Genomic DNA, 123,062 nt, shown 5'->3' on the forward strand with positions numbered 1-123,062 from the left:
CAAAAACATGATTTCCTTGTTTCACTGGGACGTAAGTTTGCATTTCCCTCTGGGGCCTTTGTCGACTCATAGACGCTCAGTTCTATTAAATCAGTCAACGTATAAATATTAAAAACACATGAATGTGAAAGGGCCTAACATTAACAGATCCTTACATTCTTTATTGACAGCACTCTTGAGTATCTGCTCAGGAACAAATGGATGGATGTGTACACCAGGGTGATCTTTGTGGAGTTCACTGTTTATAATGCCAATGTGAACCTCTTCTGCATCGTCACGTTCATATTGGAAACTGCAGCCACGGGTAAGGTTGAGATTTTTCTATAATAAGAGAAAACATCATGCCACAGTCACATCTTTGCCAAACATTCAAATGTTAACACCTTTGCTGAAGATGATTTTTGGAGCCAGTTGTAAAGAGTTTGTTACATTGGGAGGTTAGATTGTGCTGAAACAGAATTATTCTGGTTTGCAGGAGCATTTCAGCTCAGCAGCCAGCTGCACAGCATTCGACTTTATCATTCACCTGGAGGTCTTCACATCTTCGTCTGGGCTGCTGAGCTCATATATTTACTTTTTATCCTCTATTATATGTTCCTGCAGGTACGTGCTGACAGGAATGCTACATAAAATTGTTTGGTCAGTTGTTAACAATACGTGTGTTTGAATCCAATTTAATCAGGCAGTTGGGGATGTTTCCTCTAAAAGGCAGCTCTCATTTGTCCATTCAGCTCATGAGCAGTATTTATTTATTTATCTTTTTATTTTTTGCTTGTTTCTTTTCTAACCCTTTATCCAGAACACATCCCTGGTATGAAGGATTTATTCTGCAGGATAAATAGAAATTTTCTTTTCCTTCTTTGCTTTTCTCGGTACAGTAGATTTGTATTTATTATAATAAGATTGCATATTTATATACATATGCATAAGTTTGATAAGGTGTCAGAAGGATTTTACACAAATTTGATCCATTCTAATTATGGCTATGTATTTTAGATTAAAGAATCGAATAAATACACATAACATCAATTTTTTTAAAAAGTCTCTAATGAGAGATTCACCACTGTCTCGCTTGTTATTGGTGGAATCAAGCTTTACTGTTTGTGATAATCCTCTCTTTACTTTACCTCAAAGGGTAAATTAATGAGGCGGCTGCAGTGGGCTTACTTCAGCAGTGTGTGGAACCTTTTTGAACTGTCCATCATCCTGCTAAGCTGGAGCGCTGTGGCCTTGTTCACTAAGAGGACCCTGCTGGGCGACCGGGATATGGATTATTATCTAAACCACAAAGACCAGTGAGACAAACACATGTTAACATGCTTTATCCTTCGTGTGCATTACATGACAATGTACAGTACATGTCAAACCTGCAGCTTCAAGCTTCAAAGGTAAACAGCGTTAAATTCAGGTTTAGACACTTTTCGATTCCTGATTTATGGATAGAAGGGAGAATCGGTGCTCCACATTAATCTAGGATGAAATATCTTAATTTATTGCCATGGGATCACAGTCAGCAGAGGATTAATCCTGAAAATGAAGTGTTGTTCAGATGATCATTTTGTTTCTTCCAACAAGTTCACATCATGAATGTGCACCTAATTACAGCTGGTCCAACTACCAGCATGCAACAGTGCATAATACATCAGAGTAAGGTGCAGTACACATTCCAGTGCAGTTCGCCTTGACTGTCATTTTTCCTTAATTCTTTTAATGCAGATATATGCTTCAGTACATTAAGCCCAGATTGCTGTCAGACTGAGTGAGAAAAATAACTATTCTACAACCTTCAGAACACTCAAAGTGCTTGTGCTTTGTGAATCATTGTATTTAAGTAAATTATCTTCCCTTTACATATTATAAAGCTCGCAACTGTGACGGTCAAGAGTGCAATCATTTTCTTTTGCATCAGAACGACAGTCATTATCACCACCCCTAATTTTCAGAACAAAATGAACATGTGTGCACAGAGGAGGAAGTTGTTCAATGCTTGGGCTTGTGTGGTATGAAAAATCTCAAGTTCATGTCAGAAAACAACAATGCACTAAAAACCATTTAATGATGACAGAGTGAGACTTCGGCCCTGAATTGCTCTCCTCCTCTAATCATTTCACAGTGTCTTTGATGCATTATTTGGTATATTTATTACACCATTATACTGTGTTCACAGGTTCGCCAGTTTTTTCGAGACAGCCACGGCAGACTCACAGCTCCGATATCTGATCGCCTTCCTGGTCCTGCTCTCCTCCGTCAAGCTGTGGCACCTGCTCCGCCTGAATCCAAAGATGAACATGATCTCTGCGACGCTGCGGCGGGCCTGGAGTGACATATCTGGATTTCTCCTGATTATAGTTATCATGTTGGTGGCATATTCCATCGTGGTGAGTGCCAGCTACTTTACAGAGATCTGACAAGATCCTGTACAACAGTATGAAGTTTATTCTCTGAGGAACTGAAAATTATAAAATAATAAAAATAATACGATCATATATTACAGATTAGTAATAATCTGGCTAGTATTAAAGTAGTTCAGTACTTTAATTCTAGCCAGTTTGCAGCACAGTCAAGAACCTAAGGACCTTTGTATAGTTTTGCATCTTTTACAGAAGTCTCTGCAGGGATTTCTGACATGATTTAGGTAATACATCTGTCAGGGAGAACAGCATAACTAGGTCGGAAAGCTTGTTTGACAGTTTCTGGACATCATGTTCCAAAATTGATTACAGAAGCATGAAACTAAAAATTCTGACAAGTGTTGGAGAAATTTTTAGAGCGTAACCGCCAAGATCCAAATTCATGGTGGATGTAGACAGACTCTGAAGTCCAGTGGCCATCAAATAGAGCAGCCATTTGAGTGAGGGAGCCATTTTTTTTTGGGTGTCCCGTGTTGGCTTCACGTCAGTAAGTGTTGCACAGATGGGTTTTAAATTTTAAATTTTTGGTATATATTTTCTATATTTAAACTGATGCCATATAAATAAATATAATGCAGACTACATTACCTCAGTCTATTATTTACTTGTTATTAGAGCAATGTGATTTATGGCTGGAAGATATCCTCTTATAAAACCTTGGCGGATGCTCTGGTGACCGTCATAAGTTTGCAGATTGGAATCTTCGACTATGACGAGGTATGTGAGATCATCACAACGCAAGGTGCTTGAATATGATTTGTATTTTCCCACAGAAATGCAAACTATGAAGTTAAAATAAGTATTTTTATTCTGTTTCCAGGTTTTGAACTGCAGCCCTATTTTGGGTGGATTACTCTTTGGTTCCTGTATTGTATTCATGACATTTGTCGTGCTTAATCTACTCGTTTCAGTGATTCTCGTCGCCTTCAATCAGGAGCAAATGCATCACAAGGTAATTCTACCCCAGTATTTACAGATTACCTCCAAAAACACTGAAAAAGGGGCCTGGTGGTGCCCTTTATTAATTTGTTTTTTAAGCTATCTTTTCATTATGAAAAAATTTTAGAAGCTTCATTTAAAAGTGGACCTCACCTTCATCTGCTGCACAGTTTCATCTTCTGCTAGTTAACAAGTAAAAAGACTGCAAGCTTGGAGAACATCGTTCCAATATTTCTTCTCACCCTGTAAAATGATGTCATCTCGTATCTCTTCCAGCCTTCAGATGAAGAGGAGATTGTAGATGTGATGCTGGAGAAAATCTGCAGTCTTTTTGGAATGGGATATAAAAATGCAAAGGGTTCCGTTGGGCCTAAGGAGAGCAGGACCAGCGACCTGAACAGCAAAAATATGCTGAAAAATGATTTGCAGACACGTGACAACAAGCTTTAAGTTTACATATGAATGTTTGTGGAGGCAACTAAATATTTTTTGACAGCTAATTCAACTCACTCATTTGTTCCTTTTTGTTATTTGATGCTTGTTCCCCATTTAAGGTCGGAACAGGCTGTACTGCTTTGTATATTTTGTTGTGGTAGATTATTGTCATCAGACACAGAATTTTACTCCTTATTCTTGTTTTGAATAGGTACGCTATGAGAATATTTTTGTTCATAGAGGTGTTTTTCTCATCAATCGTACGAGCATGCACAAAGAATAACAGGATATCAGCAGACAACGGATCAGTTCACTTGAAAAAAGCTGCATGATTAGAAGAAATCAGTAAACGCGTGTTTGACTTTGCTAGAGCAAAAACATTATCAACTTCATATCATTTAATTAAAAAGATAAATAAGTATATGAATTGATTCTGCTTTAATGCATAATTTTATTCTGCACTTTCATTATGTATTTTAACATTTTATGCCTGGTCAAATAAAGTGGGATTTTTTCTGTGTCAGAGACGGTGCTGATTTATCAGGTTTTACATCTACAGCAGTTGAGTAAAGATTGACTTGGCATCAGCAAAAATTACACTTTAAAAAAAAACCATGAGCAAACATTCAGCAGCTGTTCGGGGACAAATTAAACAGAAGAACAACTGAACCATTTACAACTTATTCCAACAAACTCCACATGATCAGATTTCAAGCTGCGCTCAGCTGCAGCACTTCACCCAATGGCGCTCTGGGGCGCATTGTTCTGGTAATCCCTCTTTAGATATCATCATCCACTGACAAGCAATGGGAGAAAAAGACATTTGCTTTATCACGCAGACACATTTCCATCCAAAATTACAGTGGTAAAGGGAAAACATATGTTTCTGTGGCTGCTGGACAATGAAAGCCATCTTTAGTACTCGCAGTTCTAGGTAGTTTTCCTAAATGTCACATCTTGTGCTGTATGTGATTCACATAATAAGCAACTATGTCACTGTTTGTGACATTTGCAATAGAATGGGTTTAAAGAGAGTGAACAGTAAACAAGGGTGTTTTTCCGCACCCTGCTGCATTTGATTTCAGTCCATTTACATGTTTTGTTTGCTTGTTTGTTTACTTCCCTCAAGGGTCAAGATCAAGGATGTGATATAATTTTCCCCTTGTCTCCCTGAATAGAACACCTTTTGTTTCATCTTTCTATCTTATCCTGTTACTGAGATATGTGTAAAAAAAAAATGTACAAAAGTTGAGATGTGACCAATGTGTTTTTTCTTTCATTTTTCTATCTGCAGCGGTTATGAAGATATTTTTTGGACGGATGAAATCACAAACACTGACAATTACAATTCATCACCGCTTCATGGGATGTAATAAAATATTAACACTTACAGATAGAATGGATATGGATAGAACACTTATGGATAAATTATTATGTAGCTTATTTTGCTTTTTAAAATAATTTCTGTTCCAGACAGAAACCTGACTGTAATGCATGAGGATAGAATCCAATCATCTTATAAAAATTCATTTGTAAAGTAGAATGCTATAAACTGATAATGCGTGACAATTGCAGTCTTTCACAAAGCCGGATTTTGTGTATTATATATGGAGTTTGTGTCTTGTGCCTCTCATGCCATTAAATGACAGCTGAATGTTACAAAGACACTGAAAAGGTGGTTTGAAAACAAACTTTTATCAGCAGACATGAATGAAAAGGAGGACAACTAGAACAGGATTAGAATTTTTTTTAAGGCATTTTGCACCGGAACAGAGACACTCAATTTTTTACAGCCCCTTCTGAGGTTGAAAAGGCACATGAACAACAAAGATCCTGTTTTGTGACAATTATAGGATTTTGTAAAACTACAAAAATGCATGCACAACATACACACAAACCCATATACACAAACATAGCGACAACCAAATCCAGCGTTTGACATTCTGCCGAGCAGTTAACGGTGATTTTTTTTTTTTTCATGCACTGCATCCATCCTTACTTGATGTCCAATATAACAGGTATGTGCCAATGGCTGACCACTGATATGGCACCTTTTACAAGCTGTAAACATTGTGGGAGACTCAAAGTCCCAGTTTGTAATGAAATGTTTCTTCAACATGAGCAGACTGTCTGTACAAGGCAAGTTCATTTGTATACCATGATTCATACACAAGGCAAATTCAAAAGTTCTTCAAAATGTCACAGAAATACAATCAGCACAAAACATTAAAAATTAATTACAGATGATTTAAAGGTAGACATTGAAATCAGAAACTAAAATCATAAAAATAAAACAGTTTAAGAATCAAAAGTACATTAAAAGTCAAAATTTATGAACATAATAAAAATAAAATATTAATAATAAATGAACAGATAGTAAAAAAAAAATGTTTTCAGGCTTGATTTAAAAGAGCTGACATTTTTTGTAGCCCTAAAGTGTTCAGGAACTTTGTTCCACAAAAGAGGAGAATAATGGCTGAATCCTTCATTCATTTTTTTACTGCTTGTTCCACTTATGGGAGGTCGCAAGGGTTTGATGCAGCCTAACACAGCTGACTAGCGAGGGAGAGGCGTGGGACACTCTGAGCACGACGCCAGTGTAATATCTGGATGCTGCTTGACAGTTTTTGGTTCTGATTTTGGAACACACAATCATGTAGTCCCCAATGACCTGAGGGCTCTGAATGCTTCAGACTTTCCATACCTGTATGTTCCATTACACAGAAGTTGATGAGGATAAGGATGAGAATGATCAGGCTGGCCATCCCTTTTAATCACAGATCTCTAGATCCTCCATCCTGTCTGTTAAATACCCTCCCACGTCACACGGAAATGATTCATTCTTCGCCTCGCTCAGAGTTCCACACAGGGATGCGAGTGAAGTATTGGTTTATCAGCGTACAGCTCTTCTTTTACTCAGTGGTCTTATTAGTTCTAGTTAGCACCGAATTAGCATTCTTTTGTCGTAAATTAAAAGGTATAGTAGTGTCACAATTTACCTTCTTCCGGATTAACTTCCAACATGTGAATTTTGGTTTGCAGGTATGTGTTACACATAGGTGCCCTTAAACAGTACTGAGTGGGTTACAAAATGTGATAAAATACACTGGTAACCTCCTGTATCCAACAAAAAAAATGATAGTCCACCATGATTTTTCGGTATCCACGCATAAATTCCAGCAGTTGGAGGAAATAAATCCGTGAAAATAAGTAGAAAATAAATAGTAGAGGCGGGAGCAAGCAGGAAAGTGTCCTCAAGCTGGAAACCTTAGATAACAGGCAAGCACAAGTCCCACTTTGTACTTTAGAATGAACGCATATTTTTCAAGATCTTATTTCCTTCCTTTGTCGTTCTCATGCTCAAAGAGGAAAAATTTCGCTGAAAAGCTTCATATGAATTTCTATATAATCTTACCACTACAGTGTCTACAACAGCATCTGTTCCATTAGTGACAATGAGTGCAGCTTGTTGTGACCTCCATCCATCCATCAGTCATAATTTTGTTGCACTCAGGCTGCCAGTGCTGAAATATATTAATTTGACATTTTGTCACTTCACCCTGGTTTTATAAACACATACAGAATATCCCCATTAAAAGTATACATTTTTATTCATAATATATGCATACTGAACAAGTATAACTATGGAGGTCAATGAGTTCAACAGACTTTTAACATTTGTTGTCAATATCAGCAGCTCAGGGTCATAGCATGGTATAATTTGTACCTGTAAGTTTTTAAAAAATATATTTTCAAACCATGTTTTCTTTAATACCCTGTGTAAATGTTTAACATTTTAATGACTCCAAGTTGTCGTATGAAATGAGACATCCTGGTGTAAGTACTGCAAACTGGAACTAAATTTTAACTGTGACTTTATTCTTTGTACGTCCACTTCTATTTCTTTTGCTCTCGAGTCACATGATAGGACCGAAACGGCACACTTCATGTTCAAAGACAGCTTTTACAGTGCTTCCTCCTCATCCTCTGCTGAAGCATTAACAACATGCATGTTTTCCTTCAGACAAATATCATCCACCTGCTTGGGACCACTGTCTTCAGGTTCCGCGGGTATGGAAAGGTCAGAGTTACTGATGACGTATCCTGGGAGGGTCGTGTCGATGTTCTTGACTTCAGGACCTCTGCTGTGATAAAGTCGGCTTGAAACAAGGGTGGTGGACCGTGTGGAAGGGCCGCCCTCGGCCAGGTGAGACTGGCTGCTGGTGCTGTTGTTGTTGTTGTTGAGGCCAACAACGACAGAACCGTAATGGTAGCAGCTGCAGACCATCGGGCCCTCCCACTCTAACGCCAGGGTCCAGCGTGTCCATGTTTTCTTGATCTCCGTTTGAACCTGAGAGTGTGGAAATTTAAAAAAAAATCTATTGTAAAGGATCATATGATTCAAGTATCCTAGAGTGAATGATAAGAGTCTTATTCTTGGATATTGGAATTTAATTAATCAAAATAACACTGAAATGAGTGCTCCTGTTAGGAGAATGACAGCACAGTTCATCATTTTAATTAGGGAGGAAATAACAGTTGAAGTGGAAGCATGAGTTGGTGAACTGTGTAACATTTTTACTAATTTTACTTACTATTGCATGAAGGTGATTCTACTTTAAGAACGCCTTGAATCACAACTTTAGTTTATTTTGGTGCATTTGTATTCAGGCTGCACTGTTCTATGGAATGAATAACAAAATTTCCTCACCTCTCCGTTGCAATAGCAGTAGATAATTGACACAAAGAAACCCTAAAATAAAGAGATTGACTCATTAATCGTAAGTTCAGATCCATCGCAACTGTGAACGATTATTTTGTGATGATTGTTCTCTGACATGTTATAAACTTTGCTCCAACTACATGCTGTGACACTGATCGGGCCTAACGCATGTATCTTCACCACAAATCACATAATTAATGTGAGAAAGTACCTGAAAGGAGTTGAAGAACAACTCACAATACATGCGGACCTCCCAGCTCTGTCCCGCAAATGTATGAGGCATCCCAACAAAGATAATGTAGTAAACGCCAAACACCAGTACTAACACAAGGGTGGACTTGGCCAGTTTCCTATGAAAACACACACACACACACACACACGCACACACACACACACACACACACACATCAGCGGAAAGCCTAAAAATGTGTTTGTGGCCAAAGAGCAGCAAACAAATGAGGTCCATGCACAAGTGGTGGTGGTGGCTGATTATCCTGCTGAGACTGTGAAAGCTGATTAGACTGATGTAGTTGGTGAATCTGTGAAAACTGGGCAGTCATCACAAGTGGAATGTATTCATTAACATCAAGAAGACACCGTGAGAATTTTATATTCTTGAAGACAGCGGAAAGATGATTGGCTAATAGCGAAGGTATGTTACAGTCCCATTGGATATGTTCACCACATATACCCCCTGTCACCAAGTTTAACACTCAAACTGAAAGTTGTTTGTTTGTTTTTTTAACTCTACAGCCTGATCCTTCCTGTTTTCCAAGAAGGAAAGTGAAATTTGCTCCTTTAGGTTTCAGATTGTTGCACCAAGTTTCTTTCCCAAGTACAAAGCATTTGTTTGTTGCGAACCCTTGACACAATAGCATAATTTTCTATTGGAATATTTTGTTTCCTGGAAGCGTTAAAGACTATTAAATATAGAGTGATCCATTTGGTATTTTTGTCTGTTGACATCAAACTGCACTCCTGCATGTTATTGGAAAAATATTTGAAAGCTTGAACTTGACCTGTTAAAAAAAATGAATGAATTACAAAAATATAGAAATGCAATGATGTTTGTAACCAAAAGGAAAGGAAAGCAGCAGTGTTCAAGATACATAAACAAATGAGTTGAAAATGAGTTTCAGGTTATTGACTTCTACCATTCCCAATCTAAAGTCATTTCTCTCCAAAGTCTTATTTCTGCAACTAAGATCTTTGAGTTAGATATTTTATATCCACAGCTTTGAAACTACTACTCTGGAAATGAAGGGTGTGTTCGATACATTTGCATAATAAACAATTTGCTCTGAAATAACTTACACTAATTGTGGAATTAAGTACAATGTCCCAAATTACAAAAGCATTAAGTATTACTGTATGATGTGAGTAACACTCCACAGCTGTAAGTGTGTCCTAATATGTGGAGGTAAAATAAATAAATATCTATTTTTTTACTTATATACTTTGATATAAGAGTTTCAGCTAAAGTGAAAGGAAAGGTGTACAAAACTGTGGTGAGACCAGCGATGTTGTTTGGTCTAGAGACAGTGTCACTGAAGAAAAGACAGGAGACAGAGCTGGAGGTAGCAGAGATGAAGATGCTGAGGTTCTCTCTGGGAGTGACCAGGAAAGATAGGATCAGGAATGAGTACATCAGAGGGACAGCACATGTTAGAGGTTCTGGAGATAAAGTCAGAGAGGCCAGACTGAGATGGTTTGGACATGTCCAGAGGAGAGATAGTGAATATATTGGTAGAAGGATGCTGAGTTTTGAACTGCCAGGCAGGAGGCCTAGAGGAAGACCAAAGAGGAGGTTTATGGATGTAGTGAAAGAGGACATGAAGGTAGTTGGTGTGAGAGAAGAGGATGCAGAAGACAGGGTTAGATGGAGGCAACTGATTCGCTGTGGCGACCCCTGAAGGGAAAAGCTGAAAGGAAAAGAAGAAGATACTGTTTTAATCACACGCATGCATATTAGTGTGTACAGGCCCCTGTAATACACACAACCACATACAAGGGGGCCTGTAAGCATGCAATGGGAGGTAGAGTGGTGGGCAGCCACTTTGTGAAGCGCCCAAATGAGCAGCTTGTGAGGGGGACAGTGCCTCGCTCAAGGGCGCCTCGGCAGTGCTTCGGAGGTGAGCTGGCACCTCCCACTGTCAGCCCACACTCTGGGTGTTTTTGGGCGGGAGCGGGGATTGAACCGCCGATCTTGGAACATTTGACGACCGACTCTACCGCTTAGCCACGGCCGCCCCATTTTAATAATAATAATCGTGTTCATAATAATAATAGTAATAAAATGCTGATTTTTTCATGAAAGAAAAATGTGAAAATCCTTTGTTACCTGATGCATCCATTCAAACTCTGCTGAAAATAAGAAGCTAAGTGTTGCTGCACAAATTGGGATCAAATAAAATTGCTAGTAATCTTCTAGGCTGGGATTTGACAGGTGGGGAGAAAATTAAAAGTGTAACACCAAGAGAATGGGTTCGACAAAATATGAAATTTAATGGTGATAATTATCCCCTTGGGGAGATAAATACAGTTCATTACATTTCAATTACATTTCAATTCATTGAATAACTATTCCTTACCATGAATTTCCAACCTAACCCAAATATCAGGAAAGATTCCTTCATTTATTGAATGCATGACATTGAGAACCAAATTGATCTGTGGGAGAGACAGCCATCATAACCTCAGCACAGCCAGCAGACCGGAAAAACATGGTATTGTCACGGTTTGGCGTGGCAGTGCTGGTGTGTGGCAGGGGGAGGCCAAGCTTGTGGGTGGAGCCACGGCTCCACACCTGTTGGTCCTCTCCACACCTGTTGGTCCTCTCCACACCTGTTGGTCCTCTCCACACCGGAGACTCATCCACACAGCCTTTCTGATTATCACACTTGAACTTGCTTTGTTGCTTTGGTGCTAATAACCATAAGGCTTTTTAAGCCTGGCTCCATGAGAGCTCAGTGCTGGGGACTCTGTTAAATTATGTAGATTGAGGATGGGTCATTGTGGTTTAAATCAGTCTCTATTTATTATAGGAAAACATGTCACAGGTTTATGTCACTGTGGGAGGCCTGAAACAGTTAAGCATGTGTTCTTAGAATGCCGTCAATACAGCACTGAAAGGCTGAATATATCCAGATGGCAGAACTAGAAGTTCAAGTCTTTTCTATTTCTTCTTTGTTTGGCCACTTTGAGAACCATCAATTGATTTCCAGAGCAGTCTTGAAGTTTTTGCATGAAACTGGACTATATGGAAGAATCTGAAGTAGATTAAAATAACTACCAGTGGAGGGCAGTAATATGCAGTACAGCGTCTAAACTGCCGGAAATCAAGAAGAAGAACAAGAAGAAGAAGAACCTCGGAGCAGGTTCGTTTTCTCTTGTTAGGTTCCTGTAAGTCTTTCTGTTTTTTTGTCTTGTTTAGTTCCTGGAAGTATTTCTGTGTTGAATAAATCATGGATGGAAGACTTGCTTTCGGTGTTCTGCATTTGGGTCCAAACCCCTACCCACGTGACAGGTATAATAAAGTGTGGCACTGCCACCTTTATTTATGTCAAAGCTGCTGGAGCACAATTTCACAATTTATCCAAGCTCATTTTAGTTCCTGCTTATCTTATTTTCAAGGTAAACTCCAGCAGGGTCCAACCCATCAAAACCACGATCAATGATCTTTATAGCATCAATTAGCCACTCTTCTCAGAAAGCACAATACAATAATGCTAGCAGTGGGGAGCATTAAGGATTCAACGTAAGTGTGAAAATGAAAATTATATATGTAGGAGCATGTGTCCATCAACGTGCATTAGGTTTAGTCCCCAAACGGTAAATGATGTGTTTACATAGTCAAACCATTGGCTGCTTTTCTGGCTTTAGAGAACATTACTGTATAGTTTAATCTGACAGTGGACTGACTGTGACCAACTTACATTGGAAGAGGCAGGTACAAGGTGTGTTTCCAGAAAATGTGTTGCTGGTGGTAAACATGGAGTCAGAGGAGTACAGACCTGTACTGTTTCCTGGTGTCGTACCTCCCTGCATTGGTTTCTCGAATTTTCGTGGCCAACACTCGTACAATATTCACAAACAGAATGAAGTTGAGCTGAAAGAGAACACAACAAAAATGGTATTCACTATTCCCATGGTTCCATCACGACTCCTAAGATGTCCTTGTATTTGTCCATCTCTCTACCAACTCTCCCTTTCCTTTTCATCTATTCATTACCAGTCACTGTCTCACTCTTCATTAGATTACTGATCAATCTTAGTGGTGGATGTACGGTGTCCTTAGAATGCCACCCACATCCAGCTCTCGCTATTCTAGTGTCACCCTGTTCAGCCTAAATCTGCTCAGATTCAGATTAAGCTCAGACTCTGCAATGAACCTGAACCCATCATTCCCTCACTGTTCCCCTGCTCAGTGTAAAATAGAACCCCTTTGTCAGTATTTTTTTTTGTAATGAAGAGAAGTCAATATAGTTTGAGACTGACAACTGGCAGATTAACATAAGCAAGAGAATTTTCATTCAAGCCAGTCACACACGGTTGAGTGAAATTAACCTCTGTTCATTCTTTCTCCAGCTCATTCAGATCTAATTAGTGTGACAATAAAAGAACTAAAATGAGTACTACAGAATATGCTTCAGTTGTAAATGGCATGTTCCGCCATGCGCTGGCATCTCATGTGGGGTCTATCCCACTTCCCCCAGTCCAGCTGGGACAGGTTGCAGCAGACCCGTGATCCTCAAGGAAGATAAGAGGCTGAAGATGAGACGAGTGGATCATCTTCTCGTCAAGATGATTGAATATACAGTATGTATGTACTGTATGTATGTGGTGTCTTCCTACAAACTATTAAATTATGAAAATGTGGGAAACAATGGAATTGCAATTGAGCTACACATTTATTTCCTAAAGTAGGACACAAAACTTACTGACATCCTGATATATCACTTCTGACTTGCGCATGTCAGCCCTTTTTATTAAACAGTGTAGGATCTCTGTAAAAAGTGAACAGTCACAAGAAGCAAAAAATGGCATCATAATAAAAATCCTGTACACACCTCATGAAATGTCCCCTATAGAAATCACACATTGACCTGGTACAGTCATGCATCATGATTGCCGATGCAGAGAAATGATCCTGCAGATCAATGGTCATTTTAAGGTGAGCCATGGAAGATACTAAGGAGGTGTGTGTGTGTGTGTGTGTGTGTGTGTGTGTGTGTGTGTGTGTGTGTGTGTGTGTGTGTGTGTGTGTTCATAACTGTATTGTGTTGACAGGCAGAAACTTGTGCAATGCTGTACATGGAAGGGAGATTTTAGGAGTTCTTTAACGTTCATTGAAATTTTGCTTTTCACAAATCTTACCCCAACAGCTGTCAAGATGGGAACCTGGTAGATCCACTTAAGGTTACCAGCACTTAACTCCCAACACCTGCAGTCAAATACAAAGATGAAGCTGAAGAAGTACAGAAATGTAGTGTATGCAGCTAAAAAAAAAAAAAAAATGGAGGCTGGTGTTGAAAAGACTTTGTGGAGATTCAAACTCAGCACTAAACAGATACCAAATAAATGAAAATATAATGCAAAACTACATTATGATTAGAAATCATTCAAACTGTGAAAGCAAAAGGTTTAGGTTTATTTATTTTTTAGGTTAATATATATATATATATATATATATATATATATATATATATATATATATATATACAGCAAACATTGAATAAGCATTTCATAGAAAATTAGGGACACTTCAAAAGAGTTCACTGCTGATTCAAATGTCACCACAATTACCTATTCTGAAATTTCCCCACTTCTGATGTCTCCTTTCATGTTTGCAATGAAGTCTACCTTCCAGATGTTTGACCTTTCATAACGTCTTGATTTTTTTGTTCATCTCATGGTGTAAAGGTGGCTTTCAGATGGAGGATTGGTACCCTCACCTGGCATCTGCGAGCGTTGCCCTGACAACCCCCCACACAGCCACAAAAACAGCAGGAACACCTGAAATCACAAATGAGATAACAAATGAGCTGTGTTGATGACATATACGATCTGATGCTTCACATTCACCTGTCCTTCAATGTCTTGGGTTTGATGCTTCGGGTACCTTTGTACTACGAGGAATGCACTTTTCCAAACTATATAAATGAAATACAAAAAAAATCGGGGGAAAAAAGATATGTTTTCATTGTAACTTCACCTCAAATCACTCCAGTAATCTGAAGGTGAAACATACGAACTTGAGACTTTCTTTCATTGAAAAGATTGGGCCTTGCAAAACTATTAAGTTTATTGATTGACATCCCATCATGCCCTTCGGCTCTGCTCGCATTCACTACCCCTACTCATCCGATCTCTTTCTCACAATGGAGGGCTTCACAGTTTTTGTGTAATTTCTCTGTGTGAGTGGTGTGTGCTTATGTTTGGTTGCTTGCCACGACACATACTGTGACTGACAAACGGCTGCCAGCATCAGGCTCAATTTGTAACCCATTAGCTCTGCTGGTGTCTTCTCTTATTTTTCAGCAGCTTTTTTGTGAACTTCTTTCTTTTTAGCTAAGTAAAAATAATAATGTGAACGGGATGCTGTCTCTATATAGAATTTTCATTCACTCATTCATCTTCTAAACCGCTATATCTGCCGTAGCGGGTCACGGGAAGCTGAAGCCTATCCCAGTAGGCATAGGACGTGAGACGGGGCAAACTCCGGGAGCGACTGCAACATTTTTATACATTCTACTCTTATCAATCCATTTTCTTAATCTTACCTGGCATTGGATCAGTGGGCCAAGACAGTTATTCCATTGTATCTTTATATATTTACAGATTACACACAGTCATGGACATCATACCTCAACAAATACGTGTTGAGAAGAGCAAAACAGAAAATTAAATCTCGATGAGAAAATGTGTCATTAACTTCAACAGACTTGTCAGAAAGAGAAAAACAAAGAAGAAAAAGATTCACATCCGAATTGACTTTGGGTAATAACTAGGGCTGTCAATTTAACGCGTTAATCAGGTTAATTAATTACGCTGCAAATTAACGCGCTATAAATATTACGCGGCAAGTCAATGCGCGAGCATTTTAAGTTTGGCCCATTGAGAGACCGGTAGGATACAGTGACGTCATTTCCTGCGCCTCGAGTTAAAAGCAGAGTGACTGACAACAGAGATGGACGCGACACAGCAGAGCGAGGCAAGACCAGTCTTTGGACGGAAAGATTATTTATAAAAAGACGGGAATTTCAACAAAAAAGCAGTGATTTGTACCTTTTGTAACAGAGAATTTTCATATCACCGAAGGAGCTCCAGCCTAACGTATCATTTAAATCCAAAACAGGACAAGGACAGAGTTGAACGTTAGCTTACCCTTTTAAAGGAAAAGCCTGTTGGCATCTTGCTATTTAGTTGCCTTATTTAGAGGCATGTTATACTATTCATTTTGAATTGCTGTATTGAGTCAGCTTTAGTATTCATTTTGATTGAGAGTCTGCTTATGTGCCTATTTGAGACTCTGCCTTATTTTATTTCTGAATTTTATTTATATTATTTAACTGTAATTGTATTGCATTCTTGAGAAATGCACTTGGCCTAATTGGTTTGCTGATGTGCTTGGCCTTTTTTCTTTTGAATTCCATTTATAAAGCACACTTAACCAATAAACATGTGGAATTCAGATCTTCTCTTCTTGGTACATTCTATTGATTAGTCATGCACTCCAATTTTCTAATGTCCTAGAATTCAAATTCTTTATTTGGGGGCCTTTAGCAGGTATGAGATAAAAATGCGATTAATTAGATTAAGGAATTACAAATCCTGTAATTAGATTAATTTTCTTAATCGCCTGACAGCACTAGTAATAACTGATCATTCTAATTCACAGTAGCATTCTAAACATTAATATGTCAGACAAAGACATTTTTTCTATTTAATTAAAAAAAAATCTAATTTCTTTTAATCCAAAATGAATATGAATCAGAATATTTTAAGCAGCTCTGCAATAAAAGGGCAACTTATTATCCAGGGTGTACCTGGCCTCCATCCATATCCATTTGGGATAGGCTCCAGTTTATACCTGCAACCCGGAACTTGATAAGCCACTGAAGACGACACTATTACCGATTGTTTCTTCTTTTTAAGACTAAGAAAGAAATAATGAAATTATATGAAGTACTTTGCATTCACCAGACGGTATGCATCCATATTTATGACCACTGAACCCATTATTGTTGCTGCTGTTTAATTCATCTACACTTAACAAGGTTCCCTGTAGAATACTAGAATATATCAGGGCAATTTATTTCCCATGTATTTAATCAGACACTGACAACGAAGAGTAACTGTGTGGTGGATTAGATGCTATGTTTATTTGACACCAATCAATTGTAATGTGTAATGATCCCAACTCACCCCATCCAATGAGCGTGAAGCCCCAGAGGTATTTGGAGTCAGAGCGGAAAGCCATGAAGATGAGACTGTGGAGGTAGAGGCCCTCTACCAGGATCCAGTAGTAGTTGGTGGCCAGAAAATAGATGAAGAGTAGAACCGTCACCTTGCAGCCAATCTGAAACATTCAGAGTTACTTCTTATCTTGTTTCCACTCATTTATTTGTGGAGTACAGTTCTTAAAAAAGGAAAATATCAGAGTTTATATCTTGTGGCAATACTTAAAAATTTGTGCAGCATAAATTCATGTTGTGATCCCCATTTTTTTATTTGTCATGCATTGTGATGTTATAAATCCTTACTATTTACTCTCAAAACCTATAACAAAATATAATACAGTACATGTAGAAAAGTTTGAATGTAACCTTTAAAATAGCAAAGATTGAGTAGGAAAGAAATATGACATTCAACAGTACAGCAGTCCACCATAAGCTCTCAATCCACATACATGATGAATTAATAGACTAACATAAGCTTTTCTCTCTTTAAATTTCCTATAGGAAATCTGCAGGGGGTCTAAAAAGCAGATAATCCACAACAGCCCACAAGATGCTGTTAATGTCACTAATCAAAAGATTCCATTTAAAAAATATACATAATAAGCAGACATTAAATCAAAACTACGCCTCAGGCTTACAAGAAGGTAGCACTTATAGCAGTCCGTCAAGCAATTAAAAAGAAATGAGTGGTAAATGATATTGATGCATAGAATAAATCCAAACCCAGTTTCCATCTAGTTTGGCAGGCCTCCACAGTGTCCAGCAGGTAAACCAGTAAAAGTGACTGACAGTTTCACAGAGGGGAGTTTAATCACGAGCTATTCTTTCAGGATTGAGACAGGAGACACATCAAAAACACTAAATGTCACAGCAGCCGATTCCCCCCGTCGTTTCAATTTTCCTAACACGAACCTCCTTGACAGAGAAACATGAATACAGTTTTCTTAATGATTTCATCAAAACAAATCAGTGTCAGGTAATAAGACAGTGGCCAATCACCATGAAACCACACCCGCCATGAAGAGAATTGCAAGTTATTGACAAAAATAAATCTTAAATGGTGAGTAAGATCCACAACACAGTTGTTGAGATGTATTTTTTTTAAAGGCATGCGCAGATTTATTCTAACTAATACCAGAGGGTTTTAGATTTATTTTTTTTAAAGTTGGACAATTTTCTCAACAGATAAAGGAACACTTAATCCAGAAGGTTTCTATGGCTAGACCGCTGAAATCCCTTCCCACTTGTTTGGAACTGACTTATTAACAAGAGTAGAACTGGTACTTACATACTGGGATTTGTCCAGTGGGGCCATGCTGGCTGGATTTAAATTGTCCAACAGGGTAAAATCAAAGTCCTGCAGTCCAGCGCTGGAATGGACGACTTTGTCCTTGACAAAGATGCTGATGGCTCGTAACATGAAGGAAACAAAAAGGTGCATGTGGATGTAGTTTCTAGTGCAGTGAAGACGTCTGCATTAAAAGGGATAATATATATTTATACATTAGTTATTACACACTCTATAAATACTACTACTACTAACTTCAAACAAATCCAATGCACAAAAAATTGCTGTATTCCTATCAGACCCTTAAAAATATGAGAATTTGTCATTTTTACCTGCCAAAGTGTGAATTCTATAAAATAACCAATCCTGTCAGTTATTACATACAGTATTGTGATGTTTTTTCATCAATGCTACTGCGGCATTCAGCTATGTAGAGACATGGTTTAGCAAAGGAACACATGGTTTTGACAGATAAGTTAAAGAAACCTTATTTATCAAACTGGAGAAAGTCTCTCTGAACAGAGGAGGATTAAAACACACCATCCACAAGACAGCGTTGACCTCCATCCCCAGAAAACACAATAACCAATCACACCTGAGTGCAGAATAATAGCTTAGAAGGTGGGCAGGGCAACGACTGTCAGAGAAATTCTGCCTTGTTTAATGAGAGATGCTCATTCTCTGAATGTCATGACTCTTGCCAACACTTGTATTTTTAATCTTCCTGTTTTCCTGCATTAACATTTTCTGTAATTTCAGAGGATTCTCCACCTCCTTGCACCCATTGAAGTTCATTCCCTCACCTGTGTTGCCCCAGTCACCTGCAACCCGTCTCTTAATCAGCCTCCAGCCGACATAAACTCTGCTCGGAGTTCCCAGCTCCCTACCAGCTTGTTAGCATTTGTACTTGTCAGTATTCCTGTTTTTCACCAGATTATCTAGTTTTGATCTTGCCTGATCCCCAGATTCTGCCCGTAGCATGCAGCATTTGATGTGTTTGCTTGTTTAGACTCATAGCCTGGTGCTCTAATATGGATTCTGCCTTATACTACTTGTTAGATTTGTTTACTTGTTTGATCAGATTCCCTGGTGCTTGAATTGTGCTCTCGAAACTAAATACAGATTTTGATCCTACTCTTCTGTTGTGCTTTTGTGTTCCATCTGTCACTTTTGTCTGAGCCTGACGGTGAAGAATGACAGACTCAGTATGATGAATCCGATCTCTTTAATGTGGGATGGAGAGACTACTTTTGAGTGTCTCTGACAACTGCAGGATGTCTACAGGTTTTATACCATTTTAGGCCCATCCCAACACATTTATAGTGTACAGGTAAATGTCATTTTAGGGTCAGTGAACTGCGCCTTACTATCTGAATGACCTTTCAGGTCAGGCTGTCATAAATGTGTTAATCATTTCCAACAGACACACTGTCTCCCAGAACTCTAATCAGAACTTTAATCAAACCCCCTGGCTGCTCCATCTCTTCTTCTGCTGAATGAATTTTATCCTCAGGGGGTGTAGAGGCTAAGCCAAGCTTTAAGGCACTGAGGTATTCCACTGCAATTACATGAATAACACGCTGATGCGTTTTCTGGTAATCCAAAGTCCAACACGCCACTCTATGCTTGATTACTCTTTTTTATTTCCATTAAGTTTCTCAGTTAACTCGACTAATAATTAACATCAGATAGAAAAAAAATTCACAGTTCAGTGGTCAAGAAACTCTTAATGCTTCCAGGCAGAAACCAAACCTGGCCAAACACTGGTTCCTATTTATCGCAGCACCCACGAGCCCCAGGAGACCTAACTCGCTGGGCTGGATTCGTCAACAAGACAGCAACCCTAAACACTGTTCAAATTCTACTAAGGCATTCAAGCAGAACAACAAGTTCAACGTTCTGGAATAGCCATGAATATTGTCAAAAATGTGTGGTGTGATTTAAAGCAGCCTGACCATGCTGGCAACCATCAAACTAACCGAACTGGAGAAGTGTTATGAGGACAAATAGTCAAAAATTGCTTCAGCCAAAATCCAGACTCTTATTAAAAGCTTTAGAAAGCATTTAGAGGCTGTTATTTCCGCAAAAACAGGCTCTACTGAATACTGATGTAATTTTTGTGGTGAGGTGCCTAAAATTATGCACCTGCCTACTTTTGTTTAAATAATTACTGCATACTTTTTGTAAATCCTATAAACGTCATTTCACTTCTCAAACAACCAGTGATTAATAAAGGAAAATCTGGAAAATGATCAGGGTTGCCCAAAGGTTTTCATACCACTGTAATTAATCTTCATATCATGTTAAAAGCAACAGCAGGAGAGCAATAAGAGCTGAGGAATCATGATCAAAGCTTTGCAGGGGGCTTCACGGTGGGATGTTGTTTCTTTTTTAAGTGATGGAGCTCAGTTCCTGAACATGAAACATTGATGATGCTACTACTGTTACCAGCACAGAATACCACAAACACACTCCTCAAAGCAAATACGCTACGTAACAGGGGGGGGGGGATGCAAATAAAGAATTCCTGCTGCATTTAAAACACACAAACTGCATATCAACACATTTCCTTCTAATGTGAGCACAAAGTGGAACAACCTGATGGGCGACCAGAGGATAGAGATTAGTTTTTTAGAATACAGAATATCAAACTCCTTATCCTCCCTCAGAAAGAACTCTCTTGCAAACTGGAGCTAATTAAACTGACATGTAGGTGCTGACCTGGAGACTGATTGTTTGTTTATAGCATAGTAGCAACCCAGCAAACAAACCCCCTGTCCGGTTATTGATGACAGTTTGAGTGACATACTGTACATTCTATTGCACTTATCAGAAAATAATTTTACTTATGAATTTAGGCTAGTGTTGTTCCGCAATTAAGACACAGCAAAATAGAAAATGCACAAATAAATAAGTTGCATGAACCCGTGGATTTAATCCATTAGATATACTGTAAAGTAAATCACTGGCAGGTACGCACACACACACATACACAAACACACACACACAAATATATGTGTGTTCCTAGGCTCAACATGGAAGTACAAATTAGGACATCACTTAAGTGCTATAAAATCCTGTTGTACCTGAAGTATCCAATGACGAAGATGGCCACCAGTAGAGAACTGAAGGACACCGCATAACCAACGGTGTACATGATATACAATCGTTCAAAGAAGTTTTGCTGCAAACATAAAGAGGAACATTAGTTTGTTAGTTGGCTCTTTGAGGTGACCCTGAGCACATTGATACTATGAGAGAAGGAATCTTAAATATTTCATATTTGTATTGAGGGAAAAGCCGATACACTGAATACTTGCAATTATGCCAGCAGACGCTGCAGTATCACCTGAACAATTACCAGATTCATGAAAGCATTAAACACACATTCCCAGAGCTCTCCATTGCCAGTCTGTTTTGTCTGATATCAAGATAACAGCAAAAAAGAAAAAGGATTTTAAAAGCATGCTCATGAAATGATTTTGATGAGAGGGAAAATGATCTTTAGGTGCTAACCAAGTGCAAAAAAAAAAACATCAGGGGGAAAGGATTTGTGTGATCATCTCAAAGTCAAAGTCAACTTTATTGCAGGCAGTACAACAGGCAGTACAACAGAGTTGTTTTTAATCTAAGTTTTTATCTAAACAACAGATAAAACAACTCAGATAGTGGTTTGGTTTTTCCATCCCTAACTTTCATCAGTTTTCATCTTCCATTTCAGCGAGTCGACGGTGGTGATCATGGTGTCAGAGACTGATCTCCTGCTGTCAGGTGTAACATAAAAATTATTAAATGTATTAACATTTCTAAACTGCAAAAAGGGAACTGGTAAAAATTACAGTTTTTCAGAAAGAGCAGATGGTCTCCTCAGGTTCTCCTCCTCAACAATACAACCCAGATGGGGGGGCAGACATCCACTTCAGAAAGTTTGCTCAAATCTCAAAACAGTGAGTCTCATGAATGAGGAGTCTTGATAGCGGCTTTTCTGATTCAAGTCGACCTGTGTCAAAGTCTCACATCTGAAGTCTAGTTCAAAGGCAGCTGTTTTCAATATGAAAAAGTTCCCATTCAACCACTGAACACACCCTAAACAGCAGGCATACAACATTTGGAACAGCCAGAGGCTCGACTTCAAATGAACTGTGGTAAAGAGTGCTGTGTACACAAACAAGCTTTTGCAATAACATTTGTCAAATCATCTTGACAATAACTGCATGTCACTGTCATTTTGCTGCCCCTAAAATATCCATTATGCTGACAGAAAGTTTGGACAAAAAGTTTTGGATAAAAATGTCAATCCGAGGCTGCATACAAATACATTTTTCCATTACTCTTCAACCATTTTCTACCTAAACAAAGTGCATGGCAATCAAACCCTGCTATGTGATTAGTGTCTGGTTATAAGGAACGTTCATTTTGTGTCTGTATAAGAAAAATAACAAATTTCCTTTCAAACTGTGGTTTGATTAGTTTTGCAAGATGAATGCGCATGTGAGATAAATAAAAAAAACTCCATGGTGTTTTGCCTCACAGCAAGAAGGTCCCTTTCGTGTGACTGGAGTTTGCATGTTCTCCCCGGACTATCTACACCAAATAGTCCGTAGGTGTGAGTGTGAACATGAGTGGATGTCCATCTGTTAGTGACTCTGTGATGAGCTGGTATCTCATCCAGGATGTACCCCATCTGTCGTCCGTTTCAGCTGGAATTTGTTCCAGCAGAACCAAAATTAGATAAGCAGCTGAAGGCAAGACGTCTTCAAGAAAATGAATTCTGGTTTCTTTAATGCAGGCTTTCCTGTATTGGTTGAATTCCGCTGGTCTATAACATTTACATTTTGTAACACAGGTTCAGTTTGTTTTTTTTGTTTTTTAATTTAATTTTTGAAATTTTATATACTGATCTGATCGCCCAAGCGAAATTAAACAGAACACACAGTTCATAAGATCTGTTGCTAAAACAAGACTCACTCCTTTTAGAGAATAGGTCTATCTTATTGGAATGGAAAATATAATAAAAGTATTACAAAACTGGAAAATTTTCCAAATAACAAAAGGTCCCATTTCGGCACGTGGTTGCTGTTCATGAACAAACTGAATGGAAATGTACAAATCGCATTGTCAGCAATGACTTAAAGAAAAATCCTTGACACAAAAGCCAACACTGAAAAATAAAGATGTTAAAATATCTCAATTCAAAAGTCAATGGATTTCTGAGTCAAGCAGCAGACAAACAATGTTTATAGACAGATGGAGTTATAACTATAAAGAAAAAAATTAAATGGCCTATATCAATAAATGAACTGTTATTAGTTTTTAACTATTGAGGCCATGAAGAGCTATCGAACCTGACGCTAGTCAAAGGAGCCACACATGAAAGGCGTTGGAAGCTGCTGATCCTAATTACACAAACAGTCATTGTATTAGATGTGACTTTATTAGTCTGCCTTCATGTGTCATTCATTACAAAACCCCCGCACAGATACAAAACCTAATAGAAATATCTATCATCCTGCAGCATTAAGATTGTTCACCTACAATGGGCTAACAGTAGGTATGCTACACCTCTAAGTAGGTGTGTAACTAACACAGTCACACTTACCCTCCCTTCATCATCTCTGGAATGAAGAAAGCGCAGGCACTCTGAATAGTTGGTCCATGTTTTGTTCCAGCGTTCTTCAATGACCCAGGATCCATTGACGTCACACTTCCTGTATGCATGTCCTGTAAACACATTCATGTTTGATTCTGTATACATAGGACATTGAAACTGTTTTCACTCACTATTAAATTATCCCATTCAAATGAGCCGACTATAAGATGTTTCTATCAACCTAAATGTGCTCACAAGGAAATGCAATCACTTTTGCAAACTAGATATTTTGTCATGATTTTGATTCATGTCTCCCTGACTCCACTAACAGCTATATTGCAATTGCTGACATGAAATGATATTTTTTCTGTTTTTTTACAGGACATATTTTGACATATGAATGATGGATACATAACAAGTGATACTGATGTTTGACAGCTGAATTCATTGTAACCCAAAGTTTGTATATTTTTGTCCACAATGGTTGCGACCCTTAGTGTAAAAGACCTTAACAGAGAAGTCTTCAAAGTATAGATGGAGATGCAAAAGAAAATTATATAAATTATATTGCACCTACTTCATTTTATAGTATTTAGATTATAATGAGGGAATGATGAAAAATTCTTGTATTACATAATATAAGCAGCAGACAAAAGCTGAATGGTGCTCTTTATAATGAGCTCCTTGTAAACAATTAATTATCATAGTTGTTATTGTGAAAAAGAAAAATGATTGACCTTTGTGATTGAAGTCATATACGTAAGATGGACAGGGAACCATAGTAACCACGCCAGGAGAGCCATGGGGCCAGCAAATAAGCCCATCCCAGTCTGGAGGACACATTTCATCTACAACGTGAGAGAAAGTCAAGTCAGGAGTGTGAACACAGGGACTGGGATCTGATCAAGTGACATTTTTAAATGTTATTTGATATAGATCTTCTTCTTCTTCTTTTCACTTCGGCTTTTCCCTTCAGGGGTAGCCACAGCGAATCAGTTGCCTCCATCTAACCCTGTCTTCTGTATCCTCTTTTGTCACACCAGCTACCTTCCTCTTTCACTACATCCATCATGCTATTCTAAATTTTAGCTGAACATCGTCGAATTCTTAAATAACCCCTGAAATTGTTTTATTTTTAAATGATAAATAACTAATGTTAATCCTGTTAATCTGGTGATTTATAGTGAGATTCAGTTTTCTTAATATACTTTTACACCAGTTAAATTTGAGTGTAGAATGGTTAGATGTGAGTGGTGGTGCTGATTGGATCCCCCCACTTTATTTATACCATGTGTAAGAGGACTGACCCCTATATTAGGTTTATTGTGAAGTCAGATAAATGACCTGTAAGAAATAGTAATATAAATTTCCATGTCTGTTGCCATGATTAAGCGCTATATAATAAATAAAACTTGATTGATAGATAAGAATTACGCAAGTGCTGCTCCCATGTTAGGGTCTCTTTGGTGTCAAATAAAGTAACTATTCACAACATACAAACCATTCACATGATAATGGCTGCCAACAACACTAGGTTGGCTTCAAGCCATGGCTCTTTCTTATGAAAGCCATTAAACTGAGTTAATTTTATGTTACCAGGTCAGCAAAGAGGCTGTTTAAATCTCAAACAAAGAAGCTCCTCTAGAAAAGATACAATACAGCATTAAATCATGTAACCTGATTGGGGCCGTCCTCTCTGTCTTGTTTTTCACCAAAGTAAGAGGGCCTTGCCTTGGAGACTGGAACTGGGGTACAATCCAGTGTTGTGGAATAACACTGCCACAGCAGCAGCATTCTCTTGTGCCAAAAGGGCACAGATTTACACCAGCTTACTTCACGCCTCGCTCCCAGAATGCAGCCTTTTTTTCTTCCTCCCTTTGTGAGCTAATCGTTCGAAGCAGTTGCAACCGGATTTGGTAGTTCTGCTATTGAAAGTTTACCTGAGGTGGGATCTGTGTTCATCCCAATTTGACATTAAAATCAGGAAAAAGAAATGCATCAAAAAAACAGATGAACTAAAATGATTCATGTGTCTCTCACTCCTGTCACAATGGATTAATGTTAATGCACTTTTCTGTTTATCGACTCCAATTGAGGAGAAAGAAAGAAGTTTGTATATGTGTATGTATATATGTGTATATCATCGGCTGGGGTCCGGCTTCCTTTTTCCTCCGCGCCACCATACTGTTCCACCCCTCATCCACCCATCCGCTGCGGACCATCTGCTGTGGACCTACACCTCCCATCCACCAGTATCACCCCTCACCTAACCATCGACTGGGGTCCTGCTGCCTCTCTTCCTCCGTGCCGCCATACAGTTATCCAAACAGCTGTAATTGTGCCTTGACTTTAGCAACCTTAACCATATTGATACTGTCTCTATCTGGCCTATCTGTCACTCTCTCTCTGTCTCTCTCTCTCTGATGCTGTTCTTATCTTCTTTTGATTTCTTTTCCACCCAACCGGTCAAGGCGGATGGCCGCCCAAAAGAGTCTGGGTCCTGTCCGGAGTTTCTTCCTCATCGAGGGAGTTTTTCACCGCCACTGTCGCTTATGCTCGCTCTGGAGGGTTCAGTTGGGTTTCTCTGTCTGTTAAAGCGCTTTGAAATGTCTGCGGTCATGATTAAGCGCTATATAAATAAAACTTGATTGATTGATTGAACTTGATTGATATGGCTATTTTTATTGAAAAGTCACACACTGTCTATAAAATCGATATGATAGTAGTAAACATATTGTTTGTTATTATGACTGTCTTACTGACTTGAAATGGCTTCGTCAGTCCTTTATCTTCAGCGCACACTAACCTGATTTGTAATAAGTTAACAGCTGATCGTCTTTCCTGGGGTGAGGGTGACTTTCTGCCTCAAACTGGAGGAGTGTAAGTATTTACTGGTGTTGTTCCACATTGGTGGGAAAATACGCTACCTGGTGAAACTGATGACAGAGGGTAATGGATAAAATGTTGATTTTTGCTGTTATGAAAGCTCCCACACTTGAAAACACAGCTGCACCTCTGAATCTGTATGTTTTATTCTATACCATCACTTCCACGTAGCTGTTTTTATGATGCGCTACATACCTCTTGGCCAGGTCATCTTGTGAAAGAGATTCTTTTATATTTTTACATAAAGGTTACAAGAAGATAGACAGCACCTGAGCCAGGAAAGGAGAAGTTCTGCGTTGACTTTTTCTAGCCACTTACTCACCAGTGACCATTTTCCCATCTGCTGATTACAGTGATAACAGAAACCAACCATTCAAACCAAACTACTCACTATGTTTAATACAAGAGGATGGAGAATGTGCTATCTGTCTGTTACGACTTTACAGCAAACAACCACAGAACATTTTTTTATTGTGGCAGAAAATTTCAACCACTTTTGGTAGTCTATCATCAGGTGTCACTCAATTATCCATGAACTTGTGCTCCTTTCTCCTTTGCACAAGAGAAAGATAAGTTATGAGTACAGTTATAAAACTTTCTCAGAAACATCTGTGTGTTTTTCCTTCTTTCTTTTTTTTTGTTCAATCTTCCTGGGGTTTGTACATACTCTAGAAATGAAACAAATTGAGGATGCAATTAATTAATAATTACATGAATAGAGATAGAAGCAGTGTTTTAAAGCAATTGGATATCGTCAAAGATTTGGTCTGCAAAAGTATGACTGTACAAAAGTTATTATATGTAGGTATCTCACACTTCTGACCTCAGTTTGGGAGACGGGTTGACCTACAGAACCACTTGCAATTTTAAATGAAGGTCTCTGCTCTAAAGCCAGTAGTGTTTGTGCAAAGTTTAGCAACCCTAACAAGGCAGAGCAGACCAGTGGTTTGCAGTCTTACATTTAATTACAGTGCAGACATTTATTTGTCCATATCTGTAGTGCTATTCTTTGCATAAGTACTTGTTTTTTTACCTTCAGACTCTTGCACAATGTTGGAGAGATTCTGGTAACACTGCAGTTTGATCTCATAAAGGATGTACATCTGCTCCTCTGCAGTGAGGGGACCATCAGCCCCCATCTGTGGAGCACAACAAACAAGGTGGCATTAATGATCTTGTCTCTGTATATTTGTGTTCAAACCACTCATTTAAGACATAATTACATACTGAATTTACATACAGTTGCAAGGAAAAGTATGTCTTGTAACTGTACGTTTTGTACCAAGCCAGGGTTTACGGTGTGGATGGTGTATTCAAAATTTGATCGTTTCCACAGTTGAGCGAGCAAAGGGGGACAGTACCTGACTGTCAAAAAGCATTGCATTTCAAAACTGACATCAAATATATCTGAGAAGAGTCATGGTGCCCCAGAGATCCTGGAGTTTGGCATTGAAAGTAAATGCATGCTCACAATACAGATTTTGAATAGATGTCATGGGGCTTGGCTCATCTACATATACATCGCAAGGCACACGATACCTATGTCCTATTACTAAGATGACCATGAATGTATAATGATATATGATGTGTTGCCCTCTGTGAGAAACGAGTTCATTTCTTTCTTTGTATCACTTTCTTAATCATGGTTTTCTCCTTTAGTTTGATGCTGGGTCTATCACGTGGCAACAGTTCCACACGTTGATGTCCTATAGCAATATTGTTTTCTGCCTCTTAATAAGTATTTCAATTTCACAGGACAAACCTGTAGCAGTCGTGTAATTAATCAATAAAAAGATGATTTCAGAATGTGATACAGCACGAACAATGTCTACAGCAGAGGAATAAAATTGAACTGAACCTACTGTTCTTCTCTCAAAGACATTTGTAGATCTCATTCATCAGGTTTTAACACGTGGTGTCAGAAGTGTTGATACTTCAACCATTTCCAACTTTTCAAATAAGAGTAATTTATTAAAAACTTGACTGAGGAGCATCTGAGATTGGAAGTGTGAATGAAAAGAATCATCTATTTTAATTTATTTTTATACAACCCATTCGTGCATAAATTACATTTTATGAATCTTTTTATTAAGAAACCAGTGATGTGGAATTCATTAAATGTGACCTGACAGCCAAGTCTGTTTGCTCCCACAACAGTAAGAGGAATCAAGTTTGGAAATTTCAGAAACTTACTTTGAACTTTACTCAGGGTTCAAAACACTGTTGAGCTGTGGGTAAATTTGTAACCATTCCCATCAAGTCAAATGTATCTGGAGAATGCAATGCATCATCAGTGAGGGGGAAGGATGGGGAGTTATATTCATAAATAACAGTCATCAGAAAATGACAAGAAAATTTAATTTCTATTGACTGTTTTAAAAAAAAATGTTTTTAAGGTTTATATGCGATAGTTTTTAACACAAATCAGTGTTAAACACTAATCAGTGTTAAAAACAATCGCAAAACTATTCACAGCAAAAGAACGTTGGAATGAGAGATTAGCCACTACTTATAGGTTTTTGGCCGAAAATGTTCAGATGTGATTGACACAATGAAGTAAGTTTCCATCACGTTCTTAGAGCTGTATGCTGCTACCATTTACCTTTATGCGATGGCGTTCACCTTTCATCTCCCACAACGGAACTCATTAAAAAGCATTAAAAATTTTAAAGAGTCCTTCTGAATCATCTTTAATAAGTTAGAATATTGAGGACCTGTGATTGAGGTTGAATCATTTTTTTTAATGTAGTTAAATCATTTAGGAAACGACTGCTACAATCAAAGTGGTCCATGCACTTTAAGATTTGATGCCAGTCATTTCTTCTACCATGGAGAATTACTGAGCCCGAGCCTCAAAGCTGAATTATGTATGCATTAAATCAGTCATATGTAATATGCATATCTCATAGGACGCCTTGATTAACTAACTATTTGTCCAGGGTGTACCCCACCTGCTGGGATAGGCCTAAACCCCTGACCTGGATTCAGTCACGGGGCCGAAAATAGATTATCTTGTTGTCAATAAATTGAATGAATAAACTAATAGCTTCTGTGACTGTGGTGAAGAAAGCAGTGTCCATGCTGCTGATCATGCAGGAAGAAAAAGATTTATTCTCCTGCTTCCAGTTCAAAGCAGTGACTGATGTAGGATCCATTGAAAGAATTTCAGGCAGCATTTAAATGAGTCACGTCACACTCTTTCACCTTTCACTTGCCTTTTTGTTGCACCTCCTAATTGCTTGTATTTAAGAGTTCATCTGAATTGACATCATTGTCAACATTAAGTGCATGTCAGTCATTAGATTAAGGTTGCTCAGTTTATGGATTTGACATGACGTACAGTATCACATGAAGGGAAGTGGTATGAGGCTTGAATGAACATCTGCACAAGTGCTTTATATTTTTCTCCAGACAGCTGTGATGCCAATTAACTCGAGCGTAACATAATCCATTTTCACTTCTTTCATAAGAGAATTTAATCAGTGACGTTAATGTCACAATTAGTTCAGCCTTGTCTGAAGGTTTTCAGCCAATGTAGACTCAATCCACCTCAGAACACAGGCACTACCTTCATTCATTACCACCATATAATCTCACTTAGACATTTTAATCATTAACCATATGCGTAAAATAGTGTCAGCTGTCGGGCCAAACTAAAAAGATATAAAGGGCTGTGAAAGCATCTCATTTCATTCAGCTGACAAGAGACGTGTAGGCAGTTAGTGGTTAATGAGATGCAACTCTTAACACCGGAAGTCAATACTTCCAAGAAAACAATCCGTTTCTTATAGTAGAACGACTTTGCATTGGCCAGATATAATGAGTCTCAGGGGTAATCAGTTAGGACCATCCCAATATAAAATGCTTACAAGTGTATGTTTCAACAGTATACGCAAATTCAGCAAATCCAGGCAGAGAAGCCTAGAAAAATCAAAGACAATGAATGTGAGAGTGAAAACGGACTTCGCATGTATTAAATATGCAACGATTGTGTCTTTGATTTGCTTGAAATATTAAATGCTGTCATGCATCTTGCACGCTACCCACAGGAAGGTGGGAATAATAAATACGCATCACAGCTCCACATCACCTTTCTCAATCTATCACAGCAAAACAGAGAGCACACGCACACAAGTGTAAAATCTCATTTAAGATGAATAAATATTTGACTGTACAGATGCCACATCTGAAAAACTATATAATTGAAAATGAAAGATTTAAAAAAAAAAAAAAAAAAGCCACTCTGAAACAGCTCTTTGAAGTGTACCTAACACAACTTTAGCAGGAGGGAGCTAACACAATTTTGGCATAATGATTTTTTTTTTCCTTGAGCAATATGAGTTCACAAAGCAAGAAAGTTTCCTTTGTTTTGGAGAGATTAGACCAAAAATATATACAGTATATTTAGCATTTCCTGCTTGACATGAAGCCTAAGTGGCCTTGACTAAAAACTGGATGGTAGGAATACCAGGGCTGTCCTGTCCATTGGTAGCTGCTGTCAGCTGACATGAACATCAAGGTGATGAAGTTAAAAAAAAAGTGGGGTGGGAGGTGTTTCCTCTCATGTTAAACACACAACTAATTGAAAACCTCTCCAATCATTTTGAGAACCTCTGCCACACACAACAGCTCCGTCTCCTCACAGGAGACTACACAGATCACCATGTGAGCAGATAATGAATACTGGTCAATAGATTAAACTTATTGATCTGTGAGTACATAAGACATTGAGAGGGCACCGTGGTTTCTTCGCATTGAAGAGAAGCTGGATGAACATACAAATGTGAGCTGTGATGTTTCATTTCTGTATTAGAATAAGACTTTTGTGATTTCTAAAGCGCAATTCGCCTTCCTGAGCATTGTATTTGTTTTCCCCTTGAGGAAAACCAAATAAAATGCATAGGTTTGTTTTTTTTCTGTAACCTTCCAATGGACTTGACCCTTTGTAGGAAATATGGCTGCTACTGTATGTTCGACAGCTTTAGATATGAAAAAATATATGCTCTGACTCAAGACGAACACAGATTTACTTTATGTTATAGAACTTTATTAAAAGACTGAAGAGATCACTTTTATAATGAAAAAAAAAAAAAGCCTTACCTGTGCGTCAACCAAAGTCCACCAAATAAAATTGTTTGATAACAATATCCAAAGGAATACATCCATTTTTCTCCGTCTTCTTGTGCAGCAGAGTTAAAAATGAAGACACTTCAAACTCGACAGAAACATCGTCTCTGGTGAAGAAGGTATGGTCATCACATCTTTTTTTTTTTTTTTTTTAAAGTTCCCTCGCAAATTGTGCGCGGAAAACTGAGCTGCGTCAAAGATGCGGCTATGGGGTTAATATACCGGTAATTCCACGTGTGTTTCCCATTTAGTTGTTGCTCACGCCGGGTCAGAAAAGACTTCTCTCGTTGCCGCTGCAGAATGAATGGCTCCGACGCGCAATACTGTAGTCCCGTTAGTCTGCGATGCGCTTCCGTAAGCAGCCCGTCTCAAATGACCTCAGCTTGTCCGCACGTCTCCACCAAAGAACGTGTAAAAGTCTCCATTAAACCCACACCAACTTTGCATCATCTGTCATCATGCGGTACCACGTTGATTCAGGACGTGTTCACTGACAGCTGCGCTCCAGACGCGCAGAAAGCTTTTTAAACGATGCGCTGTGAACTGGGTTATAAGCAGGTTCTTGTGAACTGAATATGCTCACTTGTCACATTTATATGCAATACACGTGTTTTAATCTGAAAACTAATAAACCGCATCGCCAATTCTCTGCCTCCCAGCATTCAAAACCAATCCGAGTTTTAGGTTCTACCGTGTAAAGTAGAAATTAAATTACTATATGTACTATATGTTCCACCCATCCATCCATCCATCCATCCACCCAGGGTGAGATTTGATGGGGAAAGGGGGGGGAATCAACCCCGATCAGGTTTTTACACCTCTACCTTTGCTAAAATCACATCTTTACTGATGAGCAGACTAAACTGATCACTACATAAGCAGATAATGAATACTGGTCAATAGATAACATTTATTTACCTGCGAGCAAATGTGACATTGAGAAAGCAGCGTGGATTCTTGCTATTAAAGAGAAAATGCAGCCGGATGAACAGGAATGTGAGCTATGATATTTCACAGAGAAAGACGTTTGTGATTTCTAAAGCACAAATCGCCTTCATGAGCATTTATGTAGTTTTCCCTTGAGGAAAACTGTCTTGAAGGACTGAAAGGTATTTATTTTACAGCAATGTAGAGATACAGTGTTTTTTTAAAGCATAGCAACATTTTTTTTTCTATATCCATCTAATGGACTTGACCCCTTGTCGGAAATATGGCTGCTATCTTCGTGGGTTAAGAGAATTTCTCTGTGCTCGTAACACAATGGTAATGAGGAAAGACCTAAGATATGAATAAATAAATGCTCTGACTCAACACGAACAAAACAAAAAAAAAACTTCATGTTTGAGAACTCACCTGCAAAACAAAACAAAAAAAAACAGGAAAGAAGGACTGTATGCGTCATCGGCCATGGTCCTGAAGCCACATTGTGACCAGCTCAAAAAATTAAATGTTTCATGTTTTTTTAAGGTTGTACGTATTGAATACGAACGTTTAACTGTTCAGAATTTAGGCTGATATGGTCTAACATTGAACTAAAAATGAATTAAGCCTGTTTATTGCTTATTTTTTTCATGATTAAAGAATCTTCCCCTCTTTTTTTTGACAAATTGCATCCTGCAGCCATCCATCCATTTAATCCAATCAGATGTATCCAAGACAGGCAGTCCTCCATTTATTGAAACTCACCATTTTGCCTCTTGGGTCATCATAAAGGTGTAGTGGTCCCACCTTGAACAGGCTCGACACCCTCCAGTAGATCAGCATGTCACCAAAACAGACCAAACCCAAATGTGGCTTCAAGCTTATGAAGAGAAGTGACGCCTGCCAGCTTTCACTCACAGCATCACATTCATTTAATCATCTACTTGAAGATGAGACAAATTGTTCTCATGTGTTAAGTGTTGATGAATTGCAGCTGTCAGATTGACAATTGCTCCAATGGACAGTGGACATAACTAAACATATTGATCTTAACTTGTTAGCATTATAAAAACAACAATAAGAGACTAACCAACTATTTTCTGGAGAAAGAGATGTGATGTGATGTTAAATTTGTTATTTCTGCCTGACAAAAAGATACCTGCAAAAAGATGTTCTGTTTTTGCCCCAGTAGAACTACCATCTACCAGGGTATTGATATTGTACTGGGAAACTTACCTGAGGTACTGGCAGTTTTATTTATCCTATCATTCACACTTTTTTAGAAAAAAGTACAGAAAATGCCAGCAATAATATCTTTGAAGGTTACGTTTTCTTGTTTGCTTCCCTCGGATGCTTCTTCAACATGAAGCATTTTTATTTTCAGAATCTCAACAGGTCTTGTGTTTAGAAAGATGGTTCATCATTTCTCTTAATCATGGAAATTGCTTTCAATTTTCACTTTGTGCACTGACATATTGCTTTGATCATCTCAGCTGGGGCAATAGTTTAAAAACCGGCTCATTCACACCCTAAAGAGATGAGACAAAACAGCATTATGAACCAGGCTGAAATGAAATGACTCGCCCTGCAGTGTGCCCTTCCAGGGGAGGACACTTAATGAGTTGCCCTCTTGTTGTCCTTCCAGAAAGTGACGACAGTCCATTACCTCCCTTTGGGAAATTAGATGCTCTCTACTGTATGTCTCAATCATTTAAGTTAATACGTCTTTGTTTTTTTCTTCCCATGATGCAGTGGTTACACCTTTTGCTCTGGGATGTGGAAACTGTTTTAGATTTGTAGTTTTTCTCTCCTTTCTCGCCCTCTCTTTCAGACAGCCTGCACACACCAGCAGGTACTAATATCAAATAAAAAATTTTTTTTGCAAATTGTAGCTTCCTCTGTGTTTCAGTGATACACATAACCTGACCAACAGGAATTGTGTATCTCCTCAGCTGCTTGACTTCTGTCACAGTCTCACTTCCAGGACTGGGTTTGATGAAGCTCACCATGACGACCAGTTTTATTCTGATTTGAGATAGAGACATGTGAATAAAGAAAAAGATTTTAAGGGGATGTTAATGCTAGATCAGAATTCTCTTATTTTATAAAAATAAATCAAATTTCCTGGTTTTGTTTTAGGACTTTTTTCTTTTCAAAGTTTCCAGACTGAATAGCTCTGAGCCTGGCTGTGGAGGATGGCAACATTTACACAAGTGTATTTTTACATAGTATTTCTTATGAAAATATAATTAATACTTTTCCATCCTTGTGCGTTAACATATTAATCATTAATCATGATGGAACGGAGGGAGGTTAGACTTAACTGAATATTACAAAAGGTTCCAGAAATGAGACACGTAAGAAAATATCTCCCCCACACACATGCACTATCACACACACAGGCACCCACACCCACACCCACACCCACACACACACAGACACACACACTTCTTTATTGCCAGACAAACTTTTGTACTTCGAAAAGACTTGCTGGGAGGGGTCCACATGTCCACTGCCAACCAAACACATCAAGGTTACAAACAACAGTGTAATAGAATTACAGTTGAATTGGAAACATAAAAAAGATCGATACGTGATTCCTTGAGGCAACATTTTGCACCTTTAATGAATGGCTTGTTCATGTAAAACCTTGGATTAGGAAACATGACACTGATTATTTCATTAGAGTTTATTACCAATTTGTTTTTACATGCATGTTAAGACTATAATCAGTTAGGACACATCTGTGTGTCACAGAAACACTAGCCAGCAGCGCCCATAATAAACTGTTAATCCAGAGAATAGGGTAAAATAATGTTGTGTTACCAAAGTAAGTTTGTTAATGTCATTGTGACTCTGTTGTCCATGTTCTTTCTCTCTCTCTGCTGGCCCCCCTCCCCCAGTCAAACTTTCAAACAACTGATGCTTTTTTTAGATGCCTGTTTTCAGGATGTTACTGCATCTCCCTCTCAGATCTCAGAATGTTGTGGTACTGTCTCCATGTCGTCAATCTTTATGATATCTGGATGAAAAAAACCCCATAAGAACTCAAAGTATAAAGAAGAATGCAGTTTCACTTCAGCAGACCAAAATGTTGAATTTGAATCTATTTTTGTCAAAGACAAGGATCAGGAGAAGACCGTAGGACATAGATTTTTATTTTTTTTGACTGCATCCCAAGTCTGCACATGACAAAATACCAGCGACCAAGTTGTACGCAATACTCTTGTTGTGCCAGATCTTCTCCTCCCTTGTTACCTGCTGTTGACCTGCTGACCTGCTGTCTCCACCTTCATTATCCATCAGCATACACACCATCCGCGTCACCCGTCTACATAATTCTTTAACTTTAGCTAAAGTTTTATCTTATCTGATTGGTCTTTGGGACATATTTTTGGGTCCAAACCTATTTCTAACAGGGCATTACAGTGTGTGTCATGTTCTCCGTTAAGGTTCACTGATACCGTATATATGGGAGTTCACTTGTTTTCTTTCCTATCAACAAAATGTCCTCCCTGTTTCACTCATACACACACACCATACACACACACACACACACACACACACACACACACACACACACACACACAAACACCTCATCTTTCGAGCTGTGCTTTTGAAAAGTAAATTGAAAAAAAGAGAATCGAATAAATTTTGGTATGAACACAAAATAAAAACGGCAACATCACTGCCATGTTCTCAAAAGTGGAGGACATTCACAAAGGGTGTGTCTGACCCTTTTTACCATCATGTCCATTGCTATCATGACACTGATTATTTTTTTCCTCAGAAGAAATCCACAGGTTCTCGCCCCATTCGTCTTCTGACCTGAAATGACCAGAAAAAACAAGAACATCATCGACGGACGCAGCTGCAATCTGAGGGAGGGGGGTGGGAACAACAGGAGTATCAACTGTGTGGGCTGTGGTACCAACATGCAAATCATGGCCAACATTTAATGTGCCATTTTCAGAGTCAGAGGTTACAGCTATTGAGTCGCTGTAATAGAACAGCCGAGGAAGTTTAAACTATTTAGCAGTTGGAAGCATTAATAATTAATAGTCTCTCAGGTGGCACGGTGTGACATTTTTCCAGTGGAAGGGAACTCTAAAGGACAGCTCATGTCTTTAGTGCATTTTACAGTATTTATCTACAAAAGAGCAACAGAAGCAGCGATTGATAATTTCCTTCCATTACTGCTGCATCCGATGGTGTCCGAGGAATAGAGGAGGGAGGGAGATAGTGAATTAAAAACCGGAGCTGTGAGGATTCAGTAGTTTAGTAAGCCTGAAATACAATGTGAAGCTGCCAATGTAACACCTGATGGACCCATTAACACAAACATGTTGTTAATGGAGAATCCAGGTAAACTGATGAACCAGAGGATTACCACACCCGTGTGGTTGAGCTGGAATTTACCAACACGTCATTTACACACACTTAATTATTAAGGATGTGAAGAAAAAATGTTTTCAATGCTGAATTAATTGGAAGTAAATGTGCTAGTGCATCAGTGTGACTAATACAGACCAGTATGGAGCATGATAAATGGTGGCTCTTCAGTTCTTAGTGATGTATTTATTCTTCTAAGTTCGAGAATGGGTGCTGTCTGCACTGTCTCAGTACACCAAAGTCATCATGATGCAGTACGTGAGATTCCGAATTAACTTTCTATCATCAAAGTTTTTCTTATATGGAACCAATTTTATTACACTTTTGTAATAATGGTTGCAATGTGAAGAGACCTGAAGGCCAACGTGTCGTTCAAAAATTTAAATTAAGGCTGTGTCCAGACTGGGAACTGTTTCAATCAGTCAAAATGCGGAAAATAATATTGTAAATTAGATGCCTGATTTAATGTCTTCTGTGATTTGTCACCCCTCTTCGTGGAGATAGGCATCAAAAAAAGATTTTAAAAAATAACAATTTGCTTTGAAATAGTGTTATTGTTGTTTATTTTCCTAAACTGCTGATTTTTATGACATAATTTATTCTCAATTGCTCAAGGAAGCATTTCAGGATAATTAACAGAATAGATGGGCTTTGAAATAATCCCTCCAAAAAAGATAGTATCTCTGGAAGAGAATACACAAATAGTACGTCCATGCTGTATTTTGATATCAGTCCTCCGCTCCATCGAGATCATTTACAAACATTTTCTTTCTCTGCATCTCAAAGTACTCCTGAACTTTGTACCTGTCCTGATTGCGTGGTTCTGATTGTGTGGTTCCTTTTGAATTCCAGTGAGCAACCTGTCTTGCTAGAATCCCCCCGGCAAACATGTGTACTGAAACCTTATTGTCTGTATCACCAGCCCCACCAGCACGTATCAAGTTTACATCCAGACAGCTTCTAAGTCTGTCAACCTCTCACAAATCAGAAACACGCCTGCTGTGAATTCACCTGCACTCTGGTCTATCCAGCCTGAGTTTGTGATTACTAGTTTGTAGTCTGATTACATTTCGGAGTCCCATGTCTGAGGGGTCTGACTTCCCATAAAGGCAATCACAAATAACAGATTGGCCCACAAAGCAAGGCTGTAGGAATCCCAGTATAAGCTAAAATCCCTGAGTTCAATCATCTAAGTTGAGGTATATCAAGAAAAGCAAAAAAAAAAAACTCAACTGGACTTGCTTTAGGTAGGTTGAAGACATTTCACCTCTCATCCAAGAGGCGTCTTATGTTCCATGTAACTGGTAGAGTATGCAGACAATTATACTGCAGTTGGAGCAGAAAACAAAGATCAAAACCACCAAGACAATAAAACAATACATTTTGTTCGTAGTCAGGTGTAGGTTGATTGCGTAGTCCTGAGAACTTGGCTTTCTTGTTTTGAGCTTGTGGAGTTTTTCGGATTTTTCAATGTACAGTACATATCATGGTATAATGCACTGTACTAAATTGCATATGATGTCCTATATGTGTTACTCTCCAGGGAAATTCTCTCAAACCCGGGTGTACAGTACGAACACATCATCCACATGGGCATAGATTTAATAGATGTCAAGAGAAAGTCTATACCTTTTCTCTTCAGTTATCACTCTCCCTGATTTGTCAACCGGGTTCATTTTCTTTAGCAGGGGCAGTTTCCATGGAAACCCAATTACTTTACAGATGTCAGCTGGAGGAGGGAGCCTGTATGTGTTTTGGTAAATATAGTCTCCATTTCCCGGCAATAAGGGGAAATGCCACTGCCATACCAATTAGTAAAAAATGAATCATGCAGGGAACCAGTAAAAATATGGCTGTTGTCATTTCGCAGATTGAATGTAACCGCAGAGATTTCTTCATAGCACCTACTTTAAAAAAAAAAGAAGTTATCTATTTGAATATCTGTCCTTGCAAGTCTGCCACATAGGTCACTATCTCCACCTCTGCCATCTTTTCCTGTTCGACTCTGACATGCTCTGATATATAAGATCCCTCTTAAGTCTCTATTCCTCATCTTCCTCCACTCTAATCAATTTGCCTACACCTTGAACACGAGATCATTGCATTTAATATGTTGAAACACATCAAAGCTAAATTTTTACACTCAGGTAAAAGTTTAGTCTTAATTAATTACAGATACTAATTGGAGGGGTTTTGCGGTGCTGCCCAAATTGGATTCCATTAGAAAATTATATTATTTCCAGGATCTTCACTGTATACGGGAATTGAGAGAGAGGGTGTGGGTGTGGATCAGAGTTCAGGGATCAAAGAGAGAAAAAGAATTATAACAGGTGATTTATGTTTTACACGTTGCACTCCCTCCCTTCTCTGCAGTAGCACACTGGACCTGAGAAAGGCTGCCTTCTGACGAGGGGAGACAAGAGGCAAACTCCTGTGATAATTCTGAAAGACAATTGTGTGTTTGTTAGTTAGAAAGCCGGAGTTTCACACTAAGTCAAAAAAGGCAAGACCTTCATCATCCTCATTGATTTACCACAGAAACCCACATATCTAGCAGAGTGTTGCACCAGTTTTTTGTATGAAATTCAAATACATGGTAAGAAATAATCAGAATATCAACATATATTGGCATCCTGGACAAATAAAGTCAACAGAGCACCAGAGGAACACACATGCATGAGGACATGTGATGGGATGGCAGCAGGGTGACAAGGTGAAGGTGGTGACAGCTCAACATTATTTATGGGAAGTAATTTATGGGAAATTATTTTTCCACTCTAGTTAGTGCTCATTACACCTGTGTATTTAGTACAGGCCGGAAACACACAAGAGTCTTGAACCAGCGACCTTCTGCCCCAGCTCAAGACCTAGTGGACCGAGCTACTGCCGTATTTTCCACCTCACCTCCTTGCAGCTCTGAACTCTATGAGATTGTAAGACTATTGGTAGTTTTCTCACGCAACAACTTCTGTGTATTCCCTCTGCATGAATATTAACAGTTTACTTTTAGACTTCCGATTCAAGTGTAATTCTATTAACAAGAATTGTTGTTTGTAACCTTGTGTTTGGTTTGGAGTGGACCTGTGGACCAGCATTAACAAAAACAAACGATAGAGGATAATTGATCGGTGAAGTGCTGACTCGCAGTGGTCATGTCCTGCAACAACACAAACACAAAATGGGTTGCATTTGTGTCGTACTTAATATTTCTGTTGTTTTAGAGAAGCTTTTTTTTGCTGATTATACCAATCTAAATGTCAATTTGTGGTTACGTGTGGAGAAACAAATACTTACTCTACAGAAAAGACCAGTGACAATGAAAGGCAATGTAGAATATTGGGAATACACATACATTATATTTTGTTCATGGATCTGATCTTAAACATCTTGATACGTTTAAAAAAAATCATCAATTTCCAGGAAATTTGAAAAAAAATATTCTTAATGTAGGAGAGTATGCGGATTTCAATTTCTGGGATGTTAACATGAAATAAAAATAAATCCCAGATAAAAAACATCAATCCAAGAAGAAAATACACTAACGTTAATCTTTGATGTGATTGATATATCATTTTAAAAGGTTTTTCCCACTTGGAGTCTAACAATACTATTAACCATCTCCGCATACCTGAACATCATCTTATAGCTCCCTATCCTCTCATCTCATACTAATCAGAACTTCTTTCCGATTCCATTCTGATAACACCAACAGGATTCAATAGCAGAGATGAACTACCTGCTCCCTGCATCTACTCTCGATGTTGCTGCTGGTTTGTAATCAATAGGCAGAATGGATCCTCTAGCAGGCTCAGCCTGGCACCAAATGGATCTTGACAGCGAGATTAATGAGGTGACTTTCTGCTAAATATGCAAGTTGACTCACAAACGTGTGTACCAGCAGCTTTTGTACAGGATTCTGATCACAGGCCATCGATTGAGCAGCTAGTACATGGTCTGTATTTTAACATTACGGTGTAAAAAAAAGATAAAGCAGTCATTCATTTAAAGTCACAATACTTGTATTTCTTTATTGAAAAATAATCAAACCCTGAGGCTAGATAAGAAGGCCACATTTTCTTGGTGCCTTGTCTAGCTCCTCAGTCTTGACGACAGCCAGTTAGAACGCGACAGACCTGTCCAAAAAACACAAATTGCACAACGGGTGACAACTACAATTCGGATTGTTATGTTATCTCAACTTAAAGTTTACAAGGGCCATTACATAATGACAAGGTTTCGGGACTAACGCAAATCAACTGCATAATTTTAACAGTACTTTGTGTCCATTTCAGGCAAAAAAAAGGTTAGAAAAAATGCTTTCATCAACCCAGAGTCAAAAATATACACAGTCGTATTTCTAACAAGTCATAAAGAACAAACAAAGAAAAACAAATGACATCAAAATACATTTTGGACCTGAAAGCCAATAGTTGAATTGTTCAGAATGCAGTCCCCTTAAAAGAACCGTCACATTCTTGCTTTGACATATCAGATGTGATGATAGGAACACTTCTAAAGGTGTGGATTGGCTGCTTTTGTCTGACAGCCATGCTAGCTGCTAATGTCTGCTGTCTTTACAATGATTTAATCAAACAAACATTGATAACTGGATGGCCTAATTTCCTTTTGTTGACCCTTATGAGATTACATTTTCACATGGGCTCCAGTAAAGGAGAGGTCCTTGTGCTTCCCCCCCACTTTGTTCCTTCATCTTGGTCCACAACACAAGTCTTTTCACACTGGGGCCTCAAAAGCCAAAGGCCTGTGGCCCTCTGAGAGTCCCAAATAAAAAAAGGGGCGAGTTAAGCTTTTTGTACAGGTCTGGGACATGCTGAGGTAACATAGACAGTAATAAATTATTCAATTTTAAAAAACACTTTGCAAGAACCATATCAATAATACAAAATGGTATCAAACATACATGATGCAACATTTTCAAACATATTCAATATTTTTTTTTACTTTCCATCCCACCTCCATGAGTCTGTTGCTTCATCGGTCAATAATTCGTATTGTAATGATTTCTGTCACTCTCTATCCACTCTCTGTGAAGTCCCTTTAACAGTAGATGTAGGTTAACACTGTGTCCTTCAGCTGAGGTTGGTTTTCCACTTTTGTGCTGAGGTGAATTTGTATGCAATTCAATAGTTTAAAAAAAAACAAAAAACAAAACAAAAATTATAATATATATATATATATATATATATATATATATATATATATGTGTACACATATACTCAATCTTTGATAATTAAAACATAATTTGAATGATTCAAATCCAACCCATCTAATCACTGATACAATCATTACCAAGAGAACAGACATACACAGGCACACCAGGCTACGACAATAACCACCTCTTTGTGTGTTTCAACATTTTGATTTGATATTCGACCACGCCTTTCAGACTTGAACAGAACACACCGCGCCAATAGGAAAGTTGCAAATTGTATTAAAAGTGCAAAAATGTCTTCCTTCCAGAAACTGTATTCATCCAGACAAAAAAGGAAGAAAAAAAAAAAACTTTAGTGCATTAACAGTACAAGCCATTTCATAGGTTATTAAATTGTACATTCCAATCCACCTCACAATTAAAAACATTGAATGTCTTGTTGCTTGAGTGTGTGTGTGTTTTGCTATGACTAAGCTTTTATAACTAGTTGAACGTGACTTTAAAAAAGGGACAGAAACACACATTTTCCTCTTAGCTGTAGTGACATTTATCCATTTAGACTGTTGCCGACATGTCTGCATTCTCTCAAACTGAACTCACTGTCACCTCATTCGTGTTTCTCAAAGTTCCTCAATGCCCAGACATAGGAACAACTTTTGTCCTACCAAACAAAATAAATGGATAAACAGAACCACTAGCACAGGGAAAATTTTGTATTTTTGATTTAGTGGTGAACCATCCCTTTAAGCTCAAGGAGCATCACACAGCCTACTTCAGAGAGGTTGTAGTATCCATCCCCAAAACCTAAAGCAATGTAGTTCTAACATTCTTCTGAACACAGCACTGTAGCCCCAAGATTTAAATAAAGTGACATCATATTATTTTGGTTAGTGGGCCAGTGCAAATCTGCGTCTCCCGTCTGCTTGACACGAGCAGCATGAATCTCACAAATCGCTCATCTATTCTAATTCAATAAGAATCTCCTACTGGGAAATGGCATCCAATTTGTTTTCATGGCCACCCATGACTAATTAGTCTTTTAATACGCATATACAATTGTCATCTCTGTGTTTTCTAGATATAAAAACATGGAAAGAAACTTGAATCCATTAAGACTACAAAGACGTGAAATAATCAGGGCTATTGTTCACAGTACTGATGAGGACTTCACTTGTGATACCACTGACAGAGGCTAAATAGATAAAATAACCATAATTGTTGTCAAATGTGTGATGTTAAGTGGTGATAAGAAAATGGTCAAATAATCCATTTATGAGAGTGTGTCTGTCTGCCAACATGTAAGTACTGGGATTAACCCTTAAGTGTTACCACATACACCAACCAATTTTACTTTCCTTTACATTTACAATATCTAAACACAAACTGATCACAATCAAGGGTCATGGAAGGTCAACCAATATCACATTTGTTTTTGCTTTCTAAAATTCTTCTCTCTCTCTTTTCCAGACATTTTAAACCAGAGCATCACATGAAAACAAGATACACGCTACACTCTTGAGACTTAACAGCTCACAAAACCTTTTTTCACCACTACGATCACCGTTACCACTCTATATTCATCTGTTACAGCCTTATTGTGTCCCCTACTGTCCTCATATCTGAAGATCACATAGAAGTTTTGGATCCAGTTAGTAGGAGTGTGTGGACAGAAAGGTGACAGCCAGCAAATTACTGGGAACAGTTCCTCCCGTTTGTTTCCCTTTCTCAGATAGATGAACAAAATCAGCAATCAAGCTGATTCGTTCTCTTTTGTTTAGCTCAAAGTCTGACCTCTTGTGTTATATTTGATGTTTAACTTTAAGACTCGATCAGAACCAGTCCAGTGTCATTTTAATATTAAGTTTATTCTAAAACATAGGAATTTAAAGATCTTTTAAATGGGCCATAAATCAATGATGAGCAATGGCAAAGTATTTATTCCAAGACATTGTGAAGTGTTGAGGGAACATCAGTAACATCTTGTCATCATTTATTCTTATGGCCTTTTGATCCATTGCCATCCCACCCCCTAACCCCTCAGGTTTGTGCGCCAGTAGTTAACCACTATTGGGAGTTCCTTCGGGGACATCCAACGGTATATGGGTGTGCGTGTGGGTGTGTGTTTCTAAAAATAAGCAGGATGAGGGACATCACAATATGGCACAGTGGAACCTGTGAGAGCTTGTGGAACGTTCTGCTCTCCATTTCATCTTCTTTTTCTTCTTCTGGTTTCTCTCTGGGACCTGTTGCCTGAGAGTGTGGAGAAAGATAGTTCAGGATCCAGGATCATCTGTCTGTACAGTTAACATGGCCTTTAAGATTTACAAAACAGACAGTAGACTTTCCTCAAATTTCAATGAACTTGTTTCCAAATAGACCACACCGATTCTTCCCATGTCTTTTGATAAAAGAAATTATGTCATTTTAACTTTATTTTCCTCTTTTGACCTCACAAAGTGTATTTATGCAACACTGGTATAATACACAAGTAAATCCAGTAGCAATGCCTAGGAATCAGGACTATACCATTAACTAGATACATGACTCAAACTAAACACGGACTCAATCAATAGTATGCAGTAATTTATACAAGTGCAAAGAGACTAGACAGCTTAGGCCTGAATTGCTGATTCATGAGCCATGAGAAAATTATGGCACATTGCTGAGAAAGACCACATGAGGGTAGTATTGATCCATGAATCCACCTCATTCAGTGTACAGAAGACTTTCCTAAAGCCACAGACTGGCATGCAGACAATGACAACTCTCTGTAGACTAGATTATTTCCTGCATTAGTATCCAGAGCTGATTACAGCTACATCTGTGAATATGGGCCCTCTCATACTGTCACATTCTTAGTTACTGCATCCTGGTTGCTGCAGCAAGAGGTGCCCTTAAAAAAAGAATACGATGACATATAAAACCTGTCCGCAGAGCAAATTCTTCTGAAATTACATGTGTGTCAAGACAGGAAATAGTTTCTTTCTATACTTTCCCACTTTTTGCTAAAAACATTTTTGCGGCCCTGACATAAGTCTGGAACACAAGCAGTGCCACTGACCTCGAAAGAATCGCAATTCTCACAGGAATAGAAATAATCAGATGATGTGCTTTGCATACTGACTGTCTTATAATAACACTACTTCTCTGTTTTAGTGTTATAATTGCAGTTACCTTATAACACGAACCAGCTCATGAAAGGCTTTGTCCACATTCATTGGTGGATCCTTGGCACTGGTTTCTATATAAGTTATCTGAAGACACAAACAGAAGTATTATGTGTAAAAAGAGACATTAGAGTAATATCATACAACATAAAATGAAGAAAGTGTGACAAATCTTTTCATGAGTCTGCTGGAACCAAACTCATTCAACACCACAGACAGTATATGCTCAGAGACGTCTCCCTCAGCCTGAGAGTTGATCTACTCACATTGTGCTTTGCAGCCATCTCTTGGCCCTGGTCAGAGCTGACTTTTCTAAGATGGACTAAATCCACTTTGTTTGCCACCAACACCATGGGGAAGGCCTCCCTGAAAGCAATACAGACAATCTCAGGCAACGCGATACAACTGAGCCATGCATTTTCAATCCATGTGCAGTGGTTTCAAAGCATGTCTGTAAGTGTCTCTTAGTCTAGAGAGGTCTGTTAGGTTTACATTACACTTACAATAACACGTCTTAGGAAGTGTCAGATTTCTGCAACACTTAAATACCGTTAAAAACAACCACTGTGGAACAGCACTATACAACTAAAACAACTTGCTTGTTTCTATTTTAGTTGCATTTTAAGATCGGTTTTATTAGCTTCCATCAGTCACACTCAATAAAAACGTTCTCTCATCTCACAACTAACATTCACAGTTGATTTGATCCCTGAAAACAGACACTGTGATTTTTTGGGCTTTGAAATCCAAAAGATATTCTTCTGAATATTAAATATTAACTCAAATGCTTGCAAAATGTTTTTCAAATGCTGCGTGAACAGGGCTCTGTAGGAATGTGACCCAGATTAAACAGTTTGATTAAATAAATAGATTTCATCTGCCAGGATTACAAGAAGTGTGCAATTAGAATACAGTTCAGGATTATTTTGCAAAATTTTCTATCAGATCCTAAAAATAAGACAGCAGTGTGTAATTGCGGATTATACTCAATCGTACATAATTACTTCATGAGCTCCACAACTCTTTGATAAACCGGTACAGTAAACAAGGTTTACCGTTCTATACCTAGATTTATGTATCAACAAAAGAAAAATGACATCAACAGCATCCAGAAACATTGTCTGTGCACCTGAACTAGCCTAAGATGGACTGAAAAGTGAGTCTTGTAGTTCACAATAGTTTTTGTAAATAATGGATATTGTTTTATTTGTGGGCTAAAGTACGAAATAACCAATCAGACAGTTAATGAAACAAAATTTGAAAGCAGTCTATTTTGGTTTGAAGTTGTGTTAGTGGTCATGACACTCATGATGGGTAATCTGCACTGCACATCTGCAAAGGCAGCAGGCACCAACATGTTACCATTCAGAAACCTTATCAAGTGTGGCTTCAGAATAACAATATCCTGGTACCAGACTGGCATGTCTGCAGTCCAGTTACATGTTTTGTGCTATGTATTGATCTGCTGAGCTGTGGAAACCTACCTGTCTTTGACCCGTAGTATGAGTTGATGAAATCTGTCAACGTGTTCAAAGCTGGCCTTGTCCGTCACAGAAAAAACAATGAGGAAGCCATCTCCTGTCCTCATGTACTGCTCCCGCATCGCACTGAACTCCTCTTGGCCAGCTGTGTCCAGCACTGTGAAGATGCAGGGATGCAAACATCTTTAACCAATATGGTGATGTTTTTTTCCCCCTATTTTAAAACATACTCAGATGATTCGCATACTGTACTAAACATAGGCTGACCGATTATATATTGAAGTATAATTGAAGTTTTGACACAACATTCCCCATCTTACATAGCTTACAGATCTCTCTTGCCCTCCAGGGGCAGTGACAAATTGCAAAATTACGCATTTCATATAATATTTATTCGATGTCTTATTGAGCCAACTGAATCATCAAAACAATAATGGGTGACTTAGCAAGCACGCCAAGATTTACAGAAGAACCTCCTGACCTAAAATAACATTACTTCACCGAAAGATTGTGACTGGTTTAATATTTTCTTCAAGCACATGGTCAAAAAATGAGATCATATTCTCTGCAACTTGTGACTATTTAATTATCCTGAAAAAGAAAAGAAGCAGTGATGACCTCTGTGATTCAATGATTTCCTGAGTAGAACAGTAGAATAATTTTCAACCCTGGAAAAGGTCATTAGTTACCAATACTTCAAAAGAAAAAGTCAAATGATTGCCCAAAGCTGCGTTTCTACTGTAAAACAGATTTTTTATGGATTTTCTAAAAAGATTCAATATGTTTCCAATGTCAGTTTAATACTTTGTTAAATAATGCTTTGGAGTAAAACAAAACCTCTCCCACATGGAACAATCTAAGTAGCGTCCGTTTCTAAATGCCAACTGTATATTCATAGTTGGCACACTGTAGGAAACAATGACCACAGGATTGTAGTTAAAAGCTAAAAAAAGAACATTTCACGAATATAAAAGTTCAGTCATTACTCAAAGATGAACATGTTCAATGGAAAAATGTAAATCAAACTACAGACTAGTATGGAGCGGTCACTCTAAGCTGCTGACTAGTTAACTTTACATGCACAGACATTTCCACTCACCATCCAGTATAGCCCACTGTCCATCTATCTCCGTGTGTTTAAGATATGAGTCCTCTATCGTGGGATCATAGTCTGGCACAAAGATCTTCTGGAAAAACTGAATGGTGAGGGCACTTTTCCCAACGCCACCATCCCCCACCACGACCAGCTTGTATGTTGGAAGGTTGTCACTTGGCACAGCACTGGTCGCCATAAGTACTTCAGCAGCGATGGCAAAGGTGGGGAGCAATCTAGCACTGGCTGAGATGAAGGTCTGGGAGAAAGAAAAAGAAAGGAAAGAGGAACTGACATTAGATAGGGAAGGGGACAGAAAGGGAGATTCAGGGAGAGCTGTTTTTACATCACCATGGAGAGCACACACCACAAGCAAGGGGGGAAAAAAACCTGCAGAAAAGACAGACCGAAAGAGTTCAATGCCCTCACCTACAACACAAACTTTCACAGCTGGGTGACAGTAAGTTATACAGTATATGAACGCAAAGGCCAGGTGTTTTGTTTTTTTTAATCTAACACATTACATCAATTGTTCTCAAATGTTTTCAGGTGAAAATTCAAATGTTGATGTTCATTGCAATCGCATCGCATCTACTGAAGACTAAAAGAAGGGATAACAACCTTGACCTATAATATTATGGTGGTGCTTAGGTGGTAATGCTCAGGTACTAAACCAATTAAGCTGGAGAGATTTTAAAGAGCTTGATATGTGCAGCTTTAAGCACTTGAGTAGCTTTGGTGTAAGACTAGTCTAATTTTCTGAACCAGTTGGGAAGCATGGATGGGGAAGCAAGCACTACATAGTGGGAACAGGGGCAAGTCATAATATCTAATTTACTTGACATTATGCGACACACAATCTGTATACTACTGTGTGCATTGGTTGAGAGCTACAAGAATAGTTTGACCTTTGGTGCTCAAATTTACCAGAAAGCTCAGATTTATCACTATCTATCTATCTATTGGCATAGTAGCAACTGGCACAGAACAGGGAAGACTGCACATTAAAATGGAAATTTCAAGATAACACACCAGATATCAGTGGCGAAGGAGCACTCAAACTGTTTCAAGGAGTGCAATTCCAATTCTGTTACCATTCCCTATGAAGTATTTGTGCAGACTGAGCTTTTCAAGCCCAGCCTAGGGGCTGTGGACCACCTCTACACACCGCCTCTCATCCCATCACTGTCAAGTTCAGACTCAGGTTTCCCCACTAATAGTAAGTTACATCCCCCTCGCCCCACCGGTTAGCATCATCTTCAACATTTAAGAACAAATGAGATCCTTGTAGTACGAAAGCGCTTCAGTTTTCATGTGATCATGCAACATAGTGTTGTAAAACAACAACTGAATGGCCTTGATTCATTTAGATAGAATTAAATTAACTTTTTTCTAAGAATCGCAGTAAAACTTTTGGCCTGAACCACCTCCATGAAATCTTGTATGTCATCACGGCCACTTAGCAACCTCCGGGCTACATTTTGGTTTACTCTTATGAACTTGTTTACAGATGTAGGACACCGAAGTTACTCCTGTTCAGTGCTATTATGTATATCCGAATGAGACTGGCAAGATGAAGATGGTCCTAAACAAGTTTTGAGCAGTTTTAATTGAAACTGAAATAATTGATATGTAGACAAAATGGTGGATTAATAAATCAAAACTTAATTTCTGATACACATGTAAGCGTGGGAGTTGCTGTGGTTGCTTTTAGAATGGTCTGGTAATTCTTAAGTGCAATTCATACTGAACTGTGGTTGACAGTTTGCAGTGTCAATGCAGTCAGAGGCAGCAGATGCATAGGTACTGATATGTACATACATAAGCAAGATTGTGTGGGTGACGTAACACACATTCCTGCCAATGATGTGGTGGCAGTGCAACATCAAGATCTGTTGTAAAGCACCAGCAAAGACAGAGCATGAGACTCTTTAACATAAATGTGAACAATGCTGGATTTCAAAGATTGAAGAATAACTCTAGCATTGTAATGTAAACACAACTTATTGTTATTTACGAGAAAACACCAGAATGTATCAAGATATTGCCAATGCAAAGACAACATGTCATGCGGCTCCTGGTTAAATATTAAGAGCTTCTTACTTGAAAACCACAAAAGGCTTTCATTATGAAGTAGCTACGGGATTTATTGTTAATGTTAGTTTAGCCTTGATGTTATGAGAAATAGGACTTTTCGTAATCATCTGTTGGCTGATGTACATGATTATACTTACATCCCGCTTCAAAGCGGTGACGTATTGTCAGTGTTAGTGTGCTTGTCTGTTCGTCCGTTGGTATGTCCACCAAATATCTTCGCAATCGTTGCAGATAGTAAGATGAAAAAAAAAACAGATTACTTGGACGGCAAACGGGATGAAAATGAGATAACTTTGACCTTGAGAAAGCTAGGTCAAGGACAAATTTCAACTTTTGCACTCTCAGGAACCGGATAAGATAGAAAGACGAAGGAGAAGGCCAGTGTGAGTAAGAGCATAGATCAAAGCACTATTTTTTATCTATGCTCTTATTCACACTGGCCTTCTCTATATGTACCAGTCTATGCACTAGTCAGGTACTACTTACGGGGTATGTCACGGGAATTTTCAGTCTCTGCCTTGTTAACACTGAAGCTGTCACAATAAAACAGGTAAGATGAAGGTGTGTTCTTCAGGCCTTGTTATTACATTGCATAGAGAAATAGCCTGTCAGTGAACATGAACATCAGAATTGTATGGAAAAAGCAGCTAAAAGTAGGTTTGGTGAGTTTGGCTCTGGTTCGAAGCAGAAACCAGGCTTTTAAACACTGGGGAAACAGCTTGCATCTTACTCAGAAAATCTTGTTTCATGTATTTCCATCCTTGTTTCAGAGTCTTAAAGTAGTACAGTTTGGTTAAAATAACTGAGGTCATGCAAGCTCAAAGTGTTGTGGCAAAAAGCGCACAAGGCTACAAAAGGAGTTGGACGCTGCAGTAAAGGATGAGATTTTGAGATTACACAATCAGAAGATAAAGGGCAAACAAGGGCAAGGATAATGTGTGCTCTCCATTTTTGGACGGAGTTCTCATTGTTATTTCTGCGAGGTAGTTTGACATATATTCCGTTTGAAGGACATATCAAAGGAGAGAAACCGTATGTGTCCATTTTGGTTACCTTACCTCCATAAATTGAAACTGACTAAATAGGATTTTGTAATTAGGGAAAAGTGTCAAAAATGCCTCATGTGGCCCTAGGTTGAAAAAAAAACGCCCGGATCCAAACAGACTTGGTAAAAATATAGACTCCTTAGCTGAGTTAATTGCCTTAACAGTTATTCACAGTAGCCTAAGACTTGATTGAACTTTGTCCAATCAGGATGTCATCCTCACAGGGTCACTGACTCTATTTCTAGCTTTAATGCTCCAATACAAAACCTTTCAAATTGCAAGGATGAGCACACGCACAGACACACAGACACACAGACACACAGACACACAGACACACAGACACACAGACACACAGACACACAGACACACAGACACACAGACACACAGACACACACACACACACACACACACACACACACACACACACACACTTCCATTTAACAGTGGGCAATGGTGATACAGAAATATAGTAAAGCAGAAAGGACAAAGAACGAGCTAGCGAACATCGATGTATAATCCATTTATATTATGCTTAATATAAAAAGCCAAAAAAAAAACCCACACCAAGTATAAACACATCTGCCTTAAGGACACAGGTTCTATTAAATATTCAAATACAAAGAAAAGACATAAATTGTCATTTGTCATTGTCATTGGGGCGGCAGTGGCTCAGCGGCAAAGTGGGCAGTAGAGCGGGTCGTCCTATGATTTAAGATCGTCGGTTCGATTCCCGCTCCCGGCCCAAAAAAAATACCCGGAGGTGAGCTGACAGTGGGATGTGTCAGCTCACCTCTGAAGCACTGCCGAGGCCCCCTTGAGCAAGGTGCCGTCCCCTTTACAAATTGCTCATTTGAGGCGCACCAAGAAGGAGCTGCCTGCCACCCAACCTCCCCTGCATGCCTAAAGGCCCCCTTGTGTGTGTGTGTGTGTGTGTGTGTGTGTGTGTGTGTGTGTGTGTGTGTGTGTGTGTGTGTGTGTGTGTGTGTGATACAGGGGCCTGTACTCACAAATATATATGTATGCATGTGTTTGAATCATTAGCTAGAGTGTGCGTCCTTAATTTCCCTTCGGGGATCAAACCAGTATATAAAATTAAAAATTTAAATTTAAAAAAAAATTCTCTCAAAACTCTACCTCTCCTCTCTCTCAATTAACATTAATCTGTAGTGACAGGCAAAAGCATGCAGAAAACCGATTCAAACACCACTAACACAACACCCTCACCACCCACACACCAATTCCTCCTCCATCCAGGAGGAAACAGCTGTCAGCTGGCAACAGTCCATCCTTTCCTGCCCGGCACAATGGAGGGAAGGACGATGTTTCCTTCCTTTCCAAAGACCGGCCAGCCAATCAGTTTGTCACATTGGGTAAAGAATTTCCAAGCCGAATTCCTGATGTTAAAAACTCTCTTCAGTCAGTTCACAATAGGTCATAAGGTCACTACACAGATTTCTCTGCCACTTTTATTTCACAAAACATTGCCTGTACAACATTCTCGAGGCTTGCAGAAAACTGCAAACATGACTGATTGAGAATCAACTTAATATACAAATACTATTGGTTGCCTTTTTTTCAATCAGTTAAGTCTGGTGCGCTGATGAAGTCGGATCACAGCCTTGTACTGAGTGTCATATCTGAGTATACCGAGCAGAGTGACATTTTCCTGGGATGACACTAACCATTCTGCAAAACTAAATTTCACTTGAAGAGCTAATTCATACATCTGCTGCTAAATGAAGGAGTATAATAAGCATCTCCATCATATTTGACAGTCAAAGAACAAAAGAAGGGTGGCACGGTGGCGCAGTGGGTAGCGCTGTCGCCTCACACGGCGGACCTGGGTTCGAGTCCCGCCCTGTGTGGAGTTTGCATGCTCTCCCCGTGTCTGCGTGGGTTCTCTCCGGGTTCTCCGGCTTCCTCCCACCTCCAAAAGCATGCGCTTCAGGGTGATTGGCCGGTCCCAAATTGCTCGTAGGAGTGAGTGTGTGTGTGCATGATTGTGCGTCTTTGTGTGTGGCTCCGAGGTGCACTGGCGTCGTGCTCGGAGTGTTCCCCGCCTCACGCCCTATGCCAGCTGAGTTAGGCTCCAGCTCCCTGTGACCCGCTACAGCGAATGAAGCGGCAGAAGATGAATGAATGGGGAAAAAAAGAACAAAAGAAGAAAATATGCCAGTGTCATATTTTTTTCCAATCGATCATGCCTCCTGGTGTGTTCTGGACTTCATATTTTGTTTTTGCCATGATTCCATCAAGCTTTTCTTGCCTTTTGAAAATTGGATTGTGCAGCCTTGGGAAAGGATGTAGAGACTTCCCTCCTCACATGGGAACAAAGAAACAGCATTTATTCATCTGACAGAACAGGAATAAGAAGTATATACTATACTGTACTTCATTTTTTTTAAACTGTCCTAACATTTTAGAGAAACTGGGTTTTAAACTTATGACAGGAATGTTGCTGGTTTTCGTCAAGACGACACCTAAAGTGAAAGCAAAAATCTGCTTAAGGGCTATCTTCTTCCAAGAGCGGCAATAAATAGAGTGAAAAACCTGTCAGCATCACCTCTCAATCATCACCCAGACTAAGTGTGAATGTTCTGCAGAGATCCTGTGTGTGCCTTTAGTTTATTCTTGAAATAATTATTTTGGCATGTTCAAGATGTTTCTGCAGATCACACTAAATTAGGTAGATGGCTCAAAGGCCCCAGACAATAACAGTGCACAGGACATAAGGTTGAACTATAGTCTAAACTTCTATCAAGTAAATTTTGTTTGCATTTCATACAAAAGCGTATATGGTTGTACAGAGGTCCAGACTAGTAACTTAAGTAATGATATATACCTGTACTTCTTTCATTTGCTGCTGTATCTATCTCTTCAACGTCTACGTCGCTTGCCCAATGTTCTCTCCAAGTCATGAGAAGGATCCAACCAACAACCTGATCCTCCTACGAAGTGAAAGTGAAAAATAATCTTTGTCCACTTTTTGATTTGATTGACAAGATTGTACTTTGGTGAAGACAACAGTTTTACAATCCTGTTTCTATGAAAGGTACCATTTTGTCTAAAATATAGATAAAACAGAATGCGTTGGTGTATGATTTTTGACACAAACTGAAAAAAAAAACCCCACAGAACAAATGCAATATATTCAATGTGTTACTTCATCAAGTCATACTGTACACAGGTAGTCCTCAACCTACGAACACGATTGGTTCTGAGAGGTTGTTCGTAAACGGAATTGTTTATAAATCGTGATATATTAAATTTCAATCTACAATCTCCATTTGAAGTCATTCAAATGCCCTTACTACTCTAAATATCAAGTAAAATTACCCAAGACTTACCAATTACAGGACATAAACCAACACACAAACAAAACAAAATAATGTACTACCATAACGTAACTTTTACATCTCTACCAAATGAATTTTATCCTTAGGGGGTATAAAGGCTAAGCCAAGCCACTGCACTTACGTGAATGACATGCTGATGTGCTTCCTGATAATCCAAAATCCGACACACCACTTTATCGTTGATTACTCCATTTTATTTCCATTAAGGTTCTCAGTTAACTTGACCCTTGACATTAACACTAACACACTTGACTTGTCTGACAACTGAACCATCTCTGATGTCGTCACAAAGGTGGAAGACATGCATTTATACAATAATGTAGGGCAAAATGAAACCTGCGTAAAAGGGTGCTAACATTTCAAAGAGCATCATAACTGATAAATGTAGGCTTATGCAAGAAAAGTGACTTATTTTTCAATTTTAACATTTTCAAGAACATTTTCTAATTATATTTACATATTTTAAGTCATGCAGAAGATTTACCTGTCTGAAGCATCTTTAAAATGAGATATTGACATTTTTACTAAAAAAGGAACCTCAATGTTTCTTCCACCACTGTAAATGTCATCTGAGTAAGCTACTCTATGGTCTGAAAACAAACTACAAGTGTGGGTCTCGTATGAACTGTCATTAAATAAAAACTGTGGCGCAGTGGTAGCACCGTCGCCTCACAACACGATGGACCCGGGTTCGAGTCCCGCCCTGTGTGGAGTTTGAATGCTCTCCCCGTGTCTGCGTGGGTTCTCTCCGGGTTCTCCGGCTTCCTCCCACATCCAAAAACATGCGCTTGAAGTTGATTGGCCAGTCCCAAATTGCCCATAGGAGTGAGTGTGAGTGTGCATGGTTTTTTGTCTTTGTGTGTGGCTCCGCAGTACACTGGCGTCGTGCCCGGAGTGTCCCCCGCCTCACGCCCTATGCCAGCTGAGTTAGGCTCCAGCTCCCAGTGACCCGCTTTAGCAGATGAAGCGGCAGAAGATGAATGATTTAAAAATGAATGATAATACAAGACACACTAGGTGGGAAACCCATCATTAGTCAGTCTTCCAGGAGGATTGTTTTGGGTTTTTTTTTTTTTGAAGAATAAAGGGGGAATTGTCCCCAAGACAGCCTAATTATCTGATGATTTCACTTTGCTATTAATAGAGATTAACGTGTGTGTGTGTGAGAGAGAGAGAGAGAGGAGAGAGAGAGAGAGAGAGAGAGAGAGAGAGGGAGAGAGAGAGATAGAGAGAGAGAGAGAGAGAGAGAGAGAGAGAGAGAGAGAGAGAGAGAGAGAGAGAGAGAGAAGAGAGAGAGAGAGAGAGAGAGAGAGATGCTAAGAGAGAGAGAGAGAGAGAGAGAGAAGGAGAGAGAGAGAGAGAGAGAGTAGAGAGAGAGGAGAGAGAGAGAGAGAGAGAGAGATGAGAGACGAGAGAGAGAGAGAGAGAGAGAGAGACCGAGAGAGAGAGAGAGAGACTGACTGGTGCTTCTGGAGTGATCTCATCCTATGATTTGATCCATGAAGAATCTCTCTGTCTTCTTGTGTCCAGCGGTTGAATTGTAGACAATATTATAGAGCAACACTACCACACCACCACTGTGTGTATGTACTATGTGTATGTAGAGACGTGTACATATATACTGTACGAACACACACACACACACACACACACACACACACATGCGTACATACATTAAATATATTAAATACATACATGCATATACAACATATTGTATCAGCAATGTTTTTGAGTGGTCGAGACCTTCTGATTCGTAAGGCCCGTGTGCGTGCAGCCACAGCGCTTACAACAGGCAGGAGTGTCCCTGAACGACGGCTTTCGGTTACCTCATCTTTTTCTTTGAGTTTAAAGCAAAGGGGAATTTCCGCAAACGAAACACGGTGGCTAATATTGTGAACTAAAACAAGCTAACATTCCTTTGTCGTTCACCCCCGCTGTCATGGGTCCAGTCTGGTGACATTTAGCTAGGCTACAGTAACTTGTACATTTACTGAGAGTTGTTGATTTTACATTAACCGTGTGTACCGCCTTCACTGTCCGGGAACACAGACGCTTACATTCACAACCTCGTCTCTGTCAACAGTGACATTACTTACCGCTTTGAGCTCTGCTGTCGTGAATACAAAGAGACGTCCTCACACCGACATATTCCTCCGCATCTCTCTCTTTCTCGGCTTCAATCCACCGCCGCCCTTTTAGCCACAGACGGGAGTGTGCTCCCCACATCTGAGAAACAATGCGTTGACTAGCTAGTCTTTGTGTTGCAACAGCTGATGCTATAAATAGAAAAGCCCCAAAGGGGTGAACGCCGTTTTGTAAAAGTACCACAGCATTAAATTCTGGTGCTCAGTATGTTATAACTTCCATGGTTAGTACTTGTTAATAATCATGTGTATTTTTTCTTTTATACTGTACTTTCTGTTTGACATGCTCGTAATTTCACGAGGTATTGAATGCTTTCCCTTATCAGTGAAATGGACTGTTCTACAAGCTAGCGGACTTCTTTAAAGGGATAGCCCTTTCAAATTAGCCGAACTATATTTCAAGGGAGTCAGCTGGTTTAATTATATTAGAAGATAAATAAGCGCGGTGTGTGTGTGTGTGTGGGGGGGGGGTTATTATATGGTTGTTTTTTGCACCTTGTCTGACCTAATTGTGTTGTAATACAAAATCTTATAGTTTTCATTGATGAAAGACATCTTGTGACATTTTAAATGTGAAAAACACCATTACATAAAAATCAATGACTCAAAACAGCACGCTGTACTAGTTATTGTGCACAGAAAGAACGACATTGGCCCCTAGGTTAGATAAACAGATAAGCATCTGATCAAGAGTAAATGAGTTTTGCATGCAACAGCTTCAATGTCGTTCTTTCTGTGCACAATAACTTGTGCACAGATCTGTGCTGTTTAGACCAGTCCATTTTCAGATTGAAAATAGATTACCTGCTTTCTGAGTTAACACTTTTATAATTAAAATAAGAAAAATCCAGTGATATATATATATATATATATATATATATATATATATATATATATATATATATATATATATATATATATATATATATATATATATATATATATATATATATATATACGATCAAACTAAGTCTACCTGTTCATTCATGACTGATAAGCAGCAAATTTACACTGAATATTAAATAAAGCTCGCTAAGGACAGAATGCTACACAATGTACCTTAAATAGTCTGAAAAACGTCTTTACTGATATAGTAAATAGATACATAAATAGAGCTATTTCATGGTAGAATTATTAAATGAATGCAAACACGTGTTCAGAACAACAAATGACACGCATTATCCACATTACTGGCAAATGTATTGATGTTATAGCGATCCCATTACCTGTGAGTGTCAGACATGAGTGTGAGAAATAAGAGACAGATGTAAACAATTCGATTGAAACGAGGAAGTGAGAGAGAGATGTGAGTTTTAACTCAAAAATAATTTGGACAACAATAGTTTAGAAGACATTTACTTTTACTAAGTGGATTAATCGCTCTTTCTAATGTCACTCCTTCTTATAACAATAATGATTGATTTCTTACATGCAATAAGGGTGTCAAACTTCAGGGAACAGAAAGGTGTACATTTGTACAACATCAGAATGTACCGAATATACAGTAGAGCAACGTTCTTCCAGCATGCACTGCATTACCCACACTGCAGGTAAGGACATCGGTTGTATCAGTTGATTTTTAAATGTGTGAATAGGAGTTACATGTTTGTTTTCCTACTGAGTTATTTCAATGCTGTTTGATTAGTTTTGGATGACTTCAAAATCAAACACTGAAAAATGTGTCCCACCCTAGACTAACAAAAAGCAAGCATGCTTAAGCGTGAGAAAGTTTGTGTATTCTATACATGTGACATTCTCTTACTATATTTTAATATAGTTTTTCTTCACTCTTGACTTACAAGAGGAAACCTGAGGCAAACTGTTCAGCTTCTACTTTTGATGTAATATATGATGAATAAAGGCTCCTAATTGAAAATAAAGACATACCTTTGTTAACTTAGCATGAACACAACAGGCAAAATGACAACCTGAGAGGTAACACATGCTATTTCATATACTGTAGTGGAGTATAATCAGTATAATCATGATACGTGAGGTTTCATAATAAATCATCAAAATCAAAATGTGAATCCTGCAGTCCTTGTCAATTACCCTCTTTCATATATTAAATCCAACTTTGGCAGTGGTGATTTAATACCTAGTGAAATATTCTTATGGTGCCGTATGGATCTGAAACATGGATAACAAAAAAACATACAAAACACTGTCTACAAACATTCATCAACACCTTCCTCAGAAGGATATTAGATATCTGGTGGAAAGACAAAGTCAACAATATGGATTTGTGGAAAAAAACAAGTCAAGTCCCCATACATATGCAAATCTGGAAGAAAAAATGGAATTGGATTGGCTTCACCCACCACAAACACCACCCAACAAACCCTGAAATGGAATATGACAATGGGTTACTCCATGAACAGCTGGAGAAGAAGTGTAGAGGAAGAAATGTCAAAGAGTGGGCTCAACTGTAAGTTTGAGTGAAAAGGCCTAAACCGAGTGAAATGGGGGATATTCCTCATAAGCCAATGCACCCCAGAGGAGGTAAGGACTTAAGAAGAAGAAATCATTCTTATGTTTGTTCATCAGTGAGCGGATTTTGTGAGCCTTTAGCTTCCCTCCAAAAAGACCCCATGACTCTTTCATTGAACTGCTCCCTGGTGCACCACTGCTCTCCAGGCGCTTCTACAATCTGTCTCGCCCAGAAAATGAAGCTATGAAGACTTACATAAGAGACTCTTCAGGCATTGGAATAATTCACACATCTTCTCCTTTATGAAAAATAAAGATCACACCCTCTATCTGTTCATTCATTATCAAAAGCTGACCTAACTCAGCTAAAAACTAGAACCAAGGCAGTCACAGCCTGCAACATCCTGCGACATGGCTCATACAATCCTGAAGTCCGCTTTCCCCTGAATTCAAAAATTTACCCTGACCTACTTGCATAGGTCAAAGATCAAAGCTAGTGCTTTGACCTACTGTCACTGATCAAAGCCTAGCTTTGATCTATGGTCTTATTCACACTTGCCTTCTCCCTCGTTTTTCTACCTATTTGATTCCTGAGTGTACAAAAGTTGACATTTGATCTAGGTCTACTTTTCTCAAGATTAAGGTCATCTTCTTACTGTCCTCCCCTTTGCCGCCCGAGTAATGTGCGTTTTGTTTCATCTTTCTATCTGCAACGGTTGCGAAGATATTTGGTGGATTCATTAACTAACGAATGAACAGATGAAAACATGAACACTGACATTCACAATACATCACCGCTTTGAAGCGGGATGTAATAAATACTCTCTTCCCCCAATCCCATCAGTTTTTTGGCCTTCCAACAAAGCTAGCATGTTCTTTCAACTCAACCTCCAACCTAATCTGAAATAAAGTAAGAAAAGAGTGGAAAACACTGTGCAAAACCCCTCCAGGCCAATTAGATCGTCTGTATATAGAAGAGAATATCTGGTTATGCCATTCATCTCAGCTGTTTTCCAGGCTCTTGGTAATGACATCCTCTGAGACATCCAACCAACATATCCATTTCCTATTGTCACATGTTGGACAAAACAAAAATTATTTGTCAAAGACAAAAAAAATTAGACTTCCATCTCACTTTTATTTCACTGAGAAGAGACATGCTGAAGAGATATGCTAAGTTACACCCAGAAAATATCCAAGCAAAAGACAATTGGGAGAAACCCATCTGACTGAGCAGAATGGCCTCTCACACCAAACCACCACTGAAAAAATTTGTCTAAGCCACATTCCACCATCTCTCCCGATATGTCGGGGTTAACACCTGAAACATATAGAGTTTCATCTGTAAGATCAAAAAATTAGATCAAGTTAGCGTCCTCTTATTTTCATTGCATCCAAGTCAACCAGATTCCAAGCCTTCTCTGGGCTCACTCCTCCAGATGAACCATATCATCAATTTATCTCCACCTGCACTTTTGGGATGTCAGCTGGTCAGACTGGGGTCAATTGTCTCCCTCGTTTGTTTTCCAGCAATTTAATGTCTGTTTTGTCTGGACAGGATGATTATAGGAGATAAACAGGTTTTTTTTTTAGATGTATTTAAAGGGTAGACAAGGCCAAACACACTTGAATTCTTCAGCTTAGCGTCCAACTCACATTCATTTATCAATCTGCAGCAGAACTCCTCACTTGATCATTGAGCTTTCCATGTGATGGATTTGGCAGATTTCTGTAGTTTTTTGTTGTGCTATTTGAGCTTTTATACTTATGTTATCTCCTTGTTCCAGTAGGAATCAATAGATAGGACAATAAACTCACTCTTAGATTCATTCCCTGGTCTCTGAATCTGCTAAAATAATGAATGAGCCAATGTGCCATCAAATATTCTATATTATTTCTGTCTAAATCAATTTAGAACCAACACACCCGGTGAGCCTTACTTAGTTACGAGATGGGCTGTATGGATGAATAACTGTAATCTGTTTCGCATCTGTTTGTGTTTCTCCAAGACATTTAAAGGTTAACTGTGTTCCACTGAGGCTTGTATTGATTTAGGCTTTGAACAACTTGTAGGAGGCAATCAAAAGGTGGTGAATTGATTGACTGGGTTAGTGATTTATTCATTCATTGAGAGGTCACTCCACAGGATTGGATGGCAAGTTGGATGCAATCTTAGTTTGTGAATTGACTTCTTTGTGATTGGCACATTCTTCTTAAATTTATTTAGATAATGCTTCTGACATTTGGGTCACCCATTTGAATGCAGTGAGCCATTCTGATGATGTCCATGCAACTATAGCCACGGGAAGACAAATGTGCATGTCCACAACTATTTTATAATCACAGAAATATTTGGAACACTTGCTCACCTTTTGATGCAGATTTTTTCTTAACATACAACAAAAAGTTACAGCTTCCAGCAGGTTCTAATGTGTAAATGGCATACAGCATCGTGGTACATTAAACATCAGTGACATCTGTGTGAGTACTGATTGAGAACACCCATGTGCACATTCATATAGGTGCGCACACACAAGGCACCCTTGACCTCTACCTCTGTTTGGTGCTATCCTTACAATAGGCTACTTTACGTTTATTTTATTCACACTTGATCCATTCAGCCTGGCTTGTTACACACCAAAAGACAAACACTACCTGACTAAGATGTCTCTTATTAGAATGTAATTTTTTATATAGTACTTGCAAAATTAGGTACAAGCCAACAAAATAGCAAGGGAAAACACTAGACATACTGTATGCTTCCAATCTACTGCAAGTCTGACACATGTCTGTCTAAAGAGAATTATGATAAATACTAATGAGTATCATGAAAAGATGATGATGCGTCTTCTTGCATGTGTTCTTGATTAAATTCAGAGGGTGTTTTTTTTTTAGCAGGGGAAGCAGCCAAAGCAAGTGTGAAACTTAGTTGTAAAAGATACATTTGGATTTGGCTGTTGTTAATACAGTATATAAATACAGGTGCATGAAAAATTCATTGGAAAAGAAATTCAATGATACAAAATGATTGCCTTTTTTCTTTTCACACATCCACATACGTGCATGTGTGAAGCAGTACACAGTGACACACACGTCTCTCGCCTGTTTCCATGGAGACAATGGTGAGTTGTTTCTTTCCACTATCAGAGCGTCTGTCTTGATCACAATTCATATGCACCTACTCTTGTATGAAGTACATACATTGCAAAAGGAAAAATTCTTCAATCTTATGATAACAGTCTTAGATACAATGATAATATGGTACTGTCCCGTATTTTGTATGATTAAAAAAACATATTTTAATATATATAAATCTACCAAAACATTATTGGCTAAATACGATTTTTTTTAAAATTCTTCTGTACGTATTACACAAGAACTGCCGTAAAACCACGACTTACGACATACTGTCGTAAAATAGCAAATCGCTTTACGTGCATTTTCTATCCGCCGGAGTTGTGTGTTTGTCCTTGTGAATATTTGAATAGCATGTGAGTCTAAAATGTTTTCTTTGCATACGTTAAGGTTAAGATTGGTAAACTGATGTCACCGAACCATTTCGACAAGATTTAATGCTGCAATGCCTACAACCTTCTTGTGTCTGTTGTTAGCGTAGTCGCTTCAACACGCTGTAGGAACACACTGGTGTTGTGAAGCGTCCATCGGGATGATTAAATTCATGTACTGTATTCAAATGCAGCAAATCACACTTGCTGTACCTGAATTGTGTTTGAAGAAGATGCCCGATCTCTACTAAATCTCTGATTCTACGCTCATCATTTCTACCATAAGCATTCTGTTTGCCTTCTTCACAGATGCCATTTTCCTGAAGTCTGCAGCACCAAAGTGACGCCAAGTCAGTGAAGAAACAAAAACGCGTCATGGCGTCCCGTTTCATCAGGTTTTCTGCGTTTCTTCAGAAGTATCAGACTCCGCTGATAATTACGGGCTGTAGCGGAATCTTTGCGGCCAACCTGTTCTACAATGCTCTCCCTGACGTGTTATTTCGTCCAGTCTATCAGGCCTGGTACCGAGGACAGCCAGTCAGTCTGTCTAAGAAGCTGGAGGATGTTTTCCAGCAGGTAGTAAGAGTTCAGACGTGCACATGCAAAAATCATAACTGAGATGTTTTCTTTGCTCATCACACTTTTTCCTCCTTAATTACTTTTGATACCATTTATATACAGAATACATAATATTTAGATTTTCTTTCGAATAGTGTTAATGGCATTTTTTATTGTTTTTGGGATTTTTTTTCATTTTATATACTGATCTGATCCCTGAAGGGAAATTAATAGCACACTCTAGTTCGCAAATACTTCAAACGCATGAATACCTGTTTGTTTTTACCTGGGCATTACCTAAGTATTGCCATGTATTGATGTACCAATCAGCATTATATTTGAGCAAGAGTTTGTGGCATCAACATGCTTCTTTCAGTAGCTGAAGTAAGAAAAAAAGCAAAGAGAAATAAAAAAAATGTTCATACATTTTACTTATCACAGTGACCAGTGGGAGGGGGGGAAAAAAATCAAAATTCAATATTTGTTCAATGCTTGTCTTCTCTAGGTGATAAAGGAATATAACATCACCTCATCCAAGAATTTCACTGCATTTGCGTCCTTTGGATTCCATCCTGTTTCTGCTGGTATCCCCTGGCTTCCTGCAGGGGCTCAAATTGGTATCCCAGAAAACTTTATCAGCACACCCAACAACCCAAGTGGAATCACCAACCGTAAAGTTCTCATCAATGGCGAAATGGTGGACTGGAGTAGCGATTCTGGTTGTGCTCTGAAGGATGCACTGGTGTTTTCCCTAGATGCACAAAAATTTGCCATTGCTAGAGAAGTGGCATGTTTACAGTCCGGTGGCCCTGTTCTAACAGCTGCTGTTGCCCCATTCTGTCTGGCTGGAACTTGGCTGTACAGCATAGTGTTGAAACAGATGTTTTGGATCCGCACTGGGCCTCCAATATTTCGAGGGATTGCAAATATTGTGGCGCTGGGGCTTGGCACCGTGTCCTACTTCATCACCTCAGATGCTGTCAACCAGTGGATTGACTACAGTTCAGACCGGAAGGCAGCAGGATTGTCCTGTGATTATGCCAAAGGAGGGGTAGAATTTTACGATAAGATTCTGTCTAGGAACAAGACACTAAGGTCTCTGATGGGGGAGAAGGGAGCAAAGATGTATGCTTCCAGTGGGAACTTGTTCCCTGCAAACCTTATCCAGCTGAAACACACACCATACACATCCAGGCGGGAACGAATTCTTACTCTGCTGAAAAACAATAAAGTTTAAAAAAATGGTAAGGAGACTTTTGTGTTCAGAATTATATGTCAACCACTGGGCCTTAAGTGAAGATGTAATGTCATGTCAAAAACTTCTGAATAGACTGAAAAATATCAGTGTGGATGAATTCCTTTGTCAATACTGAACAGCACCAAATCCCAGTAAAAGAAGTTCCAAAAATTGTATTAAAATATTTTCTGAATATTTTGTTGTGGAATAATTTCTGAATTTTTAAATATAAAACAATACTATTAAATTATTTGTAGGCAGATCGGAGTAGGTGATGAAAAGTGTTCTTAAAAAGAAATGAACAGATGATTGTTACAATGCAGATTAATGTGTTATATTTTTGGCTCAAGGAATAAATAGCTAGAACTTGCAAGGAATGATCAGTGTGACACTATCCAGCATCTCAAAAGCTGAAGCACTCTTTCTATTCCCTGTATTAGTCAGGATGGATGGATGGTTGGATGTATTAGTTTATGACCAAAAAAAACCTAATTTTTCCCCTCTGCACTTTTCGCCATAGCCGTCTGTCTTTTTAATTTGAATAAGATTTTGTCCTTGTATAGAGTACCATAGCATATCTTTGTTCTTCTCGTGCCATGTATCAAATAGCCTTCAACAAATTAATGACACTTTGTACCCTCACATCATTTGCATGACCCCAACTAATTTGCCCCTTAATGATAATCTTAGTATGCAGCCTATTGTGACTCAAATTATATAGTCCCTCAGGTCATCTGTCTGCATAATAACGAGTCAAATGTGTTGTTTTAATTACATATTCAATTTTGTACTCCATGAACTGAGCTAAATATAGATGCATGTAATTGACAGTGTTGTAGATAGACATGCAATGACATTACAAAAAAATTTCAAGTAGTCCGTTCCTGAGAAATAGGCGGTAAGTGGATTTACAATCAATTATCCTTTTCTCATACAGCTGAGTAGAAAAAACACACAACATGACAAGACCCCCAAATCTGGAAATTAAAAGCATGCAGATGTTAGACCTGCTGGTGGTAGAAGGATTGTTTTTAATCAGCACAAGCTGGTTTCAGAGTTCTCTGACAAAGCATTCTCTGAATTTGTATCCCTCTGCAAGATGCAGAACTGTCATCCGTTAAAAGGTTATGCAACAGGCTGAGGGCATTTAACATTAGCTTGTCATCAAGAAAAGTTTTCCCTACGTACGTGAACTCAAAATTTTTGGTGTTTGGCTATTTACTTTATTGAAGATTAGGTTAATAAGTTAAAAAAAATTGACAATTGTGTAACTGATTAGGAAGGTTTATATGAAAGAAATGAAGCTTTCTTTGATTATTTAGGTCTACTCCATCATTTTCCAACTACAAAGAGTCTTTTTGTGTATAAATTTCAACAACACTGGGCTTATTGTCTTGCTCTCACCACTCAGCTTCATCCGCTCAATTCATTATATACCAGGCAGTCTTTTATTGCACAATGGTCCATTATTTGAATGCAAGCGGTTTCGTGTTGAGCCACTTGAGGTCACTGCAGCCCACATTACCAATCTCACGACTGCTCGCCTTATTTGACAGCTGTGAATCACAGGGACACGCATAGATCAGATCTGAATGACCAGGCTTGGCCTTGCAGCCAAAGAAAATAATAATAGTAGAAAAAAGTCGTCTCCATTCATCCTGGATTCAGAATAAGTTCAACAATTCGTTCAAATAAAGGTTATATCGCGTTTGTGCGTGTTTGTAATCCATTATCAGAAGTAATTAGGTATGAATTCTGTTATTGTTCCCATCAGTCCCTATACTGTACTTTTAAATAGTATGCAGCCATTCGACTCTTATGGAAAATATTACCTTTGCGTCCATTTAATGTGCGGATGCAGAAGGATTTTGAAAGTGTAAATAAACTGATTAGTACACAACCTAACATAGTATATAGATGATGTATTAACAACGGTGTTCAACATTATTAGATAACATGTATTTTACACATTTCAAGCGTGGACAAGTATTTACGTAGAAACATTTTTAAAGAAAATGTAATGCGTAGTATAGGTATTCAATACGGAATTTATAAAAAATATTTGGACATATTTGACACCAAAGTATATCATTATGGTTTTACAAAAAAAAAAAAAGTTCTAATCAAACGTAAATGGCTAAAATGTGAAATATCCTTATTTTATAGCTGTTCTTGTATCTTCTCGCTCGAAATGAACCCGTGCGCCTCCTCCCGCCTGCCCCCCCCTCCCGCCTGCCCCCGCCCCTGCGCGCCGCTTTGCGCCATTACGTCGCTGCTCTAATCGCGACTGTGCTGCAAGGCAGACAGGCAAAGTAGATGCAGAGAGCAGGGAGAGCTGACAACAGCGAGGACTTCATATTGGGACAGCCAGAAACGCATTATTTGCCCATTGTATGACTCGAAGTCTAAATATTTTCGACTTTAATATTTTTTGGTCGCATTTATTTGTTTTTTACGCCTGCATGGGAATATATTTTTCATATCGGGACCTGAAATGACTGCTCGTCACCGTGTCTAGCCAATGGTTACCGTGAGGGCTCCCGTCTTGTGGATTATCCGTCGTCGCCGAGCAAGTTACATGGTTGAGCCCGGAGGAGGCCCCGCTCTGCTGGATGGATGTGTGTGAGGCAGCGCCGGACTGCGAGTACTGATGAAGACGGTGGTAATGATGATGCTTTGCTTTCATCGGCAGAGGGTGATTTGATCTTGGATGTTCGGGCTGTATTGCCCCCACACAAACCATTTCCTCACACAGAATACATATATTCCCTAAAAACTGGACGCCCCTGGAGCAGTTTATGACGGTAAGAAAGACTCTCATTCACAGGCCACTAGTTAAACAGCCAGTTGACGTTAGCTAGCAAGCTAACTAGCTTAGCGCTGTCACTTTTATCCAAGTTGCTCCCCCCACAGCTAAAAGGGCTAATGCTGCCAAATTACATTAATAAAACAGTAGCTCAAAGGATATAATTTGCTTTACCCTAGTGTCTATTTGAATGGGCTCATATATATTAAAAAAAAAAAACATATTCTACATATTTATTACACAACCTGATTGGTTGTGTTGGTCGCTTGTTAGCTAGCTGTTTTTCAATCCATTCAATATCTCACAGCTGTGAAATAGCAGCTAATCCAGTGTGCGCAGCATTGGTATGCATTGAAAGGTTTATTGAATGACTGCAACTTTGGTTAACCTTCCTCCAGTCGACATTAATAATTTAGTTTAATAGGTCTTTAAAGAGCCAATTCATTATGCAGTGGACAATGAGCCCTTTAATGACATAGTCCAGTTGACGTTCAGTGCATCGTCAGTTCTGTTCCGGATGAAGCAATAAAGATGACATTCCTTTATCATAAGTAATCAGCTTTAATTGTTTTTATTGAATGATTTATCCTGATGTAATTTTGATGTAATTGTTGTATGAAAGCTATTTGTTTTATTTATTTTTTTATTTTTGCTTTATTACAGAGTAACAACAGCGTTAGATGAATATAACGATTATAGAGCTGGATACATTTATATCCCATCGATGCAGGGTTCATCATTCATTGCTAAATAATTTGTGAATCGTCGATTTTTTTATTTATTAATAAATGCTCTCATGGCACATCCTAAATATGTTACGCGACAGGGCCCATTATGGATGAGCTCTTTAATTGCTGCATGACGCTATTGCTTACTTGCAATATTGCAAGATTGCAGTATTTTTCATTTATTTGCGAATAACACGACGGAAAATGACTCATGTCTACCGACCGAAAAGCTGTCAGCTATGTGGTGTTAATGGATGTGAGGCTGATGAGGCGTCCTCCTTTTTTCGATGACGTAATCCTCCGCCGTCCGTGCCACATCTTTTGGGTCGCAGTCGGCTCCTGTGCTGCCTGCTGCTCGCCGGTCTGCTGCCGATGCTGAGATCATATGGCCCCTGCTCTGTCTTGTTTGTCTAGCCTCTATGTCCCTCCTTGGAGCAGTCTTGTCCGTTTTTTTCTGAATTGTGCAATAACTTTACAGACATGGAAATTAGACACAGTTGGTTCTGAATGGGAGGTACAGTACTTGTGAATGAAATCCAATACCTGGATTGGTCCTCTGGGGATCTCCATACCAGATATTTCAAAAGTGTGGTTGGATGCACCCAGAGGTCCATTGAGGGGAGGCCAGAAGTAACCCAAACCCCTTTAAAAACATTATTTTAAGATTGAATTGTTCTGATGAAACACTTCCTGGCCATGCATATCGTCATGTCTTTCCTCTTACCTGTATTTGGGTCACAGTGATAGCAGGCCAAGTGCAATATTCCAGATGAGCATCTTTCTCCCCGGCAACGTTTTCCAGCCTATCCTTGGGGAGCCCAAGGTGTTCCTAGACCAGATATGTGAACCTTCTGAGGTATCCAGTTCTGGGGTGCTTCAGGTTCTCTTCCAAATGTTTTTGAACTATTTTATGAAGGCATCCTTGTTCTCAATCTAAATATACATGAGAATCCCCATCTGAGGTTAATGGTTGCTCAAACTGAAGTGTACAGTATATTGGGGAAATATGGTCTGCTATTTTGCACATGCTAGTTTTGGCCAACATTCCGGGATGTTCATTTACACTATAGAATAGCCTATACTAATAATGTATATTAAAACCGTGACAGTAAAGATTAATTTGCAGTTATATTTGGGTAAAGACTTGAGGCTCAATCATTTAGTTTTTTCTCAAGGCAGAGTTTTTGCATGCTCGGGCCAAGCCAAGCTTGTTTTTGGACATTTTGACATGCAGTCTGACACACTGTAAATTCGCCAGTGGTGCACTGAGGAGAATCCTGGAGTGAACTCTAAATTTATTTGCTTTGGCTCTGCCCAAACATAAAGAAATCTTGATTTTTAAAAGAGGATGGACTCAGCTGGTGAAGATTAACTTGCCTCTGGCAATCATTCTTCTTTACTGGAGCAGTACACCTGAACCTGCCATTCCAATGGTGTACAGAGGAAGTGTGTGTTTGTGAGACAACAAATAGTCAACAGCAAGAGATAGAATGCAGAGGATATGGTTCTTGAAGCAGGGCCTCAGGTGTGGCAGGGGTAATGGGGATTAACCACCCTTCTTATCAGGGGCCAGGGAGATTTAATGGGAGCAAGTTAAGACTTTAGGGTTTAATAAGCAAATTCTTCAAATGTATTTTTAGATGTGTTGCAAAGGAAATTCATGCTTTACCTTTGCTACTGCAATACAGTTCAAATTCTCAACATATGATTGAATTTGTCAGCGACACTCAAAATAAAAAATAATTTCTACTGACTGTCTTTGCTTGCTTTATTTCAATTGATTTGGTCTTGGGGGTTAGCCTGCAGATCTGTAGTATACACTGCAGTGTGGGAAACTTGTTCAGAATTGGTTGGTGTCAAATACAATGATTTGATATCGGTTTTTGTAATCCCAGAAGAAATTGCATATTCCTCTGGGATTGATATTGTATGTTAGTCTGTATTGTTCATTTACCAATCACATAACCTAATTGATTTGTTTGATCAGAGGTTATTAAGCTATTAAATGCTATTAACTATCTATTAACTATCATTGGCTGGTGGATGTGCAGAAGCTGTAAATGATGATGGCTTCTAGTTAAGCATCTTTAACAATCCCACATATCAAAGAAGTCAAAGGTCGACTATTGTTCCTTCTGGTTTGAAAGGATGAGATGTGCATACACTCTGGGATGGGCAAGGACCACAGAAAATTATCTATTTTATGTAAGACATCACTGTTAATTAAGGATTGTGCAGGCTGTTTTTATGAATCCATTATACAGAGTACTATTTTATTTTGTCTTGGAGATGTTTTGGTATTCGTGGTGTCTTCAAAGGAGAATGTCATGGTCATGCACCCTGAGATTTGGTTCCCTCCCTTCTTGTTTCTCACCTCTTGACTTTGAGTCATCAGCTCTTCCTCTCTCTATCTTTGCCCGACACCTTATGTCTGTTTAGTGTTAACATTGGAAAGGCACACCCTCAGCATGGTGCTCAGTCGTGCTGACAGCTAAGTATTGGTGTTAACTGACAGTGTTAGAAAGAAGACTGCTGGCTGGCTGCTGCAGGCGAGATAAATTATCAGGCTTCAAAAACTCCACTATTTACGTATCTTAATTTGGTAGTTTGCACTGCCTAAATAGTTATTAAAAAAAACATTAACTTCACTCACTGTATTAAAGGATTTTATTCTCTGTTAATATTTTGGTGGTAAGTTTTTTTCCACAGATATAAAAACTAATACCTTTGGTATTTAGAAAAAAATCTTGTGTGTGTTTCAAATTTCTCACCAGACCCTCTTCTTATTTTAAACAAGACCCAGTTCTCTGACCTGTGCTGGCTGTGGGTGACAGCTCTTTCATAGAACAGTCAGTTCAGATTTAACCAAGATGACCAGCTGCCTGGCCATTCTATAATAACCCAATGGAAAACTCACAGTCCTATTTGCAGTTGAGAAACACAGTAAGCAGAGCACTAAAGACAGTTTCACTATTTCAGCTACCAGTCACTGTACACTGCCCTCAACTGTTGCCAAGTTTCTGATTTCACACCAGTTCTTAGTGTAGCTTGCAATATTTCTGATAATTCTGAAATGTGAGCCAAAAATCATTACTGTATTTTTTTCAAATGTGCTAAATTTGTAATAAGTATGGCATAGTGTATTAGCCTCTTCATTTCACTACAATTGTCATGAGATACAGCAGTATCATACCATCAGAAGTCCTGTTATAGTTGTGAACCAGCCAAGCAGCAGTCCATTCACATAAATATCCATTCAGATACAGTGGCTCAGAGAAAAGCAGCTAGTTAGCAGTGTGGTGATGGGGTGGATATCCCTCAACTTCTCATTGAAAATCATCTCCCAAACCCTAAACACAGCTGTGTTTATTTTGTGCAAAGTAGCCCATCTCCACACCAGGAGCATGGTGGCGCGGCAGATTTGGATCAAAATGGAAAGCGAGTAGTGCTGTATTTTTGGTAATGCCTACGTTCTGATTGGTAGGAAAAACAGCAGCAGTATAAGACCAATAGTATTTAGGGGGGGTAATAAATAGATGAATATAAATCAGGGGAATGGTGTAAAATGAAAGGAAATCTAAGCAACGTAAATAAATAACTCATGCAGCTGTTGAAGAATATTGAGACATTGGTGCGATATCACCTGAAATTTACCTGAAGGGGCAGCATGGATGTTTACCTAGTTTTTTCAGACCACTTGTTTGTGGGAGTCATGTGACCCTTTAGTACTCATTTTAAAAGAGCTTTGATTTTTTGGGGGGAGGATTTTCAGCTGTCCTTGTGTCACCTTTCATTTGAGATGAGATCAGAAACACTCCATCAATCCGACCGTCCGTCCGTCCATCCATCTATCAGTCCGCCTGTCCATCCATCCAACCATCCATCCATCCATCCATCCACCCATCCATCCATCCATCCATCCATCCATCCATCCATCCATCCATCCATCCATCCATCCAACTATCCACTCCTTCTCATCCACTCTCTTTCTAGCATGAGCATATCTTGATCATGCACAACTAATCAGGTAAAGCGGCACATTATATTAATCGTTCGCTCTGTTAGTGGGCAGTTATAATGGATTAATTAGCTGAAACAGCATATTATCCTTCCAGAGCGAGGCTCTAGGGAGAGACGCCATGTTTCTTACTCAAGTGTGGTAGATTTTGCAGATTCGATCATAATTTTATATTTATTGTGACGGATTTGTGCTTGTGTTTTTTCACAAGGGCACAGGATTCATATTTTCTCTGACATCTTCAGGCTCACATGTATCATCAATAGCACCCCTGCATGTCTGTCTATGCGCTCGTGGGATCAAGACAGTGCAGCATAAAGGCATCGCCGTATTAACATGATTGTTGATAGTTGTTGGATATCAGATGGGTAGAAACAGACGTGGCCATCCCATTAATGGAGCAATACGGGAAAGAGGTGGTGGGACAGGTTTGCAAAGATGTATGGATGAGGTGTCTGATTGACCTCAATGAATGGATGGAATAGACAAAACAAATGGATATTTGTGGCTTTCAGTTAAAAATATACATGTATATTTTTCATAGCAAATTCAAATATTAATGTATTTATATGTCGCTTTCCAAAATCACCATTAGAGACAATTTAAATAAAATATCTAGTTCTTTTGTTCAATTAATGTTTGCACTTTATTATTATTAGAAGTGTCATTTCTTTATTTGACAATTTTTTCCTGTTTGTCATTTCAAATGTTATCTGCTTGAATGCATCAGCTTGTTTGAAATGTGTTGACTTCAGGAGCCTTTCTCAGATTAGTCGCTGAGTTCCATGATAGAGAACTTATGCATAACTTCTTAAAAGAAGTTATGCATTTTTGCTTGGTAATGCTCAAAAAATACTCATCAGTTCCTGGGCAGTTGGGGCCACTATCTGTCTTTGATTATAAATTTTTCTTTCAAATATTCAGTTCACTGTGCATTTCTCATTGCCGCTATCTGCTAATAATGATGAGAAATAAACACTGAAACCACAGCGTGAAATATTTAGTCAACCAAATATTAGACTTAGACTTAGATTTTGGCCCAATCACAATTTCTTTTTTTAATTCCTTCCTACCCTAATTTTTCAGTGTCCCTCTAAACTGAGTCACAAAGAGTAGTGTTGCATACATGATTGCTTAAAATTCAGCCCTGATTGTATTTTTGTGAAGTGATAACGATATGTTTCCTACCTATGCTGTTTTAGGTATTAATGGCAGCTGTGTGTCTGTCAGTGGTCCTTTACCACTCCCTCTGACTTGAGTATGTTGGCAAGCAGGTCAGAGAGTGATATGATCATGTTTGACTTTACAGGGAGGCTGTTTGTTCAGTTTGGACACAGGGTTTATGGTTTATTTGAATTTCTGTACAGACCAGAGATGTAGTTAGAACTTTGCACAACCACGCTGGCAAACACAACACATGAGTGATGGAAATTAGTTGAACCAATCTACCTAGAATAAGATGGAAACTGCCCTCAAACTGTCTTTGAAGCACCCTTGAGTTGATGAGATTGGTCCTTCTTGGCCACAGCATGTTATTATAGTATAATAAAAAAAGCCCTGGATGATATGAACATACCTGAAAAGAGGAGTCCTCCAGCGACCACCGCCTCTGTTTTAACACTCCTCAGGTATGCGAAGACTCTTTTCTCAAGAGTTATTCTCCAGCACGTCTTAACTTGTTCGTCCTTTACTATCTTCCTTCCCACTATCCCCCAAAAATGCCTCTACACAGCAACACTAAATACAACCCTAACACAGACCTGAGCACATTGTTTGATCAGCAAAGACTTTTAGATGTGTTGCTGACTGCTTTTTATGACCCGCTGCTGTGTCAGATCCTCAGGTCTGCCTCTGAAACGAATGCTCATAGAAACAGGTTTGGGGTCAAAAGACAGTTGCTTAAGAATAGCGATTCCTAGCTAAAAATACACTGCCTGCTATGTTCTCAGTAGAGATTCCCCTCACATAGGGCAATCAAGGTTTCATTGTTTATTTTTTTTAAATCTGTGGTTCTGACTTTAAAATGAGTGCTTTAAAATTACTCATTGAGGTTTTTTTCCCCTAAAGTTTAGCTCAATTGCTTACAATTGTGTTGACATCAGGTGGGTATAAAACCAACCTCTGCATTAATAATAGTAAATTTGTTATATTTTGGTTCTGTCACACTGAAAGAGTAAAACCAGTTACTTTAAGTTTTGTTTAACACTGCATTTCCTGTCCCTGTTTTTTTCAGACCCACAGACTTCTGTGCAACACAGAAGTTCAGCCTACATTGTAAGACCACGTTTTATCCGCAGCTTGTTTTGCTTGGAGAATTTCTGAGGAAGTGCAATGGGATTCCATATCCAACTCAAACAAGCGCATAACCATTAGTCTAAAAACAAGACATTAGTCCCGCTGCTTTTATTTCACACTGCTTCCAATTTTGGCTCTTATTGGTGTGTGTTCTAATTCCTACCTTTCCTGGACTTCAGTTCTATTCTGCACGGCCATTTTAGTGATTTTTAATCTCTTTCTTATTTCTGTCTGCCCATAATTTCCTCTGCATAATCAACAAGTGTGTGGCAAACCAAAGACTACATACACAGTAAATAAAGGATGTGAAAACATCAGTGACCATGTGAGATGATTCAGTGAAGGAGCACCACGCATAAGGTTACAAAGGCTGATGGGCATGCTTTTTTCAGAGGGTGTGTTCACCTATGAGAGCTTTGATTCACTTCCTGTGTTTTTTATTGACATCTGAGTCGAACCTCTCGCAGCCTGAGGATAGGAACAATCATCTCCTCCAGCTGAACATTTTACCCATAATAAAGGGCTCTTTTCTAGTACCACACAGTCACGACTGCACTTCAAGACAGAAACTACTAAAAATTTATAACATCCTGCTAAAATCAATTCAGGAAGTGTTCAGAGGTCTTGAGTTTATCCAGTGAGTACAGCGGGGCAGTTAGGGTCACTGTGGAAATATCATCTGACCAAAGCAAGCTAAATTCATTTGGCTTTTACTGCTATGTAAGTGGTTAGCACAACTGGCTAAATGAGGACTCATGAATTTGTTCTGAGTGACTTGGTATTAAATATATAAACTGTGACTCATCTTGCGTAGTTGCCAGCTAGCTAGCTAGGTGTTTATTATGTAGATTCATTCATTCATCCGTGGGTCGTGGAGTGTTGGAGCCTATCCCAGCCAACCGGGGACGTTAGGCAGGTTAGACTCCGGACACCAGTGTAACACAGAGCCACATGGAGCCACACAGACAAGCATGCACACATGCTGCCCTGGTTATTATTTATGTACAGTATGTATTATTAGTATTATGTACTGTGCTAATAAATAGTAAGCAGGAGGTTGAATACGATCCTTGTGGGCAATTTTGGTTGGATGCAAATGTCATATGAATAAAGGTTTTGTTCTTTTAAATGTTCAGGTTTATTTCAGTACATTGCCAGCAAGTTTGAACAGAATTTTAATCTGCTCAATTTTGTTGTCAAAGATTTGCTTAATTATTACTTTGTAATTCTTTCTAATTTTCTGTATCAAAAAACAGTTTGACACAATGTTCAATAAGTAGCAGCTTTTTTATTACATCTGCGAAAGTATTGATTGACAATACATTTAGAGATCTATAATGGTGCAATGCTAATTGTTTTCCTTAAGAATTTCAATATTTTTGGGGTGAATCTGGGAGGCTCATTTCATTTAAGTATTCTATTTTTGAACTCAATAAACTAATCTTCACGCCAAACGAGTAATGTTGAAACTGTCGAGTGGACATTCAGTTGGTTTGTCATTGTTTCGGTCTATTATTCTATTTCACTATTTCTGCTGGTTGGTTACAAACCGTAGCTGCTGGGCTTTTCTGTGGCCATTTGTCTAGATGTTTCTGCGTGTCTCACAGCTCTGGGTCCACACCAATCCACTGCAGGAAAAACAAATTGCAGTCATGTGATTTTTGCACTGTCAGGTCCTGTGTGTTTCTCTGTGTGTATGTGTGTATGAGCTTATATGTGGGATCCATGTATGCAGACAGGGAGCGCAACGAACTTCGGACGAACACAGACACAGACACACAGACACAGACACACAGACACAGACACACACACACACACACACACACACACACACACACACACACACACACACACACACACACACACACACACAGACACACACACACACAGAATTGGTGTGTATGTGGACGTGTGTCTGTGTGTGCCTCAGAGATGAGAATGAGAGGATGGAGACAACATGAGAAGAGGATTGTGTGTTATGTGTGTGAAGGAGAAACAGGCAGCGTTGCTGCTCTTTTTCTAGGGCAGGCAGTGAGGCAGCAGGGAAGGATAATAACAGAAGCTGTTACATTCTTGTGGTTTCTCTGATTTCAGCATGAGGCAGGGGGCTGGCTCTGGCTGACTCACGGCTGCCAGCATGGAAGCTACCCGTAAGAACACAATACATGACATTTCTTGGACATTTTTTTCTAAAACACAACTTACAGGACTCTGTGAGCCTCCACGAAATCCAGCACCTCACACTCAGATGTAAACCTAGCTGCTGTTTAAGATTAATGGAACCTGGCACTATGGGCATAGGCAAAACTATTACTTTATAGCTTATGAGGATATGTTGAGGACCAGCCATTGCTTATGCTTTACTGGTATAACATTTCTGCTTGCCAATGTCTAATAAGGACAGAACCTTTGTTTTAGTAAGTTTTGATATCATACCAAAGACTTCATACACAGTTGAAACCCATAGAAATATGTAACTTCAGTCAAGGCATGAGTACATTTCATGGTCACGAGCTGCTGTAATTTCCAGGAGATCAGAGACTTATGTTCACACTGCAGTTAGAAGTGACCCAATTCCGGTTTTTCTTAAATCTGATCTTTTTTTTCCTTTTTTTTCACTTTCATCTTTTTCTGTGGCTTGGATGGGGGTTTGGATGTAAGTCAGAATTTTCACGATTGGATTTTTGATTCTCATTCCTGATGGTTCTTTATTGTGGTTCTTGTGAAGAGTGGAGTCAAAATAGGCCACTTGATTATTTTTCAGCGTACTAAAAAACCTTCATATAAACTCATATGCACAAAGAATGTATTATTCTTTCTCTACTGTAGATATCTTCTAGACATTCAAGCACAAACTCGGAACAAAGTTTGTTGATCTCCTGCTTTCCCATCAGTTATATGTTTAGCTTCTTGCTGATTGAAGCAATGAATTTGCTGTTGTTTACTGCTTCTAATCACGTGTGATTTTCTGGCCTCGGCCTCCAGCCATGCTGGATGATGCTGCTGATCCCATGACCCCCGCAAGATCCTCCATGGATCTTGCGGAGGTAAATATGAATTCTTCATTAATCACAATTCATTATCCACATGTGGAACTTAAATTGGAAAAGTGCAAGCTATGTTATTTTAAACAGAAATTCCTTGCCGTGGTTGTTGTGTAGAACTGCCCAAACTAAGAGGTTCTTTGTTATAGATCTGAACCTCAAACATTAATGATATTTTCCTCACAATATTTCACACAGACTAAATACTGAAATGGTACTTTTTGCTTTTTAGTATTTGTAACTTTTATTTTTTGTATTTCCTTAATTTCCATGGTTGCAAGTTATTTTGACTCATTATGTGAGTAGAATTTGTTCAAAACCCATCAACTTATCTTGCTTATCTTAAAAAAAACCTTATATTTCACCATACACTATTTTAAATGAAGCTTCAGGAATAATAAAATGACTTCTTTGTAAGTTTCCCTAGTGAAATGCACCTGTGATGACTGATTCCTGAGTATGTCATGTTAATATTAAAACCACACCATTATTTTTTGTACTATTAGCAAAATTTGTCCTCATTAACTCACACACACAAAAAAAACAGCACAACGATCTGGCACGCCTTTTTTCTTTTACTGTTTGGTGAGCTGTAGCCTTTTATAATCATGCGGTAGTCTGTATCAACATTGCATAGTTTTTATGAGAAAAGGCAGTCATTATTGTGTCAGGGCTTTGACTCTACACCGTCGACTGAGGGTAATAGAAATTATGTCAAGCACCCCTCACCCCTATATTTGTACCAGCCACTGAAGTGTGTGCCTCAATATATTGAATAAGGAAAATTGCTGTTCTGAAAGGAAATAAATCCAGCCAGACACAATTTTTATCCCGTTAGCCTCCGGACGTTCATAAAAAACAACTAATTGCTTTCTTAGTATTTCTCACCTGCAGCAAACCTTATTTCATGTTGTGTGGAAGCATTGTACAGGCTGTGAGGTGATTGTCAGGTGAGCCTACGCGTTTCTGTTTCTGACCTGTTTACCGACCACAATGTGTTACGCCCACCTCCATCTCTTCATCTGATCTTTTTCATACAAGCAGCGGTACAGAGACATTCCCTAACACCTCTCCCACACACATGCTTCTTGTTATGTGAGCTATATAACACATTCAAACAAGCTGTTTAATCATCAACTCCATGCTCTAATCACTGCTGCCACTTGGCATTGTTTGCCATGTAACCAGGCCTGTAACTATTGAGCATTGTTGGAAAGCAGTTTGCAGCTATTCCACTAAAGGATATCAAATATAATGATTTCATATTTGGGTATTTTGCAGGTATTGTATCTTGAGCATTATCCAATCCTACTGGCCACATCCCTTGAGTGATGCCAAAATAGGACTATAGCAACATAGTCAAATAAAAACACCACTGGATTTGTGTGTGAGTGTACTGGCAGATAGAAAAAAGTCATAAGTGGACCATCATTTATTTTATAGACCACAATGTTAAAGTCATTCAGATTTAAAAAGATGGTGGTGGTCACAAAATAGCTTGAAGGTAGAGATGTGGAGTTAAACTCACACAGAGCCTGCTAAATTATGCATGAAGCAGAATCCCTTTCATCAGCAATCTAGAGCAGACTTTAAGCGCACAGTATGTCCCATCCATGGATACGCACACACGCACGCACGCACGCACGCACGCACGCACGCACACACACACACACACACACACACACACACAGACACACACACAGACACACACAATGGTCATACCAGGTACATCTCTGTAAAAACAGGCTGAGCGTATGCTCAGTAGGTGCTAGGGATGTAGCAATCCACAATTTCAGTAATGGAATAATAGAATATTCTGACCATTAATTGAGCAATGGAGTAAGAAATATTTCATGTTCAGAAATATTTGCCTCTTAAACGAGCAACTACAGTAATTTGAAAATAAAACATACTGATCTGTCTCTGCAGCATCATCATTGTACTTGTAACATTTTCCCTAAAGAGTGTAAAAAAAAGTGTATTGAAGTGCAAAAAAAATCCACCTCACTTTTTCTTTTAACTCAAGCAATTTTCTTCTTGTTCTTGCATTTTTGTAGTCTGCACCTCACATTCTTGTTACAGGAACAGCAAAAGCAAATGCAGTGTGCCACAGAAAGAAAGTATCCTTGTGAAACCTTGTGCCCTGTGTAGTTAACTGGTGTGTACTTATGATTCAGTTCTTCAAAGATGGAAGAGGTTTATCTTTCCTCCGTTGTGTCCCTGTTTTTCACTCCCTCTTTTTTTTTTTTCAACGGGCACCCCCTCTCTCACTATGTATCTCCTGTTCTTTCTTTGTCTTTCACTTTCTATCACCCGCTCTATTCAAAGTGGCAGGCTGCCCATCTTAGTCTTGAATCAGCTCCAGGTTTCTGCCTATTGAAATGACCATATTTTCCCCCACTCTTGTCAGAAATCACTCACGAGGAGGTTGTTGGACCTCTGTGGAATAACAACTGTTTAGATCTGGAGCGTGCATAGATGTATTTCTGATGCGCTATATAAATAAAATTGACTGGATTTGAAATTGACTTAAATGTCAGCAACATTAAGTGATCCAGTCATTGATTAAGTGATTGAACCATTATGGTAATTGTAAGTTGTATAATGATGTCATTTTCCACATGTAACCATAACTTACTTTTAATTGTGAAAAATAAATCATGCTATCTCTCGTGACCTTTGGAGGGACACATTTCATTATAAACTCGATAAGGAGGAGAATGTGCAGTTTCCAGGAAAATGACAGAATTGAGTCACCTCCAAAGGATTAAGGTGACGGTATGCAGCCTTTTCTCAGTACTCTTTCTTCTGCTACCTGCTGCCTGTCTGTCATTCTAAATGTCAACCATGGTCTAATCCTGTTTCTCAGCAAAGAGCAAGAATAGAACGCTACTGAGAAAAACACCTTAAGCAGTGAGAGTGAAGTCAGGTAACTAATGAGATTGTTTGAAATTTGATGACTCCTGATTGGGTTAATGTTCGCTTGTCGCTATCGGCTACAGTAAGGTTTAGGAATAATCAGGGATTAGGTAAACCGTGCAGGCATCATGAAACTTCTCACAGGCTGGCAGTCTTTTATTTATTTATTTATTTTTAAAGAATTTCAAATTTTCTGACAAGATATAAGTGTATTTATATCTACCCTGTCATGGTCTTCTTTGTCACAAATGTAGGAGAGAAAACAAGTCTCTACCATGTTCTGAATAAAAAAGAAAACAGTGGATTAACCTGACCAATTTTTCTGGTATTCACATAATAAGAAGTTAATCTACTCTGAGTCTATATTGTTTATTGTACCAGCAGTTATTTGCATTTTTCCTGTGATTAAATCCTATAGCTCTGTCTGCCTGATTGTACCTTGAACCCCACATCATTGAGTTAGCAGTCAGGTCAGCTTCTAAACCTTTATGAGCACTCCTGTACATTCAGATGAATGCTTGAGCTTCTTTCACATGATCCGTATCAAAGTGCTTAACTGTGTAAGTCTGTTGTTATGGTTCGGAGCATTGATGGTCCGACACAGTAACTGCTTAACAAAATCCCTACCCTAATGTTTAGACTTAAATGATGGAGTTGATGATCAACAACCTTAGTTGCTCAGAAGAAAATAGTTGGCATTGACTGACTAGCTCCTCAACCTGACCTGCAATAATTACAATGCAAAATAATGATAGTCATTAGATGAAAAAGAATTAAAACAAGAAATTATGCAAATGCTCAAGATTAAAACCCGGATTGTCCGAGGGATATTCGTCTGACAAGGCTTCCACTTAATTCATCCAGACCCTGCACTCGGTAAAGTGCAGTCTCATCAATCTCTTTGATGACAAAAGTTAATTCTAGCCCTAATAACAGGCCTATCATTCCCCCTATTACAGTAAAAGGCTTTGTGGTCTGGAGGGAAACCTCTCACAGTCCAGTTTTGGCCCACAGGCCACCGTTTGGCCTGGTAGATATACCACAAGTAAACACACATTTGCATAATCTTAAACTGTTTTGATGCAGAACAATTAAGATCAGCTCAGTGCACAAACACCTGAATGTGTATGCGTTTCCTCGCTTGCAGATGTGCATTGTTATGTGTGTTTGGTGCATGCCAGGCTTTTTTATACTCATATCGATCCTATACACAGATACACACACACAAAGGCGTACTGACACACACACACACACACACACACTTGCAGAAGAATGTTAAAATGTTAAACAGATTTATTGCAATCAAAGCAACACCATGCACTACAGGTGCAGCACAAACAAAAGCTGCATAACACCTTGTGAATGATGATCGCTGGATAATGACCTCAAACCAATTCTTAATACTATTCTGTAGTTTTTATGATGAAACTGTGATGAATTAATGCATTCAGTTTATTACTTGGGTTAAACCACAACATAATTTCCTGACTAAGACCTAAAGGGAGATATGATTAAAAGTAACGTATTACACATTCACTTTTGAATGAAAAGGTGCAAGTGTTGCTGCAGTTCTCATTCATGTAGCTGAGCTAAGGTAGCAGCAGGCGTGCGTGTGTGTTTGTGTGTGTGCGTACATATGTGTGTTATTGTGTGTATGTGTATGCTTAGTGCAGAACACCTGGCCTCCCTGCCAGTGGAGCAGGAATGTGCAAGGTTGAGGAGGATGCGGGTGGAAATTTGCAGCGTGCTCACAACACGACCCCTGGTAACATTAAAAGGTGGCAGCGTCAGCAGGAAAGGAAAAAATCAGGGGAATGTGCTGCTTTAATCAACCTTGCATCTGTGTTTCTGTGTTTCTCAGTGGTTGTTACTGGTGTATTACCAAGTTACTGAGGCAAGGAGGTCCTCTTCACTCTCATGTTTCCAATCTGGTTGCTCTTAATTTGGTCGATAAAGGCCTTTATATTTAAATAGACATTAAGTCTTCTCCAAATAATGCTTTTGTCCTTCGGAGTTTACCTTCTGGTTTCCTATTATTTTGTTTTTGCTCAGAAATTGAAATAGTATGAAAGCCATGTAGCAAATAAATCCTTCACATCTGCATGTTGCTGTATACGATTCTCTTCAGAAACTGCAGATTTTTTTGCATCATGGAATAAAGCAAGCCTCTGCACATGCGCTGAACGAAATGGGATGTGCCACCTTGCTGTGGTTTCATTATAGACGCTCTGGCCGTAATGCTGTTGGTGTAATTAGACAAAGGTGTTTGGAAACTTTCTGTCAGGTTCCTGAATAGAGGAACTCTGAATGCCAAACTACAAAACAATAGAAAATTACATGATAGTTCCAAGGGAAAGATGTATAGAAGGCCAAGCTAGTTCAGAGAAGAGCAGAATGAGGGGGGCAGCAGCGATGGAGGTGGATGTGCGTCGGCAGATGAGTCGTCTAATTCAGCTGGAAAAGCTTATCCTTCACCGTTATCTGCGTCTTTCAGTAGTAATCTCTTACAGGTGTTGGGTTTTTAATGAATGGCTCTGTGTTTGTTGGTGAGAGTAAATGACTGCTCCCTGCCACTGATAAGTAATTTGCATAATGAAGTCAGGAGAAGAGAAGCGATGTGGGGGGGGGGGGGGGGGTTGTGGTCAAAATAAGATACCGGTTTTATAAATTAAGATAAATTGGCGCATGCTAGTAGGAGGTTGTTCTGTACCGGTCATACATTTTTCCTTGTCAAACACGTGTGATTAATTAAATAATTCATTGCCGTGCTGTGCGGTCAGGGCCTTTGTTGATGTTATTAATTCAACCTGTGCTTTTTCTACTCTGACAGTTATTAATAGACTTGTAGTGCTCTGATGATAAAGGTGACTCATAATCGAATTCATGCTTTTGTAAGTACCAATGTGTAACTAAATGTCTTGTCATGTTTTTCATAGAATACATTCATGAAAACTTTAAATAATAGTGGCATAGATTTTTATCCATGCTACACATCACAATATCCTGGGGTCTCACTGACCTTTGACCCCTGTAGCTTATTTTACTGTCAGTAAATTCTTATAAAGCAGAGTGATCCAACTTCAGGTATGTAAATGTTAAGTAATCAACAAGTTGCAACCCTCACAAGCAAACTAAACCCATCTCCTCGCCTCTCCTGTCCTTTGACTTCTCTCCTCTGCTCTTCTTTGACTCCTCTCTTCGGTCCTCTCAGTGTAGCAATCAGATTTCAAGCTGCACTGTATGGCTTTACCAACAGACCAGGACACATATGGCTGCGCCAAAAGGAGGTCAGAGGCCATTCGCTGCACACATTCCTTAAGCTGCTACTTCCCCCCACCTCCCCAAACACAGAAACATTTAAAATGCTTTGTTCAAATCTGTCCATTACACACACACACACACACACACACACACACACACACACACACACACACACACACACACACACACACACACACACACACACACACACACACACACACACACACACACACACACACACACACACACACACACACACACACACACACACACACACTCTATCCACTGCTTGTGCTGCCCTACATAAAATAAGTCGAATTGAAGGGATCATGGGGATGGTTGCATGTCTGAGGGGAGGAGGATGGTTGGCGACGGAAGTATGTAGACAATCAAAAACACTATGAGTGAAGTGGTAAAATTGGGTGAAGGTCATCAAGCATGGTTGTTGAGAGACAGGTAGTAGTGGATGGATGTTTTTACCCCGTGGAGGCTGTATTCCTTTCTTTCAGAGGAATAGCAGATTTTGGTCTTACTGAGTTAATACCAAGCACACCTCTTCGTTTTGGAAAAGAACAACTGATAATCTGTATCAGTGTGACACAAACCTCCAGTCTGTATGGTATACATATTAGTTCTATGATCTTGCAGGAAGGAAAAAAGATTTTTGAAGACTTTAAGGTTTGTTTGTTTTTTATGGATTTTCATTTCATCTATTATGAAAACTCACAGCAGTCACAAACTGTTTGCAAATGCACACACACACTGGCATACATCTGTAATTGACCACCTGTTTGTCAGTGCCCTAGTTTATGCATTCTGAAACACTGAGCAATGTATGAGTCCTTTGGGATTCCTAACTGCTAGCCTCTTATTCCAATTGTTCCTAAGCAACACAGAACGGCAGAAAAAGAGATCTGGCGTATAAATAGCTATACACAGGGCAAATGAAGTTCAACAGTCACCCTATCTTCACGCTGGGAAAGGATATTGCACGTCATGTCACTTGTTTCCTTTTGAAGATTTGTGTTGATTTGATACAATAAGAAAGAGAGCGAGAATCATATTTCAGGAATGCTCATATGTTGAGCTCCTTTGGGTATTTGCTGTGTGCAGATTTATTTGAGCTGCATTTTGATGCTAATGAACATGTATGTTCGTCTTTGTACGTATGTGCATGATATTTTTTTCCAGCGGGGGATGTGTCGTTTATGTGTTTATATGAAGGCTGTTTATTCCTGTGTATAGACAGGAAGGCTCCAGGACCGTCTGTGTTTGCAATAAGCCGAGAGAGCCAGTGGAACCCACCACTGAGGCAAACCTTAGGGTCAAGAAGCACAGGCACACACACACACACACACACACACACACACACACACACACACACACACACACACACACACACACACACACACACACACACACACACACACACACACACACACACACACACACACACACACACACACACACACACACACACACACACACACACACACGCACATGCTTGTTTGTAAGCTCTGCTGACTGCAGGAAGCAATAATGGCGTGCTTCCTGAGATCCGGAGGCTTCTCCCAGGGGAGCGTGGCTGGCCTGTCCTGCTCAGCAGCGCAAAACTGAAAACACGACTGAGCAGAAAACGATAGAATATTGAGAAAACAATCGGAGGACAGCAATTGTTAGAGCAGAGCTGAAAATAGTGTGATAAAAACAAAATGCAAAGGACAGGTCAGAGAATGTTGTGTTCAGCTGAATATTAAGTCAAAACTTGAGTGAGCAACTTTTAAAAAATGTTATGATTCTACATAGAAATAAAATACTTCCGTCCTTAGTCTTTATGTTGTGTTTGGCTAGATGACAGAAACCTACAAGGACAGGAAGAGATCACGGGAGTGTGAACCGTGTTTCAGAATTCATCCTCTGTGCACCCGATCGCTGTTCCATAGTGTGAGCCGGTGATAGAGTCCCTCTGTTCCTCCTCCTCCTTTTCTCCCTTCCTTTCTTCTGCATGGCTTCATTTCTGCATTCCTGTCTGCTCGTCTCTTCTGTCAATTCTCTCCGTCTCTTGAGCCGACGGCAGTGCAGCTTGGAGCGGTTTTCGTGCACCAGTATGCATGATAGTATGCACGGTTGTATGCATTTGTAGCTGGGTCTCCCTGTCCTTGTGCAAAGCTGTCTGGTTACATGATTCTGCATTGGCTGTCAGGATGTGTTGAACTCACTGGGTTTAGAAGCATCCTGGCTGTTTGCACTTGCTGGCTGTCAACTTCTGGATCCTACACTTCCTGTAGTGTAGTTCAGTTACATCTCTGTCAGACCCACCACTCCACTTCTGCTCTCAGTTGAGGACACAGTTCAAGGTTTCTTCTAGATTTTCAGTGTAAAACAATAATGCGTTCATAATAATTCTTTAGATCCCTTAGAGGCTCGTCAACAATCGTAGGTCAGACTGTATGTCACATAGAAAATACACCAAAAGCTTTCTTTTTTTTCTCCGCTTCATACAGTAAACGAGGTTCTCATTTTTCATGACTGTTGACGTGACTGCAAGAAACGTCTGTTGATGGCTGTTTAGCACATAATTTAAACAAATATGTTAACGTTGTTAAGAAGGTTGTACGGAAAGTTCCCAGGAATAAAAAACAAAACAAAAAAAAACTTTCTCTTTCTTCCAAATACCTCTACACCTTTTCTGTCCCCACTTGTTCGTGCCAGACTCAGAATCACATACCTGAAAAATAAGCTGAGTGATGGTGGTGGACTGAACCATCTTTGGTAAGAGGGGTGCTTATTTTGTTTACATGGTAGACTTAAAACCTAAGAAGTACCCAAAATCATGAACCAATAAGTAAATATTGTGTCTCTGTACTGGAATAACACACTGCTTGTGTCTGGTTAACTTCCTGTAGTCTTATTCCTTATCTCAATAAAAACAATAATACAAAGAAACTTCAGTAGCCTTGGTGATGTCATCAGGTGTGTTTTCCCACACGTCTTGCATGACAGGACTGTTTTTATGCAAAAACGAATAAGAGTAAAGACCTTTTAGCCATAGCTGAAGTTGGAATAACTATGGCATGGGTGAAGGCTACAGTAATACGATGTAACTATGGTGTCATTAATACACAAGTACAGTCAGCATGTTGACTGTATGTTACGGATTCCAAACGAACCAGGCGCGAAGTGTCACAAAATCAAAGGCTTTAATAAGTCCATTTCAAACCAGAATAACACCGGGATTGCAGGACCAGAGGGATATCCAAAACTTGTAGTAAAAATCCAGGCAGGGGTCAAAACCAGTATCAGGACGGTACACAGGAGGCATGGGGAAACCTTAATCCGACAGACAGGCCAAAGGTCATACACAGGGCAAGACAAAAATCGTGGTCAATCAGGCAAGGGTCATAATCTGGGAAATACTAAACACAGATTGGCTGAACACTAAACGAATCAATCAGGAAAAACAAGACGGGGTGCAACAAATCCAGAAGACCGCAGTGACAGAAGACCAGAAATATATTTGGAATGCAAACCAATAAATTAAAGACAAAAGAGAGACAGACACAGATCATCACATTGTACTTGTGTAATTATTCTTCTTATCTTCTTCTTATTCTTCATACTTATGTGCTATATTTTTTTACCACACTGGATGGATGGAGAGAGCCAGTCACGCGCTAAAACAAGACAGAGGTGTTTTGTCGACAAATTATGTGAACGACACACAAGATTTCTGTCAGTAGCAATTAGCAGCTCAGCCAATCATGGAGGAAGAAAACATGTTTTTATAGTTTTTTTCTTTATGTAGAATTGTACCTGTATTTTCTTTGCGTCTTATTTACATTCAGTAATTATATAATATGTCAAAGCCACCTAGTGAGGATGTAATCATTTCAAGGTTTGAGTTTGAATGTCCGCGCATGAGAAGTAATATCCGGAATATAAGTAACACTTTTATTCATGCTTTGGCTGGTCCTACGACTTATACTCAGGTGTGAATTAGATATTAACTTATATACTGTACAGTATACACAGATGAATGAATCCACTCCTTGTGGGTTTGTTTGAAGGTGTCATTGTGTTTACAATAAATTATAGCCCAGTGGAACTTATATATTTTTTCTTCTTTGTTATGCACTTTTTGACTGGTGTGACCTTTACTGCCGAGCAACGTATATTCTGGAAATTATGGTAGTTGTTTCTGCTTTTAGCTATGTCTCCATGTATAGATATGAATATGTGTACATGCAATCTGCCGGAGGTTTGTGATGATTAGTAGTGACAAGCAGCTCAGACACACACAGAAGGCTCTCCATGTACACGCCATGCATACACACAAATACACTCACACACAGCCATCGGTACAAATGCAAGTGTTCTCGATGACGGGGCCGTGACCCATGTGGGTATATTATGTCACCTGTCAACATATATCATCAAAGAATTTTAAGAAATGCATCAGGCAGAAAGGAGGCGTGCAGATCCCACTGCAATGGCATATGTTTCCCAGCATAAAAATGAAAAATAAATAAAAACATGTCACAAAAAAGGACAGAGTTGACATGTGAAACACTCAGTGCTCATATCAACAAATGGAGCAGTTCAAGCACATTTATGTGTCACTAATTATTTTGGTATATGCCCTATTTGAGCCCTTTTTGAAGTTAATCCTGGTCACAACAAAAATAATCTCACAGCGGATTTACCATTATTCAGAAATGAGATAGTGACTTCATTGTTTGCCTTGTGTGAATGGATGTAGTGATCAACTGGGCAGCTAGAGAGATGGGAAGGGTTTTCTGTTTCACATAGACTGAAGATGAACTCCTCGTTCCTCCTCCTGACTGTCACCAGGGTTTCTTATATTGTACTGTACACACAACAGCCTGCCATGACCCCCCAAGGCAATTTTTTTTCTAAATTTTACTTATGACCATGAACTCATCTATGAACATGGTACCAACTGGACCGCGGTTATTTCATGTCATCTTTCAAACTTATAATTGGTTCAAGCATGTCTCGATTTAACAAGTTTAATGTTGAGACCCGGAACTGGGAGAAAAAATAGACTTGACCTGTTGAAAGCTAAAGCTGTCTACCATTGAAGTTTACATCTCATTCAGCCTGTGTCAAAACATGCACTGCACAAAGCTACGGTGGGCTGTATGATTGAGAAAAAAAAAAAAGCAAGATATGATAAAGCATATTTTTCGAAAAATATTGAGCTATTTATTTAAGGAATTCTTTCACTGCCTTTCTAGAGAGAAAGCACTCAATCTCTATTTCTGTCACTTTCTAAAGTTGTCCAGTTTTTAATATTTTATTCTTTTTGAGGAGCGAATTGGAAGCCGTTATGTTTTCGGATGCTTTATCATTTATCAATCGCTCTTTGTTCATTCACAAGCTGCACTGTAAAGATATACTGCAAACTACAAGTAGCCTTTTTAATCTATCTAAACTTGGATCCTAGCCACATGCAAGCTGTTTTGGCATCAACCGAGACAAAGAAATCAGTCAGACGTGGCTTTGGTGCTAACGAGCTTCAGATTGAATATCATTTATTCACAGTGATAAGCAGGCAGGCTGCCTCAGCCACTGTTTGCTCGGCCATCATTTAACAATCAGTCGCAGGAGCACTTCAGCTCAGGCATGTTGATAAAGATTGATAAAAACCAGAAATAGATGTATGGATGACAGCCACACAAATGAAGTGGTCGTTGGAATGCTGAAAACTAAAATAGCAGAAAAATAAGTGAATGATTTTCTGTCAACCCTGCTGGGGAAAGGAATAGATATTCTTAATGTTGTATTAACTGCTGCTGAAAAATCAGATATGAGCGAAGCTCTTAATCTCATTTTAAATAATTATTTGATATTCTATATCTTTTTAGTGTTGAATGTAAGTGTGTCATGCAGACCTGTGCTATAGTTTATTCATCCTCTGGTTAGAAACATGTGCTCTGTCTTCTCTTTGTCATTCCTCTATCATTAAGCACAGCTTTGCTGCTTCACCCTACTTGCATAGGCTTGCCTCGCCTTGCCTTCACCAAGTACTTCACGTCACAATGCACATTGGCTTGTTTTCTTTTGTCTATGTATGATGAAAGCACTGATATAATGATGCTTCATTTATTTTTCTGTCCCACTCCATTGTTCCTCTCAATAATGTGTTTTTTCTCTTGTGTGTTTTCCTGGTTGCAGACCCTGGTAGGAGCGTGATGAGCGCGCGCTTCCGCTTGCCTGCTGGCAGATCCTACAATGTCAGGGCGACGGAGCTGGAACGAGACAGGCAGCACACACAGGTTGTGTGCAACGTACTGCTGCTGGACAACACTGTCCAGGCATTCAAAGTCAGCGTAAGTGCCACCCTGTCCAATCTGTGACCGAACCTGAAACCGCAAAACAGTAGTGGTAGAAGACAAGATCAATACTTGAATATCAGGATGAATAAATCAGCTGGGCAAAATAACATAAATAACATTTCAATGTATAAATTCCAGTTGTTCAGAGGAATTTGAAAGTTTAATCAGTTGGTGATTCAGAGGCCAAGAAGTCCTGAAGAAAAGACTGCAATTTGGGATAAAGTCCCATTAGCTCCATTACCCACAGTTGTAGACTAACAATACTTTGCTGATCCACGTGGAGCAATGTGATTTATGTTTGTATTAACAAGAGACATATAGAGGCTGATGACATTTAATTAAGTATAACTTTTATGGAACTTGTGTGAGTACTTTCTTTGGCTCTCCTCCTCCTTCCCATCCATTTTTTTGCCACCCACGGCTGTCACTCTTTAACCCCCCTGTTACACTTTGTTACAGCTGCCCTCTGGCTGTGGCTCGCTAACCTGGAGCCGTGAGGTGATTTGGAGATAATGATGATGATGATATTGCTTTTTGAAGTTATGGGTTTGATGGGAGAGGCTTGGTGGATGTGAGGCAGAAGGGTTTGCATTTAATTTATGGCGTAATATCTCATGATCCGAAGGGGGCATATGAGCTTGCCATTGTGTGTCTGACCGTACTTTTACTTTGATTCTGTAAGACACGAAGTGACAATCAAATGAATAAGAATTTCAGTAACCATCAGAACAGGAAAACAAATTAAAATCTCACAACCCTCCTCCCACTACTCGTCCATTACTGTAAAGTTGAAAATTTTGTGCATTCTGGTGAACACAAAGGTGAGTCTTTTTTTACGCACTCGGCCCTGAGTCGGTTAGATGGAGTCAGTCTTGGTCTTGCTCCACAAGCATTCAGTCACATGCAGTCACGGCAATGATGTGTGAAGAAAAAAAAATATGTGTGACAAAATGGCTTGTGACCAACATCGCCAGTTGTCTGTCACATTTAATGCTAGCACATTGATGTTTTTTCCTCTCTCTCTCTCTTTATGTCTGCCTTTATGTTTCTCGCTGCCACCATGAATTATGACAGGAAATTCCCCTTTCTGAGTCATAAAATACAATTAGTTTAATAACATCTCCCACAAATCACATCCTGTTGCTGTCTTTGAGGGCAGCCTGTAAATTGTGTTGTACACAAGTACATGTCTATGCATGATACGTGGTAGGAGATGTAGAGAAATGTACGTTACGGGGGCAGATAAGTATTTAAATATTTGAGATATGTAACTTCAAGAATCTTCAGCTTTGATAAAGTAGGTTTAAATACAACCATAAAGCCAACAAACTTCAAGCAGCATTCCATCTCATGAAAATTCTCTCCTTTCTCTATTGACATTTCTTTCTCTCCCTTCTTCCTGCAATAAACACCCTCATATTCCTCTTCCCCACATCCCCCTGAATAAATGACTCGGTCTCTGTCAATCCCTCCGTCAGTGTCATTGATCAAACCCCTACAGCAGCATTAACTTCCTGGAAAGACAAGCTATCCTCAGAGCAACAATACTTCTATTGATCCTCTCCCTGGCCGATTGGCCTTGACTCTAGCGGAGCGAAAATCCAGAAGCAGCCCCTTATTGTCATGGGAACCCTGTCGCTCGCAGCACGGACTGGGGGGTGTGGGGGTGGAAAGGGATACGAGGACTTGCATTAATGATCTTATAGATGGAAGCCTTTAACCGAAACACCACCAGCATAGACCGGAATACTGGCGTAGCTAGAAAGCTTGATAGATGACAAGAAATTAAAACCTCAGCCTGCTTCAGACCCGCGTCTCTGTGGAGACAAAAGCAGGTTTATTCAGAATGAAGTTACAAACGGGTTAACCATGGTAACCACGACATACCAGATAAACGTTCAGCTTTGTCTGAGAGTTATTGATAATCAAGCAGCTCTTCATAAAGACCAAGTAAAGGCAAATAAATAATCATTCAGCAAGGTTTTATTTTAAGGAAGCAGGTTTCCATTCATTCAAAGGTTGATCATTAATGGATGACAGATTATGTTTAATTTAGCTAAAATACTCCACAACCAAAACAAAGACAAACAACTGTTGGCAAAGTATTCCTTAATAGTGATGGGGTTCATCAAAATTATATACTCAAGCTGTTCTGTATTTGTTAAAAATGCATTTTGTCTTAATTATACATTTGTTTGAAAGCTGTAGAAAGTGACTCAGCATATTTGCGTTTGTGTGGCGGGTTGGGTGTGACGATTTTACTTTTTTAAGTCTTTCTTTGTCCTGAAATGCGGAGATGAGTGTGGATGGAACGTAGTGAGAATGCAGTTTCTAATTTAGTTAATCTTTTAAATTAAATTCAGTCTTACATGGATACTTGATTGATCGTAAAAAAAAAACACCTTTGGATTTCTATTTAAACTGGGGCTGACACTGGTTTTTAACAGATGTGGTAATATTCACTGCATCTATAGTTGAAAAACATACAAATATAACACCAGTAACCCTGGAATGAAATGCTCAACTCTTGATTTGATGCCATCACCATTTGTGGATGCCGATATGAAGAAAAAAAAAAAGGTTGCTGTATTTTCCAAGTATTACTTGCATTTACTGACTTGATTATTTTTGAAAAAAACATAACATTGTCTGCTGGACATTAAAGATAGAGGATGAGGTGTGTAGCATTTTAAGGTTATTAAGCCTTCCCGCCTCACTGAAAAAATGAGGTGTCTTTACCACAAGCTCGATTTAAGTTCAGATTTAATAATATACCCCTGATTCCACTGATTCCACACTGAAAGCTACTTATCGCCTCATTAAATCTAAGTTTGTCCAGCAAGGCAGTTGTTTCCAGCACACCAGTTACACCTGAGGTTAGCTGTCTTCCCATTCAAAGCTTTTTCTTCTCACTTGTAGGAGTTTCTACTCAGCCTTTGAATGAGATTTGGACAGAAAGAGAGAAGCAGAAGTCGTAATATATAAACTTCAAGTAGCTTTCTTCCTGTCTGGACAAGCTGCCTCACACATTCCTGAATATCCATCATTCTTTATCTCACACACACACACACACACACACACACACACACACACACACACACACACACACACACACACACACACACACACACACACACACACACACACACACACACACACACACACACACACACACACACAGAGCATGCTCAGCCGTTTCCTATGAAAGGAGCAGGAAATAGTTAGGAAGTAAATGCAGGCGTTTTTTTTTTTTTTTTTTTCATAATCTCGCCATAAACAACACTCTTCCCCTTCATCCATCCGGTATGTGTTTGATGCTCAGAGTCATTTCCCCTGAACATCAGATAAACCCTCAGGGTGGAAACTTATCAGAGCAGCTCTCTCTCTTTCTCCCTCCTATGCTCTGATTATCGTCTTGTCTCTCTCTCCTCTCTTCTGTCACACTCACTAGTGCCTCTGGACTGATGATCAGCACAAAGAACGTTTGTCTCACGCAACCACATCGTGAATCATTCCTTTTCTCTTTGTCCTCACTCTTTCTTTTTCTGCCTCTCTCTTAGTTTCTATGACTTTCTGTCTTACTCTTACTCTTTTAATTGCGCCCACCCCCTGCTTTAGTATGTGTTATCTTTATGACTTCATGACTGATTATATAAACATATACTGTGTGTGTCCATTGCGCAGACACACACACACACACACACACACACACACACACACACACACACACACACACATACACACACACACACACACACACACACACACACTGCTGGTGATCCAAGAGAACAGCCATGTCAACACTTGAACCCTCAGCTGCCATTGCGGCCGTTCCCCCACACATGTTGCCCAGTGAAAGTGTGTCGCCGGGGTGAAGGGGAGAGGTGGACAAGTGTGCGACTGTGCGTTCACTTGTGGAGTTGTTATGGCACTTCTCTCCAAATCATGGCAGGATCAGGTGTGTGTTTCTGCTCCATTCTATCACGCGCCACACTCTCCTGAAACACTGTGATATTAATCATGTGTTTGATAAGTTATTACCTTTTATTGGTTACACAGCAAGAATGTGACTGGATTCCATTATTTTGAAAATCAAATTGAGATTTTTTATTGTAATTGTAGCCCTTTCGCAGTCGTGGAACTAAAAAAAGATTTAACCATCAAGAATTGTGAAATCTATTGAATATTTGTACGTTATAGAATGCAGACATTACTTCTGCTACCTTTTTGTTGATAGTAAAGGATGATTATTATTACGTAAACACTCCTGAGCCTGAAGCAGCTCAGAGCACTTCTGTCCAAACCTGTCTGAAAGCAGAACCTTTGAATTAGAATTCTCTGAACATGTTAAAGCACATTTAATCATCTTCTTAAATCTATGGATCTTTCTCTTAAAGTTCATCTTCCTTCATCTCTGTTTTTCCAACTTGACCACAGAGACGGTCGGCTTGGTGTTGTCACTCCTGTCTTCGTGCTATTAACCACAATACTCTTGGTTTTTACAGTCCAGTGTTCTCCATTGTCAAACGTCTGACTCCCCTTCACTTCTTATATATTTGAAGGACTTGCTTACATTCTTGTGAAGGTTTACTGAGAGCTGATTTGTAATTACATCCATTTGTTAATATCTCTAAACACTTCTTTTTATATTTCTTTATTTCTTTTGGTGCCTTTGAGGTTTGTTTTGAGAAATGGTGACTAAATTCAACAGATATGTCCACACAAAATGTAAAATGTCTTTACAAGGATTAATACAGTTTGTGTGTGGACCATAAAGATTGTCAGATGATGTTACACGGTCATTCTGATGCCTTGTAGCGTCTCCTTGTGACCGTCCTCTTGATGAGCCATAGAGCAGTAAAACAGCGAGGATGTGATTAAAAGTTCTTTGATGCTGGCAATGTTCTTCATGGAGTAACTTTGTTTGTTTCCTCTTTCTGTAGAAGTCGGATCATGGCCAGGTGCTGCTGGATGCTGTCTTTAAGCACCTCGAGCTGACGGAGAGAGACTACTTTGGCCTCCACTTGGCCGATGACTCTCTAGATATGCCAGTCAGTATCAGTTTTTGGCCTGCTTGAATGAATGAGACAAGTTGTGTAGATAACTTTCTGAAGATTACATTAAATCTGTGTAATCGTGTTGTGTGTATGGTATATCGATGAGTGTGTGTAAGGTTGTTTCTAGAAGGTGTGGCCGGTGGTGAATAATTCAGTTTGTGTGTATTCATCTGCTGGAAGAGTTATTGTGTCTCTAAGTGTTTCTCCATCAATATTTTACAGCGCTGGCTCGATCCCAACAAGCCCATCAGGAAACAGTTAAAAAGTAGGTGAAATCCACAAAGCACACACCTTTACAAAACCGGTCCAGGTCTTTTTCAGCAATCCACTGAAAGTCACAAAGCCAAGACAGTTCACTCAAATCCAGCTTAATCCACTGGATTTCATCATCCAGCAGCTTTTTTGAAGCAGATGTCAGTTCAGCGTTGGTCATGGTTAAAAGTCCACACTCCACCTCAAGCAAAACTCTCCAGTCAACACAAATGTGCTTAAATATGCCAAACCTGCCTTAAGCAATGATTAAACTTCATTTTAACTCTTCTATTTTTTTGATATGGATATGTTGAACAATTCAGAAGTAGCCTTAAGTGAGGAAACCGGTGAAGTGAACTTTGCTTCAACCCTGTTTTGTGCTGAGTGATAGATTAATACCCGCAGGATTCAGTATTTTACACATTCAATGGAGTTGGACTGGTAAGCATGTAAATGTAAGCTCGCTTATTTAGCTCTTGGAGCCATTTCTTTTGATTGTTTATTTCACTAGAAAACAGAAATAGGTGATCAACAACATACATAATGTCAGTATGGCTTTGACCTGGATTTTTACCTTCTCATGTCATACACACACACACACACACACACACACACACACACACACACACGAACACACACACACACACACACACACACACACACACACACACACACACACACACACACACACACACACACACACACACACACACACATTTATATTTAGCTCCATTTAAATGGAATTTTTCCAATAACTGTCTTTTTCCAGGAGGGTCTCCCCATAACCTCAGTTTCAGAGTGAAATTTTTTGTGACTGACCCCAGTAAACTTCAGGAAGAATACACGCGGTAAGATTTACTGATTATCATGCATGTAAAACTTAATATTTTCAATATTGATTCCATTGAATTAATGGTATCAATATTTTCTGATTATAGATCTGGATATAGATCCTTCTACATATGGTTATGTTTGAAACTGGTTATTTCATATTTCAACTTTTTAGCCCAGACAGATAAAAAAGGGATGTATAATACAGTACCTTAGAGCTGTATGTGTAGATTGCATTTGCAAAAAAAACAACTACGTAATTACATACACATAGACATCGGTTTCATTGAAAGATTCCCAGCTGGACAGTTTCATTGTCTTGTGAATGCAGGCTCATTAAATAAAATGAAAAACTAGTGTGCTTTGCATCCAAGCAATAATATGGACTCCCACAGTCCTGTGAACATACGTTATGCAACACAACGTTCTGCATTAACAGCATGCAGAGGAGGCGTCACAGCGCCGTATCGCCTTCTCTGCCTGGTGTTTATGCCAGTCTCTTCGCCTCGGCCTCGTTCTCTGAGCCTTATCAAAAGTTTGTTTGCATCTTGTGACAATGGAAAATAATCCTTAGATTTTATGCAGTGTTGTGGTGTGCTGTAGATGCATATCAGAACCAAAACACACCCCTGATCGGTTTGTCAGACTGTGCTTAGAACACAGGTGGAGTTGGCTGCAGTGACTGGAGTTTAAGGCAGAATTTGATAAGAAATGCTTACTTAAAGCATCGTTATGGTGGTAATTTTATGTTTTCTGAAATTTCAGTGTACAGTAACTCATCCTCCTATCATATATATGTATTGGTACATGTTGATTGTTGTCTTGTTTTTTTTTGTGCGGTTTTTCATTATTCATGTTTGTAATGAATGACAATCACATGAATATCCTCATGTGCGTCATGCATGAATTGATTTTTACTTATCGGGCCATCAGAAGTGTCATACTGTGACTGCAGGGCATCTCTTGAGTTCCTGTCCCTACATAAAATTATATCCATTGCAGACCAAAGTAATGTTTAATTGGTTATCCTAATGTAATGTGCTGTCCTCCCTCAGGTACCAATACTTTCTTCAAATAAAGCAGGACATAGTAACTGGAAGGTGAGTCTTTTTTCTCCCCCTTGAAAAACATGAATGAGCAGTTCGGCTTCAGAAATAGCTTCTGTATTGTTACTATCATTACATTAGACTCTGCTGCATTCAGGGGTTAAACTGGAGTTTATGTTCTCACACATGAGCTCGGTGGGTAGAAGTACCAACACAGCTTTTATTGTTTGCAGCATTAAAGCGTCCTCACTCACTGTTTCTTAGAAAATAAAGAAAGAACCTAGATTGATGTGTTTACCTGTATTACTCTTATTACTGTTATAACTGTTATTACTGCATTTTGATGTAATCGGACTAATGTCAGACTAATATGTGTTTTTGTCTTTGTGTGTGTGTGGCTTCCAGATTGCCATGTCCACACAACACGGCCGCTCTGCTGGCATCCTATGCTGTTCAATGTAAGTAGAGCTCCCCGGATGCATCCACTACATAAAGATGAAAAGGCAATTCATTAGGTCTCTCTGTTAAATAGAATGGCTGTGGTTGCTCTCGAACATTTATAGCTGTTGCTCTGAAGCCATTATGATTCAATTAAACTGTGTCATGATATTAAATTAAAGATTAAAGATCTTTATTTGTCATTATACACATGGTACAGTACAAACAAATAACAAGGTCAGTTGGAGAGTTGTTCTTGAGCCGCTGCAACCTGGGTGCGCCGCCACTACGGGCCAACGTGACCTAATATTCCTTAGAATATTAGGTTTACTGATCAGCATTATCTGCAGTGAAATAAGCTTCAGTTTCATAGTGGTTTGTTTTTATCCTCAGGAACAGTAAGACATCCTAATTATTAAGTAAAATTAAATATGCTATAGCAATGATAAATATGCTATAGCAATGATAGCAATATATTGAGTTATATTTCTTCCCTGTATTTTGAATTAATGAAAAATACAAATTTTATTTGTAGTGTCCAAATGAATTTAGTAGATCAAAAAGAAAAAAAGTATTGCTGTCGTAAAAAAAGACTACTTTTGCCACAGGCAGGCACAGTATTCAAGCACCCTGTTTGTCCTTGCCTATAACGCTGTTCCAGCACTTCATAGCCAACATTTTTCTGAAACGAATCTCTTCAGACTAATCAGTGCCAGCGGCTGTTTAAGCGCATCTCCTGTTTTGATGTAACGTTTGTGTTAAACGCTGACCGGGCCCCTCGGCCATCAGAATAACGACTCCTAACACACTCGTCCGTCTGTCTCACTTGGTCTTTCTCTTGGTGATCATTGTTTTCACACAGCCTGTTTTGTTTCTTTCTTTTATCTCAATAAAGTCTTTCTCAGTCCTCGCTGCTTATACCCACCTCCTTTTGGTAGCGCTCACTTCCCCCTCCGCTCTTTTTTCTCCTTTTAGTCCCCTCTCTCTCTCTCTCTCTCTGCCCGTGATATATTTTTTGGGGGAATTTACGCTTCCACAGTATATAGGTCAGAGAAGAGATTTGGCCCAGCCTACCAACATCATGACACTAATGCTTCTCTCCACACAGACACTCTCTAGCTAGGTCCATATTGTCACTTCCCTCAGTGCCAGTCCAGATTATGAAGATAAATGTTTGCTTTGGGAAAAACGGCTTGAAGCAGCTGCTACGCTGCTAATTCAGTTAGCTTGCCCCCAATTGCCGGCACTGATGACTCTAAACCCCACACTGAAGCTCACATTTTCAAAACAACACAAATCCCAACCAAAAAACCTACACTGTTGTTCAAAATTGACCAAGTGTTTGAAAATATTTCTCAGAAAAAAGGCAATGTCTTGAAATAAAAAAAGATTCTTTTGTTAATCTGAAAGCAATGATGCAGATTGTAATGCAGCTTTTTCATGTCTATAAAAATGTCTCCCCTGAACGGTTGTTTTTCTTCATTTACACATTTATTACACGTTAATACAGTGTTTTTTTGTTGGATAAATGACCGTCATTAAAACATAAAAAGGAAAGGACTGCTTCATGTGAATAAATTACCCACAATACACTGAAACCCATCATCATAAATGGTGAATTGGAGAGTTCAATGTTTCGTTTGTGCTCTGTAGGTCAATAACATCATTATAAGGAAGGAGGTGTCAGCTAATCTTCGAGCTTCATCTGCCAGAGTATTGAGTATTGTTAAAGCAGTAACTGCAGCATATAATAAAACCAACACTAGCCTACAGGCCTTATATGTGAGCTATTGGCTCGACATATATTTCTCCCATGAGTTGCATGCACATCAATAAGGAGGTGAGCTTGAATTGATTTATTGGTCAATATGCTTAGGCTACTGGCTAATAACTTAGTCTTGGGACTGCTTGAGTGAATTAATGCCTTTCAGCGTCAAACGCTATCCAGTGAACTAAAGTGTTTGGGGATTCACTTAGAGATCTTTCTTTCTGAGGGCTCCGAACATATCCTGTGATTTGGGAAAAAATATTCTTTTTGCTTGATATCTTCAAACAATTCTTTCCTTTTCTGTAATGTCAAACTGTCTTTCTGTCATTACGTCCTATCTTACAGCCTCTGGCTGACTGTTGTATGAAATGCATTCATCAGATAAAGGGGAAGTCTCCTGCATGTCCTTATCATTTATTAAACATTATATGCGATTTATTTTCGAAATGTTATTTAATGTGTTTTCATTGATCGACTTGGGATTTTTTTCACAAAATAAGGAATAACCAGTCTTATAATAAAACAAAAAAAGTAGTTGTCCCACAATCAATCAGATAAGCAATAATTAAACATTCATTATCTGTCTTTTAAGCCCATATAGAGATTATGAATGCTAGAAGATGAGTGTCAGACGAGGATGAAGATTTGTTAATTTTTGTCACCGTTTTGATTGTTTCTGTGTAAACTGTGCAGACCACATTGTAGGTGTGACGTAGCAGCTCTGTAAAAAAAGGGTAGAAAATGAAAGTCATCCAAAAATCCAATGTGTAGCTAAATCTAACATCAACTATCAGTTTTTATTAAATTTCATGATTGTATGACAAGTCACTCTAGTACATTCCCTTATCACAATAATTCCTTGAAAGGAATAATTATGAAGCATACCTGTGAATCAGTGTACTCCTTGTCATCTGTAATTTTTACGTCTTTGTCTGTCTTTCCACCTGTCTACTCTTAAATTACAGTGTTGGTGCACTGACACATCAATCTTTCTCTCTTTCCCTCTGTGTAGCTGAGTTGGGAGACTACAGTGAAACGGAGCATACAGCAGGATACCTGTCGGAATATTGTTTCATCTCCAACCCCCCACAAGACTTTCACAAAGAGGTCTCCAAACATCACCAGCAGCACAGGTACAGTGGTAGCTTTCAAATATGTGATACGACTCTATCACTTAAACCTGCTAGTTGGTTGAAGTGAAGCTGGTTTCTGATGATGGCTAATTTTAAATTAAGGAACCACCTGTTTTTTACATTGATTACATTGATGTATTGAAAGCTTTAATTTTTTTTTTTGTATGAAAAACAAAAGACCTGCAAATCTCCACTTTTTAGAAGCATGAGACACATTGAACCATGAAAAATTTTGTCATAAATTGAGCTAATAAATCAAGTTGCTTTGATGGATTTTTAAAAAATCACAACGATGATGTCATGCATCTTGTAAGTTGTTTTTGCTATCTATTGAGAAACACAAAGGATGAGAATAACTGCTGCTACAATTATGATGTCAGTCCGCTAAATCATTGTAGAGCCAAACATGTTGTAACCAGTGTGGATGTTTTTATATACAGTATCGTTCTTATTGTTCATTGATCTAAGCTGAAAAAAAATGCATTAAATTATCAGTCACATAGTTTCCTGCTCTAATCCCTATCCTGGATCACATGTTCCTTCTGTTTTTGTTAATTTTCCATTCCCACTTCTTCTCCATATGTCACTCTCTTTGCACTCCCTCCACCATCAACACCATCATCATCACCACCATCATCATCACCATCATCATGATCTTTCTCTATCACAGTGGTCTATCTCCCGCCCAGTCAGAGTTTAATTATCTGAACACAGCACGCACGCTAGAGCTCTACGGGGTAGAGCTGCACTATGCAAGGGTAAGTAAGGTTTTATTTTCTGACGCTTGTCTGTTCGCCGTAGGCTTTGTAAAGAATGCTGTATTTATATATATATATCTGTGTTGCTGTTTATCTAGTGCTCCCTCAATTTTTTCCCAGTAAACACCATGTGGCGGCACCATCTTCATTAAACATTCAGACTAAATCTTCGTGCAATGTCATTGACAAAGGAAAATGCAGTCTAAAAAGTGACTTCTACACTAATTAAACCAGCTATGAGATGTTTCCCTGAGGGGAAGTGGGAAGCTCGTGAAGTAAATGATTACAGGTTTTGGGGCCAAACTCATCAAATAAATAAGCAATATGGAGAATGTTCCTTGTCTCTCTGAAAAGCAGCGTTCTAAATCTTTTAAACTTATTTTTCATGAGATAATGACCATCTAAATCTGATGGCAAAAAACCCCAACTGAATACTGAAATAACAAAAGGGTTACACAGTTACAAAAATTTAACAGAAGGTGAATGCCAGATCTGCTGGAAAATGGTTAAATGTGGACAAAGAAACCTCATCTACCAACTTTTTCAGGCACACTAGCATTGCATAAAGGACTTTTGAGGCACTGTACTTTTACTTTGATGTACCCTAATTAATACAAATATTTTAACTAAATCCTTAGCTAAGTTCTAGTGATTCTGAACTAAGTCAGAAGGCTTTTGTTTATTGACAGAAATATTGATTTTGGCCTAACTAGGTTGATTGAAATAACATCTGAGGAAAGAAAGAAGTATCAGTTGCTCTTTACCAAGACTAAATAAAAATGTTTTTAATTGATTAAAATGAAACTGACATGTCCTGACTTTTAGGAAACTAAACTTGATTGACACAAGACAAGATAATATTGAGTTCAGATGGATCAGTTTTTATTAGCTATTGTATCTTGAGTTAGACCACAAGTTACAAACATTTTGCGATATGAACAACCCATGTGCCGCCATGACCCACTATTGTCCTGCAGTTCCAGTTTCTTCCACAACCCCTGCTGAGCAGAACCGCCGCGTATGCGCAACAACCAAATTTGTCTCCCTCATATTGTTTTTTTTTTTGTCTTTTATTCTTCATGTAAAAGAAATTTGATTTGGTGACAATCATTTTGAGGCAGTTGAAAAAAGAGTTGCTTGTTTCATTAGTTTGAAAATTAGTCTTGTTTTTATATCGACTTTCACAGATTTTAATTAGTAAATCTATTAATATATTTGTTAAGAAATATGCAAAAATTAAATCCTCTGTGAAACACAATGGCTTACTTTGACTTGCCAAATGCGGTCGTGAGGATGTTATATCATGGTGAAGTGGTTTCCTTCCTAATTTTGGCAGTTTCAAAATTACTTATTAGAGTGTGTGAAAGTTTTATAAAAATCCATTTTGTTGTCTCTGAAGCAGCACAAGATGAAGGTGCTGTCGTCAGTATCACATCGCACATGCAGGATGTCCAGTGCACATGGTATTAAAATACATGACTAAATTAAATCAATTAGGACAAAGTTTTAAAGGTGTTCTCTTATGTACTGTTGACGTTTATTGGTCCTTTGCCTTTTCCCATCTATGCCACTATGTTGTTGTCCCACATTGATTTTCTTTTTTTTTTTTAAATCTTTTTGGGTCTCTGTGTGTTTCTCATCAACCTTTAATCTTTGTTTGAGAGACTTTGTTTTCAAGCAATGTTGCCATGATTTGTTGTTGTGACGAAGCCTTCTAGAAATACTCCTTCATATTCATTCTGCTCCTCTTTTTTAAGGACCAGAGCAACACAGATATTCTCATTGGGGTGATGTCCGCAGGTATTGTCGTTTACAAGAACAGGGTACGGATCAACTATTTCCCATGGTGAGTGACACAGTGGTGTAGATTCATCAGCCACACACACCATATAATCATATTCAATACATTATTCTGTGCATTTCTCAAATGATTCCCAGAAGATCAAGTATAGCTATTCTTGAGCTACAGAATAGCCATGGCGACTTAAGAATGTGAAGAAAAAAAACAGAACAAGGTAACTAGAGATTAGCATACAAAGCTAAATTACTATTTCAAAATTGCTCTGCATTATTTAGATTTGAAAAGGTATGCATCGACCACACTCACCTTAACTCAACAGGATTTGAGGAGACCCGGAAAGCAGGTGAAGCAGGACAATGTAGATGATGACCGAGACAACACCTAGTACAAAACCCTGGGGTATACCTTGATGCTTATTCAGATTTTTTTTTCTGTGGGTACAGTCTGCCAACGGGTCCCAGACTGATAGAATGAATGAATGAAAATATGTTTTCATTCAGTGAATATTCATGTCACCAAGAGTTTTTCTGTATTAAGTGTTTGCTGCCTTGCTTGACGTGGTTCCATTAGTTTTTGTGGAAAAGAGCAGAGAACAAGATTTTCTCTGATCAGGGTTTCCTGTAATTACCAGAGCCAAAAAATCTGCTAGCTCTCTCTTTTTCTAATTATCTATCAACCTCTTTGTTTAATTCACTTACAGTGATAACTCTTTATGTCTCTTGCTCTTGTTCCCTCTCATTGATTCTTGGAAATCTCTCATACTCTGCTTCCCCACGGTAGGAAGTTAAATGTTAATGGTTGCCAGGGGTAGGAGAGTAACTTCTCAAATCCCTGTAACTCCTGAAGAAAATTCACTTTGTGTGTGTGCGTGTGTGTGTGCGTTTGTGTGTGTGTGTGCGTGTGCGTGTGCGTGTGTGTGTGTGTGTGTGTGTGTGTGTAGAGACTGTATCACCATCATTTATCAATCTGAAGTCCCACCTTGTGTTAGTTTGACACAGATGGCGAAACCATGAAATTTTTAGTTACCAGTGTTATGGTTTAATTTTGGGACAAGTGTTTTGGAATTAATGTAAATAAATAAGGGAACAAGAAGCAGCCTTAGGCATGTGTGTCTGTGTGTGTGTGCGTGCATGCATGAGTGTGTGCATAGTGTGTGTGGAGCTAAATTTGGATATCAACAGTGGTGTCCCCAGCAGCTGTCCAGAGCCGTGTGTATGGGAGAGAGAGGAATAATTATCTGCCTCTCTCCACCTTGACTCTCTTTATCACCTTCTCTTCCGTCATTCTTGTGTTTAACAAATATCCTCTGTTCCTACATCCGTTCTTGTCACTTCATGGTGTTTCACCTCGTCACTTTTCCGGTTTCATAGTTAACTTTAAGGGGTGATGAGACTTTTGCCTGTTTCCTATTTCAGTCCACAGCAGTCCGACAAATGAACCACAGGGTCATGAGTCACACCGTGCCTAAGCATGTGTGTGCGTATGTGTTTGTCCAAGCAAGTGTGTGTGAGTAAGTATGTAAAATATATTTAGCAGGGAGCGATGAGTCACAGTAGCAGCCGATCTCCAGGGAGGGATAATCTTACTCTGCTCCTCATCAGTAGACCTCGTACGGTGACATGCGTGTGTGGTCTCCTGATTCAAGCATTAGTTTTATTCCTCTTTAGACGTCTCAGAAGAAAAAGACATATTTGATAAAACACATGCTCCGCCGATCCACTCGGAGACACGAGTGCGGTCCTTCATGCTTTGAGGCTACGGAAAGAGGAACAGTTCAGAGGCCAAATGAATAGTTTGGATGTGACCACACTGGTCAGCTTATAGAACAAGAGGCGATTCATTAAGACACGTGCTTCCAGTTCTAATATAGATTTCTCAAAGAGACGTTCAGACCTACTCTGCTTCTATCTACAGTAAAGTAAATGTGGTGAACTAGGTCAAGAATACTTCTAAGCCCCAATGCATGCATGTCAATGCATATTTTACATTACGGCTTTTCAACTACCACTGACACTCAGGGTGTTCAGGCATGACGAGGTAATGGTGGCGTTCTCAGGGGTCTCACAAACACTTAGGTTTGTTCTCATTAACATGTCAAGCCCTTTTCTGAATACAGTACATTATTAGTGTATTTTGTTGTGTAATTGTATTGTTTATTCTTATATAATTAAGGAAATTTGTCAAGGCATAATTTCAGATTATTTTACCATAAAATATTTATGTGTCACATTTAAATTACGTTTTTATGATCGATTTTTCAAACATTTTCAAAATTGGGGCGTTGCCTTCTACTGCACATTGACTTATTATCAGCAACAAAAAAATAACGTCTGTGTCTGAATGAAGCAGCAGGTTCATTAACTGTTGAAATGTTTCTTTTTTTCCTTCCTGCATCAAGGTTGAAAATAGTGAAAATATCCTTCAAGTGCAAACAGTTCTTCATCCAGCTCCGAAGAGAAGTGGTAGGTGTACACACACACACACACACACACACACACACACACACACACACACACACACACACACACACACACACACACACACACACACACACACACACACACACACACACACATACAAACATTTGTTAAGACTTTCACAGTTGTATCCAGTTAGTGGACACACAAAGAAGTCAACCCAGTGTGTGTTTTCCCACACATAACTGAGAAATTCACTCGGTGTCAGATTAACCCCCCTGTTGTCAGTTGTCCTAGTTGACTTTACTGGTTCCCACGTCCATTGTTATAAACGTGTACACTTCCATAGACAGATATATGTTTTGGTTTAACCGATTTGATCTTTCCCATCACCATACGTCATCATTTGGGGATGGAATGGAATCTCTGAAAATTTGGATTATTGATTGAAGAATCAACAGTTAGATTCTGCATTTCGTCTATTTCTGTTCTTTCTGTCCCATTTATCTTGCTTTAAAGAATCTATAGAGCTGAGCTGACATTGAATTAACCATTCACAATATGCTTGTTACATTTTATACCTCTGTAGGTAGTGAAAATGTGAGACATCAAACAGACGACCTGTAAAGTTACTGATCCATTCAAAATGTATATCCACTTGCTGAGTCAGCTCTGATTTCCCTCATCCTGTGTAATACAAGATACAATTTGCAAGGCATCTTTCCATTCCCAGAACTTGAGCAGATATAATAAAACCAGAGGGGTTTTAACGAGACGTAGCAAAGAAGTATAATTCAGAAGATAAGGCCACCTCATCATCACCGTTATGAGTGTAGAGATGCTTCGGCAGCAGTCAGCAGCCACGTCAGAGCGATGCAAAGGCAAAGCAGAATAATATTGTATTAATATTATGGGTATGAGAGTGCCTTCTGTCCTGTGAGGATACAAAAGAAATGTTGGCTATATAATTAATTGACAGTTCAATCATCTGAAAACGAATACAGTGATATCCTCTGATATCACTTTTAATATTTCATCATTAAAAGTTTTAATTCTGACTGTTTTTTTTGTCAAGTCAGAAAAACCTTTCAGAATGTAAACTGGGCTGGAGTTAATCTGACAAAGCTATGGGGGCACATCTGACACAATTCAAGACAGCTGGCTTTACTTTCTTAAATCTTGCTTATTATCAGAATAATCGACCCTACACTCTCCCCATCGTTACTATGTCAACAGATCTTTCTTTACTGTTTAATTAGGATAAAGTGGCTGAATGCTGGCCCTCACATGCAGATTGTTAATCAGTGCTCCACTGACTGGTACATTCTTCTCCCTGTGGACAGAATGAGACACGGGAAACACTGCTGGGTTTCAACATGGTGAACTACCGGGCTTGTAAAAACCTGTGGAAGGCCTGCGTGGAGCACCACACCTTCTTCAGGCTGGAACGGCCCGTCCCACCACAAAAGAACTTCTTTGCTCACTACTTTACCCTAGGCTCAAAATTTAGATACTGGTGAGAACAGGAGGACACACACACACAAGCACACACACACACACACACACACGCACGCACATGGTGAAGATCAACAAAGCATACACAATATCTCCGACAAGTCCTGCCTTGACATCCATACAAATGTAGAGGCGCACTCATCCAGACACACCTGGAGCAGCGAGCTTATGGGTACTTTGTCTGCATTAAGTCCTGTCTGAATCTCACAAGTAGATGTTTCACTTTAGGGCTAATTAGTGCCTCTGGTGCTTCATTCACCTGAAATTCACAGAATACATTTTTTAATATTTTTAAAAACAGAAACAACAAAACATGCTTGTTTTTCGGCTACCCATCTAAGTTAGACGAATTAGTTTCTAGTTTTCTTTTCACGTGTAAACATCTGGTACATTCCACCTCAGTTGGTTTAGTTGGTGATATAAGCCACATTTTGTCCAAAAATTTGTCATTATACAAACTGTAAAAATAATTACGAGGTTAGAGTGAGTTAGTCCTGAGCCTCTGTGACCTGAGGGCACCACCAAAATGGGCCAAAATAAAGTACAATGCATGTTTTTTTGATGGTGGGGGAAAACCTGTTCACACATGTAGAAAAAATGCAAACTTTACACAGAAAGGCCACATTGTCAAAAACTGGGGTTTGAACCCATGACCTTCTTCCTGTAAGGTGACAGTGCTAATTGTTATACGTGTCACCTCAAATTGGAAATGGACTGACAAATCCACATGTACTATCCTTCACATTTTACAACAAGCTCTTATCGTTCTGCTGCTGCGGACGGTCTCATTTATCTTCACTGGTAAATACTTTGCATTTTATAAAATTCGAGTGAGAGATGAACTGAGACTCAAAGGTCTTGTGATACGTTATATTGCCGTAGTGGTTCAGCGTGTGTGAGTGTACAAGAGAATGCTTTTTTAAATTTTTTTTTACTCTTGTTGCTGTCATTTTGTCCCAGCGGTTAATTTTTACTCATAGTTTTGTGGGACAAATATTTAACACATCTCTCTCTCATTATATAGGAACAAAACTATCTTAGCATTGGGAGTGAATAAAATTTGTAAGTTTTTTGTCTCTAGCGGGAGGACGGAGGTGCAGTCTGTGCAGTATGGAAAAGAAAAGGGCATCAAGGACAGAGTGTTTGCCAGGTAATCAACACTTTTTCTGCTTGATTGAATCTGGCTATTAGAAGGCAGATAACCACAGCCAGCGATTTAATGTGTTGTTAATATTCTTTTCATTTTCTTTTCTTCATATGCACAGATCTCCCAGTAAGCCATTGGCCAGGAAACTGCTTAGCGGAAGTGACTGGGAGTCAGTCAGCAGGAACAGCCTATCAGACGAGAGACTGGAGACCCAGAGCCTGCCCACCCGCTCACCGCCTGGGACGCCTAATCAGTGAGTCAGAGCTCAGGCGTTTATACCACAAAGGCTAAACGTGATCACGTTCCTCCTGGTCAGATGTTTCAAATGATTTCTGTTTCTTTGTGCGTTTGTCAGAAACTCTCTGTTTGTACAAGAGGGCACACGACTACGACCGTCATCCGTCGGCCACCTGGTCGATCATGTGATCCACGCTTCACCCAGCCTTCCCGTCTTCTCCTCCAATCACAAGTCGGCGTCATCCACGCAGGCCAACAGCATCAGCTTGGACTCCACACCGTAAGTTTCATCAATGAAATGTTCTTCTTTTTGGGGATTTTTTTTTTACAAAGGCAGAGAAATGCATTTTAATGTAAAAGGACTGTCTCGTAAATAAAGCTGCTCTCCAAACCAGCTGCGCTTCAATTTTGAGGTTTAAATATACTTATCAGTGCCACTCTGTCTGACTGTACTGCTGAGTCGACTTTTTTTTTTCTGTTTTTTTTTTCTGTGTGGCTTCTCCCAACAGTTCACACCCTCTCCCAGCGTCACTTAGCTGGCCCCATTGAAGCCATGAATCCTTTGAAAAACAGCCTGTAAAATGTGTTTATAGCGGGTGGCAGAGACATTGTACAACACATCTGAGCTAGGAATTAGTTTGTGTGTGTCACACACTGTAGAATATCTCGCTCATTCACTGGTCATTCATTAAGTGTTTGACCTCAAGCTAGCAGGATGCTAAGATGTCTGATTTTGTTCATAAAAATGTTTTTCATTTTCTTTATAAATGCTTAAAATGACACTTAAAATATCCAGCTGGAATATAATGAGATGGAGAGGATTCATAAATAGAAGACACATGAGCTGAGCCTAAAGTGGTTTATGCTGGAGGGTCACTGATTTAAGTTAGAGAGGGAGTGCTTTGAAGATACAGCATGTTTTTTTTTTTTTTTTTTTGATGACACAGTAGGAGTGTGAGAGAGGGATGGAGGGAGATAGAGGGAAGGAACATTTCTCAGTGGGAAATCACAATGGTTAAGTAACATTACAGCAGTAGTTCCGCTGCCTACGGATCTACACACACACACACACACACACACACACACACACACACACACACACAAGTGAATACACACACTAGCAAACACACATCAAATCACTGTTACAGAGCTAAGATATGACATAATCGCCTCTCATACTCGGACAAAATGCACATCATCCAAACATATTGTGTTGTTTACTCTAGTCAGTTTGTCCATCATCTCTGGCATCACCATATGTCCACTCTAGGGGATTGTATCAGATTAAAAAATGAAATTAAACAAGTCCTCTAAAATAAAAAACACTTTTCTGATTTTTATTTGGTTGTTTGCAAGTCTTTTCAACCACCTTTCTTTTTACAGTTTGACAGCAGACGAGTGTGAAATATCACCAGAATCACATTTTAACTATATAAATGTTCACATTAAACAGCTTGCTTTGTGACTCTCTGTATATAATATACATATGTATATTATTCCCATCATTCCTAAACATGTAGTTTTACATTTTTACTGTTTTTACATGAAATCTTGATGGAATAAATAACGTTAATTTGAAAAAGTAATCTACGGGTTCAAACAGTTTTAGAAATGATATCTGAGGCCCCCTCCTCTCAGATAGTACAACTGAGCTGGGAACAATTTAATTGCTATTCCCAAAAGCAAGATGTCAAAAGAAACGAGTTATCGCTTTTTATCATCTCTCTTTACTGTGATGGCTCCAAATTACGTCCCCCAAGAGTTTTAGGTCGGTGACTTTCCACAGGCCCAATGCTCCATATTTTTCCAGCGTGGCTCCAAGATTTTCCTCCAATAAAAACTAAATTAGAGTCTACATTTTCTTCCACAGGTCACAGTTAATACGCTGTGTTAGTTCCACATGTGTGTAAACTGTGGCACTTTGCTGTGAATGTTTCTTAAAGGGTGAGAAGAGGAAGAAAAGGTGCAACTGTAACAACTGCAAAACAAAATCACATGCTAGTAGGTAGTTGGTTATGTTGAATGTAAAACATGTACACACTGTCTCAAGTTGTGTCCATTGGGCTTTTAAGTGGAGAACGATTAGATTCGTTCCAATGTAGACGAGTTTGAAAGCTTCTTCTCCCAGGGCCTTGACTAAGTTGCGGTGAGCTGCAGAGTTCCTTGCATATTCATTTCACTATTCTGTGTGGTATTTTGGTAACAGTAATGCCACAGGATTTGTAGTCTTGTCTCAATCCAGCCGACGCTGCCCCCCGTTTTAAAAGCCCGACCTGACTTTGACCCATAATAAATGTGAGTTCTGGTGTGTTTAAGACGCAAAGTGTCACCAGTAACAACAGCCAAAACAAATATACTGCTCTTTGACTGGTACCAGAGTCCCTAAGGAATGCCTGCACACAACTTCACCCACTTAGATAATTGTAGGGGGAAATTACTCTGTCATACACCCCCCCACCCCACTCCAGAGACCAGTGCTGCTGAAAGCCGCACTTGACTGACAGTGTTGTTTCCTCATACACACTGACTGTCTGGATGAAGGAGGAGGGTGCTTGTCTTTTATTGAGGTTAATGCATTCTGAGTAACACGGTGCTATCAACTCTTCTGTCTCTTGCCTTCCCTCTTTTGCTCTCTCACTTCCCTCTGCCAATTTTTCCCCAGTCTCTAAATAACAGGCCAATCTACAGTATGAGACCCTTATTCTTGACTTTTGATTTATACCTGTATCTTTCTTCTGTCTCTTAAAGGTCAGGGTTTTATTCTTGTGTCATCCGTGTTGTGCTTTGTAAAAGGAAGTGTGATGTATTTCATTCCATAAAGTTGTAATCATCGCTGACACAGAAATAATGTTTTCACTTATGTTTTTTTTTATTTGTTGGATGGATTCCTAGAAGAATTACGCAAAAGCTAATCTTATTTTGTGTTTTTTTCACAATTTCCCCTTTGCCTCCTTCAGATCTCCAGAGGGGGTTGATGGCCAACCTCCAGCGCTACCCCCTAAACAACTGAGCAGAAAGACTTTGAGCCAGATCATCCAGGCCCACTCTCAGCAGAGTCTCCTGGACAACCACCTCAATGAGATGTATGATGTTCCTGTCAATGCTGACAAGACCACGGTCAGTACGGCAGCAGGGAGGTGACGCATCCTCCTCAGTATTTGTCCTTTAAGTAAAGAAAAACAAACTTAAGTTTGCAGCCTGTAATAGAAACCAAAGACGATTGTCTCCTTGAATGACCAAAGGAGATATAACATTAATTTTAACAATGTAAAGACATACAATACATATGTACCAATATCACCCTTTGTAGAGCCAGCCATGCCCAGCAAATAAGTCAACTCCCACAAATTATTACCCATCCAGCATCAAACAACAGACAGCAATAAAATGGGAACAATGGGCTGGAGGGTCATTATTGCCCCTTAATTTGTAAACACTTGAATGCATGTTTTGCAGTTTTATTTTAGATAGTTTTTATTTTTTAGCTTTTTGTTAGCTTTTCTATTTTCTGCCCTCTACTGACCAAGGTTACATTTTTACATTAATTGATCTTAACGCATAACTCTTAAATTTCTTAATCATATTTTAATTATATAACTTCAGGTTAATATTGCTTTGTAGGAGCTTCTCTTTAACGGCTTCTCAGGAAAGGATGGTATGGAAAAAATCAGTGTGTGAATGTCATGTCACTTTGTTTCAGCTAAATGGAGTCGTTCCACATGATAATCTGGTATTGATCAAAATGAGACCTGATGAACATGGACGTTTTGGCTTCAATGTGAAGGTAATACCTTGTTGTTCATCTCTCTAAGGCTTAAAAGAAGAGACATTTGTGCATGACTTTGTTGTGGTTACTGAACTTGCCGATATGTTTTTGTGTGTCAAGGGTGGAGCGGACCAGAAGATGCCCATCATTGTGTCTCGAGTGGCTCCAGGAACATCAGTAAGCTGTGGTCTCATAAGTCCACCACAGAATTTTCTCTCATATATAAATATGTCTCACCAGTCTCTTGTCTCTCTCCCTCTCCCTCTGCAGGCTGACCTATGTGTGCCTCGCCTCAACGAAGGTGACCAGGTGGTGTTAATTAATGGACGCGACATCTCTGACCACACCCATGATCAGGTGGTCATGTTCATCAAGGCCAGTTGTGAGAGTCACTCGGGGGAGCTCATCCTATTGGTCAGACCGAATGGTGAGTCAAAGAGAGGTGGACCTTCCCAGTTTCCCCACCAGTAAATATTATGTAATTCCAAACTCGTGATTTACTCATCCAATATGATGAAAAATGTCTTTCCCATAAAACAGAACAGTTCATCGTCGGGTGTTTTGGACTCGCTGTGTTCATCGGTTACATATCACATTATTTTTTAGTTTGCTCTGTAAGTTCATACATTTTTCTAGCAAGTTGCATTCATGATGTTTTCTTTTCAGTACAGTGACGATACAGTTAGATGTGGCAGCTGCTTGGTCTATCTGCTATGATTATACCTGTGATGTGTGGCGCTACCCATTTTAATACACATTCATGAGTCTTTATGTCATCACCAATGTGTAACACACACACACATCTGGTGCCGCCCCCTGAAGTCCAACAGCTGAACATCTGGCTGCTAGTTTTGCTGCTGCTACTGTTTTTTGTTTTGTTTTTTTGTTACTGTTTTGGACTGCTTAAAATATATGTGGCACATGATGTTTTTTGTGCATTTGTATTTACAGTGTCAATAGTTGGTATACAGTTTCCTTTAACCTGCATTAGGAAAGTGTGAAAGTAGATTATTAAGGTGATGAAAAATGGGAAATATTGGTATTTTAATGGGATCAAAATGGATTTATGCATTTAATCCTCTCTTGTCAGAGTAGTTATCATCACTGTGTTGAGTATCAGATTTAGCTGTGCGTGTACAAAGTGTGACATATCTTTTACATGTCCCCTGCAGCCATCTATGATGTGGTAGAGGAGAAAGCAGACTCGGAGCCCGATTTCCAATACATCCCTGAGAAGTCCCCTCAGGAACCGGGCCAGCTAGACCAGCATGCATTGAGGGACTCTATGGTCACACTGAAGGAAGGCCTGTGCAGTGGGGGCATACTGGCGCAGTTTGATGTGAGTGGAAAAGGAATTAACACACATTAACACATACTGTCCACGTACGCTCATGCAGTGATGCACATAAACTTTATCTTTCTCTATTTTTCGTAGCTTCTTGGCCTTCATCATTATCACATAACAATTTCCTGTTTAAAATGAGAACATTAAATACAAATATTGACATATAAATTCCCACAAAATCTCCCATTAAAGCGGTCATTCACACAAAAGTGCTTAATGCTGTTTAGGTATTTTCAAATATTTGAAACATTTGCATATATACATACACAAAGAGAGCAAATAAGTATTTGACATTTACTGCCGATTCTGTTTGATTTTAATATAAACGTGTTTTCATTTTCCTACAGCAACTGTACAGGAAGAGGCCGGGGATGACCATGCTGTGTGCCAAATTACCTCAGAACGTTTCCAAAAATCGTTACAGAGACATCTCTCCTTGTACGTGACTGCACATATGCATCTGTTTTTCTTGGCGTCTGTGTTGAAATATGTACCAACATTAACCTGTAGTTCCCTCTGTCACACTCTCTTACTCAAATTTACTACTTTTCCATCTTAAAATCTTTTACTTCTTCTCTCAGCGTGTGAAGTCATTCCTTTTTCTCTCCCTTTGCAGATGATGCCACACGGGTCATTCTGAAAAGCACAGATGACTACATCAATGCAAATTATATCAATGTGAGTTTGTTCTTCTCTTCTGTCTTCATTAAAATGAAGAAATGAAAATGAATGAAGTGGTGGGTGGTCTGTTTTGATAACCATTGTGGCCACACTGGTGAATGAATGAACCACATCAGCCTAACATGCATTAACCCTGTGAGTTAATGTTTTGTATGCTCAGAATCAAGCATTTAGAGACAGTCAGGAGTATTTTGTGGATGTTTAGATGTTTTGTTATTGGTCTAAGATATTATCAGACACTTAGACTTGAAGACACAACTGGCTTCTATTAGTAATATCTTCTTTGTGATATGGAAATGGATGTAATGACCATATTGGAGATGGTCGTTGCATCTCTAATATGGTCACAATAAAACACAATAAAACTGCCAGTGAGTGATAAAATGATGAAAGAGTGTGGCTTTATTAATGACCGAGTTTGAAATACATGCACCTTCATTCTCACATCTTTAGATTCAATGATGTATTTTCTCAAAAATGCAATGATTTGAATATATCTTTTTGCAAAACTCCTCCTCACACATTTAAGTTGGTTGATAATCATTTTCATGTCATGAAGAAAGTATGATTAAATTCCAAATTTATAGCATTTCTTTGAAGATGTTAGAACAAGACACAGAAATAACACCTCTGTTTATTTAATTTCCAATTTAATCCTCAAATGATCACCCTCAGCTCTTAACTCAATGATCTTCTAGTTTTTACTACGTCTGACCTTGTAGGTGACTCAGTAAAAGTGTTTTCACCTTGTAAAAATTCACTAAAATTGGACAAAGGAGCTGTGAAGTGATTCATGTGATCTAAAGTCTCTGCATTTCATTCGTTCTCTCTGTAGATGGAGATTCCAGCCTCCAGTCTGATAAACCGCTACATAGCATGCCAGGGCCCATTGCCCAATACCTGTGCTGACTTCTGGCAGATGACATGGGAGCAGGGCTCGTCTATGGTGGTCATGCTGACGACACAGGTTGAAAGGGGGAGGGTATGTACAGTAGAAGCTTCAAATTGATGGACGGTAGCATGTAGCAAAACTGTGTTTAGCATTATTAGTTACAACTATAATTTAAAGATATCACTAAAAAGATTACTTGATTTTATGGCACTTAGGGTCTATTTAGCGCCAGTAATAGTATCTCTGTGTCATGAAGAACGTCCAGGTAAGATGATTTTTATATTTTGTTAATTTGTGCTGTATTTTATAAAAGCAAATTAAATAAAAGTTGTGAAAAACAACTGAGGATTTTGATTATACCAAATACGTAATCCCTTCAGTGTGTCCTGGGTTGACCCCAGGGTCTCCTTCCAGTGAGACATGCCTGGAATACCTCCCCTGGGAGGCATTCAGGAGGCACCCTAACCAAATGTTCAGGCAACTCCTCTCCATATGGATGAGCAGTGGCTCAGCCCTGAGCTGCTCACCCGATCCCAGAGCTAGAACCGAGACATCCTGCAGAGGAGGAAGCCCATTTCAGCTCCTCATATCCACAATCGTGTTCTTTCATCATTGATGAAAGCTCATGACAATAGAGGAGGTTTGGCATAAAGAACCACAAGCCAATACAGCGTCGGTATCACGACATAGGCTGCCCCAACATATATGATCTCCCTGACCTGGAGACATCAATCCAGGTTCCCATCCTCAGAACCGCAGCCTCAGACTTGGAGGTGCTGATTTTCATCCCAGCCTTTTCTTTTGATGAACAAACTAGTGGATTAGAGATGACAGTTGTGTGACCTGTTACATAAATTACATGTTGAGTTGTAAACAGGACGTTTTGTGTGTTTGTAGGTAAAGTGTCACCAGTACTGGCCCAATCCGGACATCAGCACCAGTTACGGAGACTTCACAGTGACGTGCCACAACGAAGAGGGCAATTCTGCCTTCCTGGTCCGGGAGATGACTCTGCTGCACACACAGGTAAACATAAAGGGACAAATGGGAAGGAAGTCAGAAGCGACGGCAGAGTCAATAAAGAGGACAGAGAGGTGTGTGATGATAACCAGAGAGGGGGAGGAAAGAGGGAGGAAGATGAAGGGTTTGCTCAAAGACAGGGACCAGTTTCTCAGAAAGGACGAGGACCCTGTGAAGGTGTGTTGCCATAGTGACCAGTGTGGGCTGTTCTTTTTCTGGATGCCGCTAGCTGCATGCGGCGCACGTATTGGGATTATCTACATATCTGGTAACCATGGCAACATCCAACCAGCCCATCCAGTCAAATGGTTGAATATGGAGAGCGAGAAACTAAAGAGAGGAGGAACAGAGAGTGGGACGGTGATATTTAATAATGGAGAAAGTTTGTGAAGTCGATGCGCTGTCAGACTTGTACATGTCACGGTGAACCTACTGCACCCAAACTGAAGGATTTTATTTATGTTGGATACAAAATGCTTATAGTGTTATATGCTTGTTGGACTGCGACTAATTATTATTTCAAAAATGTTCATTGCAGTCTCGGAAGGGATGTCTTAAAATGTTTCATCAATCCAAAATCTAAAGATATTTAGTTTGACATGACATAAAATATTCACATTTGTGAAGCTGGGAGCAATAAAATCCATTTGGTTTGTTGAGCAATTGTTGCAGCTCAGATAACGGTCACGTTAAAAACAGATTGAGAATGAGCTTCGAATGGAGGATCACACACTCCCATTGTGTTCACCACTCACTCTATTTTCCCGATTACTTCCGTGTGTGTTGTCCAAGTATCACAACCTTTAAAATGTAATCTGGTTGTAGAAGGAGGCAATTAGCATTCTACTCTGCCTGTGATTGTTGCCATGGAGATGAGTGTGTTACCATGGCAATGCAGCAAGGATATATTGAAAGGGAAGGGCTCTGAGTCGGCATGAAGCAGTTGTCAGTAGGTATCTGTAGTAGGTTCTGCCATCAGAACTGTATTCCCGTTGAGTATACTGTAAATCTCATTGAGTCTTATTTTGTGAGCACTAAAGAAGTGTTGGCTTCCTTCTTTCCTTCCATCAATATTTATTTTATAGTTTGATTACAGCAAGGTGACATTTGCAAAGTGCAGCCACAAAAACTAAATTCACCAGTATTATTGTCTCAGGAAAATTGGAAAGAAGAAAAATGGGTAAGAACTATGTGAAACACCCAGTTGTCCAGTGGAAATGATAAAACAGCCATTTATTATTTATTAGTCCCAGAAGCAACACGTTTAAAGGCCACAGATACACAAACAGGGAACTGTGTTTGTTTTTTTTTCCTACCGAGGACACACAACTCAATAAAACATGCCATGAGTTGTCCCACATTAAACACAAACATATTATTGTGAACCAGTTCTAGTACGAGCTGTATCTCAGGATTCCTGATTACTTTAGAACCTTGAGAGTAAGGTGACGGTGGCCTCAAATAATGAAGTGATCTGAATACCAGTTTATTCTCCCTCTAAGTAAAGGGATGCTTCTATTTCTCCACGGTTTATCTGTCTGCACCTTCATACTTCGGTGCATCCTTAGCATCAATGTTGATGCAACAGCATTAAAGAGTGGAAACATCAGACTTTGGAAACAAATATGGCAACAATCGGAAGGGTCTATAATAATGGATATACTGTATTGGTAAGTCCCACAAAATTGCACCTAATTGTGTAGGTGATGAACAAAGAAGATGTATGGAAGGTTCCATTCATGTCTCAGAATAACGCTGAGCGTAAATCCACCTTGAGAGGCAAAATTGTGATGTGTTTTTTGTCGTCTTTTCCCCTCTGGTGTTTGTATTCAGAGTGAGCAGCAGAGGGAGCTCACCCAGATTCAGTACTTAGCTTGGCCAGACCACGGTGTTCCGGATGATTCCACTGACTTCCTGGACTTTGTGGCTCTAGTGAGGTCCAAACGTGCAGGACAGGACCAGCCGATGGTGGTTCACTGCAGGTACAGTCCTTCCTTCTGTCAACCCAAAATCCAATGTTCGTGAATTGAGAGTACTCGTGAACTCTTTCTTCATTATCAATGTTTTTATTTTTTGCAGCGCGGGCATCGGCCGGACAGGAGTTCTTATCACCATGGAGACAGCGTTGTGTTTAATGGAGTGCAGCCAACCAGTGTATCCTCTTGATATTGTCAGGACCATGAGAGACCAGAGGGCCATGATGATCCAAACACCCGTATGAACACATCAGTGTCTCCATGCAGCTGCTCCCCGAAACTGTAAACCCTCTGCTAAATTATGTCCCCCTCTCTTTCTCTCTCAATCAGAGCCAGTACCGCTTCGTATGTGAGGCCATCCTGAGAGTGTACGAAGAGGGCCTGGTCAAACCACTCAAGACAGTCATCTACCAGAAGAGGGAGAAACCAGATGAGGACGGGGAAGAGAGGAAAGAGCAGCAGAAAGGAAGTGAAACAGAAGATGCAGCAGCGACCGAGGAAGGGGAGGTGGCTGCGGCGGAGCTGCTGGAAGGAGGCCTGGATGAAGAAGACGATGACGACGAAGAGGTGGAAGTGCTGGATGTGGGTGAAGTGACAGAAGAGGGGGAGGAGGACGAGGAAGAGGAGGAAGTGGAGGAGCCGAGCGTGGCGAGCGCCACCAGCATGAATAGTGAGACCAGCGTGAACCCTGATACAGAATCCACAGACCCTTGACTTTTGACGGGTCGTCAGGGGGTCACTGTGGGTCACCAGGGGGAATGGCAGGTGGCCAGAGAAGAGAACAAGAAGCACTGTTGCACTTTATGCTGACAAAAAAAACGGAAAAACAGACAAACGTGAAATTCATGGACAAGCTATTATTAAAAAAAAAAGAAAAAAAAGAAAAGAAATCCAGCTGTGTTGACTAGGTACCATTAGGGGATATTTGTTCAGGGTAATGGGAAAAAAAAGTACTCAAAGAATGATAAGATAAATGTAAGTGAGAGTAACACGTGGATGGGGAATTGCTGTAGTGCCATAAGTACGAAGGGGAAGGGCTGCCCTGCCCCTCCTGATTTATTTCCCCTCCTGAGGGTTGCCCTGTCCCCTTCTGAGCGAGTCTGCCAGACGGACCTGCCTTTTTTTTTAGTGTCCTTTTAGCTGATAAAGAGATACCTTATCTTTTGTTTCTCAGAGTATTTATTGTGTTTTAGTTTGTGTCAACCCTGTCCACTGAACAAAATATCTTGTATGTTTGTTGGTATGAATCTAGAGCTTGATGCTTTCCTAATTAAATCTTAGGTAGTTAAGTAGTATGATTCCTCTTCCTCTTACTAATTTCATTTTATTTGTGGGGGAAAAAAACTGATTTAATTTATTGTATTTGGTTTTCTTTCTTGCTTTCGTGTTTATGTTTCTGACAGCACAGACTGACAGACTGACAACTGAAAGCACTTTTGTTTCCCACTTTTTGATCAATGCTGTGGCGAGTTGCTTTTCTTTATCCTCACAAAGAACACGTTCTGAGGCGGCCAACGTTTGGCGTGGTGAATATACTGTAACTGGTTTACAATCCTCAGAGCCTGTGTTTGCCAGGCACTTCTCTTTCACTACTGTCATCTCAGAGGCTCTTGTTGCTCTACGACTACAGGCCTCTAATGTAAAGGAAATAATGAACAGTGATCCGACGTTCAAATCAAATTCACCTCACATTGTATAAGTAATTCAGTGGAAGAAATTTAAGAGGGTCTCATAAAGGGAGGCCCCAGCAGACACGAGGCCTCGCAGAGTTGCAGCCTGAAGCCGCCGTGGCTGATAAAGCTAAAACACAAGGCTTGTGGTCAGTTCAATTCTGTCTGCAAACTCATTTCCAGTCAGTTTGATAGATGAATCAAACCTACGAGTCGCTTGCATCTGACAGTGCGCAGCGGGGGTCCATGCAGAGGCGTCGTTGAGCCGGAAACGGATGACAAAGCCTTGCTGCGTCTGATGCCCCGTGGCTCTTCTTCTGATTGGTTTCTTATGTGCAGGACATCTTCAGGGAAACGCTGATCCACTTTGCTACCCAAATGTGTTTTGCTTGCTTTGCACAGGTCAGATTGTTGTTTTTTTAGAACCTGAACAAGTAGCAGTCATAGGTAGTTCATTAGCTCTCATGTGGTTGAAAGCTTCTACAACTTTTATGCAATCTCTATTTGTTTGTTTGTCCATGTTTCCACACACCAAACTGCTTATCGAGTTGACAGTGAACTGATCTCAACCTTTAGTACAAATGATTAAAAAATAAATAAAAACAAGGCTCCCTCCACTGGCCACACTACATATGGATCCTGTGCATAAGAAGGAAAATAAGATCAAAGTCTTAGTTAAATTTTATCATTGAATACTTTTTTGTTTCAGTGGGGTTCAGTGGTCACTGGAGCACAGCTTTAAACCAACATCTGATACTTGTTTTGTTTTACACCTGTCTGTCTGCCAGAGAACACAAATAAGCAGCACAAACAGAACGTAACACTTGCGTTATACCTTTCCCAGTGGTACTTTATTTTAAGGCATGTTTTTAAACCGAGATGATGTGGAAATGATTGATTGGAGACTAATTGATGACATGTATTTTTAATTAACAAAACCCAGCATCAAGTTGCTTGTTGAGTCTTTTTTTTTCCCTGTCTTGCTACCGTTTAAGCTGCCGTTCTTCATGTAGTGGTATGTAATGGAGTGTAGCCTACTTCTGAGTTGAGATATATTTCTTATTGGCTGCTTCAGGACCTGCTGTCATTGCTCCTTCCATGGATTCTGCTGGAAAAAAAACAAACCTACTGCTGTGAGAGTGTGCATACTCAACTCTTTATCTCTTTCTCTGTACCTCTTCCTCCTCCATTTCTAACAGTTTGTTAGCTGTCTGGTCTAAGCCTGCTTGTCCATTAACTGGAATGGAAGGTTGTGCCACATCTCTGATCCAACACAGATACAGCCTTCTTGGAAACATTTTTTTTTAAATCTGAATATTCACAAACCATGCTCACACACCACTTTCAGATTTAAATCACACTAGTGGCACATGGAGAGGTGGGATCAAGAAGGAGCATAGAAACAGCTTTCCTCTTCACGTTTAATCTCTCGTGTATTGTGGCACTCTCCCAAATTCAGACCAAATCCTTCTCTCAGGCAACATTAGTCACTTCAGTTTAGCCTACGCAACATCTACAGTCCATTCTTCTCATTGTTCTACCCAGATGCCTCTCTTTTTTGGATCATTTTACATGGATCCCACTCTCTCTTTCTGCATGGCCTCAAGACAAAATTACATATCTGAGAAGAATTCCATAGGAACTGTGTCTTGTTTTCCACAGAAGAACAAAGTGAAGCTCGCCACCGAGCGATAAACATGTTTCACATTTATCAATTGATAAAAAAAATTATCACGTATGCATACATAAGCTTATAATCAAAAAAGAAAAAAACTAAAATCAAACCCTACTGGGTTGTTATGAGTTGTCTTATTCAGCACTAGGACCAACTGAATGAAAATTATGGAGACTTGATCAAACAATTGGTTTTAAAATACATCAGCCTCCAGTAATGAGCCAAATAAGATAAATTGGGGCAACCAGAATTTTCATCTGCACAAAAATGTCCAGCGGTGAGCTGTCTGCGTTCAAAGCGTTCTGTTGTTGACACATAATTGGTACTGTCTGTGCTTTTAGGGTACTGATCAAAGGTAGTTTGAAGACCAGACATGGGGAGGGCTCAGGTTAGTTGTATTTTTGTAAAAATTTAATGGCTCTAGTTGGGTAGGGAAAGGGCAGCACTTTGTCTAAGGCTGAGGGGCAGGTAGTGCTACTGATAAAAGAAGAGGTTGGAGACATAAAGCATTGTCAAAATAAGTTGTTCTGTTTTCATTTCTAAATTTATTTTGTTTAAAATCACAACCAATAGGGAACAAGAAAAGAACTCCTAACTACACAGTGCCACTTGTTAATTTTGTGTAAATAATACTAGACCATGTAAATACAATGTTGTATATGAAAAAAATCTTTAAAATAAAAGGGAAAATCATTTGTGAGCAGAAAGATTTTTTTATTTGATTTTTGATTTTTTTTTTTCTTATGAATGATTCAAATGTGACACAAATGGAGTGTATTTCAAGATTGCTATTTTGAAAACTGTTTTATTTACGCAATCTATATCAGCGAGTGTACATATAATGAAACACAAAATAATGGCAAATGTTCTACGGTATCATACCTTGGTTAACTCCTACCTGTGTTATAAAAACCTTTGTCCTCAGTTGATTGTTTCTTTCTGGTATCGTGGTTTTACGGTGCTTTGGACATGTCTATAAGCTTGATTGCGAACAATTAAAGCTTGTCTGTCAAAGCATGGAGACGTGGCTTCAGATCACCTTGCTATTCCACACTGTAAAAGTGAGGTTGGACAATGTTAGAGGGAGCAGTGAATTGATGGGAAAGATGGCTTGAGTGTCGTAACCTTACAATAAACACTTTTACTTTTTCGTGATGAAGATTTTACCCCAGAACGAAGCCATCAGCTGCATGAGGTAGCTGAATTAAGTATTTGTAATGTCATACTCAAACTGAGGTAACACTGATTCCATAAATGTAGAGAAACTAACTGTAGAGCAAACAAACTCTCCTGTCTTAAAACAGCTGGTATTTTTATTTTACAGTAATATGATAATGTATGAGTATTTGATAGAATGGGGGTACTTTCTATCTCACATCTCATTTTACACTAATATCCAGCCAGTGACCACAATAAGAAGCTATTACTGTATAATAATGCTAAATGGGGGGTGGGAGGGTATATGCTTCTCCCATTTTTTAAGCAGTGACAAGGACCAAACACAGATACACTAACAATTTTAAAATTGTTGTAAATGTAGCATGCAATAAAGACATGTGATGATTGTCAAGTTTATTAGTTGGAAGTTGCAGGACTTTCTGAGGTATGTCACGACTGGAGATCTTCAATAATTCAAAGAGTCCCATTCATTATACATAGTTGGATCATATACCACCATATGGTTGACGTACTCCATAAGGATCATACTGTAAATGCTGTGTCAGAGCATCCAGTGGGGCAAAAGG

At 39.2% G+C, this 123,062-nt stretch overlaps 5 protein-coding genes across 13 annotated transcripts in view; 3 read left to right on the forward strand and 2 right to left on the reverse strand.

Annotated features, from left to right (window-relative positions):
* Nucleotides 1-4,273, forward strand: part of LOC137605544 (polycystin-1-like protein 2) — a 14,290-nt gene extending 10,017 nt beyond the window's left edge. Inside the window, exons 22-28 of the mRNA XM_068330295.1 lie at nucleotides 171-304; nucleotides 476-603; nucleotides 1,135-1,295; nucleotides 2,168-2,378; nucleotides 3,027-3,128; nucleotides 3,232-3,363; nucleotides 3,627-4,273. Of these exons, the coding sequence (XP_068186396.1) occupies nucleotides 171-304; nucleotides 476-603; nucleotides 1,135-1,295; nucleotides 2,168-2,378; nucleotides 3,027-3,128; nucleotides 3,232-3,363; nucleotides 3,627-3,800 (1,042 nt within the window). The 3' untranslated portion in view covers nucleotides 3,801-4,273. The remainder of the gene's footprint in view (nucleotides 1-170; nucleotides 305-475; nucleotides 604-1,134; nucleotides 1,296-2,167; nucleotides 2,379-3,026; nucleotides 3,129-3,231; nucleotides 3,364-3,626) is intronic.
* A 2,982-nt stretch (nucleotides 4,274-7,255) lies between these two features.
* pth2ra (parathyroid hormone 2 receptor a) lies at nucleotides 7,256-31,961 on the reverse strand. Of its 2 annotated transcripts, XM_068329531.1 has the most exons (13): nucleotides 31,835-31,961; nucleotides 27,768-27,873; nucleotides 24,586-24,696; nucleotides 23,858-23,979; nucleotides 21,345-21,442; nucleotides 18,259-18,442; nucleotides 16,936-17,089; nucleotides 14,463-14,523; nucleotides 13,885-13,951; nucleotides 12,522-12,616; nucleotides 8,720-8,858; nucleotides 8,497-8,538; nucleotides 7,256-8,136 (listed from the first exon to the last, which is right to left on the reverse strand). In XM_068329531.1, the coding sequence occupies exons 1-13, from the start codon at nucleotides 31,898-31,900 to the stop codon at nucleotides 7,750-7,752; spliced, it is 1,632 nt and encodes a 543-aa protein (XP_068185632.1). In that variant the 5' UTR covers nucleotides 31,901-31,961; the 3' UTR covers nucleotides 7,256-7,749. The 2 variants fall into 2 exon arrangements, with proteins under 2 accessions (XP_068185632.1, XP_068185633.1); XM_068329532.1 differs by lacking the exons at nucleotides 8,497-8,538; nucleotides 8,720-8,858 and having other exon boundaries at nucleotides 7,947-8,136.
* A 9,214-nt stretch (nucleotides 31,962-41,175) lies between these two features.
* LOC137604962 (ras-related protein M-Ras) lies at nucleotides 41,176-56,819 on the reverse strand. Of its 3 annotated transcripts, XM_068329234.1 has the most exons (7): nucleotides 56,684-56,819; nucleotides 54,074-54,179; nucleotides 48,095-48,347; nucleotides 46,999-47,152; nucleotides 45,781-45,880; nucleotides 45,522-45,601; nucleotides 41,176-44,597 (listed from the first exon to the last, which is right to left on the reverse strand). In XM_068329234.1, exons 2-7 carry the CDS (start codon nucleotides 54,086-54,088, stop codon nucleotides 44,498-44,500), a joined length of 702 nt encoding a protein of 233 aa, XP_068185335.1. In that variant the 5' UTR covers nucleotides 54,089-54,179; nucleotides 56,684-56,819; the 3' UTR covers nucleotides 41,176-44,497. The 3 variants fall into 3 exon arrangements, with proteins under 3 accessions (XP_068185335.1, XP_068185336.1, XP_068185337.1); XM_068329235.1 differs by lacking the exon at nucleotides 54,074-54,179; XM_068329236.1 differs by lacking the exons at nucleotides 54,074-54,179; nucleotides 56,684-56,819 and adding an exon at nucleotides 50,323-50,408.
* Nucleotides 56,820-62,570: 5,751 nt separating this feature from the next.
* On the forward strand, nucleotides 62,571-64,623 carry tmem177 (transmembrane protein 177). Its single transcript, XM_068329727.1, has 3 exons — nucleotides 62,571-62,652; nucleotides 62,977-63,243; nucleotides 63,731-64,623. Exons 2-3 carry the CDS (start codon nucleotides 63,043-63,045, stop codon nucleotides 64,460-64,462), a joined length of 933 nt encoding a protein of 310 aa, XP_068185828.1. The 5' UTR covers nucleotides 62,571-62,652; nucleotides 62,977-63,042; the 3' UTR covers nucleotides 64,463-64,623.
* A 2,129-nt stretch (nucleotides 64,624-66,752) lies between these two features.
* Nucleotides 66,753-120,885, forward strand: ptpn4a (protein tyrosine phosphatase non-receptor type 4a). Of its 6 annotated transcripts, XM_068328997.1 has the most exons (29): nucleotides 66,753-67,080; nucleotides 67,155-67,266; nucleotides 76,404-76,459; nucleotides 89,732-89,886; nucleotides 94,836-94,943; nucleotides 95,172-95,214; nucleotides 95,971-96,049; nucleotides 97,088-97,132; nucleotides 97,484-97,536; nucleotides 100,297-100,417; nucleotides 101,088-101,175; nucleotides 102,933-103,021; nucleotides 105,375-105,438; nucleotides 106,737-106,909; nucleotides 107,990-108,058; nucleotides 108,174-108,308; nucleotides 108,411-108,572; nucleotides 111,250-111,409; nucleotides 111,993-112,076; nucleotides 112,179-112,235; nucleotides 112,329-112,485; nucleotides 113,231-113,397; nucleotides 113,751-113,841; nucleotides 114,020-114,081; nucleotides 114,920-115,066; nucleotides 115,874-116,002; nucleotides 117,830-117,978; nucleotides 118,076-118,211; nucleotides 118,303-120,885. In XM_068328997.1, the coding sequence occupies exons 3-29, from the start codon at nucleotides 76,447-76,449 to the stop codon at nucleotides 118,684-118,686; spliced, it is 3,120 nt and encodes a 1,039-aa protein (XP_068185098.1). In that variant the 5' UTR covers nucleotides 66,753-67,080; nucleotides 67,155-67,266; nucleotides 76,404-76,446; the 3' UTR covers nucleotides 118,687-120,885. The 6 variants fall into 6 exon arrangements, with proteins under 6 accessions (XP_068185098.1, XP_068185100.1, XP_068185097.1 ...); XM_068328999.1 differs by lacking the exon at nucleotides 76,404-76,459 and adding an exon at nucleotides 74,248-74,288 and having other exon boundaries at nucleotides 66,753-67,266; XM_068328996.1 differs by having other exon boundaries at nucleotides 66,753-67,266.
* The last annotated feature ends 2,177 nt before the right edge of the window (nucleotides 120,886-123,062 follow it).

The sequence above is a fragment of the Antennarius striatus genome, chromosome 12 (assembly GCF_040054535.1).
Source record: "Antennarius striatus isolate MH-2024 chromosome 12, ASM4005453v1, whole genome shotgun sequence".
Taxonomy (NCBI): domain Eukaryota; kingdom Metazoa; phylum Chordata; class Actinopteri; order Lophiiformes; family Antennariidae; genus Antennarius; species Antennarius striatus.

Coding starts and splice junctions, on each gene's coding strand:
- ptpn4a (XM_068328995.1), top strand. Junction 100,418..101,087: donor AAACATCACCAGCAGCACAG/GTACAGTGGTAG, acceptor TCTCTATCACAG/TGGTCTATCTCCCGCCCAGT. Junction 101,176..102,932: donor TAGAGCTGCACTATGCAAGG/GTAAGTAAGGTT, acceptor CTCTTTTTTAAG/GACCAGAGCAACACAGATAT.
- LOC137604962 (XM_068329234.1), bottom strand. Junction 47,153..48,094: donor ACAGTGGGCTATACTGGATG/GTGAGTGGAAAT, acceptor GCATCTTCACAG/TGCTGGACACAGCTGGCCAA. Junction 45,881..46,998: donor ATACTACGGGTCAAAGACAG/GTAGGTTTCCAC, acceptor TATTGCTTTCAG/GGAGGCCTTCCCCATGGTGT.
- tmem177 (XM_068329727.1), top strand. CDS start 63,043: ATGGCGTCCCGTTTCATCAGGTTTTCTGCGTTTCTTCAGAAGTATCAG. Junction 63,244..63,730: donor TGGAGGATGTTTTCCAGCAG/GTAGTAAGAGTT, acceptor TGTCTTCTCTAG/GTGATAAAGGAATATAACAT.
- pth2ra (XM_068329531.1), bottom strand. CDS start 31,900: ATGGATGTATTCCTTTGGATATTGTTATCAAACAATTTTATTTGGTGG. Junction 23,980..24,585: donor ATATGACTTCAATCACAAAG/GTCAATCATTTT, acceptor ATGTGTTTACAG/GACATGCATACAGGAAGTGT. Junction 8,137..8,496: donor ACTGCTATTGCAACGGAGAG/GTGAGGAAATTT, acceptor CCACACTCTCAG/GTTCAAACGGAGATCAAGAA.